The sequence below is a fragment of the Schistocerca piceifrons genome, chromosome 4 (assembly GCF_021461385.2).
Source record: "Schistocerca piceifrons isolate TAMUIC-IGC-003096 chromosome 4, iqSchPice1.1, whole genome shotgun sequence".
Classification (NCBI taxonomy): Eukaryota; Metazoa; Arthropoda; class Insecta; order Orthoptera; family Acrididae; genus Schistocerca; species Schistocerca piceifrons.
Window position 1 is genome coordinate 418,534,408 of NC_060141.1, and position 144,179 is coordinate 418,678,586.

General features: G+C 41.2%; 1 protein-coding gene across 2 annotated transcripts; it reads left to right on the forward strand.

Moving 5' to 3' along the window:
- The first annotated feature begins 34,310 nt into the window (after positions 1–34,310).
- On the forward strand, positions 34,311–86,798 carry LOC124796421 (protein twisted gastrulation-like). 2 transcript variants are annotated; one of them, XM_047260602.1, is made up of 5 exons: positions 34,311–34,610; positions 59,076–59,306; positions 67,373–67,579; positions 82,611–82,794; positions 82,924–86,798. In XM_047260602.1, exons 2-5 carry the CDS (start codon positions 59,093–59,095, stop codon positions 83,030–83,032), a joined length of 714 nt encoding a protein of 237 aa, XP_047116558.1. In that variant the 5' UTR covers positions 34,311–34,610; positions 59,076–59,092; the 3' UTR covers positions 83,033–86,798. The 2 variants fall into 2 exon arrangements, with proteins under 2 accessions (XP_047116558.1, XP_047116557.1); XM_047260601.1 differs by lacking the exon at positions 34,311–34,610 and adding an exon at positions 35,486–35,627.
- Positions 86,799–144,179: the final 57,381 nt, after the last annotated feature.

A 144,179-nucleotide genomic window follows, 5' to 3' on the forward strand; every position in this document is an offset into this window, starting at 1 on the left:
TGCCTATCTGTGACTCGGCATCTGCGCTATGTGGTGAGTAGCAACTATCTTTTTGTAATGCTGTCATTATTCTATCCTGGATTTCCCATTATTTGATAGCTGTTAGAAAAATACTTATTGGCTTCCCACATTACTAATACATGGGCAAATTAATATTAATTGAAATAATTCACATCAAATGTAAACTTCAAAACTCTTTGAACCGCTCTCTAATTGTGTATGGAAAATTGTACAGAAACCCTTGAAACCCATTTACGTCTTATAACCATATTTAACTTGGAGTTACACTACTATGGAGACTAAGATCGTGCAAACACGTGCACCCCTGAAATCCATATACGTATATATAGCTCTTTCTGTTACTATCAAATCTTTAATAATTAGCTCATGGTGTAAATCAGGATAACTTGCAATGAAGAGTGACAGTTCCATGTATCATAAGGTAAGGCAAGTAATGTAGAGTATATAGTTTGGTACAGCAACAGTAATATTCAAACATACAAATAAAATAAGTAGGTACTGTCTTAAAAGGGGCAGTATTGGGTATAAATGTGTGGCTAGGGAGTGAAGTACCTCCAGGTTCTACACCAGTGGTCGTCAAAGCTTTTTGCTCAAGAGCCAGTATTAAGATTGAGGGACGACACCTTGGGCCGCATATATACAAATCTTATTATTAATTGGTAAGGTATACAAATTGGTATGTTGCAAGCGTCCAGTAGACTAGTTGTGGTAAGGGCGCGATAAATTGGCAGCTGGCCCCTGTGTTGTGATTGTTAAAAATCAGCACCATTCAGACCACTTCATGTCAACTGTCCTGTATTTCAGATTGTTGCACCCTCAGTGACTCATACCACAGCTTTGCGTAAGTAAGTCTTGTGTTGTCTGTGTGAACAGATGGTTAATTGATTAATAAAAGTAACTGTACTTATGTTTTAAAGCATTATTCAATACGAGACACTATGACATATGATTTGAATGTCAGTTTTCTTCTGCTCATTGTACTGTATGATAAGATCCTTAATGTAATGTTCCTTGCTGCAAGCAAGTATCACATTTGAAGATGACACTCTCTTAACGTGCATTCACAAATCCATGTTACTTCCGTCTCAAAATTCATACCGTAGACTCTGATCGCTACGAGACACTCGCACACGTGAGTTATCAGTACGGGAAGACAAAACAGTAAGTTTCCCGCTGTAACATAGCAGTGGCCACAGTACTTGACCCCTATACCCCTGAGGTAAGTGGCCAACTTTACTTAGCTCATGGACGAATTCATCAACATCGATTAAAAGAAAGCACATCTTAAAATTGTCCTGGCTGTGTATTTTTTAAGCAGGAAAACTACAGTTGTTAATGTTGTTGACGTTTTGGATTTGGCTGTTAGTTGTCAGATGCATATTGTTATAAAATACAGCTGAGAATCGCGGGCCACATGAATACTTTATTCGGGCTGCAGTTTGACGACCACTGTTGTAGAACATAAAGTGAAGGAGGCATAAATACTCACAATTGAGTTGCAAAACTTGTGCTAATTGAACTATGATAGAAGGGAAGCTCAATGCTGCAGCAGTTATTAGTGGAAAGATGTGATAGGAAAACTGGTATTGCTGGAAGGATTCAGCATTAACTTCTTACTCTTGTTCGGCAGAAGAGAAAGGACAGAATAGCACAAGTGGCACAGCAAGTGAGTTAGAATAAACAGAGGTGGGCTCAAAATTGGCTCCAGTGTCAGACAACAATTGCCCGCTGATATAAAATTACATGTAGATCGACAGTCCAAACAGTTGTGGTCGCACAGTCTTGGCAGTGTGAAGAAACCATACCACTGAGAAATGTTCAAAAACAGTCCAGACGCATTGCTTGAGAAAGAAGTTGGAATTACAATAAAACTGATACTTAAACATCTATAACAACACATGCTACAAAACAGTTAAAAGTTCCACTAAAGAAGGTAGACATACCCATGAGTCTACTGAATTGTGTAGCTTAAATACTCTTAACATGCATGTAAGTGAATCCTAAAGCAAATACACAATATAAATCTTACGTTTAGACTGAGGTTGGTTAAATTAGCCAGATATACCAAGAGATGTGTAAGGACAACAGGTCGGTATAGGAGTTTGTCATTCATCGTCATATAAAATGTCATTCTGATAGGGAATGTTCAGGAGTCGATACGGAATACAGTAAGCTCTTGCCAACAGGTATGAACCAACCATGGTTTGTCCAGTGCGAGAGCAAGGGGATGCTTTATTTTACTCTAAAAAAATACAGTTTCACAATTTGATTTACTAGTGCAGAGCGATAAGGTAGAGCATGTGTAAGAGTTTGTGTTGATGCACAGTTGGAACTCGGTGAGCAATATAGCATGGAGTGTTTGATGAGTGGGGAAGAGTTAAGGTGGTAACAATCAAACATGCAACTGACACAAGTAACGGCTATGAATATCCATGTATTTAACATATCTGTAGATCATGGCAGTTGCACCTTAGCAGCAGTGTAATAATACAACAAGGTTGTTTCCCATATTACATAGATCACTTGCATGGGTGCTGATAAATGAAATGAATTATTTGTTAATGTTTGCAACAAGGTTTCAGCTGGCAGTAAGTTAGGCCTTAGCTTCTACTGCAGTCACAGCTGAATGACAGCATGTAAGGTGTTAACATGCAACTGCATTGTGTAAGTGTTAGGCTTCAGTTGCTTCCAAAGTAGCAGTTAGGTTTGACAGTTCGCCTGTGTAAAGTTGTTAAATCACACTAGATCAAATCTGCACATTCCTTATATTTCTGTACTAGCTCAGTGGCTCTACTACAGATTTATTTAGTAGTAGCTGAATGGCTGTCTTCAGTGTGAGTGAGTCTTGCTTGCATGCAAGTATTTTATGATTCTGAGCAGCAAAGAATGTAGCCTGGTGGAGGGCCATATCCCAGCAATCAGCGTCAGCCTTATGAAGAGTACCAAATATTATCTTCAAAACAGCTCCACCCATGTTCAACCAAGCTTGCTTAGTGTGGTGAAGTCGTACTGGTCAGAAATACTTTGCAACTATTCCTGAACATTAGGAAGTGCTTGTTTTAAATCCCATGACATACGGCTGGTTCTCTCTGTCCAGACTGCCTTAACAGCAGTTCACACATTAACAAGCAATTTGTAACTTGCTGCAAACCTGTTTCTTCTTCTTTTAATAAGATTAAATTCATACCAGCTCTTATCATGACATGATGTAGAGTAGAAAACAAATTGTCCAACTATTCAAACTTTATACCGGAAGATGAAGGGTGGTTTTGGAATAGCGGAGTACATGCAATGTCGATAAACAGAGGAAACAAAATGCAGAACCTCATCCTAATTAACTGGTAACAATGGGCAGAGACACAACAACTCAAGTTGAATCAATACGTAAAGCTATCACCAGTTGGCGGTGTGTCGCTCACAAACTTGACTACCTAAAAATGCACCAATACAGTGCGTTATAGTATGACGGGAAAATCCCATAGTTCATTTAGTTTTAAAAATAGTATGTCCTACGGAAGAGATCTGGCAGTAGATACAATGTTGGTATTTACCTTTGGGGTGTTGCACCGAACTAGTAAAACAGTGATGCACAATAGTAGGCTGAGGTGACTTCACACCCAAATAGTCAACTGGACATTCACTGATCCAACCATGCCCATAATGCAGTGAAAAAGACCTAAGTCAGCATGAAAAGTCAGAGGAAGCAAGAGACACTGTCTGGTCATTCATGCCTGAAAGATGCAAGAGTCAGCACTTGCGTGGGCGCAAGCGTAACAGGGTACCGAGGTTCGATTGTCTTGCAGCAAAAATGATCAACTGGCAGAATTTATAGCTTGTTGGCACACACTAGTGGTTCTGAACTTTTGCACAAGTTTATTATGCTTGTGAAATGATTGTGAAGATTTATAATAAGTAGGTCTGCATATCAGTAGTGCTAAATTCACAGTTATTGGAGAAAGCAGTGAGGCTTGTAGTGATACTCGTGTGGACATACTTTTAGGAGGGATAGGACGACTAGTGGCCAGGTACATGGCAGAGTTGTATCAGCAATCAGCTGTTGTGGGAAGTTTGTTACAGTTGCATTAATTCTGTCCTTTGAGATAAAATCTGATGAGAGCATGAATGCAGTTTTACGGAATGTCAGTTAAATTAGTCACTTGTGTTTGTGGCCGAATGAGTTATTACTTTTTGATAACGAATTTAAGGTTCCTAATATTGTTCAAGTGCATGTAATGTATCTAAATATATAGGAGGATGCACTAAGAATGTGAGGTAAGCTAGGAAGGCCTTCGTGATCAGCTGTTCAAACTCGTAGCATCCTAAGCAAATCGGCACGTTGCACACCATACCGGGTAACCTCCCATGTAACGAACCTGGAACAGTTGTTCACAATAGAGAAATGGGAGGTATGTGTTTGTAATAGGTTAGTCGCTTTTTTTTTTTTTTTCTTCCAAGTACTTAGGAATGTAATTGGCCCTTGTCAGTAATCAGATGAAAAGAACAGCTGGCAGAACATGTCAATATTAAGTCAAAAGATGAAAACACAAGAATAGAAAAATGAGTGGTGTCATGGATCGCAATTGCGACGCAGTGTACATTTAAGTATGAAGAAAACTAAAAGAAATTATGTGAGCTTGTTTGTAGATGAATCTTTGTGACTCATCAGCATATTGAGGTATAATGGAACCTAAAAGTGGTAAAAGTCGAAAGTTATATATTCATCCATAACATCAGGGTAGTATCAAAATTATTGCCACTTGAACATTAACTATTTGTAATACAGGTAACTACTGCCAGGCTTGTGGGAACAGCTTGTTGCATTTACTCCTATACGTTTGAATGATGGTATTAACATAACCACGATTAAGAAAAACTTATGACATTACTTGGTCAGTACGTGCAATCTAGTTCACAGTACTAAAACTCGATGGCTTGTAAGCCACATGGCACATGGGATGCCACAGACTGTCAACACAGCTCGCAAATGTTCATTTGTTATAACTACAAAGTGCTTTACTCACAGTTTCCCTTAAAACTTCCAATTAATGGTTACACTGCCTTCCTATAACAAAGTAACACCAAACTCCTCTACATATTATACCAAATGTGTCGCTAGTTGCGTAGCTTGTTTCACAGATAAGTCCGCAGAGAACATGGTACTCTCCATCACAAATCTCGGAGAAGAAAACTTACCTTGTGTCGTGTTCTCCTTTGCATACAAAAACTGAATATTGTCTTGTGTACAAAGTTGCCACTCAATAATAAATGCTTTATTCTGTGTGTGTGTGTGTGTGTGTGTGTGTGTGTGTGTGTGTGTGTGTGTGTGTGTGGGTGGGTGGGTGGGTGGGTGGGTGGGTGCGCACGCATTCGTATAAGTTGTTCATTGTTCACAAACGACTAACACAATGTCTAGACACTGCTGTTTTATAAATTATCAGTTTCCGCTAGTGTGTACTAGGAAAATCAACAGCAATTTCAAATAATTGTGTTTTTTAGATATTATGAAAGTGTGGCAACTATGTGATCTTTGTGTTACTCACTGTATGAATTAGCTGTTAATGTTAACTCCATACTCACAGTGTAAAGCTTCATTGATTGCTGTAAATTTGGTTCTCAACAATTACAGAAATAAATTCCCTCTTATGCTGTTCAGAGAAGTGAGATAGGTGGGCCCTAACAGCAGAGCTCCATCAAACGGTATTAGAATGTAGGTCTCATAAACGCAGAACTGATTTACTGGTAGCAGATAACTGAAACCTTGTGTTAGGAAACTTCTTCTAGTACGGAGGTAATAGACATAAAATTTTAATTTCCTATCTCTAAAACAGTTATCTATTTAACAAGTACTTTGCTTGCCTTTCACAGATGAGGAAAAGTGAATTCTGATAGTAAACTTTGATTGTAAATTGGCAATAAAATGGCTTCTGATGTGTGTGTATTTTCCGTAAGAAACTCAACCAAAGAAAAATGTGTACTAATGGAAAAAAAATTAATATCTATTAATAACGGGTACCAGAGAGAACACTTTGTTGCTTAATTCTCCCATTATCTATTTAACTTAACGTTGCTTATGAACCAGTAAAGTAAAACATTCTTCTATCTCAAAACTGTAATCCTCTTCTTTCAACAGCCAAGAATTGATTAATCATTGTTTGCAGTAATGTTAATATGTTAGTAAAGTCCATGTCACATGGTATAGAAAATCTTCCCAAAATGTAATCCAAAGCTAATCAATATTTTATATATCATCGAAGTGTGTTTCTCACTTCATGGATGTCTAAAGCTTTATTGAGTAACATGTTAAACTTGTGTTGGTGTTGAATAGTAAATCCCTCACATTCCCTTTAGCTGGTGCATTAATATTGTAAAGCAACTAAAATAACTTCTCTTTAAACTCCTGTACACTGCATAAGAAATTACTCCTGGTAAGCACTCTAAACTGTTACATCATCACTTTGTTACTGCTCTTGTATCTTTGCTCTTAATATACCATAACTTACAGTACAGCATTGTGCCTTATGCAAGATGGAGCAAGGCCACATACTGCAAACATTGTGTTGGAGTTTTTACATGAGCATTTCGACATGCGGATCATTTCACTCGGGTTTCCAGGTCGCTTCAATGATGGACAAAATTGGCCCCCCAATAGTCCAGACCTCAATCCATGTGACTTTTTTCTTTGGGGGTACCTAAAGGAAAAAATTTTCCTGAAACGTCCACGTGATTTAATGGAGCTTAGAAGACTTATTCTTCAAGCTTGCAGTGAAATTACGGAAGACATGTGCCGTAGGGTAATCACCAACTTCAGTGTTCGTTTGAAGGAAGTTAGGAAACGAAATGGTGGACATATTGAGAATGTGCTGAGTTAGAACGAATCTCCATGGACGACTCTTCATTGTAGTATATGTTCCTTTCAGATTGTATTGACAATAAAGTTTGTTTCAAAAACAAAATGGTAACACATTTCGTGCACCACCCTGTACTTCCGAAAATCAGTCTGTGTGCCCTTCCACCAGAAATGTGTGGCTGGCATTTGTGGCTCTTCATCCCTGTGACACGCTTGTGAACTTTTGTTATGTGCTGTTGCAACTCTTTAGAATTGCTATGCTATTACCCAGGAAGGTCTTGCAGTATAGAATACCATCCTCTGTACAAAATCGGAAAGGAAGATGTACCAGTGAAATTCTCCATCTCTCTCCTGTGCTTTTTTTTCAATTCTTCTATTGACACACAACCTTTCTGACCTTACAACTTACCACATCAGCATTCTGATGTAAACGCCTTGTTTGTGGCATATTCCATAATCATATTCTGATAGTTTTAACGCCCAGTGAGTTAAATGACTACCAGTGTCCTTTAAACTGAGCATCCACAAAAGAGCAGTGTGGTCAGTGACCACAGTAAATTTTCTGACTTGCAGATAATGTTTGAAATAGTTCATCCTGAATATAAGTGCTGTCAACTTTTTATCGGTGGTACTGTAATTTTTCTCTGCTTGGTTGAACTGCCTAAAAGCACATGGACCTTTCCATAACCTTATATTCCTTACTAAGAACACCACCAATAGCATAATCTGAGGTATCTCTGGGAAGGATAAAAGGTGTTTCAAAATCTCTATACATTAATAAAGGTGAACCTGTTAAAACATCCTTAATTTTCAATATTACTCATCATAAAGATGAGATTTAGATTTGCAAACTGGCACAACAAAGAGATAAACACTTTTAGCATTTGGTGAGAGCCTTCTCCAGAAAAGAAAACACACACACACATTCAGACAAGCAAGCACATCTCATGCATACATGACTGCTCTAGCCAGAGCAGCCGGAGATAGCAGTTGTGTACATGACCCTTGCTTGCGTGTTTGAATTTGCACGTTTTCTTTTCTGGAGGCGACTCTGGGCAAAAGCTAAATATGTAACTGTCTTTTCATAAAATTTTTGATTTCCCACTTGGACTTTCAGCTGTGTCATCTTTAATTTCCCTCATAGTTCATTCAAATTCTTTTGTCCGATGCTTTCCCATGTCCACCGTCGTTTCCACCCTTTAATGACGCTAACGAGGACTGGGAAACCTACTTACATCGCCTGAAACAACATTTGACGGCTTTTCAAGTCACGGACGACTCCGTGCAGCGGTTGTTGTTTTTGTCTTGGGCCTCTCCGGACACGTTCTTTCTTCTCCACAAGCTGGCACCGTTGTCCAATCCTGCCGATCCTGTGGCTCTCTCTTTCCAGGAGATCCGCCTTTTGCTGACAAACTATTATTCCCAACACTTCCATGTGGTCGCCTCTCAGCTGGAATTCCACCAGTACCATAAACAGCCTGGTCAATTGTATCGTTCCTGGGTGATGGACTTTCGGAGTCTCAGCCATCGATGCAATTTTACGTGCACCAATCAGCAGTGTGAGGCTTCATATGCAGACTCCCTGATCCAGGATGTGGTGGTTCAGTTGGCTCCCGATCCTGAGGTCCGTACTGCAGTGTTGAAACTTGACAACCCAACCTTGGAAGAGATTCTCCGCATTGGCCCCTCCTTTGAAACTGCTCAAGCGGCTAATGAGCGTCTTATGGCGCAACTGCAGGTGGTGGCGATCGCGGCGTCACGGCAGGTTCCGCCCTCGCGACGTCGACGTTGCCAGCGCCGTCGGGACTCCTCGTTGTCTGACGTCTCTATGGCATCAGCGCCTTCGGTCGCCCCTTGTCGCCGGTCGCACGGCCCACTTCCATCTTGCCCACAGTGCTGTACTGCACATTCGCAGGCTGATTGTCTCCACCGCTGGAAAACGTGCATGCTGTGTAACAAGGAGGGCCACATCCGATCGGTTTGTCGTAGTCGCTTGACTTGCTCCAGTCCTGCCCCTCCTGGGCCTCAGGATACGGTCCATGCTCTGCAATCGGTCGTCCCACAGGACGACCTGTCAGCGCAGAAGCATTTCCTCACGCTCCGCATTTTCACTGAGGATGTCAGTTTTCAGGTCGACACTGGGGCCACCATCTCTCTGATTAATATGGCAACATATACCCGGCTGGGCTCTCCTGCATTGTCGCCTCCCTCTCGCCATTTGCTCACTTACAGAGATGGTTCCATCTCCCTTCGTGGGCAGTTTGTTGTCCAGGCGACGTACAAGCGTGTTCCCCGGTTCCTTACCCTCTTTGTTGTCAATCATCCATTGGCTTCTAATATATTTGGCCTGGATGCGTTTCAACTGTTTGGCTTTTCAATTTCCGATGAAGTTAAGGTCGTTTCCACAGCTGTTCCCTTTCAGGACTTGGACGATCTGTGCTCCGCTTTTGCGTCATTGTTTTCACCGGATCTCGGATGTGCTTCCAGCTTTCGGCGCACATCACCCTACGGCCGGATGCACAGCCTCGCTTTTTACAGGCCCGGCCCCTTCCGGTGGCCTTATGGCCCATGGTCAAGCAGGAACTTGATCGGCTCCAGGCCACTGGCGTGCTGGAGCCTATCACTTACAGTGCATGGGCGACACCACTGGTGGTCATACGGAAACCCAATGGGTCCCTTCGGCTGTGTGGGGACTTCGGCGCTACAGTCAATGCTCAGTCCCTCATTGACCCTTACCCCATTCCCCGACAGGAAGACCTTCTTGCCAAGCCTGCCGGGGGAGAGTATTTTTACAAGATCGATCTGGCTGAAGCATACCACCAGTTGCCCTTGGATGCTGAATCTCAGAACATCATGGTTGTCAACACGCCTTTAGGATTGTATAAGTACAAGCGCCTTCCCTTTGGTGTCTCTTCGGTGCCGGCCATTTTCTCCAGCGATTCCTGGAGCAGCTTATGCAGCCTATCCCTGCCTGTGTGAATTATCTGGATGACATCTTGGTCACTGGGCGTTACTGCCAGGAACATTTGCAAAACCTTAGCGCCTTATTTCATGCTCTGCAGTCTGCTGGTTTACGCTGTCGACTGGACAAGTTTTGTTTTTTTTTTTTTTTTTTCAACCGGAAGTGGAATACTTAGTCCACTGGCTTAACAAAGATGGCATTCGCCCTTTGGGTCGTAATTGCATGGCCATTGAGGCCCTTCCTCGTCCCAAAGACTTCTCTGAACTCCAGGTGTTTTTGGGCAAGGTTACTTATTACTTACAATTCTTGCCCCAGGCTGCCTCCTTTGCTCAACCCCTCAATCACTTGCGTCGTAAAGGGGTACCTTTTGAGTGGACCCCTGCCTGTGACCAGGCTTTTCTCCATTTAAAGGCGATGCTGAAGTCCGCCTCTTGCCTTACTCCCTTTTCTCCGGACTGCCCCTTGGTTGTGGCAGCTAATGCGTCAGCGTACGGCATTGGGGCCATCCTTGTGCACAGGGATGCCGACGGTTCCAAACAGCCCATTGCTTATGCCTCTAAGACGTTGACCCCAGCACAACGGAACTACTTCCAGGTTGAGAAGGAGGCTCTGGCGATCGTGTTCGCTGTCCAAAAATTTCACACCTATCTCTTTGGGGCAAAGTTCACCCTCCTGACGGACCATAAACCCTTGGTTACACTTTTTGGACCCCACTCTCACCTTCCAGAGCAGACGGCTCAACGTCTCCAGTGCTGGGCATTGTTTTTACGTAATTACGCTCACACCATCTGGTATAAGCCTACCGCCCACCACGCTAACACGAACGCTTTGTCATGTCTCCAAGCGGGCCCCGATCCTGCCTTTGACCAACAGGAGGTCCTCTGCTTTCACATTGATTCCGCGTGCCGGGATGCGCTGGACGGTCTGCCTCCTGTGGCTGCTCACATTGCTGCGGCTAACCACAGCAACCCTGTATTGCGGCAGGTTCTCAACTACGAGGTCCACGGGTGGCCGTCACTTGTCGGATCCAGTCCGATTTCAGCCCCTGGTACCACCTGTCCCACAGGCTCTCCATGGTCGATGATGTCCTTCTGTTGGCCACGGAGTCAGATGCCCACCGGGTGGTCATCCCTCCATCATTGCGGCTTTTGGTGCTCAGTTTGTTACACCGTGGGCACTGGGGTATGTCCCGTATGAAAGTTTTGGCACGCCGGCATGTGTATTGGCTCGGCATCGATGGCGATATTGAGTGCCTGGTCCATGGGTGCACTGTCTGTGCGCATCACCTGGCGAGTCCCACTCAGTCATTTGCATCCTGGCCCGTGCCTCGCCGGCCCTGCGATCACATCCATATCGATTTTGTGGGCTCGTTTTTGGGGTCCATGTGGTTACTCATCGTTGACACCTACTCCAAATACCCATATGTTGTCTGAATGACATCCACCACCATGGAGGCTACACTCACGGCCCTGGCCCAGGTTCTCGCCATCGAGGGTCTGCCACACACATTGGTCTCCGATAATGGTCCCCAATTCACGGCGTCCTCCTTCCACGACTTCTGTCAGGTCAACGGTATCAAACATATCTGTAGCCCACCTTTCCACCCTTCATACAATGGCGCGGCAGAGAGGCTTATCCGCACTTTTAAACAACAGTTGACTAAGGCAGTCGACACATCTCCAGCCACGTCAGCCCTCACCCTGTTTTTGAGCGCCTATCGCACTATGCCCATTGACGGACGCAGTCCGGAAGAGCTCCTTCATGGGCAACAGCCGCTGACCCTGCTCCATTTGCTGACGCCATCCTCCTCCCACCCCCACTCCCGGCCCTCACGGCAGTACGCCCCTGGCACGGCCATGTTGGCCCGTGAGTATGGGTCAATGCGAGCTGGACACCCGCCACTGTCGTCGTGGGCCATGGGCTGTGTGTGACGTCGGTGCAGACATCGAAAGACTTGGAGCGCCGCCATCATAATCAGCTCCGCCCGCGTGCCGCCACGGGATTTGCGCCGCCGCCTCTGTCCCTACCTCTTTCAGGTACGGACGTGGTCCTCGAGTCACCGTCCCTGCCCCCAGTTGCCATCTCCCTGAGGGCCTGCCGCCAGCCCTCTCCATCTCCAGGTGGATCGGCGGCTCCCTCCCCGACCCTGGACTCTCTATCAGCTGTCATGGATACCTCTGGCGTCCCTTCCTCCCCGCCAGTAGCAGTTGATGAGCCCGGCTCCTCTTCCCACTGCCGCCCGCCTCGGCACCGTCCGGGGGGTTTCCGCCCCTACACGCAAGTTTCAGGGGGGAGGGATCTGGTACTGCGCGCCGCGGAATTTGAATCCCTACCAGACGTCATGGATGTCGAAGACTCATAGAGGTCTCTGTACCATTGCGCCGTAAGCTGTGGCGGCGCACACCTCCTGGGCCGCATTTAGAGTGAGGGCGCCACAGCGGAACACGTGGTTGCAGCGGCCAATAGCAGTGTCCCCGATCAAGTACTTAAGCACCTGCCTGTCCCTGAGACTGAGAGTCTAACCTCGCGTGCATCTCAGGACATATTGCCTCGAATTGGACAGCGTATTGACTTTCGTGTTTTCTTTACAAGTGGGTGTGGTTGTCTTGTTTGGTTCATGACTCTGTTCTTGTTGTGTCGTAAGGTCCTTCGTTGGTCGTGTCCGTCCTCACCCGTTGTGTTGTTGTTCGCGGGCTGCTCCGCGGGTCCTGCCTCGTTTCCGTCATTACAACCCCGCGACTCTTCTGGTTGCCGTTACAACAACCACAACAGCTCAAACACTCATTGAATGAAGGCATAGCGACAATGGCTTGGGCAGGCCTGGCACCAACGGCAATGTGGACTACAGAAAATGCTTGCATGGCAAAGCTGCCGTCTGTGACGAACGCCATGGTGTTATGCTCCACCTACTTTTCCATGCCGGCATAGGATATATGGGTGTATCTCAATGCCAAGAAAGGTTGGGAAAATGCCTTACAGTAAAGCCTAGCTAGCTCGTCACATGTCCAAGACAGTATAGCAACACCACAGACTAATGACATGCAACCAGCTCCCTAACATGGATTAATAATGCGGCATCCATCTGTGAAAGAAAACATCCATATGCCAGCCGAAATGGTGTGTTTGAATCCTGGATTTGATACCAGTCGTTCAGAAATTAGCAAGGGTAAGACAATTTTAGGATGTGGGCATCTGGGAGTGCATTAAAACTGAAGGAATTTTTCAAAAGAGAAGAAATGAGTATGGTTCAAAACAACTGATGGGTGTTTATTACCAAAATCTACTTCTAAGGGATAGGAGTGGTGCCTGGGAGGCCACCAACAGGCTGAAGGGCATGTCACCCGAGAGAAGGATGCAGAAGGCCCAGAGACTGCCTAGTCAGTCCCAGTCTGCTCTCGCCAGCCCGCTCGGTGGCTCCCAAGTGACCATTTTCAGTTCTGTGATTTGATTGCTGGAGGGCTTCTAGAAGCATTCCCTTGCCAGCCCCACTTCACCTAAGTGTCACCTTTTCAGCATTACTCACAGTGAGAATGGTGTGCACATGTACAAGGTGTGGGCTGGTGGTGATATCCAACAGTAGCTGGTACTGAGCCCACCCGTACCTAGCCATAGCTCTGCAGTGAAGCTCAGTTCGGTTGTATAAGGAGTGAAACTTGAAAAATTAATAATTTGGATTAAAATTTAAGCTTTTTCCACACTCTATCAGTCCACCATGCACTGGGAGACAACGTGGTAATATGTGAATTATGGAAGATTAATATTCTTTCAAGTTAACTAGGCATATCCTTAAAACTACAGTAATTCAGATAAAAACAAGGAATGATAAGCACACATACAATATTCTGTTTATATAATTTCAGCATGAATCTGTTGTCCTCAGTTGCCCTAACTTTGAGATAAATTACAAAAGCAGCTGGGTAGCACTGTGTTGCCCATAAAGCTTAATGAAAATAATATTCTTACAAACTCTATGGCAATGTGTAATGGTCCTATGACATCAATTTTGCATGAAAGATTTCTGTGCCACCACTTTCCATATTGGACATACAGCTGAGATACTTGGAGTTTCACATAATATAATGACTAAACAAATTTATTACTAAATACAGAATTCACTTAATAGGTATAACCTTAACCATTGTGTGACATATTAGAGTTCATGCCTCTCGGTACTGCATCAATAGCAATTATGATCCTTCTAGAATATTGTAGTTTCTATTGCACTGAGGTACAAGACAAGGGGCATGAGACATAAGGCGATGAGGTACTCAGCTGGTGCAGTTGTCCCATTGGTATTTAAAGTTGACAGAAGTGAACCATGTGTATGTAGAGTATGGAAACGAGGTATATAATGTCACGTGCATTGGTAATGTCTGCCACACACATGCCGACAGAAATGGAGGAGTGAGAAGAGGTGGCAGTATGTCTTTGCTTGGTTGGCTTACCACAAATGCAACACCTGTGTGCTAGACCATCTGTATTCTGTGTAGTCTGCTGCTTGTAGCAAGCATTCACAGATGACAGATGGTGCAAAATAAAACAACTTCAAAAGTAACTTACGATTTGTAATGATAACTACCTGTGTAACCATTTCCATTATCTTGCTGCTGCTACTGAAGGTAACATTAGAAATACACCAACATAAAAAGGGCATTCTAATACTTCTGCAGATCATTTCGACATTATCTCCCAGGAGGAGTGGCATCCCTATTTCTTCACATTTGAATACCTGCTGGCCAAAACCTTATAACCCTAAAAATGCAATTTTTTCAGGAGAGAAGCAAAATGAGTAAATAAGCAAAATGTTTGTGAATGCTTATTCTGGCATTGGTAATCAGTTTAAATGAATTCACTGGTTATTGAGCTACTGTGCAATAATTTTGACAATGTGCAACTTTAAGTATGAGAGATGATTATTGGACGTCTGTGCAAAAATCTTGTCACCTTAAAAGAAGTAGCACATTTTTATGGGTTACAATGTTTATTTCACTGAAAATATTTAGCTTTTTAATACTATTTTGTTGGTTTTATTCTGTACAAAAATAATGAGACAGAAACCATACTTGCAATCTGCATTGTTAGATCTTCGCATTGTTTAACTGATTTCACTGAACACTAGAAATAGTGTTGCAAAAGAATGTTTCGCAATGGTTAAGCATTACATTAACACTTTACTTTATCTTTAGGTGCTCTTAAAAAGCTCAATATTTGTCAGGAATATATCTACGTCTAGCAGATTAGATTTAGTTTCTACAGATACAGACAATGGGTCTCCATACAGTCTGGATAGGCAATTTGAACTAATTATCACAGGCTGCACTGTAATGTTGTTTTTACCGCTACACAATTTTGCTATATTTGCTAAGTACCAAGGTTGCAAGTAGGTGTGACTCTGGCGGCACTGAAGCTCTGTTGCAGAGTCTGAAGATGTCTTTATTCAAATATGCTCCATTTTGGATCCTTGCAGATTTGCTTTTCAAAAGTGCTCATATCACTGAAATTTTCTGGCTGGATGTAAGAGACAAAACAAGTCATTTATCATGCAGTTGCTGTTACATGGACTCATTCAAATGGCTCCTACACAAGTTGGTTCTCTTGTTTCTCTCATTTAATTCAAAATCTCGACCACAAGGCAAAAAGCTAAGCCCTGTGATTATAAACTTTTGCTCAACAGATGGGAAATACTTCAGGTTCAGCAGATATTGATGAAAAACAATAGTTTTCCAGTTATTGTTCCGTCCTGTACATTGACCTGATCACACCACTAAAGTGCTTTCTTCACCTGACTTTAGCACTCAAAATTATATACAGTATTTCAGGAGGCAAGGCGTAATTTGTGCTGATCTGTGTCTGGTAATACTCTTATGCCATACAAACATCCATGCCATATTGTCACTGTGTAGTGCTTCGAGAATTTTGATGCCAGTTCTAGAGACCCTCAGCTTTCCGCCGTCTCGAACACCCGATATTTTATATATGAGAGTGAGAGATGGGAGAGTGTCTACCTCGTGCTGGTTTTCTGTGCCCGCAGGGTGGATGTGTATCAAGGTCTGCTTGTGTCTGTGTATGTGCGGATGGATATGTGTGTGTGTGTGTGCGAGTGCATACCTGTCCTTTTTTCCCCCTAAGGTAAGTCTTTCCGCTCCCGGGATTGGAATGACTCCTTACCCTCTCCCTTAAAACCCACATCCTTCCCTCTTTCCCTCTCCTTCCCTCTTTCCTGATGAAGCAACCTTCGGTTGTGAAAGCTTGAATTTTGTGTATATGTTTGTGTGTCTATCGACCTGCCTGCGCTTTTGTTTGGTAAGTCACATCATCTTTGCTTTTAGATATATTTTTCCTACGTAGAATGTTTCCCTCTATTATATTCGTATCATTAGTATGTTAGTTAGTTAGTTAGTTAGTTGTGTGCTCCACTGGTCAGTCTCATGGAAACTGTTATGATGTGGAGTGTGTCAAATGCATAAGAAATGTACACATGATTTTTTTACAAAAAAAAAGCTTAAAAGTTTTATTACCTATCCCATTCCCTTAAATGGCATAACATGCATATATTTTACCTGTAGATTTATTTATTCCTGTTCAAGAATTTATCTATGGTACAGAAGGAGTTGTCAAGGAGATATATTTCAATTTATTTTTAAAACTGTTACTGCTGGCTATCAGACATTTTATTTCATCTGGTAATTTATCGAAAAGTTTTACAGCAGCATATTTTATCCTTTTCTGTGCCAAAGATAGGTTAAGTAGAGGATAGTGCAAGTCTTTCTTTCTTCTGGTATTGTGATAATGAATGTCACTGTTGTTTTTGAACTGGTCCATGTCACTGAGAACAAATTTCATTACTGCATAAAAGTACTGCGAGGTTGTTGTAAGAATTCCTAACATTTTAAAGAGATGCCTACAAGATGTGTGACTATGAGTCCCACACATTATTCTAACCACTTTCTTTTGAGCAGTGAATACTTTTTGCCTAAGTGTTGAGCTACCCCAAAATATTATTCCGTATAACACCAGAGAGTGAAAGTATGCAAAGTATGTTAGCTTGCTAATTTCTATATCCTCAAATTAGCAATTATTCTGATTGCAAAAGTTGCTGAACCTAGTGACTTTAGGAGATCCCAAATATGAATTTTCCAATTAAGTCTCATCTATATGTACACCCAAAAACTTAGTTTTCTGTACCTTGGCTATAGATTTCTGTTAATGTGTTATATTTATTGAAGGAACTGTACTCCTTGTAATAGAAAATTGGATGTACTGTGTTTTTTCAAAGTTCAGAGCAAGCCCATTCACAGAAAACCAATTAATAACTTTTCCAAAGACCTTATTTGTATCATTTTCTATCGGACTTTTTTTTACTGGATTAATAATTATGCTTGTATCATCAGCAAACATTGTCAGTTCAGCATCTTGTTTCACATAAGAAGAGAGGTCAGTCACATTAGTCAAGAACAGGAGGGGACCCATGATCGAACCTTGTGGAACACCTAATGTAATTTCACCCCAGTTAGATGAAATGGGGATACTTCCTTAAATCACTTAATCCTTATAAAGAAACTTTTTGCTTCCTGATCTGTAGATATGACTCAAACTACTCATATTATGTTTCATTCGTACCACAGAATTGTAATTTCTGTATCATAATGTCATGGTTCACACAATCAAATGCTTTGGATAAGTCACAGAATATTCCTTTTTGTGATGTTTTACTATTTAAAGACTCATGTGGGCAGTGAAAATGTATATTGCTGTTTCAGTAGAACAGCATTTTTGAAATACAAACTGTGATTTACCAAGTATCCCATTACTGTTGGAATGGCTAACCACTCTTGATTACCTTACTTTCTTGACGATTTTTTTGAAAATGCTGTAAGCAAGGATACTGGCCAGTAATTATTGACATCTGTGGTGTTCCCTTTTTTGTAGAGAGGCTTGATAGTGGCATATTTTCACCTGTCTGGGAAAAACCTTGAGTTAGTGATGCATTAGAGATGTAACTCAGAACATCAGCTGTAACCACACCACATTGTTTTAATAACTTGTTAGAGATGTCATCTACTCCAACAGAACATTTATTTTTCAAATATTTAATAATTTTCTTTATTTCACAAGAGGTTTTTACATGAAAATTAACTGACAAGGATTTCTCAAAACTGACTCTTCCATGTACTGTTTGGCTTTTTCTTTTGAACTATTCTCACCAGTTTCTTCACCTACACTTAAGAAATGGTTGTTGAATGCATTAGCTACTTGTGTACTGTTGGTTAAGATGGTCTCTTTCTCTTTAATAGTAATACTACCTACCCCAGTGGTTACTTTTCATGTCTCTCTTCTAACAACATTCCATATTGATTTCATTTCATTGCCTGAGTTGTTAATTTCATCTCTAATATACATATTTTTTGATTTCCTGACAACTTTTCTCACTATGTTACAATAATTTTTATAGTGTAAAATTACTTCTAGGTTGTTACTAATGCTTGTTGTCTCATACAGTTTTCTTTTTCTTTCTGAAGACACTTTAATATTTGTAGTAATCCAATGTTTCTTTGAAAACTGTTTGGTGTTACATTTAGTAATGTTCAAAAAGGGATATAAATTTATCAAGAAATATGTTGCATTTATCATTAGCATTTGGCTCATTATATACATCTCCTCATTTAACATTTCTTAAACTTTATTTGAAGTGCTCTATAGATACTGGGTTGACCAGCCTTTGTGCATCATCGTCTGATAACCCATTTATCAGTGGGAAAGCACCTGTTAGTTTTACATCCTGTTACTGTACAAATACATTATCAAATGGAGTACTACTGTCTTGAGCTATACGTGTAGGGAAGTTGATCACTGATTCTAAGTTATATGTCATTAGTAACACTTTTCCTATCAAAATTACTTAGGAAGTTTACATTGAAATCACCACAGATTAATAACTTGTTCTTTTTGTCTGACAGACAGCGTAATAGGGAGTCAAACTTTTTTATGAATAGCTCCCAATCTCTTAATGGGAACCTATACACTATTGCTAATATCAACACTACATTCTCTAGCTGTAGTTCACATGCACAAACTTCAAAGTGCTGATCGACACAAAATTTGCTTACTTCTACAGTTTTGTACTTATAACCTTGCTTTGTATAAATGGCGACTTCTCCTTTATCCATCATGCTAGATCTGCAAATGTAAGATGCTAAATTACACCCATTGATACTGAATCTTTCCATCCACACAGTTACATTGTGTTCAGACAGACAAAGTATATCAATCTCACTCTTATTTTTGAGACCATCTAAACAAACTAACAGATCATTTACTTTATTTTTTATTCCTCTGATGTTTTGATTAAGTAAATTGATACCAACCTTAGCTTTATCCCTATTTTGTGTATATGAAGCTTTTTTATTCTATTTTTCTTGATTTTTATCTGTCTGGACTTTGGCTTTAACCTAAAAAACCTGTCTACCTGGTCCAATTAATCACAGGGATCATCCCTTGTGTGACTGTGGCTCCCCCTTACACTATCTGCTAGTAGAGAAGCTAACTTATCTTTACTCTTCCTATTTAGGGGCAGGCCATGTGTAGTGTATCCCCACCTACCAATAGCATCAAATGGAACAACACTTATGTGAGATTTTTCTGATGTCTGGAGCATCCTGTTCAGCTCGGTGTTAACATGCCATACAGTAGTACTTACCCCAGGCCAATCATGGTGCTGAAAGGCCACCTTAAACCCCACATTTGTGTGCCAGTTTCTGCTCCTATTTTGTCCAGGTCACTCCTAATACTATATCTCGGATTCATAGCTTTCAGCCATTAAGGCCTTTGTCAGCAGTAGACACACACACACACACACACACACACACACACACACACACACGTATGCAGTCTCAGAGAACTGAAACCAAACTGCAAGCAGCAGCACCAGTGCATGATGGGAGTGGTGACTGGGTGGGGGTAAGGAGGAGGCTGGGGCAGGGAGGGGGAGGGATAGTATGGTGGGAGTGGCGGACAGTGCAGTGTTGCAGTTTAGACGGAGGGCAGGAGAGAAGGTGGGCAGGGGGGAGGGGGTAAGTAACAGAAAGGAGAGAAATAAAAAGAAATTAAAAGACTGGATATGGCAGTGAAATGATGGCTGTGTAGTGCTAGAATGGGAACAGGGAGGGGGGGGCTGGATGGGTGAGGATAGTGACTAACGAAGGTTGAGGCCAGGAGGGTTACAGGAACGTAGGATGTATTGCAGAGAACGTTTCCAGCTGTGCAATTCAGGAAAGCTGATGTTGGTGGGAAGGATCCATATGGCACAGGCTGTGAAGCAGTCATTGAGATGTGGTATATCATGTTTGGCAGCGTGTTCAGCAACAGGGTGGTCCACTTGTTTTTTTGGCCACAATTTGACGGTGGCCGTTCATGCGGACAGACAGCTTGTTGGTTGTCATACCTACATAGAATTCAGCACAGTGGTTGCAGCTTAGCTTGTAAATCACATGATTGGTTTCACAGGTAGCCCTGCCTTTGATGGGATAGGTGATGTTAGTGACCGGACTGGAGTAGGTGGTGGTAGGAGGATGAGTGGGACAGGTCCTGCATCTAGGTCTATTACAGGGCTATGAGGCATGAGGTAAGGGATTGGGAGCAGGGATTGTGTAAGGATGGACGAGTATATTATGTAGGTTTGGTGGATGGCAGAATACTATGGTAGGAGGGGTGGGAAGGATAGTGGGCAGGACATTTCTAATTTCAGGGCATGACGAGAGGTAATCGAAACCCTGGCGAAGAATGTAATTCAGTTGCTTTAGTCCTGGATGGTACTGAGTTTTGAGGGGAATGCTCCTCTGTGGCCGGACTGTGGGACTCTGGGAGGTGGTGGGAGACTGGAAAGATAAGGCACGGGAGATATGTTTTTGTACAAGGATGGGAGGGTAATTATGGTCAGTGAAGGCTTCAGTGAGACCCTCGGTATATTTAGAAAGGGATTGCTCGTCACTGCAGATGCGACAACCACGGGTGGCTAGGCTGCACGAAAGGGACTTCTTGGTATGGAATGGGTAGCAGCTGATGAAGTGGAGGTATTGTTGGTGGTTAGTAGGTTTGATATGGACAGATGTACTGATGTAGCCATCTCTGAGGTGGACAGCAATATATAGGAAGGTGGCTTGCACTGGTGCCGCTGCTTGCAGTGTGGTTTCAGTTCTCTGAGGCTGCATATGTGTATGCAAGTTGTGTTTGTGTGAGTGTGTGTGCACGTGTGCATGTGTGTGTACTGCTGACAAAGGCCTTAATGGCCGAAAGCTATAATTGTGTGAATCTTTTTGTTGCGCCTATTGTGACTCAGCATCTCCGCAATATGATTTACTAACTGAATTTCTAAAGTTTTTTCAGCAGTTTCCCTTTTTCACCCTTTGCTTGCTACCTTTCCCAAGCATCATGTCTCTTTTTCCTCCTGTAGCCTACATAATTCCAAATTTGCGTTTTCTAATTCAGCCTTAAGGGCACAAATTTTTGCCTCCTGTTCAGAAATTTTTCTGTCCTTTCTACATAACCTAGATTACCATGGAAGAACCTCATTATCTACCCCTGTTTCCTTGCCACTACATTTGCCCCATTGAAACCATAACCTACAGTCTTCGCAGAACACCCACCTCCTTCAGATTTCTACAGCAACCAGCACATTTGTCACACATGGTATGATAGAAAAATGTACACAAAAGCAGAGAATAACTTGGCACAAGAGCACTGAGGTTTCATATCAGTAACTAAATGCTAATGTAAACAAACTTTTAAACTTACTTTCGAAAGTTTTAACTAACTACCTAAAGTCTATATGACAGACACAAATTAATTTAACTTTGAACTGCTAACTCTAATAAGAAAAAAATAAAGATCTACACTCACATGAAATTTATGCCTAAAATGTAAACAAAACTAATGAGTATCAGCCTTTACGAAATACTTTCTTTTCTGTCTAAATATGCTCAGAAAAGCAAAACCTTCAATAGACAGCATAGCGAAGAAGTAAATACACTAGTCTAAAATGTAATATTAACTAAATTAGCTCTTATGTAAATATCAGTCACTTAGCTTAGCGAGAGCTTTGTGGACGTGCATCTGCTAGAGATTGAAATAAGAAATACATGAAAATTGAAATACAAGGGTTGACTCTTAAATAATGGCAACTATTCATTCACAACTGATACAAAAATTTACATGTTTGCACTTGTTACTGTCCTTCAAAGTAGTCACCAGAATTGCGTAGGACCCGTTGACAGCGATGTGGAAGGTGTAGTATACCGTTAGCAGAGCCTGTTCTGTTGATGGTGTGAATGGAGTGATCTACTGCCTGTCAAATCTCTGAAACAGTGCTGAAGTGAATGCCATGAAGTGATTCCTTCATCTTTGGAATCAAATCAAAGTCACAAGGACTTAAGTCATATTACTGTTCATTTTTGGAGCATCACCTGTGACAAACTTTGCAAAAGAAGTGGCAACACCTTCTGCGCAATCCACCCATCATTTTGTATGACAATGCATGGGCGCATACAGCGCAAGCTGTGGTTGCTGTGTTCAGTCGATAGGACTCGGAAGTAGTGTACCATCCACCACACTCCCTGGACTTAAGTCCTTCATGCTTGCTACTCGGAGATTACCGAAGGAGGTCGGACGTAATTGTGCATCCGCAATTAATGTGGTGGATTCATTGCCCATCAAGGCAAATGAATTGAATGAATGTGAAGTGCGTGTATGTCCATAAGAACAGACACAACCCAGAATCTGCAGCTGTGATACACATTATGTGATACATAATGGATTTATTGCCCATTGAGGTGAATCAGTTCTGACTGCCATGGTGTCTGTTTCTTCAGATATGTCCAAAAGGACAGACACCATGCAGAATCAGCAGCTATGACACATATTATAAAGAAGACCTACACATTGATTTTGCCAAAATCTGAGAAGCAGTTCTTAGTGTTGTAGTTCTCAGGGGCACCCTGGCATGCGCTCTGTGTGAGAGATCCCTGTGCATCTCTATAAGTCACAGCCCAATTGCCTAACTCACTAAAGAGCTGTAGGCTGAAGTGCAGTTATCTGGGTTGCCTCTGTGCAGTTGCCCCTGTGGTGGCACTAGTTTTACATTCCACTGTGGGTGATTGTTCACACTGAAGCAGGTTGTTGCAGTTTCGATAAGGCACCATGAGCCTTTATAAAGCATGCGACAGCTGTGGGCACTGGTAGTCTGGATTAGGCTGGTGCACAGGAAATTGCTTTGAACTACTCACGAGATACATCATTTTAGGGTGTTTGGCACTCACACACAGCTGTTTACAAGGCCATTGATGACACTGAAATCACTACTCGGGACAAGGAAAAAAATGAAGTGAAGGTGAAGGGCACCGCATTGCATGTTGTCCTTGATGGTCCTTGTGGTTTTGCAGGTGGTATTTTGGATTTTTCACTTGTGAAGGATGATTAATTTAGTCATGGTTCTGGATGGCTTACTGTGGTTACATTCAAGGTGGAGGTATTGAGAGTATGTATCACATAATATGTATCACAGCTGTGGATTCCATGTGACGCCTCTTCTTTCAGACATGTCCAAAGGAACAGACGCCACACATTCATATAATTGATTTGCCTTGATGAGCAATGAATCCATCACATTCAGTGTGGATGCACAATTATATCCAACCTCCTGTGGAAATCTCCAAGTACCAAGTATGGAGGAAACGGACAGGGACTGCAGATAGATGGCACTAAGTGGGAATGTGGGTCAGCCGAGATAGTTCATGCAATTGTGATAAATGCTGTGTCTAGGTGGTGCAGTGATGAACGCAACTGCTAATAAGCAAGAGATCCCAATTTCAAATCCTAGTCCAGCACACATTTTCGTTCATTATCGCTGATGCCACACAAAATCCTGATGCAACTGATATCAATAGACCCTTCCATTCCCTTCCCTTTCCTTTCTCCCCACTCCTCTTTCAATTTACATATTATGTGTCACTGCTGCGGATTTCGCATGGTGCCTGGTCTTTCGGACATGTCTGAAGGAACAGATGCCATGCATTCTTATAACTTAGTCTGTGACATGAAGGGGAGTGGCTTGCAGATCAATAGCAGCCACATCAGGGGTGGTTTGCATACTTAAGTCAATTTTGGGGACAGGTGGCAATTCCTGTCTTGCCCACAGTCATTCGCCTAATTACTGATTTCTTAACTTAAGATTTTCAGCTTGTTTTTGTGGATCATTAACAAGACCTTTACTTACTCCCCCTGGTGCACTCCATATTGAGAATGTGTGGAGGGCATTTTGTGTACTCAAAGCAAAAAGTTCAAAGGCACTTAATGTGGCATTACATGCGAAGGGTGACAGCAGCAATAATGCACGTGGGAAGTTATGAATCACTGGCAATTGCCTGCTTGTGGCATGGATTCAGTGGTGGCTGCTGGCTGCAACGGTGGTAAGGAACTAACTTTAGTAACTTTACTAACTTTATCCAACCCATAACTACTTATCATTTGAAGGGAAGGTACACTCCTGGAAATGGAAAAAAGAACACATTGACGCCGGTGTGTCAGACCCACCATACTTGCTCCGGACACTGCGAGAGGGCTGTACAAGCAATGATCACACGCACGGCACAGCGGACACACCAGGAACCGCGGTGTTGGCCGTCGAATGGCGCTAGCTGCGCAGCATTTGTGCACCGTCGCCGTCAGTGTCAGCCAGTTTGCCGTGGCATACGGAGCTCCATCGCAGTCTTTAACACTGGTAGCATGCCGCGACAGCGTGGACATGAACCGTATGTGCAGTTGACGGACTTTGAGTGAGGGCGTATAGTGGGCATGCGGGAGGCCGGGTGGACGTACCGCCGAATTGCTCAACACGTGCGGCGTGAGGTCTCCACAGTACATCGATGTTGTCGCCAGTGGTCGGCGGAAGGTGCACGTGCCCGTCGACCTGGGACCGGACCGCAGCGACACACGGATGCACGCCAAGACCGTAGGATCCTACGCAGTGCCGTAGGGGACCGCACCGCCACTTCCCAGCAAATTAGGGACACTGTTGCTCCTGGGGTATCGGCGAGGACCATTCGCAACCGTCTCCATGAAGCTGGGCTACGGTCCCGCACGCCGTTAGGCCGTCTTCCGCTCGCGCCCCAACATCGTGCAGCCCGTCTCCAGTGGTGTCGCGACAGGCGTGAATGGAGGGACGAATGGAGACGTGTCGTCTTCAGCGATGAAAGTCACTTCTGCCTTGGTGCCAATGATGGTCGTATGCGTGTTTGGCGCCATGCAGGTGAGCGCCACAATCAGGACTGCATACGACCGAGACACACAGGGCCAACACCCGGCATCATGGTGTGGGGAGCGATCTCCTACACTGGCCGTACACCACTGGTGATCGTCGAGGGGACACTGAATAGTGCACGGTACATCCAAACTGTCATCGAACCCATCGTTCTACCATTCCTAGACCGGCAAGGGAACTTGCTGTTCCAACAGGACAATGCACGTCCGCATGTATCCCGTGCCACCCAACGTGCTCTAGAAGGTGTAAGTCAACTACCCTGGCCAGCAAGATCTCCAGATCTGTCCCCCATTGAGCATGATTGGGACTGGATGAAGCGTCGTCTCGCGCGGTCTGCACGTCCAGCAGGAACGCTGGTCCAACTGAGGCGCCAGGTGGAAATGGCATGGCAAGCCGTTCCACAGGACTACATCCAGCATCTCTACGATCGTCTCCATGGGAGAATAGCAGCCTGCATTGCTGCGAAAGGTGGATGTACCCTGTACTAGTGCCGACATTGTGCATGCTCTGTTGCCTGTGTCTATGTGCCTGTGGTTCTGTCAGTGTGATCATGTGATGTATCTGACCCCAGGAATGTGTCAATAAAGTTTCCCCTTCCTGGGACAATGAATTCACGGTGTTCTTATTTCAATTTCCAGAAGTGTATATAAACAAATCTGTAGCACAGACATGAGCACCCATATGCCACCCTCCTATGCCAACCTTTTTATGTGCCATCTAGAAGAGACTTTCTTGGCCATCCTAAGCACAAAACCCCTAGTCTGGTTCAGACTCATTGATGATATCTTCATGATCTGGACTCGGAGCTAAGACATCCTATCTTCATTCCTTCACAGCCTTAACACCTTCTCTCCATTATGATGGCTCTGTCTGCACCTCTGTCCACATTGCACCCACTACAACCACCAACAATACCAGTATTTTGACAGCTGTCATCCCTTTCACACCAAGAAATCCTTACCATAGAGCCTGGCCCTATTTGCAGTGAGAAAAACTCCCTTGCTCAGTATGGTGAGGGTCTCACCTAGGCCTTCACAGATAGGCATTATCCCCCAGGCCTAATCCGCAAACAGATCTCCCATTACATTTCTCCCCCCCCCCCCCCCCAAGAAACAGCCACAAAAGAGTGTCGCCTGCATCACCCAGTACCAACCCCGGACTGGAACAACTGAACCACATCCTTTGCCAGGGCTTTGATTACATATCATCAAGTCCTGAAATGAGGGACATCTTACCTGAGATACTTCCCACCCCTCCCAAAGTGGTGTTCCATCACATACCTAGCCTCCACAACATCCTAGTCCATCCCTATGTCATTCCCATTCCCAACCCCTTGCCCATGGGAGACCCAGGTGGAAAACCTGATTCTACACAGTGTCTGTCCTTTTGGACATATCAGAAAGAACAAACACCATGCAGTCATAACTGATTCACCTCATCGGGCAATGAATCCATTATGTATCACAGCTGCAGATTCTGGGTGGTGTCTGTTCTTTTGGACATGTCCAAAGCAACAGGCATCATGCATTCATACAATTCATTTGCCTTGATGGGCTATGAATCCACCACATTCATTACGGATGCACAATTGTGTCCGACCTCCAGTGGTAATCTCCGAGTAGCAAGCGTGGAGGACATGGACAGGGACTGTGGATACATGGCGCTAGGTGGGAGAGTGGGTCGATCAAGAGGCATGCTGAGGTAGTCTGTGCATTAGTGATAAACACTTTGTCTAGGTAGCAGAGTGGTTAACAACTGTCTCGCAAGCAGGAGATACTGAGTTCAAGTCCCGGTCTGGCACATATTTTCGCTCATCACCGCTGCTGCTGCACAAAGTCCTGATGCACCTGATCTCCTCCCCATTCTCATCTCCCACCCTATTTATTTGCAGCCCTCTACTCGTCTGTCCCTGCTCCTCTCCTTTTTTGCTCATTTTTTCCCCACCTCACTGCCCCACAATCTCCTGGCACTGCACCTGTTGGAATTCTAGTTACTGCACACTCCACCAGACAGCGTTTGTCTCTCTCCCCACCCGTACACTACCATCCCTTCCCCTTCCCCACACCCTCCAGATTGTTGCTTGTATCCTACATGATAGCTGTATTCTGGCCTGAGATGCTGTAGTTGGCAGTCGTGTGCGTGAGGTGCGCTTGGCTTTGTGTGTGAATGGTATGTGCTTCTCTTTTACTGATGAAGACTGAGGCCAAAAGGTTTATGTAAGTGTCTTTTAATTGTGTCTGTCTGCATCTTGATGTGTCTTCTTTAGAGTGAACATTATGCTGTTGTCCTTTCATTTTGTGCCGACGGTATTAAACTTAATCCAATGTGCATTTTCAAGCACAAAACAATGGCAAAAACTTCTGAAATACCACTAGATGGTGTTGTTCATGTACATGACAAGGTCTGGATGGATGAGGCTGGTATGAAATTATGGTTTCATTTATACCTGAAAAACAGAGTACATGGGTAGAGATATATCAAGCAAATGCCAATCACACCATAAAACACCCTTCTAACCCAGAATACATTAATATTAGAGTCCTCCAAGGAAGTGGCTTTGCCCAATATTCTTCTTGATATATATTAATGATTTTCTGCCAAGTGTCGAACACAATGAAACAGAACTGTTTGCTGATGACAGTAAAATTACAATCAGTGATGCATCACTGAATAATAAAGCCGAAGAAATGCTCATGCATGTATGCAGGTGATTAGATCACAGCAAATTAACCTTAAACGGAAAAAAGACCAATGGTATTGGTTTCCATATAAGCAGAAAATCGAAAAATAACTTTTAAAAACTGAAAGATGAGCTCATAGAGTGTGTGTCAAAAACAACATTTCTAGGGGTGCCTGTTAAAGCACAACTAAAGAGGACTGAGCATATTACAGCCATCAGGAAGCAAATAACTTAAGCATGCTTTGCACTAAGAATAATAAATTCAATGTGTGGTAGCTAATGTTCCAGAACAACATATTTTGCATATGTTCATTTTATAATTAGTTAAGAGATAATGTTCTGTGGAACAAATGAGCATAATGTACAAACAATCTTTAAGCTACAAAAAACTGCTGTATGATTATGACAAAAAGTAGCAACAGAACTCCCTTCAGTCAGTCGTTTAAATCTATGTGAATCTTGAATGTTCTATTGAGGACATTTTGCAAACAGTGATATACATAAAGGAAGACACCAGTCAGTACCCATCGAACAGGTGTCTGCATGAATGTGGAACCTGATTGAACCACCTCTAGGTTACATCTCAGTAGGAAAAACAAAAACCCAAAATTATGCTGTATAATGGAATTAAACTACACAATAAACTTCCACAAGTGATGAAAGACAAAAGTGAAAACATACCTTCAGGAGTACCCTAAAAAATTATCTGCTATATAAGTGATTTGTACTGTAAAGGATTAACTAAACTAATGATTAATTACTGCAGTTAAGAGGCACTTTTGCAATATGTTCAATAGAATATTGAAATATTACATACAAACATGTAATGTAGTAAAGCAAATAATGTATGTAGCTATTTATGTGTGACAACATCTATACAATTTATATTGTTTATGGATGGATGAATAAATAAATAAATAAAATAAGTTTTGTGTGTCAGTAGCTGCCTTTACAAGTTCATTCAACCACCAAAGGGAAAATAAGATTTCTTATGAACCTGAATAGCAGGCATTGTTTGTGCTAATGTGTGCCATGACTTGCAGTTGGCTCCACCAAGTGTACTCAACAGCCATTCCATAAAATAGACAATATCACCCACAAAATACACTGAGTGCACAGTGCTCTTCCTTTTTGATCTGCTAGCCACTTTTCTCATCAGGGTGGGGCAGGAGGAAGGGGGGGGGGGGGGGGCGGGGGGGTCCATCACTCACCTCATATATAACTCAAAGTATTATGCGGACACTATATCGTGGCAGTTTTAGGTGGGGAGTGTTTTGAACTATGGTCATGTACGTTACTGGTAGAGGTCGGGCCTGTACTACCACTGCCATCTGCAGCAAACAACTGTGCTGCAGCATTTACCAAACGTTTTTTGCACTCCAATTTGCTTTGCATTGTGGATTGCTTGTTTTTTTTACTAATTTTGAAATGAGACTAATCCTAGTGCTTAAAGGGCTTTGAATGAGACTCTCGCCAGAAAAAAGGAATCAATGATCCCTATGATCATTATGTCAGTTTTATTTTGTGGAAACACAGAATGTGGACATAGGATGGCAGCTCTTCAAGAGTGCACCGCTCCTCTCCCCTTGGACAGTCCAAGTTCTCATTTGTTTACATTTGTGGCTGACTGCAATGATATACTGTCAGCATAATATCTGGAACACCAACCTCTTTGGCTCTCCTAACATTTTAGGAAGACTGAGCCCTATCCCAACTGATGAGGCATCCTGTGCTGATACCAAGGTCCCTTGGTAACTAGGAATCCTTTATACTGGTTGGAGGTATGTGACCATATGCAGATTATAATTTTGCTTTGAATTAATCAGTTTGATAACTCCAGTTTATTTCAAAAATAAAAATATTTTAAAAATATGCAAATGCAGTCATGGCCAACTAGCATAGATTATAACAAGATTATGAAGAGCATAGCTGTTACTCACCGTATAGCCAATATGCTGAGTTGCAGATAGGTACAACAAAAAGATGGTTAGAAAGTGTGCTTTCTGCCAACAAGGCCTTTGTTGAAAATAGACAACACACACACGCACACACACACACACACACACACACACACACACACACACACACACACACGACAAACAGTTTCTGGTAGCTGACGTGAGACTCTCTGAGTCTGGATTCAGCCAGAGACTATGGTCTTATGTGTGAGTTGTGTTTGCGTGAGAGAGAGAGAGAGAGAAATGGCCAATACTTCATCAAAGCATTTATGTAACTTTACACAGAACAGTATAAGGTATATTGTGACAAAGTCAAAATCTGGTTAATACAAACATTAGAGCTGAGTGTTATTTACATCCCTCAGTCCAAACAGTATAATAAATTTTAGATGGAGTGGCTAATAACTTACACTTTTATTTCAGTTTTGAATATTGGGAAACTTCCTATTTCTTGCCTGTCTAGTGCTAACCTGTTATCAGTTTAGCACCAGAATATAAAACCTCTAATCAGAAACCTAGAAAGAAATGCAATTTTTTCATGGAAATTAATTTTATTTTAAATTCACAGTTTCTCCTGAATCCACTCTGATTAACCATAAATGCCCTTAATAAGTAAATGTATTATCCACATTTGTGTAAGAATCCCAAAATCCTTGAAGAGAATTCTGCAATATGTTTGAATACCTGCTTTACATAACATTATTATTTCATATTTTTATATAATGAACATTTCTTTGGCCTTGTCTCTACTGCCTCAGAAGTTTATGCCTTAGTACACTGCTGAGTGGAAGTATGCATACAATCCTGACTCTAGGACAACAGAATGAGAGAGATTTCTAAGTGCAAAATAGGCAGAAAGGAGCTTGCTCGTTAACTTAAAACTGTGCTTGTGCTGGTGCTTCCTCAGTTTATCATCTGTATGGATGGCTAGGACAAGTTTCATTTTGTATGTGCCAATTAATCTCTCCTTCTGGTACTTGTAAGCCAAGTCTATTTCTTTGAAATTGAATGATTTGAGTTTTTGTAATACTGAGAGTAAAGGTGTTTGTAGTGAAACAATGGCAAGTTTGTTCCATTATACCCCAGCGTGTATCTAGTATGGCTGTATTTGGGCCCCCTTATCAGTATACATGTATCATCTGCAAACATAGCAGGTTTTGAATTTCCCTCCAAAGCCTTCGGTAAAATTATTTATTAATGACAAGAACAGGCATTGGCCAAGAACTGGACCTTGTGGGACTACATATTTAATGACTTCTCACTCAGATATTTTTATCCCCTCTGATATCATTTATTAAATTCCTTCTGTTTTCTCTTGTTGACTCCATCCAGGCAACAGAGGTGTTTGTGACATCATAACATTTCAGTTTCCCTAATAGAATTTTAGAATCTACACAACTCCTTGGTAAGATCACACAAAATGACTGGAGGGTGATTTCTGTTGTTTAGTTCTATCAGAACTGAGTTTGAGCATTTGCTTTCCGCAGAGGGAGCAGGGGTGACTCATTTTCAGAGATCATCTATTGCTTTCTATATAGAGAAGGCTTCACAGAAGACAAATTGTGCTAGATAAAAACAGCAGTTGCATAATGTAGGAGGGGCACTGATTTTTTTGGAGTAGCTGTTTTTTTTCTAAACATACATATATAAGGTAATCTAGAAGTAATTACCATAATTATCAGTTTAAGCAGATTACTGTGGGTCATAATTTTTGTTCGTGTACTTTACAGAAGTAACTATCAGGGGTTGCTTCTGTGTGTTAATGCGTAACTTGTCAGGTTGCACATTTCTAAAGGTTCTTCTTCTTGACAGGTTTGCAAAACATGGCATTGGAATAAGTGAGTGAGTGAATGAATGTTGAAAACTTAATGTTATAACAAGCTATAATAAAAGACCTTCTCAGAAATGTTTTGGAATGTGGTAAGGACTAAGATGGATCTGCAATTAGAGGTGACATGCTTATCCCCCTTTTTTTATTAATGAGCATTACTGCTGTCAGTTTTTTGGGAAATAAATCTTGATTCATTGATTATTTACAGAGTTAAATCAATTGGGGAACTACCATCACAGCACAAGATTTTTGTGCTTTGATTGTAATACCATCATAATCATAGGAGTTTTTGCTTTTCAGCTCTCAGGAGGATGGTAGTTTGGTTCACGTACCTATCTGGCTAACTAGATTGACATTGTTTATGGTATTGCTAAATCACTTGATGCAAATTTTGGACTGGATTCTTTGAAAAGGGCAATTTCCTTCTCCATCACTTCCTAATTCCAACCTTTATTCTGTGTATAATGAGATTGTCCTCAACAGGATGTTAAGTCCTTATCATTTTTCCTGCAAATCCTGGCTTATTTCAGTGACATCTCTAAGTGAATATAAACTGCTGCATTCTGGGCGTATCAGTCTGAAACCTGTCGACTGTGGTGAACACAGCTTCTTGGTGTCTCCAGACTGCTGCCAGTTGCACTGCCCCCAAACACAAGCACTTCTCTAACGTTTTCTTAACTGTATAAATCTTGACTCCACTGTGTACACTGATGAAGCCAGCTGTATGAAAATACTAAAAACTAAAAACTATAAAGAATGAAACAAAATAATAAACCCCAGCATGCTTTCACCAATAATTAACATGACCAAACTCTTGTGCAACACACTAGCAAACAATAGAAAAAGAACCCTCTCTCTGTGGCCCAGGTTTAAGAGTGTCCATAATAAACCTGATATTCTTCATGAACTTAGTTTTAATAGAGGGAAACATTCCACATGGGAAAAATATACCTAAAAACAAAGATGATGTGACTTACCAAACAAAAGCGCTGGCACGTCGATAGACACACAAACAAACACAAACATACACACAAAATTCAAGCTTTCGCAACAAACTGTTGCCTCATCAGGAAAGAGGGAAGGAGAGGGAAAGACAAAAGGATGTGGGTTTTAAGGGAGAGGGTAAGGGGTCATTCCAATCCCGGGAGCGGAAAGAATTACCTTAGGGGGAAAAAAGGACAGGTATACACTCGCACACACACTCATATCCATCCGCACATACACAGACACAAGCAGACATATTTAAAGACAAATATGTCTTTAAATATGTCTGCTTGTGTCTGTACATGTGTGTGTGTGTGTGTGTGTGTGTGTGTGTGTGTGTGTGTGTGTGTGTGTGTACCCATCCTTTTTTCCCCCTAAGGTAAGTCTTTCCGCTCCCGGGATTGGAATGACTCCTTACCCTCTCCCTTAAAACCCACTTCCTTTCGTCTTTCCCTCTCCTTCCCTCTTTCCTGATGAGGCAACAGTTTGTTGCGAAAGCCTGAATTTTGTGTGTATGTATGTGTCTGTTTGTGTTTCTATCGACCTGCCAGCGCTTTCGTATGGTAAGTCACATCATCTTTGTTTTTAAATATATATATATATAAATTGAATTACACAATGCAGAAGAACCTGTTTCAATCAAAAGAAATAGATCACAAGACTCCTCTAGTACTTGTATGGATAAATTACAATTTAGAATGTCCACTTTATAATTGGTTAACCTGATTATTTATTTACGCCAATTTTATGCTGCTTGAATTCTCTAATCGAGTAAAACTATTTTTTGATAAATATTCGTTAAGGAATGCTTTAAATTTACAGAGTTCCTTTATGTTTTTGATTTCTTTTGGCAATTTATTGTATATCTTGACACCTCAGTAAAACATAGTGGTTTGGGTTTTAGTTTTATTCATTCTGACTAGGTACAAGCAATTATTGTTTCTGGTTTGGTGATCATGTATGCAGCTGTTTGCTAAATATTGCTCAATATTTTTGTGAATAAAAACTGTAGTTTGCAAGATATATTCACTTGGGATTGTCAGAATACCCCATTTTTAAATAGCTCACTGCAGTGTGCTCTTTTGTGACTCTTGCTCATTATTCTGATAGCTCGTTTTTGCAATCTGAATACATATTTCACATTTTGGGCATTTGCACCCCAGAATGTTATGCCGTAACTTATTATAGAATGTATGTGTGCAAAGTATATCATTCTCTGGCATGAACTATTGCACACAGTGACTAATATTCGTAAGGCATAGCATGCTGTGTTAATTTTTTTCCCAAGCATCCTAATATGTTCATGGTAAATATTATAGCAGAAAATAACTCCATTAGTGTAGTATTGCATGGTACCATTGTATTAGAAAAGGTTTGATATTCAGAAATTGTAGCAACGGGCAGTTTGATGTTACTAGTGAGCAATCAGTAGCCGTCTTGTAGTCCATATTGTTAAAAGATACTCGTTAGCATATCGTTGAGGTACGAATGCTGCTAAAAAATCGATTCAATAACAAACCGTATGGCTCACAGTTCGCCTGTCGTTTCATTTGCCACTGTAGTAATACCGGGATTCTGCTCTGTGGATTTCGTAAACTCAGTTACATTTTTTTTTTTTTTTTTTTTTTTAAAAAGTCGATAATCAGTCGGGAGTATTAGTGCGGGAGTGATACGTCTTATCTCCAGGAATGCATGACGACATATGAACCGAGCGAGAGCCTGTGGGTTCCATAGTGGGGAAGCGTAACTTATATGCGTACCGCGCAAATTCACGTCATTGTGATCAGGAATCGAAACGTGCACATTAAAGGAAATTCCAAAACAGTCGAGTAGAGGGGATGTGTGGACAGCTGTTTACCAAATGCCTGTAAGCTTTGGTGCTCGCCTTTACCCGCTGTGTGTGTCACGTTAAAGTATCGGTAAACATACTCGTCTATACGTCCCCATGAACGTCGTCCAAGCATTCTTGGAATAGCAGTTAGGTCCACTGTTCGGTTCTGCTCACAATCTTTCTTAGGTAAGCATCCGTTCAACAATTTAATTATTCGATATGGCTTTCTTGCCACAAGAAAGTAAATTTCTGTGACTTAGAAATATTACTCATCTTCTACTGACTCGAATGATTCACGTTTATAAATTGTATATAGTGTCGCATTCAATACAATGGAATTTCCTTTCGCGTTCCTTTTTTTTCCCCTGGAGTCTGTTACGTATTCGCGTTCAGCAAATGCTTTTGACCAGTTGTTATCGCACTGGTCTTTAAGAAATTAACTGCCCCAATGGTACAGAAATGAACCGATAATTTGGAATTTATCTTTATCGAGCCGTGAAAAAAAGAAATGCCGTTTACGATGCTTGAAAACGTAGAAAGATTCATGTGAACCGCAAAAAGGCATAGGACTGCAAAAGGAGAATTATTTAATAGTATTCCTTGAGCTAAGCTTGAGAAAAGGAGATGGAACTGAAAGAACCTACAAGCGACAGTGGTTCGCCTGTGGAAAAAAAGCTAGTTTTATGGAGGATAAGAAGCATTTCCATTCCACATGGATGCTGATTAAGGGATATTCGTTGTTCCCAGAATGACTAGATGCATAGCAATGTGCGAATATCGTCTCCAAAGCGAATACTCCTCAACACCAAGGCGAACTTCAGACAAATTCGAAATGCACAAGTGTGCGCTCGCTTCGCCTTAATTTTAGATAAGATCAGTGAGGACATACCATTCTTAATATTTTTAATTGGAAAAAAGCGTCTTACAGAACAACAAGTCCATGCAAAAATATTTCAGATATTTTCCACTTTCTAGTAATTACAGTAATGAACGCGTTTTTCTTCATGTTGGCAAGTGGCAAGTAAAACATTCGAATAATGGACGCATATTGTCAAACTAGAATGTTGGATGCACTGCAGTCTGCAGTACTTATTGTTTGTTTAATGGTGGCATGTTGAGTGTTTTCAAGTAAAATGAGTGTGTAAACGTTTAGCTGATTTAGACTAACATAAAAAGAATCGGAAGGGGTAGTGCAGAAGTTAGGCAAGTAAAACGTGTATTAGATACGTCTATGAAGCCATATCACTGCAGTACTATACGATTTCTATGATGTAAATGGGCATTCTTAAAAGTAACAAACAGCAGCGTATATTGCTTTGTAATATTAGATTTTCCTATTGCTCGTATTTATGAGCAGCCTATAATATCATAAAATTATGATTTAGTTTTTTTCAAAATGTGGTGGGAAATTAAATTTAGGTCTGTGAAAAGTTTGAGAGGTTGGTATACATTACAAACGGTTCAAGTACATAGCTCGCATCTCTTTAAAATCGTATGTAATAATTTCATTGTTTTCTCGTAAATGTGGCGTACCTGTGATTGGCATATCTTTATTGTACTTTATCGTGTGTTGTGTATCCTATGGGTTCCTTGTTGCTACAGTTGTTTCACATATTTTGGTCCCCATCGCCCCTCAACCAGATTCTACACTTTTTATGTGCATGGTACGATCACGTAATTTTGCTTTTATTTAGTTGCTTGCATACTAAGTTTTTCACCCGCGAGCGCAATCGCTGGGTGCAAGGACTTCAAATGACATTTTGATTTTAGTGTCCAACAAATGCTTTCTTGTATTATGACCTAACCGCCTTGAGTTTAGTCGCCTATTTCATGAGTATACCGTAGGTGATTGTGTCGTTAAGATTAATTTTCTGGTGTTTGTTGTTGTTTTCAAACATCAGAAATTAGAATTGTGTGATTTCTGCAGTTTTCCACTTTTTTTGTTGTAGAGTCCCAGCCGATGTTAAGACAGTTTTATGGTTGTTTTTGTTTCTAAACTTGTAGGGAATAGTGTAATGGCTATCTTGGAACTGTGCATGTAACATAACAAAAACAGATAAAAATGATCACTAACAAATAGAAATGGATTCATGCATTAATCACATGACATCTGTTAAACTTGACTCTTAATAAGTCTTACTTACAAGAGTATGGCAATAAATTAAACACATCTAAATCTATACACTGCAAACCACCATTAGGTGTATGGCACCTGGTACATGCCATTGTACTAGTTTGTAGGGTTTCTTCCTGTTCCACTCACAAACAGAGCATGGGAAGAAAGATTGTTTGAATGCTTCTCTCTCTCTGTGTGTGTGTGTGTGTGTGTGTGTGTGTGTGTGTGTGTGTGTGTGTGTGTGTGTGCAGTAATTATTCTAATCTTATCCTCATAATCCCTTTGTGAGCAAGAAATAGGGGGTTGTAGTACATACCTGTAGTCGTCATTTAAAGCCGATTCCTGAAACTTTCTTAATAGATTTTCTTGGGATATTTTACATAGCCATATCTTCAAGAGTCTTGAAGCGGAAAGGTCGGGGAAGAAGGCCAGTGTTCACTCTGTCTACTTGCTGGGGGGTCCCATCCGAGATGTGGAGGAGGCGCTGCCGGCGGCGATAGAGAGCACTGGGTGCACCCGACTGCAAATTGTTGCTCATGTCGGCACCAATGTATCACATGGCAGGAATTTTTTGATGTATTTGTTACTTACTCCTGAATTTTAATATATGCTAAATTCAATAGCATCTGAGACTGTGAAGGTAACTCCCCTGCCTGAAGTGATACGGATTATGCCGTTTAAGCCTACAATTGACGACAGTAGTAAGTTTATCGCAGCACTCGCAAATGTTTGAAATGTTACAATATATCACAATTAAAGTGGGTACTGATACAATCAATGAAAGATTACACAGAAGCAACACGAATAGTAAAATATGTGAATTTAAAATTGGCATACGATCTTGTGCATGCAGTCTCACACAGTAGGAAATTCCTAGGTCGGCATTTATGTATAAATAAACATGCTTCTTGCACAGATTTTTCTGTTAGCTGATTCTGTGCACACATGATAATCACCACAGGAGGTTTCTCATTAAAATCATGTAATATTACCTATAGGCTGGTTAATGTCTTCTCTTTTTCCTTCAAAGATGAAGCTAAACATTGGTGTGATTAGATCTACTAGAGCTACCAAATTGTGTGAATGTTGATTGTTCCAAATCCCTTAGACATTTTCTATGGCAATGAGATCAGGCAATTTAAAAGGGCAGTTGAGATGCAACAAGTTGCATGAGTGTTAATCAAACCAGGAAGGTATGCATGGAGCCCTGCGAATCTTGGAGATGGTAGTGTCCACAGTGTATTCATCGTAAAGGTGTAGAACAAAGGGAAACACTTGGTCACTAAGAATGTTGAAATAAACATTTTGCTTCATGTCCACAGTAACCTGAATGAGTGGGTCTAAGCCATGGTATGTAAAATAGCTCCAAAACATCACAGAACCATCTCAGACCTAAACTGCACCCTCCAGATACTGCAGGTTAAATGCCTTATTGGGCTAATAGGGTATTTGACACCTTGCATCTTTTAGAAAGGGATAACAAAATAACTTTGAACCACACTACTTGCCGCCAGTAAGGTACTGTCTTGTTTGTGTGGTGTTTGGCCTATTGAAACATTTTTATGTAGTCTGTAATAAGGTACCGGACTCTAAATTTGCATTGTGGTTCCTTTCACATTGTTTACCAGCAGACTTGTGGAGATGTACTTGCATTCACTGACAGCAGCAATCCCTATTGAATTTGAAACTGTCATTGCAAGATGTGATATTCATTTCTGGTCATTGTTAGGACCTTTGACAACCACTAATCTTAGGCCATGTTGCATGGCTGCAAGTGGTACACCTTTCTTTGTAGACACATTAGTCACTCAGCAAATTGATATAACAAGGAACTGGGCTACCACTTCACTGTGATGATTTACATTACTTTCTGGGGAAGGGGTTACCTGACTTTCCTGATACCAGTTGTACACCACATACAGCGCTCCAAAACAATTGGTGCGTTCTTTCAAGCAGCATGATGAATACTTCATCTGGTGAGCTTACTTATTTCTAGAATGAGGTGATATTATTATTATGAATGTAATATTTTAACCATCTTAGGTAGCATCGTTTAATATAAGAATGGATTAGATTAGCGAAATTGCTATTCCAGTTTGTGGGATTTGAGGCTATATAGTTTTATAGATGCAAAGCAGTTACCTGATGTGTGTTCTGTTGAACTGATCAGATGATTGCAGTTAAGTTCAGAAAAACAGACAAAGTGAACGTCATTACACTTCTGTGTTAAAGAAAAGAAGAAGGTTTAAGGGCAAGAATTCAGCTTTAGTTTGTTTTCGTGATCAATATCATTATCATAGCCACTGCTGGATAAAGCCACCAGAGTTCTCCCTGTATCAAGAGCTGTAGCAATTCGTTTACTGCAAGTTTCCTAAAATTGAGTTGTGAACCTTGCTTAAACTGTCATGAAGCTGCAAACGTTTCCTGCAACTCCATTGTCCTACTGTGACAGGATATCTGGTCACAAATCATAGTCTATCAAGATCTGTAGAGTAGAAATATCTCTAGAGATAGCATTGTGTTCTGCACATGTTGTCAGCATTAAGCTGTGATTGTTGTGTGATATGGTACTGTTGTTTATGCTTTCTGCAGGGTTCAAAAATTATTTATGTTACATGTATTTGTTGCATTTTTAACTTTTGTTTTGTTGTAATAACAATGGTGAATTACTATTGTCACAGGTGCAAAGAGAAATACATGAAAGGAAAAGTTTGTTGTATGAGCACTTTGGCATGCTGTGCCATTTTCGTTGCATTTTGAACAAATGTGTTGTTATATTGTGTGCAAAACGTGTAGCATTGTTGAGCAAAGTCTTTGGCCATCTACTAAAGTCTATTCTAATAGCAAATTCCATCTTGGTGAACACACAGGTATAAGGCAGTCAAAATCCACAGCTTGAAAAATCTCCATTTCTTTTGATAATGGTGAACCTCATAGCAGACTATGTAGGAATAGTCTTTCTCCCTCCTGACACATTTTTGATAGTTCCCACCTGCATGACAATTAATGGTTTTCTTTTGAAACTAGAATATAGGCCTACATACACAGGTATCCTCAGATCTAGGTTGTATATTCTGCTTTGCAGATAAGTCAGTGGGAAGTAAACAGATTGAATGTGTATCATAACAATGGGGAACAGAAGGAAGAACACACACACACACACACACACACACACACACACACACACACACACAGTCTTTTTTTTAGTACAAATTTATCTGCTTTGTTGTATTTTACCATCTTTGCATTGAATTAACCATTGATTAACAAGCATAAAATGTTAGTACATTACATGACAGCTAACTTTTTTGTGTGTGTCGTACAGTTCAACTGACATGCTGGTCGGTACAACAGATTGCACTGAAGGGCCACTACATTAAAAGTTCATGGAAACTTTCCCCCGTTCCCCTCCCCCCCCCCCCTCTCTCTCCTTTTCCCCTTCCCATCTCTATTCTCATCCTCACTCCCTCCCACCCATCCCTTCCCCCTCTCCCCCTTCCGCTCCCTCCTTCCTCCTCCCCATCCCCATCCCTCTCCTTCCCTCCCTCCTTCCCTCCCCCCTCCCTCCTTCCCTCCCCCGCCCTCCAACCCTCCCCCTCCCTCCCCACTGTCACCTCCCCTTCCCTCTCCACGCCGCCCCACCTCCTCCCCCCCCCCCCCCTCTCTCTCTCTCTCTCTCTCTCTCTCTCTCTCTCTCTCTCTCTCTCTCTCTCTAATATTTTTGATCCATTTACAAAGTTGTTTGAATGTTTCCACATGTTACCATTTTTGTAAAGGGCTAAGAGCTTGTGCATAAAATGTGACAATGTGACTTGTTAAGATTGCTACCAATAGGCAGAATTCTGTGCTAACCTGAAAAAAAAAAACCTTGAAAAAAGTAGTGAAGAAGCACTTTATATAATTGCCAATGTGCAGCAAATTTAGTGTATCGGGAGATCTTTTGAAAGTCACTGTCTTATGATCAAGTCGTTTTGCAGTGCCATCACAGAAAACATACTAGAGCAAACTCAGCAGTGTGATAAAGTGCTGTATAAGACTCTAAAGTAGCTGTGACTGTCTCAGGGACCAAAAATATGAACATCCGAACTGTAACTCTTCTCACAAAGAAGCAAGATATTTGTTGATTTTTCTCTTCAGAGCTAAGGGCCTATTGTATTCTAGACAGAAAATGCAATATGTTGTGGCATCTACAAGATGCCTCTACAAAATCCATGGCACACATGATGAAATCTCTCTGTAATAGCGATGTAATAACATTCAAAATTTACAGGTAGCACTATGGACAAACCTATGCCTTCCTGGCATGTCATGACCAGAGTGACAGTATATGTTGTAACACATCTGTTCTCTGCAGCTGAATGCTCACTCCAGACGTATCTGTTTACTCTGTGATCAAATCCACTCACCCTCCAGTGATACAGTTGAGAATAACTGTGCGAAATGTGACTGGAGTACAATCAGTGGCGGGTCATTCCACGTCAGATCATCCAGAAATTTTAGGAAATGACACCCATCATCATGCAAATCCTTGAAATTTTGGGTAGTGGAAGTTTACCTAGATATATTCACATTTACAAAATGTAAATGTTGCAGGTCAATTACTTTTTCACTTATGATAAAAAGAAGTTGTATAGATTCAGGCTTTCATAGATAATCTCCTTTATAATTTAAAAATGCAATAGTTGCTATAGTTTTTGCAGTGGAAGCTTGAATTTTTTTAGTTAAAAAGGAAGGTTTATATTTTCATAATCGTGCTTCTTGTAGTGAATATCCATCATCTACATCTCAGAAAATATTCTAAATAATTACTTTCAAACAAAATCCATGCATGGACATTATTTTTTAAGGTATTGGCCCATCATACCTACCTTTGAAGAACTTAAACTATTATTATAAATATTCAATTATGCCACACACAAAAAGAATCAGTTTGTAGAAATAATGGGAAGTGTGAAAAACAACGTTATTGTAAAAGAAATATTGAATCTGCTAATTCATGAGTACCATGTCACCGCTGAATTGCTGAAGAGAAGTTGGCTACACTGGATTTCCCTGGGAGCAAATCATATCTGAGAACACTGTTTTATTGCCACTACATGTATCGCGTAATCCAGTTCCTTTGTTTTGAGTCATGTGTTCACTGAGGATGCAGTTCTGAGCTCTTATACTGAGTTGTACCCCGAGTCAATTATTGGTTATAAATTCAATTGTTGCAGTTTGTAACTGTTCATTCCAAAACAAAAGTAAGTCCCCTAATGTTACAATAATAATGTGAAATACTTTTGTAATGAAATAATGGGATAGAATGATTTTTCATTATTTACACCAGTCATCTTTTGAATTATTTATGACAAATATTGGTTTTATGACTGAAGCAGTATGGAAAGTACAAGTAGGCAGTTTTTTCTTGGTCACTCTCTGCAAGATACATGTGATAATGCCCTGGCTTGTGTGAATGAACTGACCAGTGAAGAACAAGAACTTTTATTATGGTGAAACAACATTCATTCATACTGTGTGTTTCATGTGTGCCTGTTAAGCACAAAGTCAGGTATCTGCGCAGATTCTCTCTGCATAAAAAAAAAAATTGCTGTGATCCCTTCAAAGGCCAGAAATGATCTGTTTCGTCTGAATTGTGTGAAATTTGTATAGAAAAGGCAGAGACCTTCAAAATGAGAGGCTTATATTAATGAAATACAAGCAAGTGACGACTCATCACCACACTATATAAATGACATTAATGCGAAGGTGCAGACTCCTGAAAAATGTGTGCTCAATACTGGCTTAACTGGCTTAGGAGTATCTCGTGCAAAGCTGCTTTCAGTTGCTCGACATAGTTGGTATGCAGCAGCCAAATGAAAATTGGAAACAGCAGCTGGGACTCTGAAAACTAAAATTTCACTTATGTATCAAGTTGAGCAGGCTGCTGATGGAAGCACTATCCCTGACAGTGATTTAACAGAACTGGAAGAAAAGGCAAAACATCATGATGAACTCATGGACAAAATCAAACAGAAAATGGAATATGCAAATAATCGTGAAAAAAATTTAGTTACTTACTCTTGTGCTGCCAACTTGGTCTCAACAGAAAGTCAGTTCCAAATCTTATGTTTATGAATATTTGGTAAGACAAGCAAGAGCTCTTTTAATGGAGAAAGGTATTTTGTTGATGGCTGAGCAGAAAAGAGGAAGGACATTGCCACATGACACAGTGCAAAAAGTAAAGAGTTTTTATTTGGATGATGAAAATACAAGAATAATACCTGGGAAAAAAGACAAAGTGAGCACCAGCAAAAATACGTATGAACAAAAGCGTCTTGTTGTGACTAATTTAATTGAACTGTATTAAAAAGAAAGATGATGAAACTTACCAAACAAAAGCGCTGGCAGGTCGATAGACGCACAAACAAACACAAACATACACACAAAATTCTAGCTTTCGCAACCTATGGTTGCCTCGTCAGGAAAGAGGGAAGGAGAAGGAAAGACAAAAGGATATGGGTTTTAAGGGAGAGGGTAAGGAGTCATTCCAATCCCGGGAGCGAAAAGACTTACCTTAGGGGGAAAAAAGGACAGGTATACACTCGCACACACACACATATCCATCCACACATACACAGACACAAGCAGACATTTGTAAAGGCAAAGAGTTTGGGCAGAGATGTCAGTCGGGGCGGATGTACAGAGGCAAAGATGAAGTTGAAAGACAGGTGAGGTATGAGCGGCGGCAAATTGAAATTAGAAATTAGCGGAGATTGAGGCCTGGCGGATAGCGAGAAGAAAGGATATGCTGAAGGGCAAGTTCCCATCTCCGGAGTTCTGACAGGTTGGTGTTAGTGGGAAGTATCCAGATAACCCGGACGGTGTAACACTGTGCCAAGATGTGCTGGCCGTGCACCAAGGCATGTTTAGCCACAGGGTGATCCTCATTACCAACAAACACTGTCTGCCTGTGTCCATTCATGCGAATGGACAGTTTGTTGCTGGTCATTCCCACATAGAACGCTTCACAGTGTAGGCAGGTCAGTTGGTAAATCACGTGGGTGCTTTCACACGTGGCTCTGCCTTTGATCGTGTACACCTTCCGGGTTACAGGACTGGAATAGGTGGTGGTGGGAGGGTGCATGGGACAGGTTTTACACCGGGGGCGGTTACAGGGGTAGGAGCCAGAGGGTAGGGAAGGTGGTTTGGGGATTTCATAGGGATGAACTAAGAGGTTGCGAAGGTTAGGTGGACGGCGGAAAGACACTCTTGGTGGAGTGGGGAGGATTTCATGAAGGATGGATCTCATTTCAGGGCAGGATTTGAGGAAGTCGTATCCCTGCTGGAGAGCCACATTCAGAATCTGATCCAGTCCCGGAAAGTATCCTGTCACAAGTGGGGCACTTTTGGGGTTCTTCTGTGGAAGGTTCCGGGTTTGAGGAGATGAGGATGTGGCTCTGGTTATTTGCTTCTGTACCAGGTCGGGAGGGTAGTTACGGGATGCAAAAGCTGTTTTCAGGTTGTTGGTGTAATGGTTCAAGGATTCCGGACTGGAGCAGATTCGTTTGCCACGAAGACCTAGGCTGTAGGGAAGGGACCGTTTGATGTGGAATGGGTGGCAGCTGTCATAATGGAGGTACTGTTGCTTGTTGGTGGGTTTAATGTGGACGGACGTGTGAAGCTGGCCATTGGACAGGTGGAGGTCAACGTCAAGGAAAGTGGCATGGGATTTGGAGTAGGACCAGGTGAATCTGATGGAACCAAAGGAGTTAAGGTTGGAGAGGAAATTCTGGAGTTCTTCTTCACTGTGAGTCCAGATCACGAAAATGTCATCAATAAATCTGTACCAAACTTCGGGTTGGCGGGCCTGGGTAACCAGGAAGGCTTCCTCTAAGCGACCCATGAATAGGTTGGCATACGAGGGGGCCATCCTGGTACCCATGGCTGTTCCCTTTAATTGTTAGTATGTCTGGCCTTCAAAAGTGAAGAAGTTGTGGGTCAGGATGAAGCTGGCTAAGGTAATGAGGAAAGAGGTTTTAGGTAGGGCGGCAGGTGATCGGCGTGAAAGGAAGTGCTCCATTGCAGCGAGGCCCTGGACATGCGGAATATTTGTGTATAAGGAAGTGGCATCAATGGTTACAAGGATGGTTTCCGGGGGTAACAGACTGGGTAGGGATTCCAGGCGTTTGAGAAAGTGGTTGGTGTCTTTGATGAAGGATGGGAGACTGCATTTAATGGGTTGAAGGTGTTGATCTACGTAGGCAGAGATGCGTTCGGTGGGGGCTTGGTAACCAGCTACAATGGGACGGCCGGGATGATTGGGTTTGTGAATTTTGGGAAGAAGGTAGAAGGTAGGGGTGCGGGGTGTTGGTGGGGTCAGGAGGTTGATGGAGTCGGGTGAAAGGTTTTGTAGGGGGCCTAAGGTTCTGAGGATTCCTTGAAGCTCCGCCTGGACATCAGGAATGGGATTGCCTTGGCAAACTTTGTAAGTAGTGTTGTCTGAAAGCTGACGCAGTCCCTCAGCCACATACTCCCGACGATCAAGTACCACAGTTGTGGAACCCTTGTCCGCCGGAAGAATGACGATGGATCGGTCAGCCTTCAGATCACGGATAGCCTGGGCTTCAGCAGTGGTGATGTTGGGAGTAGGATTAAGGTTTTTTAAGAAGGATTGAGAGGCAAGGCTGGAAGTCAGAAATTCCTGGAAGGTTAGGAGAGGGTGATTTTGAGGAAGAGGAGGTGGGTCCCGCTGTGACGGAGGACGGAACTGTTCCAGGCATGGTTCAATTTGGATAGTGTCTTGGGGAGTTGGATCATTAGGAGTAGGATTAGGATCATTTTTCTTCGTGGCAAAGTGATATTTCCAGCAGAGAGTACGGGTGTAGGACAGTAAATCTTTGACGAGGGCTGTTTGGTTAAATCTGGGAGTGGGGCTGAAGGTGAGGCCTTTGGATAGGACAGAGGTTTCGGATTGGGAGAGAGGTTTGGAGGAAAGGTTAACTACTGAATTGGGGTGTTGTGGTTCCAGATTGCGTTGATTGGAATTTTGAGGTTTTGGAGGGAGTGGAGCTGGAAGTGGGAGATTGAGTAGATGGGAGAGACTGGGTTTGTGTGCAATGAGAGGAGGTTGAGGTTTGCTGGAAAGGTTGTGAAGGGTGAGTGAGTTGCCTTTCCGGAGGTGGGAAACCAGGAGATTGGATAGTTTTTTAAGGTGGAGGGGGAAACCATCCTTGTAACCATTGATGCCACTTCCTTATACACAAATATTCCGCATGTCCAGGGCCTCGCTGCAATGGAGCACTTCCTTTCACGCCGATCACCTGCCGCCCTACCTAAAACCTCTTTCCTCATTACCTTAGCCAGCTTCATCCTGACTCACAACTTCTTCACTTTTGAAGGCCAGACATACCAACAATTAAAGGGAACAGCCATGGGTACCAGGATGGCCCCCTCGTATGCCAACCTATTCATGGGTCGCTTAGAGGAAGCCTTCCTGGTTACCCAGGCCTGCCAACCCGAAGTTTGGTACAGGTTTATTGATGACATTTTCGTGATCTGGACTCACAGTGAAGAAGAACTCCAGAATTTCCTCTCCAACCTTAACTCCTTTGGTTCCATCAGATTCACCTGGTCCTACTCCAAATCCCATGCCACTTTCCTTGACGTTGACCTCCACCTGTCCAATGGCCAGCTTCACACGTCCGTCCACATTAAACCCACCAACAAGCAACAGTACCTCCATTATGACAGCTGCCACCCATTCCACATCAAACGGTCCCTTCCCTACAGCCTAGGTCTTCGTGGCAAACGAATCTGCTCCAGTCCGGAATCCTTGAACCATTACACCAACAACCTGAAAACAGCTTTTGCATCCCGTAACTACCCTCCCGACCTGGTACAGAAGCAAATAACCAGAGCCACATCCTCATCTCCTCAAACCCGGAACCTTCCACAGAAGAACCCCAAAAGTGCCCCACTTGTGACAGGATACTTTCCGGGACTGGATCAGATTCTGAATGTGGCTCTCCAGCAGGGATACGACTTCCTCAAATCCTGCCCTGAAATGAGATCCATCCTTCATGAAATCCTCCCCACTCCACCAAGAGTGTCTTTCCGCCGTCCACCTAACCTTCGCAACCTCTTAGTTCATCCCTATGAAATCCCCAAACCACCTTCCCTACCCTCTGGCTCCTACCCCTGTAACCGCCCCCGGTGTAAAACCTGTCCCATGCACCCTCCCACCACCACCTATTCCAGTCCTGTAACCCGGAAGGTGTACACGATCAAAGGCAGAGCCACGTGTGAAAGCACCCACGTGATTTACCAACTGACCTGCCTACACTGTGAAGCGTTCTATGTGGGAATGACCAGCAACAAACTGTCCATTCGCATGAATGGACACAGGCAGACAGTGTTTGTTGGTAATGAGGATCACCCTGTGGCTAAACATGCCTTGGTGCACGGCCAGCACATCTTGGCACAGTGTTACACCGTCCGGGTTATCTGGATACTTCCCACTAACACCAACCTGTCAGAACTCCGGAGATGGGAACTTGCCCTTCAGCATATCCTTTCTTCTCGCTATCCGCCAGGCCTCAATCTCCGCTAATTTCTAATTTCAATTTGCCGCCGCTCATACCTCACCTGTCTTTCAACTTCATCTTTGCCTCTGTACATCCGCCCCGACTGACATCTCTGCCCAAACTCTTTGCCTTTACAAATGTCTGCTTGTGTCTGTGTATGTGTGGATGGATATGTGTGTGTGTGCGAGTGTATACCTGTCCTTTTTTCCCCCTAAGGTAAGTCTTTCCGCTCCCGGGATTGGAATGACTCCTTACCCTCTCCCTTAAAACCCATATCCTTTTGTCTTTCCTTCTCCTTCTCTCTTTCCTGACGAGGCAACCATAGGTTGCGAAAGCTAGAATTTTGTGTGTATGTTTGTGTTTGTTTGTGTGTCTATCGACCTGCCAGCGCTTTTGTTTGGTAAGTTTCATCATCTTTCTTTTTAGATATATTTTTCCCACGTGGAATGTTTCCCTCTATTATATTCATATCATTAATTTGAAGCCAACAATCACGTTTGTTATTGTTATCGTTATTGTCACTGTTACATTTCGAAGTCTTTTCTGTCGTCTTATTTCCTCCTTCTGTTTTTGCCAGCAGTTTCACTTTCTATTCACCTTCTCCTTTTTTACCGTAATCCAGTACACAATTTTATCCCGTCGATATACACTCAATAATACGTAAATCACTTCGAAACCATAACCAAAAAAATTTTTTTTCCCGCTTTGCTGCTATAAAATCCACCGTTTCCAGTCCACAAACAGTTCCTTTTAGCTATTAAACAACCCTTTCGGCAGTTTTAATAACTTTTGCTTTATTTCCATTTCCGTTTTTCTCACATCACCGATCATTTTTAGCCGCTTCCCACAGGTTTTAACGTCATTATTTCTTCATCAAACAATTGTTAGCTTCATTTCCATAATCTGCCACCACCAAACCACTCCTTTTAATACATCCTCACGTAGTTTTTTCGAAATTTTCCCGAATTTCTCCACCCTTTAACGTGTTTTGGCGGCAACACAACCACCTAACCTTTATGCACATCATTATCTACCTACACAAGTTCACCACAGGATCAACATAGCCCAGCCCTAACCAACCCTTTTTCGCCTTTTTTCACACCAGATCTCCATTTGCTTTCTAATTTTACCTTTATCTCTCCCCATATATTTTTTCATATTTATTTTCATTTTCATTTCAGCCTCGTGTTCCACTTTCCACCTTCTAGTACCATGTCACCCTCACAACACCTTCACAACGACCCCATTAAGTTTTATTTACATTCCCTCCGCAAACATGCCTTCGCCCTAGCCAGATTACACTCCCATATTTTATTTTCTCAGGCTTGTCTGACATTTGGCATCACCCCCAAAGGCCTCACACTTAAAGTTCCCATCTCTGGCTGCAACCCTTCTTTCCATCAGTCCCTATACCAGTTCCAAACCAAACAATCCATTGCCCTCACCCACCTAATCCTTCACCTACACATCCACTCAGCCAATCAACACGCCCATCAACTCCTATCCTTAATAAAAATCCTCAATCTTTCCTCTCCCACATCCACACCTGTTGTTCAGAGCATTCTCCTACAGGCCAACCGCAAATTAGAACAGCATGCCACCCTCCACCTTAAAAAACTATCCAATCTCCTGGTTTCCCACCTCCGGAAAGGCAACTCACTCACCCTTCACAACCTTTCCAGCAAACCTCAACCTCCTCTCATTGCACACAAACCCAGTCTCTCCCATCTACTCAATCTCCCACTTCCAGCTCCACTCCCTCCAAAACCTCAAAATTCCAATCAACGCAATCTGGAACCACAACACCCCAATTCAGTAGTTAACCTTTCCTCCAAACCTCTCTCCCAATCCGAAACCTCTGTCCTATCCAAAGGCCTCACCTTCAGCCCCACTCCCAGATTTAACCAAACAGCCCTCGTCAAAGATTTACTGTCCTACACCCGTACTCTCTGCTGGAAATATCACTTTGCCACGAAGAAAAATGATCCTAATCCTACTCCTAATGATCCAACTCCCCAAGACACTATCCAAATTGAACCATGCCTGGAACAGTTCCGTCCTCCGTCACAGCGGGACCCACCTCCTCTTCCTCAAAATCACCCTCTCCTAACCTTCCAGGAATTTCTGACTTCCAGCCTTGCCTCTCAATCCTTCTTAAAAAACCTTAATCCTACTCCCAACATCACCACTGCTGAAGCCCAGGCTATCCGTGATCTGAAGGCTGACCGATCCATCGTCATTCTTCCGGCGGACAAGGGTTCCACAACTGTGGTACTTGATCGTCGGGAGTATGTGGCTGAGGGACTGCGTCAGCTTTCAGACAACACTACTTACAAAGTTTGCCAAGGCAATCCCATTCCTGATGTCCAGGCGGAGCTTCAAGGAATCCTCAGAACCTTAGGCCCCCTACAAAACCTTTCACCCGACTCCATCAACCTCCTGACCCCACCAACACCCCGCACCCCTACCTTCTACCTTCTTCCCAAAATTCACAAACCCAATCATCCCGGCCGTCCCATTGTAGCTGGTTACCAAGCCCCCACCGAACGCATCTCTGCCTACGTAGATCAACACCTTCAACCCATTAAATGCAGTCTCCCATCCTTCATCAAAGACACCAACCACTTTCTCAAACGCCTGGAATCCCTACCCAGTCTGTTACCCCCGGAAACCATCCTTGTAACCATTGATGCCACTTCCTTATACACAAATATTCCGCATGTCCAGGGCCTCGCTGCAATGGAGCACTTCCTTTCACGCCGATCACCTGCCGCCCTACCTAAAACCTCTTTCCTCATTACCTTAGCCAGCTTCATCCTGACCCACAACTTCTTCACTTTTGAAGGCCAGACATACCAACAATTAAAGGGAACAGCCATGGGTACCAGGATGGCCCCCTCGTATGCCAACCTATTCATGGGTCGCTTAGAGGAAGCCTTCCTGGTTACCCAGGCCTGCCAACCCGAAGTTTGGTACAGATTTATTGATGACATTTTCGTGATCTGGACTCACAGTGAAGAAGAACTCCAGAATTTCCTCTCCAACCTTAACTCCTTTGGTTCCATCAGATTCACCTGGTCCTACTCCAAATCCCATGCCACTTTCCTTGACGTTGACCTCCACCTGTCCAATGGCCAGCTTCACACGTCCGTCCACATTAAACCCACCAACAAGCAACAGTACCTCCATTATGACAGCTGCCACCCATTCCACATCAAACGGTCCCTTCCCTACAGCCTAGGTCTTCGTGGCAAACGAATCTGCTCCAGTCCGGAATCCTCGAACCATTACACCAACAACCTGAAAACAGCTTTTGCATCCCGTAACTACCCTCCCGACCTGGTACAGAAGCAAATAACCAGAGCCACATCCTCATCTCCTCAAACCCGGAATCTTCCACAGAAGAACCCCAAAAGTGCCCCACTTGTGACAGGATACTTTCCGGGACTGGATCAGATTCTGAATGTGGCTCTCCAGCAGGGATACGACTTCCTCAAATCCTGCCCTGAAATGAGATCCATCCTTCATGAAATCCTCCCCACTCCACCAAGAGTGTCTTTCCGCCGTCCACCTAACCTTCGCAACCTCTTAGTTCATCCCTATGAAATCCCCAAACCACCTTCCCTACCCTCTGGCTCCTACCCCTGTAACCGCCCCCGGTGTAAAACCTGTCCCATGCACCCTCCCACCACCACCTATTCCAGTCCTGTAACCCGGAAGGTGTACACGATCAAAGGCAGAGCCACGTGTGAAAGCACCCACGTGATTTACCAACTGACCTGCCTACACTGTGAAGCGTTCTATGTGGGAATGACCAGCAACAAACTGTCCATTCGCATGAATGGACACAGGCAGACAGTGTTTGTTGGTAATGAGGATCACCCTGTGGCTAAACATGCCTTGGTGCACGGCCAGCACATCTTGGCACAGTGTTACACCGTCCGGGTTATCTGGATACTTCCCACTAACACCAACCTGTCAGAACTCCGGAGATGGGAACTTGCCCTTCAGCATATCCTTTCTTCTCGCTATCCGCCAGGCCTCAATCTCCGCTAATTTCTAATTTCAATTTGCCGCCGCTCATACCTCACCTGTCTTTCAACTTCATCTTTGCCTCTGTACATCCGCCCCGACTGACATCTCTGCCCAAACTCTTTGCCTTTACAAATGTCTGCTTGTGTCTGTGTATGTGTGGATGGATATGTGTGTGTGTGTGAGTGTATACCTGTCCTTTTTTCCCCCTAAGGTAAGTCTTTCCGCTCCCGGGATTGGAATGACTCCTTACCCTCACCCTTAAAACCCATATCCTTTTGTCTTTCCTTCTCCTTCTCTCTTTCCTGACGAGGCAACCATAGGTTGCGAAAGCTAGAATTTTGTGTGTATGTTTGTGTTTGTTTGTGTGTCTATCGACCTGCCAGCGCTTTTGTTTGGTAAGTTTTATCATCTTTCTTTTTAGATATATTTTTCCCACGTGGAATGTTTCCCTCTATATATATACTGGAGACTAAGGTGGAGTCTCAAAATTTGCTTCTCTTCGACTAAAACAGTGCATATCTGGAGGATCATCAGGAACACATACCATATGTGTGTGCATTTACCACCAAAATGTTAAAATTGCTTCTAAATTCCATTTCTATTAAAGAAGCATACCAAGTTCTAACCGAGCGAGGTGGCGCAGTGGTTAGCACACTGGACTCGCATTCGGGAGGACGACGGTTCAATCCCGTCTCCGGCCATCCTGATTTAGGTTTTCCGTGATTTCCCTAAATCGCTTCAGGCAAATGCCGGGATGGTTCCTTTGAAAGGGCACGGCCGATTTCCTTCCCCATCCTTCCCTCACCCGAGCTTGCGCTCCGTCTCTAATGAACTCGTTGTCGACGGGATGTTAAACACTAATCTCCTCCTCCTCCTCCTCCAAGTTCTAATTAAAATGATAACTTGATATAAATAAGCGAGCCTGTATGCTTTGTCTGTGTGAAAAATGCCCCACCAGGTCATTGCTTCAAACCCACTTAGAAAATAAAACTCCTGATGAGATGGTTCAGTACAGTCAATGGATATTAACAGATAGAATGACTAAGTGTTCAAATCACTTCTCTATCAGATTTCTGTGACCCACTAATTAAGAAAATTGAAAAACTTACTCCACACTCTTTTATTTCTCAATCAAATTCTGGCTATTTGAAAATGAATAAGGAAACACTTGATGAAGGGTCAGTGTTAATTTTAATGGATTTCAGTGAAAATCTCAATTTTGTTGTTCAAGATGAAGTACAGGGGTACCATTGGAACAATGGCAGCTGCTCGCTTCACACTGTCCATATATATTACAAAAAGGACAAACAGTTGCATACAAGAAGTATTTGTATTGTTTCTGATGATCTAGAACATGATGTTGCCTTGGTGTACCAGACTCTGAAGACTGTATTGAATTTTTTAAAGTGTGAATTTCGAGAAATTCATCTTGCGTATGTTGAATATTTCACTGATGGTTGTGCTGCACAATATAAAAATTGTAAGAATTTCAGAAATATCTGCTACCATGAACACGACTTCAACATAAAGTGCAGCTAGTCCTTTTTTGCTGCTAGCCATGGCAGATCTCCCTGTGATGGTATTGGTGGCACTGTTAAAAGACTTTTCACAAAAACAAGTTTGCAAAGAGCTTATAAAGATCAAATACTTACAGCTTCACAGGTATTTGAATTCTGTGGCAAGAACCTGCAAGGCATTTCAGTTCTGTTTGTTTCAAAAGGTGAAATGGTACAAGTCAGACATTATCTGTCTCAGCACCTCACAAATGTAAAAACAATTCCTGGAACACAATCTATGCATCACATTGTACTAATATCACCAACCATGATTGGAGCAAAAAGGTTGAGTTGTGATACGGATTTTAGTATGGCACATGATTTCTCAGATGCACTTCCATCATTAATGCCATAGTGCACTGTGCAGCCCAACTGCTATGTTGCATGTGCATGTTGTAGTAACACTGTTCACGTTTACGTCACACTGCACTTAGCGTAGACCGGGACTGTGTCCTAGGCATGCCCGATGTAGACTGACTGGGCACGGCCCGTGCTGCCGGAGTTGTTGTTGTTGTTGTTGTTGTTGTCATGCCGGCAGAGGTCGCGTCCGAATTCTCACGTGCCCTCTGGTGGACGGGACTCTACTTGCGGCAACTACCGTCCGTGACGCACCGTGCCAATGTGCGCCTCCCGCGATCTTTCTGGTGGCTACTACACTCCTCCTCCTTCGGGGGGTGAAGCCACTGTGATCCACTGCATCGGAAGGTGGAGCGTCGGGCAGGAGCGATGACCTCCACATCCATTGGATGGCCGGAGTCGTGGGGATCTGCCAACCCTCGAGCTGGAACCTTCGAATACGGCTGGAAGTGACCCACACGAAGAGGCCCCCGTCGTCCCACAACCGGAGCCCGGGACAGAACGGGCGACAAGCTGTTGAACTCCGGATCCTGTTCCACCCCGGGAGGGGCAAGACCCAGTGGCGGGGACGAAGGGGAAGGGACAACCACAGGTGAACCAACCTCCTGAGAAACCGGGCCCGCTAGGGGGGCCAGCTCTCGCTGGGGCATCTCGAACGATGGCGATGCCGGTGCTGGAGCTACTGGAGGCTGCCAGGGCTGAGAACCATCGCAGTGCGGCAGAGGCACAGCGGGGAGAGGAGGTAACGGCCCCTGCGAAACCAACACAGGTGCTGGCAATGGGGAAGCCGGTGTCCGAGAGGGCGGAGGGTGGGTGCCCGAATGTGGACGTAGCTGATTTTGGTGACGACATACCACCCGGTCCCCCGCCTGCAAGGTATAGAGCCGGCGGCCGTTTCGGCACAGGACCACCGCTGGTAGCCAATGTGGATTGCGACCAAACCCACGGGCCCAGACCGACATACCCAGTGGAAAACCAGGTGCTCTGTTTTGTGAAGACTGGCGAGGACCAGGCCGGAGGAGGTGCAGCAGAGTCCTAGGTTGACGCCCATGGAGGAGCTCTGCGGGGCTGCGGTCTCCCATTGGTGTGGTCCGGTATGCCGTCAGGAAAAACGTCAATGCTTCCTCCGCAGGAAATTCGTGCACATACTTTTTCATCTGCGTCTTAAATGTGCGCACCATGCGCTCGGCTTCCCCATTCGATTGTGGATGGAAGGGGGGAGAGCAAACGTGCCGAATACCGAAGCACCTACAAAAATCCTGGAAGGTCTGCGAAATAAACTGCGGTCCATTGTCAGAGACCAGGGTGATTGGCAGACCTTCCACAGAAAAGATTTTTGCTAGTGCCTGGATTGCAACTTCGGAAGTGGTTGAGGAGCATCGAACCACATATGGAAATCGGGAATAAGCATCAATGACAATGAGCCAAAAGCCATTGAGAAACGGGCCCGCAAAGTCGATGTGAACACGTTCCCATGCTTGGGTTGCCGACGGCCATGAAGAGAACGCTGCCCTGGGAGATGCTTGTTGGCTCGCACACTGGGAACAGGCGGCCACCAAGTGCTCAATTTCTCTGTCAATACCGGGCCAGTACACATGTCTGCGAGCCAAGGTTTTAGTACGGGAAACACCCCAGTGCCCCGCATGTAATAACGTGAGGACCTCCCTTCGTAAACTTGCAGGAACAACCACGCGAGGAGCTGTAACATCGGTAGCCAGAAGGAGAACGCCTTCCAAGACCGAGAGGCGGTCCCGTAGAAGAAAATAATTATGAAGAGGGTCCGAGGCCCGGCCCGGAGGTCGGGATGACCACCCCTGCTGAATGAGGCGAACTACTTGCCGGAGAACCGGGTCAGCTGCTGTTTACCTGGCGACTCGAGAACTAGTGATCGGGAAGCCATCAACCGCTTGGCGGGACGCCACATCCAAATGAAAACACATAATCTCCTCTCGATCGAACGTAGGATCCGGGCCCACCGGAAGACGGGAAAGAGCGTCGGCGTTGGCATGCTGTCCTGTAGGGCGAAAATGAATGTCATAATGGTACTTAGAGAGGAACAAGGCCCAGCGCTGTAGTCTGTGGGCCGCCCTATCCGGAATCTGAGAGGCGGGGCCAAATAACGATATTAACGGCTTATGGTCAGTGATTAACTGAAACTTCGTGCCATACAAGAAAGGGTGAAACTTGGTAACAGCGTAGACAATGGCCAAAGCCTCTTTTTCCACCTGGGAGTAATGGGTCTGCGCGGGACTAAGCGTTTTAGACGCAAACGCCAGTGGTTGCTCAGAACCATCTGCGTTGCGATGGGCCAGGACCGCCCCCACCCCATACTGCGAAGCGTCTGTAGCCAGGACCAACGGCTTACGGGGATCAAAAGTAGCCAAACAAGGGGCGGACGTGAGGAGGCCCTTCAACGAGGTGAACGCTCGCTCGCATGCAGGCGACCAATCAAAAGGAACACCCTTGTGCAGAAGGCAGTACAGGGGGTGGGCTATAGTGGAAGCCCTGGGAATGAACCGGTGGTAATAGGCTATCTTGCCTAAAAAAGCTTGTAACTCTTTCAGCGAAGCGGGCCGAGGGAGGTTGACGATACCTTGGACCAAACTTCCTAGTGGCTGGATACCGTGCCGAGAGATGGTGTAGCCCACATACTCAATGGATGGTTGAAAGAAGGTTGACTTATGCAGGTTGCAACGCAAGCCCACAGACCTGAATTTGAGAAAGAGGGTGCGAAGGTTGTGCAAGTGTTCCTTCGTGCTGCGGCCTGTGACAATTATGTCATCCAGGTAATTAATACAATGAGGAATTGTCGACATGACCTGCTCAAGATAACGCTGGAATATCGCCGGGGCACTGGATATTCCAAAGGCCAACCGCTGGTATTGGTAAAGGCCAAACGGGATGTTGACGACCGCCAACCGTTTGGAGTCCTCATCAAGTGGTATCTGATGATAAGCCTCCGACAGATTGATTTTCGAAAAATATTGGCCTCCCGCCACGGAGGAGAACAATTCATCAGCACGAGGCAAGGGATAGGTGTCCACCACCAATTGGGAATTAATGGTGGCCTTGAAATTGCCACAAAGACGTAATTTTCCTGAGGGCTTCCTTACAATAACGAGGGGCGAAGCCCACTCACTGGAAGAAATGGGAAGAACGACCCCTAGGGCTGTCAGCCGGTCTAGCTCTTCCTTTACCTGAGGGCGGAGAGCCAAGGGGATCTGCCTCGCGCGTAGAAAACGCGGGCGAGCCGACGCCTTCAACGTTAAGTGAGCTTCAAAATCTGAAACACGCCCTAGGCCCTCCTCAAAAATATCTGGAAAGTCGGAGATCAAAGATTCCAATGAGTGATAGGGAACGTCTTCGGAGACCAACTGTATGGTGTCAGCGATAGAAAAACCGAAAGCTTGAAAGGCATCCAGGCCAAAAAGGTTAGCTGAGCTCGCATCACTGACAACAATAAAAGTAATAGGCCGAGTCACTGATTTGTAAGTCACGTCGGCAGTGAATTGACCCAGTAGGGGAATGAACTGTTTACCATAACCACGTAGACGTCGGTAAACTGGCGCCAATGGGGGCGATCCAAGGTCGGAATAAGTTTGGGCATTCAACAACGAAACTGCCGCGCCTGTATCGACTTGCAGTTGTAACCGGCGCGACCGAACCGACACCTCGATAAACAGTTTGCGTGCCGATGCGTCGGGAGCCTGGCCCGATGAAACTTCCTGAATGTCAACGTCTATGTCCTCTGTACCTGCTTCCTTCGATTCTTTTGAGGCTGAACGGCAAACTTTAGCAACGTGACCTTTTCTATTACATTTGCGACAAACGGCCCAACGCTGGGGGCATTCTGACCGATCACGATGTATATAGCACGACGCACAGGACGGCAACAGGGGCCGGCGGCCGGAATTCTGTTTACGCGCCGTGCGGGAGCGGCCGTAACGGCCGGATTGAACCGCTCGCACTTCGTCCACCCCCGACACAGTGGACGCGGCCGCGCCGCCCTGAACCTCCGCGACGTCGCACCACGCTTCCAGCTGTTGACCTGCTGCGTGAGAGACTTCATACGATTGAGCAATGGACAGGACTTCCTCGAGGGAAGGGTTTTCTAACTGCAGGGCCCGTTGCCGGACCTCCCTGTCAGGGGCCTAACGAACAATGACGTCGCGTACCATAACGTGGGCGTACGACCCTCGCGACTGCTCCGTGACAAAATGACACTTGCGACTAAGACCGTGCAGGGTAGCGGCCCACGCCCGGTAAGACTGATGGGGCTGTTTCTTGCATTGATAGAACTCGACCCTAGCCGCCACAACATGCGTGCGGCGGCGATAATATGAAGACAACAATGAACACAATGCGTCAAAAGACAAGGACGAGGGTTCCTGCAACGGCGCTAGCTGCCGCAAAACTTGATACAGCGAGGGAGATATCCAAGACAAGAAGAGAGCACGACATACCTTCGCATCGGAAACATGAAACACCTGGAAATGCTGCCGAAGGCGATGTTCATTTGCGTCCCAATCCTCCGCCGTCTCGTCATACGGGGGAAAGGGAGGAGGGAATGGCGCCGGAGCAGACGGCGTGGAGAGCAGCGCCGGAAGCACTTGTTTCATGGTGGCCATGAGTTCCGTCTGCTGCGCAACCAAAACTCGCACCAAACCCTCCATGCCGTGGAGAAGCTGCGAAACCGGAACAACGACGCAACACGCGAAAGAACGACCCTACTCGTCGCCAATTGTGTAGTAACACTGTTCACGTTTACGTCGCACTGCACTTAGCGTAGACCGGGACTGTGTCCTAGGCATGCCCGATGTAGACTGACTGGGCACGGCCCGTGTTGCCGGAGTTATTGTTGTTGTCATGCCGGCAGAGGTCGCGTCCGAATTCTCGCGTGCCCTCTGGTGGACGGGACTCTACTTGCGGCAACTACCGTCCGTGACGCGCCGTGCCAATGTGCGCCTCCCGCGATCTTTCTGGTGGCTACTACACATGTGACTCTTCTTGATATTTGGGAATTGTTGAGAAGGTGAATTGTGAAGGAGGAGATGTTACAGTAAGGTTCATGCATCCTCATGGACCATACCCGTCCTTCTGTTGGTCTGATAATGATGTTTCTTTCTCTCATATTCTGTGTAAAGTTAATATCACCAGAGCAACAGGCTGTAATTATACTCTGAGCAAAGTGTCCTCAAAGATGGTGAAAGAAAAGTGGTTCTCATACAAAAAAAATATTATCTAAGCATGAAAGTGTCTCGTCACGTGTGTAATTCCAAGTCAACTCGAATGCAGACTGCAGCACCAGCATTTTGTGCAGTGTTGAAAATATTGGCTTTTGACAAAATGCTTAAATATTATAAACAAAATGCTAATTTTGTTTCATGTATTGCAATTTTTATTCAGTTTGGATATTGTTATGTATACTCATGTTGTTAATGTCTCTTGGGTAGTAATTGTATTTCTCTCTAAGCATTTTGTCAAAAGCCAATATCGTCAACACTGCACAAAATGCTGGTGCTGCAATATGCATTCAAGTCGATTCGGAACTACACATGTGACGAGACACTTTCATGCTTAGATAATATTTTTTTGTATGAGAACCACTTTTCTTTCACAAACTTTGAGGACACTCTGCTCATTTGTATATATCAGAGAATAGTTTAAGAAATTTTGTCTTGTAGTGGAAAGGGATAGTATAGCCTGATGTCTTGGTTAGGTTCAAAGGTACGGGTGTGGTTATGAGTGGCCAAACCATAAAATTTAATGTCGGAAGAAGTTGGTTGTCGTTACTGAACACTTGAAGCGGTGATTCGGAAGTAGTCACTGTGAATAGGTTACGTATGTCATGAATGTTACAATGTTTATGACCATGCTGATCAAAGCTGATGGGCTGCATTTGAAGCCTCTAGTTTTAACAAGATGTAAGTGTTCAGCATGGTTTTACAATATTCAAAATTAATTATGCATTTATTAATATTGAGAGAATTGCTGTTGTAACATGTGGTCCATTATCTTTCAGAACTGACCTGGTACGTCATGTTGCGTTTTGTGTTATTTGTGGTAGTTGCCACTTCAGTGTTGGGGGTGTCATCATTGATAGTTGATGGATGCAATGAAGCTGTGTGTGCAAGTGTGGTGAGCAAATGTATGCTTACTCAGTCTTGCAAGTGTGATCTAAAGAATTGTTCATGCTGCAAGGAGTGCTTCAGTTGTCTTGGTGAACGGTTTGACGATTGCTGTTCTTGTGTTGGTAAGTAGTTACTAATTGTCATACTCATCTGTTTTATGTTTTTAAATAGAATATTTATGTTTATTTAAACGAGTTTTGACTAACAATATATTTTCAGTATAACATACCTGTGTTACATAACTGTGATGTCTTCTCGAAAAGTCTTTTATTTAACCATGCTGTTAAACATACGATATTATTCATATTGTTATTTGATAATGAGTATGAGTTTTTCAGTCAATAAGCAGACATAAATTTGGTCATAAGCCGTGAAATGTTGAATATTGACGCTGCAGTTGAAATGTTGTGACCAGATAGAAATATTGAAGTAGATTACAATGAACCTGTACTCCATACAGTGATAGGTCTCTGATAGTTGGCTGCATCATTGGCAATTTTCAACTGAAAAGTGTAAATACATTTGCTGGTATTATCTGACTGTTATAGTCTGCCTGGAATTGTGGTAACACTGAGACATTGCCATAGAAACAGAAATAATACTATTTCACATGACTGGTTGAGATAGATAGCCTTCTTTTGCAAGTTCGTGCTTGGCTACCACAGGCGCCAGCCTTTACAGCATCTTTTCCCTTCCATGCTGCATGTTTGTCCTCTTGTTATTCTTTTTTCCTGTACCTTGAGGAACATTTGCATTTCCAGTTGCTTGGCATCAGAAGAGTCCCTTCACTGTTTTTTCGTTGAGTTTTTTTCTTTCTTCGTTCCCCTTCTCCTATCCTTCCTCCGCTTCGGCGTTTGAGGTTCTTCTTTCTCTTTCCTCCCGGTGCGCTCCTGAAGGCTGGCCCATGTGTCTGATGCATAACAGGTGTATGGGTAATGCGCAGTTTCCAGCCCTGGATCAACAAATAGGGTTCGCACAGGCCAGGCCCAGGGAGGGGCGAAAAAATGGTTCAAATGGCTCTAAGCACTGTTGGACTTAACATCTGAGGTCATAAGTCCCCTAGACATAGAACTACGTAAATGTAACTAACCTAAGGACATTGCACACATCCTTGCCCGAGGCAGGATTCAAACCTGTGACCGTAGCAGCCACATGGTTCCGGACTGAAGCGACTAGAACTGCTCAGCCACAGCGGCTGTCCTGAGAGGGATGATTGTGTGAGCTATTACCTTCACAAATTGTGAATTGGTTCTTCTGCTAGGTGTTCAGGAGGTGTGACCTGAGGTGTGAAGTCATTCACCATCGGTGATGCTGGCAGTCATGGGGGATTTTCTCGCAATGAGCCAATCATCATCTTCTCAGTCTATATCTACTAAACATAATGACACTAACGATTCAAAGACACTACCAGCTACACCTCGGTTCCTCATGGTTTTGCATGCTGAAGACGGTCAGTACTTTTGCTGTGGTTAATCCATTTATTATTCAGAAAGTCATTGATGCAATTGCTGGCTGTGTGAAATCCTGCTCTCCTTTATGCACTGGAACTTTCCACTTGGAGAGTTCTTGGAGACCACTTCTAATTCTCAAGCGCAACAATGGCTTGCCAATTCGCTCCCCCCATGGCTATCCTGTTCGTGTTGAGGCCCATTGAATGCTGAATTCTTCATGTGGTGTTATTTACAATAGGCTGTTGATGGTCTGACCAAGGCAGAAATCCAAACTTACCTCTCTGATCATTGCAGGCCGTTGGGTAATGAAAAAGGTAAATGCGCCCTTAGTGTCCACACGCACTCTTTTTCTCACGTTTGATAGAGTAGTGCTTTCATCGAAGATCAAAGCAGGTTGTGTAGTTATCACAGTCTGACCATACATTCCAAACCCGATGTGCTGCTACCAGTGTCATCATTACAACCACAGTCAAACCTCCTGCCTTCTCTCCGCTCCATCAGTTGCAATGAGAACATGGTTTCCTCCCGACATTGTCCAATGTATCTCGACGGATGGGCCTTAGAGGAGATCCAGGTGAAGGAAAAAGTGCCTTACCCCATCGCTCGCAAGTTGTTGGCTAGTCAGAAACCCTGTGTTTTACCATGCGCCACTTATAGTACCATTTTTGCCACTTCTCACTCCATGAAGGACATGGCCACGCAGGTATGTGACCTCAAATTCAGCACTGCAGTTGTAAAATCACCCAGTGTTAAATGGTAGCATCCCCATCTCCTTCTCCTCCTCCTCCAGCTGTGCAACAAGCCACCAAATTTTCACCTCACACAGTGGAATCACCTGCTTCACAACCAGCAGGCCGGAAAGGCCAGAAGGAATACTCCTGCGAAGGCTTTTTATGTGCCTCCAATTAACAATCACCTGAATCGTCATCTGACAACCGCAAAGGCTTCAAGAAATCAAACAAAGGCAAATGGTCTTCTCCTTCACCAACTCGGAGACCCTCGTCAACAGTGTCGCCGCATGATACCCTTGCTCGACCAACCTCCATGTCGCTAGTGTACAGCGCCAACTGTTTTTCTACCCTGGACTCTGCAGACCGACTGTGGGAGAATGTCGAGGCCTCTGTAGATCTCGTGTAGCAGGATCCTTCAGCCTCTGCACTCTTTAGCAGAGGTCTTCAGAGCCTGGCACCCTGCAGCCCCAAGGTGACACCCCTTCATTTTTTCCTCCACCCCTTTCCTCATCATGATTCTCCTCAAATGGAATGTTCACAGCCTTAGATCCAATGAGGAGGAATTATAGCTGCTCTTGGAATCACAGCAGCCACTTCTTCTTTTCCTCCAGGAAAGAAAATAGCATCCTCACCACCACTTTGGCCTCTCGCTGTTCTTCCCGGTCCACTTTGACCGTCCCTCTGGGAATGGCACTTCATCTCATAGGGGAGTCATGCTAGTCATCCGGGATGTCATTCGTTGTCAAACCATCTCCCTGAACACCCATCTGCGAGCTGTTAGAGTCCTCATTTTCCTTCCTTGCTTCGCCTTTTCTCTTTGTACCGTTTACATCCCTCCATCATTCGGTATCATCAGGGCAGAATTCCTCCAACTTATTGGGCAACTGCCTCACCCCTTTCTGCTACTTGGTTACTTTAATGCACATCATCCTCTGTGGGGCTCTCCCAGAACCTGTGAGGGCGGTGCCCTCTTGGCTGACATTTTCAACCAGCTCAGACTCATCTGCCTTAACACTGGAGCACCCATGTTCTTTTCAGCTTCCTCATACAACTGTTCCCATTTGGACCCCTCATTCTGCACTACCCAGCTTGTCCAGCGTCTCAAGTGCTCGGTTCTCTTTCACATGTACTTGAGCGACCATTTCCTGTGTGCTATCCATTTTCTGATCCTACCCACCTTTTTGCAAACCCAAATGGCAGCTTTCTAAGGCCGACTGGAGGCTTTACTCCTCCCTGGTAACCTTCGACAAACAACTTTTCTCCAGTTGTGATGACCAGGGAGAATACTTTATCAACCTTATCCTTACTGCCGCAGAAAGTTCCATTCCTCACACTTCATCTTTACTGCACTGTGTCCCAGTCCTTTATTGGACTGAGGCATGCCATGACACAATTCGTGCACGGAGACGTGCCCTCCACATTTTCAACCATCATCCTACGATGGCAAAATGTATTCATTATAAACAGTTGTGTGCGCAGTGTTGATGCATTCTTCCAGATAGCAAACAAAAACATTTTCTTCCGTCGTGTGGGCCAACATGTGATGGTCCCCTGGCACCAATTTTGAACCTGACCATAGCAGATGATGTCATAGTGGACCCTATTACTATTTCCAACACCTTGGGCTGCTATTTTTTGGAGATATCAAGCCCCAACAACTATCTCCATCGGAAGCGAGTGGAGGTGGCTCACGCGATGCCCTTCTATTCTCAGAATCATGAGTGCTACAAAGCCACTTTTACAATGAGGGAGCTAGATCATGCTCGCACTTCATCCCGAACCTCCACCTCAGGGCCGGACAGTGTTCACATTCTGATATTGCAGCACCTTTTTCTTGTGGGCAAGCGTTTTCTCCTTCATATGTATAATTGCACCTGGACAGAGAGCATGTTGGCCAGATGCTGGCTTGAAGCCACTGCCATACCCATGCCTAAGCCCAGTAAGGACAAACACCTTCCTTCTAACTTCTAGCTATTGCCCCATTTCTCTCACCAGCTGTGTTTGCAAGTTGGTGGAATGTGAGATTCATGCCTGGCTGGTAAGGTGGCTCAAGTCCCGCATTGTACTGATCGCTGCACATTGTGGATTTCAAGTGTGCCGTTCCGCAGTTGACCATCTCGTCACTTTGTCAACAGATGTCATGAATGGTTTTCTGTAGAAATACCAGACTGTGGCTGTGTTTTTGATTTGGAGAAAGCCTACGATACCTGCTGGAGGACTGATATCCTCTGTGCTATCTAAACATGGTTCCCCATTTCCTTCAAGAATTTAATACAGAGTTTTCAAGGTCAGTGTGGGTTCTGTCATGTCGGACGCCTTTATCCAGGAAAACAGGGTGCCTCAGAGCTCCGATCCATGTGTCGTCATCTTTGCCATCACCAGTAATCCTATTATTGCCTGTCTCCTGCCAGGCATCTCCATCTTTCTTTTTGTTGATGATTTTGCCATCTATTGCAGTTCTCCATGGACTTGTCTCATTGAGTGCCATCTTCAGCAATGCCTCGATTGTCGTTGCTCATGGAGCATCAATAATTGATTTCGTTTTTCCACTAACAAAACAGTTTGTATGGATTCCTGGCAGCGCAATTGGTTTCTTCCACCGACTTTACATCTCGGGCCTGTTGCTCTCCCATTCGTTGAAACTACGGAATTCCTGGGTCTCCTGCTCAGTAGATAACTTTCTTGGTCCTCCCATGTGTCTTACCTGGCAGCCCTCTGTATGCGGTCCCTCAATGTCCTAGGTGTCCTCAAAGGTACTTCCTGGGGTGCAGATCCGAACCACCCTCCTCCGTTTGTGCTGGTCTTTTGTCTGTTCGAAACTAGACTATGGGTGTTTCGCTTGTGCATCTGCATGACCATCACTGTTGACACCGTCTCAATACTATCCACCATCATGGCATCCGTTTGGCCACTGGTGCCTTTTACGCTAGCCCGGTTTAGAGTCTGTATGCAGAAACTGCCACTACCACTGCGACTGTCTCCTCAGCGGATATGCGTGCTGTTCGTCTGCCATGCATGGCCACCTGTCCTATACCTCTTTCTTTGATGACTCCTTTGACTGCCAGTATGGGGTGCATCCCTCTTCACTGTTATCTCCTGAAGTTCTCTTTCAGCTATTGTTCCAGTAGCTTAACTTAACGCTGCCTGCCACTTTCCCGATGGAGCTCTTGATGGAGCCACCATGAAGATTGTGTGGGTCCCTGGTCATGTCGTTCTGATTGGCAGCAAGGCCGCTGACACTGCTGCCAAGGCTGCAGTTCTTGTACCTCGGCCTGCTAGTTTTTCCATTCCCTCCAATGATCTCTGTGTTGTCGTCTGTCAGCAGGTCATAAACACGGGTCTTACCTTCACGGGAATGAGCTCTGTGGAATTAAACCTCTCCCAGCAGCTTGGCCGGCCTCTTCTCAGTCCTCCTGCCACAAGGAGATCATTTTAGCTAGGTTTCGTATTGGGCACTGTTGTTTTAGCCATTGCCATTTGTTAAGCAGTGATCTCCCACCACTTTGTGCTGATTGTCAACAACCTTTGACGGTTTGCCATTTCCTGACAGAATGTCCTTTTTTTAACCACTCCCATTCTATATTATGTTTGCTATCTGAGTTATCAGCTGTTTTAGCGAACAACACTTAGACTGTAGACTGTGTTTTACTTTTTATCTCTCTCGTCTCTGTGGTCTTTCTCCAAGAGCAAGTTACTATTTTTAGCTGTCTTTCCTTCTATCACTTTTAACTCCTTTTTCGTATTTGTGTTATATGGTTCTGGCATGGGCTTGTATGTCTGTCAGGGATCTATCGCTGTACAGAGGGAAACATTAAATTTAGGAGTTCAGAGAAGGGAATAGTGTTAGTTGGCAAACTGCATACATTAGACAAACCATGATGTGCATGTTTTTGCTTGTGTTAAATATTATTTTCCTGAATACCCAAGGGGACAGAAGCAGGATGTTAACAATTGTTGTTGACATCCACCCATATTAGGAGTGGATAACTGGCAAGTTCTAACACCCAACCTACCAAGAGATTACTTCTTTGCGTGAATGTATCAAAGATGTAATGCAGAAACAAAATAACACCATCACACAATAAAATGTTAATTGTTATGAAGCAGAGGACAATGCTATATTAATATATTTTTGACTTTTCAGTTTACAAATTACTTACTATTACTTTGTTCTGCATTTTGTATGAAGGTGTCAGTTTTTTAAGATTAGTAATTCAGATCAGTATGGTACATTGGTACATGTTCAGTTGGATAGTCTAACAGTCATTAGTGATTAAAACAAAGTAGTTTATCAATCCAAAAATTGCTGGTAAATAGCTGTAACATGTGTGACTCACATAAGAAGAACTGAGCAAGATGATGCAGTGATTAAGAGATTGGATTAGCATTTGGGAGGACAGCAGTTGAAATTACAGCCCAGATATCCTTTTTTTAGGTTTTTGTGATTTTGTTAGAATGGTTAAAGCAGATGCGGGGATTGTTCTTTTGAGAATGATGTGGCCAATTTCCAATCTAATACTTCCCCAGTCAGTTTCTGCTCCATCATCATTGACAACTTATAAAACGCTACTCTTTCTTTCTTCAAATAAAAACAAAGCAAAACTGAAAAGATGTATGTATTACATGAATTGCAGGTAATGTTTTTTGAAAAGAAAATGTAATCACAGATGTTCTGCTAGACGACTGAAAATGATGCTGTCATTTATTACTGCAATGTGTGTAAATTACTGTAATAGAAAAAAAATTCCAAGTGGCTGTGTCTTCAGATATTTTAAACTTGAAAAATATTGTGTATAAATTTATTGTTGGTCATTATGCGGTAGTTTGAATCAACTTTGATTCTCTCTCTCATGTGATTGCCATTGTAGTTTCTGTAACTGTAATCAGTGTGATGTCTCAGCAGTTATTATTTTGAGCATTTTTGGTAAAACTTTACAAAGAGCCATCCACACTCTTATCGGAGCTGTGCATTGGTAATACCTGTTGCGAGCAATCATAGGTAGCTGAGATGATGGAACAGCTGTTTTGTATAGTCAATGACAATGATGTTTTATTTTCAGTTGCAGGATAAACAAGTGTTGTATTTTAACATAACATCCTTTAGCAACTACATATCGTAATGTGATGAAATTGAATTTTTGCAGACAAATGTAGCAACACACACGCACACAATAAATGATTATGATTATTATATTCTTGCAGATGTGGTCCATCTATGCAGGTAAATAAAATACTTTTTTTATGTCATAAGCAGTTCGTTTACTTTTATTTATGACATGTGATGTATTATAACCCATTGATGATCTTGAAATGAAAGGAAGCAAAATGGGTAGGGCATGAAAACAGACTTTTATTTAGTTATATAGGTGGACCACATCTCCGTGGTGGTGGTGGTGGTGGTGGTGGTGGTGGTGATAAGAAGAATCACATAAAAATGATGATAATACCGCATTTTAATGATAACAGGTGATAACGCTACTGCTTGTTCATTGTTGCTGCAGATTTCATAAAATATGTGGAACGTAATAAAAGGTGACAGTGAACCAACTTAGTCTGTTTGCATGTGTGATGAGACATTTGTTGATCCAGTATCTATGCACATACACACAAACACATGCAGCCTTTGTGAGAAGTAGCAACAGTAAGGAAGAGAGAGATTGCTATTCACTGTAAAGACAGCATATTGAGTTGCAGGTGGGCACAATGAAAGACTTTTACTCATTAGTGTTCGACCGAAGCCTTCTTCAGAAAAAGACACACACATTCATTCACACAACCAAGCACGTCTCACAAACAAATGACCACCATCTCCAACAAAGGCCGGAGAAGGGGAAGGAATAGCACAATTTCCATTTATGAGAAGTAGAAGTGTTTAGATCATGACAATAGTATTCCATCCGGAATTTACAATGTTTAAATCATATTATATAAGAAATGGCCATAGTAATTAATGCCTTCAATATAAACTAAACTAATATTGTGTTTGTTAATACTTTCGTCTTTCAGATATGTGCACAAAGTCTAATTCCACTGGTAGTCCACTTACCAAAATAAGTCATGTTGAAGAGTTTACTGATCCCATACCATCACTGTTTGAATCCTTGACCATGGATCCTGACACAGAGGGAAGATGGACATCATATACTTATCCACAGGAACTTGATATTTCTCTGTTTAGCCCAAAAATAGACAACGAGATAATAATGGCAAACAGTGAGTCAATAAGCATAATTATTTAATTCTTGTTCATATAGAAATGAATAAAATATCTCAGTATTTAGTTGTTGTTATTTTTTAATCATTACATAGTTCTCTTATCCATTTTGGTGACCATATGCAGGGTGTTTAATAATTGTTAAAAAGATAAATAACACACAGAAATGTTTGATACAGCACTAGATGCAATATATCTTAAAGTTTTATAAATAAATATTCATTGTGACTTCCTTCAATAAAATGGCTTATGTCACATCTGTAATCAGTTTCCTGCCAAATCCTATGATGTATGGTGACAACTGCCTGTGTGCCCATATCCTGTTCTACGTGAGGCGTTAGATAATGTTCAAGCATTCCCAGGTTTGATGTACTAGTTACATTTGACGTGGCAAAAAATAGGAAGAATCATCAGTTTGTTAAGCTTACAGCACAAAAACATTTGCCTTAGGCAACTCCCGTATAAGTTGATTATGTGACATGGTTTTTGCTCATCCCATATCCAAATATTATGCTGATTCACTGTACTGCAGGTATGGAAGGTGGCTTCATCACTGAGTACAATTTTATCAAGAAAATCATCTTCATTCTGCATTTTGTCAAACATTTCTACACAAAACTCACCTTATTTTCCTTTGTCACTTTCTCTTAAAACTTGCAACATTTGCAATTTGTGGGAACTGAATGATAGGTGTTCCAGTAACACTTTCCACTCTGTAAAACTAAACATATTCAAATCTAAGCTGGCATGTCTCATTGATTTACGTGGACTATGAATGTAAGGCAGCTAAACTTGTTCAGTCACTGTGTCAGACTGCTGTCCAATCCTGATCTGGCATCCTATGTGATACACATCCCGTTTCGGTGAAATGTTCATACCAATCAATATCGGTTTGTCTTTGAGTTCGTGGCTTGTGATTTTAAGTCCTGAATTGCCTCTGAACTGTGGTAGCAGATTTGGATTCATGAGACCATAAACAACATTGTGGTCATTCTGCATGATTTTATGACTGCATGATAACTGTTGGAATAGCTCATTTGCACATGTCACCTAGGGGAATGTTGGGAACTAACAGTGTTACATGGGAATAAAAATGAAGATATACTCCATTGAGTGCTGTATTAAACATTTATGTAAGTTATTTATCCGTTTCACAATTTAGTGTAACTGGTTTAAAAATACCGTTCAAGACAATTGATGATTTTTTATTTTGTTTGAATTTTGTGTATGCTATACATTTGCTATTTTTGGTAGCAAAGTAACTTTCCCACATTGTAGAAGCCATGATAAAATCTTTACTTCATGACTGGGCACTGAGCTCATCACATTTAAAGAAGAGAAGTTAGGAATACCACTAATCTTTCTAGATTTCTACCCTGTCATTCAGAGCCAGCAACAATATTGTTACACTGGCCCTATGTTAAAAAAAAATTCTGGGATTTTGCTGCCTCCCAATCTGTACATTCTTGAGAGTGACTGAGCCATCACCATGGCTTGCATGTTACAGAGACTATGAAAAACTCTGCTATTGAAGGAACAAGAATTCATAAAGGTAAACTCCATCCACAGGCTCTGTTGGGTCTATCAGTATTGGTGTTTTTCTTCATCAGTGGCGATGTTGGATGCGGTATGGAGGGGGCATGGGATCAGCACACCACTTTTGTGGCCACTGTTGGCTTTTGTGACCTGGAGTTGCTACTACTTGGTCAAGTAGTTTCTCAGTTGCCGTCATGAGGCTGAGTAAACCCCATTCCAGTCCTCCCACTGAGGAAATATCCTTGGCGGTACTGGGAATTGGACGTGGGCCCTCCGCACGGCAGTCGGTTGCAGTGATCAATCAGTTGCAGAGACTGACAGTGAGAAATCGGAGAAATACTTTTAATTATGTAACAATTTTTGAATAGTGGACTCATTTTATTAAACAACTGAACTCATTGTACAAACATAATTTATGGTTAAACTATTCAGGATAAGATGATAGATATGTAAGTTTAAGAAAGAGTAATAGGACAATAAGGCCAGCTTCCAGGTAAATCTGGGTTTTATGAAGAAAATAAAAGAAGTAGTAAACAGAAGATTGATTTTTTTTTTTTTTTTTTTTTTTTTTTTTTTTTTTTTTTTTTTTTTTTTTGAGAGAGAGAGAGAGAGAGAGAGAGAGAGAAAGCATATTGCTGGGAGGTGTGATGCTTACTTTATGGAGTAGTGGTTAACTTTGCTGGCTGGCATGTTGTGTGTTGCCAGTTGAAACCCCTCACCAAGTGTTTATCATATCTGGAAAGTTCTTAAAACTTCTTATGTTTGTAATGTTTGCAAGTTCTGTAATATTCTGTGGTTGTGTGAATAGCAGCACTCTCCATCCGAGAGTGGAGTTGGCTCTGGCTGTAGGTTGGTGTCTGTAAAATAAACATGCTTTCAGTGCTAAGAGTTGCACTTCACTGCCACCCTTGCTTTCGGATTTAGACTTCATTGTGGATTATGATGCAATATTGTACATCGGGTACTTCGTAACATGAGGGTGACCGTGGCTCCAATTAGGCAGTGTAAAAGCCATCACCTACATGGACAGGAACCGGAATAAAAGCAGTGCATTATTTCAAATGTGCTTATATTCGGGAGGCACATGGCTTTCATGCCAACAGTAGGTCAGCTGCACATCGGGCATCCATCAATGTTTTCCGGAGAGGGTTGTCAGGACCTGACAAAGTGGCTGAAAGGATTTGACAGTCTCCAGATGCAAGAAGTGAGACAACATGGTGTATTTGGCAATTTGTAATGTTACATGGACAGCCCAGCAGTGCTTTGAGAACATTGAAGAGAAGAGCTCAAGGGACAAATCCCAGGTTGAACTGGTGAAAACGATCTACGGCAAATCGACTTAGCAGATGAACACTGTGAAGTGAGGGGGCTGAGGAAATGCAACAGAAAAGACTGTGATAGAAACATATGGCAGATTCCCAAATGGGGTTTCTATGGTGATTGTGGAAGATCTCGCCTCTCTCTTATGCCAGGTAGTAACAGAAGATATACAATCATTTATGGCAGCTAGAAATGTCTGACTGAGTATGAGTATGTAAGAGGTAGCAAACAGGAATGTCAACTCCTTACTTCAGAAGGTGATACAGAATGTTGAAGAAGAAGTGTAATATTTGGCAGCAGTCGCAGCCTCCATTTCAATACACCATGAAGAATGGACACAGCCAACTCCAATTTATGCCACAGCTGTCAGACAAGAATTCCAGCATCCGACAAATGGAGGTACACCCAGCTTATTCAATTAGTATAACGCCCCGCAGAACAACATACATTTGGAGGATGGAGAACAATACACTAGTCTGTTTCCACTATGGGAAACCTGGACATGTACATTACTGTAGAGAAAGAATACTATTATGCTGCAAGCTGTCAACCATTACAGCAGATGTATTCATGCCAGTCAACCACAGACAAATGTAACGAACCTGTGGGACAAAGCCCATCACCGTACCCTGGACTAGTTTGCTCCCCAACATGCCATAGCTGTTCCCCATCACTGTACAGAGGTACTGGCCACTTGCTTAGCTGCCAAATTTAGGAAACTAATCGATGTGACCATCTATGGAGGTGAAGCTGCCAAAAGTGAAAATCCCTAATGGACAACAGTTAACGAGATGTCAAGAAATATCCTGTACATCATCATCATCATCATCATCATCATCATCATCATCATCAGTGACGAGCCTGTACGGGCAAAAGCCTATTCATGAGTATATTTTTCTACAATGTCGAATCTTACCCTCCAAGACTATGTTCTGTGATATGGAAGAGATTGTGATATAGCTAGCAAATGGGAAATAAGTCCAGCCAACAGGAACACATATAGCAAGCATAACTATGAATTATGGAACCCATGGTCATCTCAACAGAATGTAGTCACGATGGTATCTTAGATGGAACTTCTTGTAGACATAACAAGCAGTCATAGTGTTGAAGATCAGAGCACAAAACTGATGAAGCTTTTCCAACAAGCACACACAACAGATTGCTCTGGGCAGTTGTTTGTCTTTGAAAATGTTATCCAGCCATCATCAGTGAGATGAATTTGTTGTCAGTGTAAATGCTCAGTTATACAGTAAAGCATTTGTCAGTTGCAAAAAGCTATTCAGCCTCACAAGAGAAATATACATACCAGCAACATTCATAGCATTGTGGAAGGGCAAGGAGAAATTTAGATCACTAAATGTTATGAGCAGCCACAACTCATTCGTAAAGGTATATGCAGGAATAACCAAACAAATCCAGGTTGAGCAGTTCACTGCCATTGATGAAGAATTGTGCTCAGTACTGCTATACCCAATGCTATCAAGAAAGGTCCTATACTACTGTCAACAACATCTGATGTCAATGAGGAACAATGTCAATGAAGAACAATGTTGGTGAGGGTTAGCTGCTCATCAACAGCGACAGAAAATCGTGTAACAGAAATAGATTCCTCATAAACAGGCAGGTGGGGCATAGACTGAGTTACTGCAAATACTTAAGTGATAGTGTTACTGTTAATGTGGTATGTAAGGAGACATTAAAATCTAATAATTGTGCATAATTCTGACTCTGTAGTAGGGAGGGAATAGAAGTAAGAGTTACAGGATAATATGGGCTCAGTAGTAGTAATGAAAGAGGAGAGAGATCACTCGAATTCTGCAATAAATTTCAGTTGTTAATAAAGAATACTCTTTCAAAAATCACAAGAGGAGGTGGTATACTTGGAAATGGGCCTGGGAAGATATTGGAAGATTTCATATTCACTCTAATCACACCTAATTAATTATGAATAGTGGACTGAAGTTAAAGAGAATCGCCCAAATGACTCACTTTGAGAAGAAGTGGGCAGGCCTACTGAAGTACTGAGGAATGGCAGTGTGTGTTTGAAGTTGTCAGTACTGTGATAGCAAAAACTACAGTAAGTGCTTCAGGTGAAGGGGAATAGGAATCTCTAAAAAGGGCAATTACAGAAACTAGACAGACAGACAGACACAGTTACAAAGATGGTAACTGTGAAGAAGCCATGAGTAACAGAAGAAATACTTTGATTGGTGAAAGAAGGAAGTACAAAACTCCTCAGGAAATGACAGGACTACACCAGTATGTCATTTAGGAATGGAATAAATAACAAGTGCAGGGAACCTAAATCAAAGTGGTTGCAGGAAAAAAATGTGGAAAAAATGGTTGTCAGAAAGAGATTTTTCAGCATATATATAAAAATCGAAAAAACATTTGGTGAAATTAAAAACAGGGGCAAGAATATCGGAGTGCAAGAGGAAAGAGCAGCTTGGTGGAAACGGAACATTGAAGACCCTCTACAAAGAGAAGTAATTAACTGATGATATGATAGAAGAAATGGGAGTTGATACGGAAAATACAAAATACAGGGAATCCAGTATTAGTCAGAGTTTAACAGAACCTTGGAAGACTTGGGATCAAATAATGTGGAAGGGATGGACAATATTCCTCAGGAAATTCTAAATCGGGGAAGTGACAACCAAATAACAGCTCAATTTGGTATGTAGAATCTATGAGCCTTTTGATGCACCATCAGACTTTTGGGAAAGATTGTTCATGCAGTCCTGAAGGTAGCAAGATTAGATTAGATTAGATTTACTTTCATTCCAATTGATCCATAGTGAGGAGGTCCTCCAGGATGTAGAACGTGTCAGAAAAAACAATAATACATGACAAATATTTACAACTGAAACAAATAAGCTAATGTGCCTTCCACAGGTCCAAAGTGGAATGATCGTCCCCCCCTTTTTTCTTTAGAACACTATATGAAAGAATCATTTTACGAATACTAATGCACTGAATTTAAAACAAAAAAGTTTTTTTTATTTATGAGGTAATAAACATGTACTAGAACTACTACAATATTTATTTACAGTGAACACATTACTGCAATGGTGCAGAAGTTAGATTGTACTTGAGCGAGCGCGCGCCCGCCCACACACACACACACACACACACACACACACACACACACACACACACACACACACACATGATTTCATGAATTGAGCTGTTGGTTTGAAAAAGTGATATAATTTTAATGACAAATTTCATTAAGGTATAAATATATTGGTAAGCAGTAGTTAGTGTCCCTAGTTCCCTAAACAGGCTTCTGCAGGATGTTCTTGAGTTCACACCACATATAACTCTTACTGCATGTTTTTGTGCCCAGAAAACTTTAGGTTCGGCTTGATGAATTACCCCAAAAAATAATCCCATATGACATTATGGAATGAAAGTAAACGTAGTATGCCAGCTTCTTCATTTTCATAACCCCTATGTCTGACACAATTCACATTGCAAATAGAGATTTGTGAAGACGCCTCAGTAGTTCTGTGGTGTGCTCCTCTCAGTTGAATTTATTATCAAGCTGTAATCCCAAGAATTTAATACTGTCCACTTCTTCTATCTGCTTGTCATCGTATGTTAAGCGTATACTCAAGGGACACCCCTTACAAGTTCTGAACTGAATCTAACGTGTGTTTTTAAAGTTTAGTGACAAAGAATTGGCTAGGAACCAGTGATTAATGTCCACAAATATTTTACTAGCCGATCTTTCTATTTATTGCAAACAAAACGAACTTGGCATCTGATAATGTTACTGATGAAAGGTCATTGTATACACAAGAAAAAGTAATGGCCCTAAAATGGAACTTTGTGGGACCCCACATGTAATTAGTTCCCAGCTGGATGATGCCTGATAGCTTAATACATGTCTCTTTCCTAATAACACCCTCTGTTTCCTGCCAGAGATATAAGATTTGAAACATTTTGCAGCATTTCCTGTTACACCATAATATTCTAATTTACTTAAAAGGATATTGTGATTTACACAGTCAAATGCCTTTGACAGATCACAAAATATACCAGTTACCTGCAATTTTTTGTTTAATGAATTAAGCACATTTTCACTCTAAGTGTAGATAGCCTTCTCAATATCAGAACCCTTTAGAAATCTGAACTGTGACTTTGAAACTATGTTATTTGAGATAGGGTGGTTATAAAGCCAACTGTACATTACTTTTTCTAAAATTTTTGAAAATGCTGGCAAAAGTGAAATTGGATGCTACTTCTTTATCTCCCTTCTTAAACAGTGGCTTTACTTCAGCATATTTCAACCATTCAGGAAATATTTCACTGACAAATGGCTGGTTACACAGATAGGTGAATATGTTACTTAACTCAGAATCACATTCTTTAATTAACTTTGTTGATATTTTATCATACTCCCTAGACGTTTTTGATTTTAAAGATTTTGTGATTGACATTATTTCTTCTGGGCTAGTGAGCATCAAACTCATATTATGGAAGTTGAAATGTCTGGTCTGGGGTATTCCATAGCAGCATCTACAGAACCTGACAGCAGCATCTTTTCCATAACAGTTATAAAATGTTTGTTGAAAATTTTTGCAACACTATACACATCTGTCACCAATGTATCATTTACTCTTAATGCTATTTGTCCCTCTTCATGTCTGGTTCTACTGGTCTCCTCATTCACTATGTCCCATATTGTCTTTATTTTGTTATCTGATATGACTATCTTTTCCTTGTAATATATTTGCTTTGATGTTCGTATTGCAGTCTTTGATATTTTGCAGTATTTCTTGTAATGTGCTATAGCATCAGCATTAGAACTGTTTCGGAGTGACAATACAGTTTTCTTTTTGTTTTACAAGTTACCCCTATTCCTTGAGTAATCCATGGCTTCTTTGTAGACTTTGCTCTAACCTTGGTTAGTTTTGGAGGAAAAGGGTAGCACTTTATTAGCAAAAGTGTTATATTTTCCATTCATGCCATGAGCACCGTAGACATCAGTCCAGTGAATGTCTCTGAGGAGTGTCCAAAAATAATCAATTTTTGGCTTATTGATTACCCTCTTGAGCTCAGATTTAACAGATTTTATATCCTGTTCAGTATTAACATTTAACAGCAGGAACTGCATGTCATGGTCTGAGAGGCCATTGACTATTGGTTTTGTAATATAATTTTGTTCATTGGACTTTACTATAAGGATATTATCAGTGGCTGTTTGGGAGCAATTGGCTACCCTAGTGGGGAACTTTACAGTGGGAATTAAGTTGAATGACAGTGTTACTAACTCAAATAAGTTCTTAGGAAGAGTCTTTAAGGAAATCTACATTGAAATCACCAGCAACCACTATTTCTTTGTGTTTGGTTGTTAAATGGGCCAGTACAGCTTCAAGGTGGTTTATGAACAGATTAAAGTTACCTGCAGATGCTCGATATACACTTAATATTATGAAGGACTTTTTGTGAAATCCTACTTCTATTGCACATGCTTTCATATGCTGTTCTAGGCAAAATTTATGAATGTCTATGTTCTTAAATTTATGACAGTTCCTGATGAATGTAGCAACTCCTCCTCCTCAATTTCTGCTCTACAAAAGTGAGATGCTAACCTAAACCCTGTAACACTTAAAAGTTCCATACCAGTGGCCATATGATGTTCAGAGAGGCAGATTATATTAGCTGGGTTTGAGGACTCAGTTCATTTATGCAAATAATTAATTCATTAATTTTATTTCTCAGTCCTCGAATATTTTGATGCATTTTGATGCAATAAAGATAGCTGACATTTCACATTGACTGAGTTAAAATTTGGCAGAGTTGAAATATCTGTTGATTGTTGAAAATTCTTAACCAAGAGCTGTTTATGCTGATGTAATAAGCTAGAATTATGTTTTTTGGTTTCTTTCTCAAACTGAAGGTTTGCCTCGGTCCTAACCTCTCTTAAAATTTGGTTTCTTTCTGTCCTCCCAACACTAAAAAAGGGGCTTTTCTGAGCCCTATAACCACTGGTATTTTATCACTCGTGACAGTACCTCCCCCTTTAACTTTCCTGCAATTTTCCCAGACAGCTTACCCTTCCCTTTCCTGTTGATGGTGCCCAAGGACAGATACAAACTCAACACTAGTATGCTTCGATGCTGATGCAGTCATTGCCGAGTCACACTCTATACCGTACCCAGGATCTCTGTCAGTACTATTGCTTGGCCCACCCACTATAACCATGGTGTCTTCCTTAGTGAAATCTTTGCAAAGTGACCCTAAATCCTCTGTCACCTGCTCCATACCAGCACTAGGTTTAAAAAACTTGGTGACCTGATATTCTGATCCTAGTTCATCCTGCAAAAGTTAGGCAACACCTCTTCCATGGGAACTACCTAACAACAACACTTTTTCTCTTTACTGATTTCCCTACATTCATACTTTTCAATTTGCTGCTGAAAGTTTGTTGTGCCCTGTCTACACCTGCAACTGATTGAGGCTCACCAGCTTCTAACTGAAGCAACGGGTCAAATCTATTTTCCACATTCACCACAAAGCTGTCAGACAAAGTTCTAGGCTTGTTCGTCCTGTTGCCACTTCCCACCTCTCTATACCCTTCTCCCTCTGTAACCTGTCAAGATCTCCCCTGGCCTTGTCTAACTCAGCCTGAAGGGTGGCAATTTTCCCCTCCTGTTCTAGTATCTTCCTATCTCTACTACATATCCTACAAAACCACTGATGAGTCTCATTTACTTCCCCTATTCCCACACCATGACAGTCACCCACATGGAAAAAACTACAGCACCCGTCACACACACAAGATGGAGAACTATTGTTAAATCAGCGTAACAGCCGAGTTGCAGAAAAGAATTATATACAGAAGAATTAAAAAGAAACTTGGGGTTGTATTGTAGGATGTTGAAAATTAGTGGACTGAAAACAAATAAGGTGCTTATCCTCATGAGTGCTGAGAAAAGGAACTCGGGGAGAACCCTGACAAGAAGGGTAGGATGTTAGGTCATCAGGGCAAAGTTGTGTGATTCTAGAGGAAGCCGTAGAGGGTAGAAACTGAAGGGTAAAATAGAGATTGGTATACATCCAATAGATAATTGAGGACATAGGGCACAAGTGCTACTCCGAGATGAAGAGAATGGCACAGGAGAATAAACTGTGAAGGGCTGCATCAAACTAGTCAAGAAAACTGATAGAAGGGACACCACTTGGGCTGTCTACACTCAAGCTATTGGCTACCCCAAAGTTATCAATGTCTTGGTTGTTCCCCATCCACCTGCCTGTGGCTATCTGTCTCTTTGCTGGATGCAGCAGAGTTCTGTTGCACCCTCACTCCTTGCTCTGCTTCCCACCACTGGTGGGTTGTCACTTTCTATAGAGAGGTGTTTAGTTGTCAAAACTGATTGCCGATTTTAATTTTTTTTAACAGTACTATCGTCTGTTTTCCAAACTGCTCAAATTCAGTGGGTATGTAGCAGTGATGAAAGAAAATCTCCAGACTGGAAAAGGACTGGTACTACATGCAACTACAAAAAGAGAAAAATTTAACAACAAAACATAAAAAATTTGGGACACCCCAGTGGTTAAGTTTTTGGAAATAGTAGCACTGAAAGTCATCTTTTAGTTTTTGAGACCTTGCGAGATGAATTTTATTGTGATGGGTCTGTTTCATCCCAGTGTCATGTAGGTGTCTCACTTCTTGACGATGTCGATGATGCAGCACCCTCAGTTACAGTGGCTACTGCATACTTCCTCACTACAGATTCTGCACATTTCAATGTATGTTTAATCTGTGCACTGGAAAGGCACTTCAAGATGAGTTTGGAGGCAGATAATAAATTGAGATAGTTGAAAGCGGATCAGGAGTAACTGTTTGTAATTTTTCAAAAATGCAGTCAGTGTCCAATCAACAGCTGTATTAATTAGACAATTGGCCATGGATACATTAAACAATATCTATTGAACAAGGTGTTGAAGCCAACCATGCGTAGTTCTCACAGAGTTCCTTTGTGTGTTACATGCTTCGTCCTATTGCCACACGTTACGTCACAGTGTTGTGTAGCAAGCAAGTAAACACTATTCTTGCTCTGAACATTCCAAAATCTATTTTTGAAAGTGCACACAATTGGAACAGTACACCGAACTAACCATCAAATCAAGACACACAAACTGTGTAGAATTTCTAAAAAAGTTTGTACTGAGAGGTCAACGTGCACACTCGCTTTCAGCACAGTATAGGTGCCATCAAACATAGCTACTCTACATCTGGTGCCACATTGTGTGCCATTCTGCCAGCTTTGCCACAAAAGCTGTCTGCTGCCTGTTGGCTGTTCAATTTACACTCTCGGATTGTCTTCCACACACATTTTTTCGGTTGGTATTGTTCTAGTAATTTCCATATTCGGTCATCCTACAAATGGCACTACACATCTAGGCTTACGCAACACAACATTCCACAACAGTTCACCATTGAAAATAAATTGTGTGTGCGTGCGTGTGTGCGCGTGCGTGTGAATCATAATCATTTGCAGTAATGTCTACATCATCAGACATAAAAAAGAAATGTACACGCATTTTTGTCAAATGTCTGTACCTAACATTAAAGGATAACTGTGCCTTATTTTTGATGTCAGTATTTAAAGCAAACTAATCTATGTAAAAGGATGACATGTACTTTTCTGTTATTGAAGACTAACTGTTTCCCTTGCTAAAAAGTTCTTTATTTCACTCCACATTTAGTTTTGGCTTTCATAGTGAAGCTATTTTCATGTGAAATTTGGAACTAACATTTTAAATAGAACCAAACATTGTACATAATGATATAATGAACAGGGTATTTTAACAGCCTGGAGGTGGGTGGGGGGAATGCCTAACTGAGTTCGATAGTTTTCAAGATTTCATATGGTATGTTGGAAACTATTTTCTGGAAAAGAAAGAATCTATTGTGTTGAAAAAATCAATTTACTCTGTTCCGAATTAGAATTACTAACAAATTTTAGACTTTTTTCCAGAAACTGTTAGCATACGCATAGTATTTACGTATGATTTTTGTAGGCAGGCAATACTTATTGCAACACTGTCCCGTCTCAGACTTAATACATCACGTACCAACTAATTTAAATTACTCATGTGTAATGCCTGACCAAAAAAAGTGAAGCACCCAGAGGACATGGTTGGATGTCGGTGTAACTTTGGAAATGGACATACCATTGGCACGATGGGACGACACAGAATGTTGCACGGAATCCATTACTTGTTCTCAGATGGCAAGCAGAGACATGAAGGGGTTACGAAGTGCTAGTTCCCAGTATGGCAATACTTCATCGTGTTGGTCAGGTGTCAACCCGAACCTTGATGACAAGTATGCATGCCGTCATGTTTCCATGCAGTCCAATATCAGGCCATTTTCACATCCTAGCACCCCACAAATCTGGATATTGCCAGATTCAAACAGCCAGCCAAATTTTAGTCAGGTATTGATAAAGCTGTCTTACACGAGCACATGGCATCTTCACAGTGATCACTCAATAACTAATGCCGCTCACATCACTTATATACACTACCAGGTGTGGTAACAACATTATACACTCAAAACACTAGAGTGCACTTGAGTGGCCATTCAATGATTCAACCTGTCACAGAAATATACAATTTTTAATCATTTACAAAGGTATGTAAGGATCACCATATTGGGTACCAGCACATCATAACCTCTTCACATCTTTGCCTACCATCTGAGAACAAGTAATGGCTTCCCTGCAACATTATGGGTCATCCCAAATCATTGGTCAGAGACTACCAGTAGTCAGACTACATAATTACTGTCCAATGCATAGGCTGCTAACATCACAATACAGATGGCAGCATTTGGAATGTTGCTGTGACCAAGAAGCATGGACTGCTGACGAATAGCATCTCATTGTGTTCAATGATTAATAAAGATTTCGCACTACTCCAGATGACCATCAACAGTGATTATGGCTTCAACTTTTGGAAAGGTCCCATTCTTCAAATTTGTTGGAGAGGAACAGCAGTGTTACTTCTGGCATTGTGGTGATGGAAGCCATCAGGTTTGACTTTCGGTCACACCTCTTAGTGATTGAGGGAACTCGTGACAGCACAGCCACAGACATCATGTGTCCTCATGTGTTGCCTCTCGTGCAACATTATCAAGGCATCATTTTCCAACAAGACAATGCTCGTCCAAGTATGACGTGTGTCTACAAATTGTATGTATGATGCTGTGGCCATCAAGATAGCTAGATCTGTCCCTGACAGAACGTATTTGGGACCAACTCTGAAGTCAGATCTGTCCCAGCGATAGTATCCAGGATATGGAAGACCAGTTGCAACTCTTGTGGTCCAGCTTGCCTCAGGAGAGGGTATAACAGCTTTGACACTCTTACCAAGTGAATTGGTGCATGCAGCCATGTCAGAGAGGGTGCACACCATACTGACAAGTCTTTATAAATTTGAATCAATTTTGTAATCACTGAAATTTCACATACCCTCTCAACCTGTGCAGTTTTGTTTTATTTCCCCCTCCCACTCTTTCTATAAAGAACATGAAAGTGAGAAAACCACTGTTATACTTGAAATACTGTATACTTACTGTGTCAAGATTTTGGTGGAATGTTATGGGCCAATGTTTATTTCAGTACCACAATGTTGTTTCGGAATAGTAGTTCCCCGAGTCTCAGTAGCGATGTTACTTCTCCTTGTTTCAACCTGTCCACAGCAGGTCACCACTCCCTATTCTCATGATTGCAGAACTTACATAGCTGCTAAACTTGGTTCTGTTAATGTGTACTGACATGTCTACCTATGTACACATAAACTCTTCTCTTTTCCTGGTTGAAACAAGTGAGGTGTCACAGTGGCTAACACACTGGACTCACATTCAGGACGACGACTGTTCAAATCTGTGTCCGGTCATCCTCATTTTGACTTTCTGTGATTTCTTCCCTAAATTGCTCCAGGTGATTGTCAAGATGGTTCCTTTGAAAGAGCTCTGCCGATTTCCTTCCCATTCTTTGAAACAGTCAAAGCTTGTACTCCGTCTCGAGTGTCCTTGAAGTCAGCGGGATGTTAATCCCTAATCTTTCTTTTGTAATTGAAGGATTATAAGACACTTTTGCAGCAAGAAAAATACTTTCTTATATTAATTACAACTACAGTTCACTCAAAATACTTTTATTCTTCAAGTCAGGTGATAACAGAATTTCTTTGTCAGAGTTTCTCACTTGCTAGTTTGTGAGTGTGTTCCATATCCACCAGCCCAAGTTTCCTTTCAAATTGGCAAAGGATTTTCAAATCATGGTTTTGCACCAGTCTTGTGTATTAAAGCTGTTGTCAGGCTCCTTGCCAAAAAGTGGTTGCTATACCAAATACACAAGTCATTCGTATTGGGTAGACAGCTTCTTGGGAATGAGTGGCCAGCTACTGTCCATAAATTGCAGCACCCTGCTGCACTGGCAATAGCAGTTGCTTTTCAGAATCCTTGTATAATGGTGATGTCTCTTTTACAGAATTGTATTTATGTATTGTTAAGCATGTTGTAGAAGTTTTGTAAACTGCTACATCCATCCATTCATTTAGGATGTGTTATTTCATACACAAGTTTATATTTCTTCTAGGAATTTCATCTTTTCACCTTTTTTAAGTTGCTTGCAAGAGCTGAGAGATATTCCCAGAAGAATGTCCTTCATCAATAAAATGTATTACAATGGTGAAAACTATATTTTTGGACCCTTAATGTAATCAGTTTTTGGAAGTTGATGCCTCACCTCCCACCTCTCTCACCCCATCCTTGGGCTATTTTGTATTTAGATTTCTAATCAAACAAGAGTGGTGGCCATAACCAAAAAGTTCTCTCTAACTCTGGCCCTAATTAAAATTTCTAAATTACAGCAAAGCGGTAGTCAACACACATTATTTTATAAAACAGGACACTTTTAGCAAACATTCCTAATGTGGAAGCTGTAATTTCATCATGGAATTTCACAAGGTGGTGTGTTTACACAGATATAAATAAATGATTTTACTATTCTCATTATTTATAGCACTGTAGTATTAGCAACAATCATTTCATTTGACTTAATGACTGCAGGCACTAATGGAAAAATATTTCTCAGTAATGCGACCCATAAAGTTGGTAAATGGATTAAGTGTGGAATTTTCATGTTACAGCTAATGGGAAGAGTTCACTGGCTGTAGTGAACTGCACTGTAACTTACATGGCACATTGCTCACCTTGGAACAAATGCAAGGAATCTTGCCGCTCTATGGGTGCCAGCAGTTACAGGTGGTTTCATGATGGTTGTTGTGAATGTGTTGGGCACACTTGCATCAACTATGGAATCAATGAAAGCAGGTATAGTCTCTGAGTAGACTTATTAAATGTCTTTTGCCTATTTTTTCCTTATGCTCCTTATATGTTAGATTAAGGTGTCTTATGTTGGAGTTGCTTGTTTGAAGAATTGTATAACATGCTTCATTTTAGGTGTACAGAGTGTCGTCTGTCACAGGACGATGAGGAAGAAGATGATGTGCTGCAGAATGATTATGGTGATGGCAGTGTAACAGATGCAGAACAAGAACTGAAACTTTAGAATTACTGACCTTTCCCATTGAATCTTTCATACATAAATACTAAAACTGTTATGACATCTTCAGAAAATATCTGAAGGAAAAATAATGTGATATGTATCAGTTATTGATATTTGTGTATCTATATGTGCTATAGCTTTTCTTTTTTAATATTTACTTTTTGACACTATTGATAATGTAAATTCCTACAAAGTAAATTGAACATTGTTACATTTACTCCTCAGAAAGTCAGATCCTCATTACGAAAATGAAATGCTCATGGCTCTATGAAAAGTGTTATGGCAAGTAATTAGAACATTTTATCAGACAAAATACTAAGTTTTAAGAGCATTTTGCAATAGATACATCTTAACTCGGAGTGTAAATGACATTCAGATGATGTTCCTCAAAAAAGCTAACTGGGCTCTATTATTCAAAGAAAATTGAGAAAGCAGTGAAGAGTATTATAAAATACTTAAATAAACAATAGAATATGAAATAAGTAATACAGTATTAGAGAAGTGGGAAATCCTGTGGCAGGTGCATTCTACACAGGGAACTCGAATCATATACTCTCCTGTTGCCTGTAATAAAAAAACATGACTACTGCACTAACACAAAAATTGGCCCAAAATGCTAATCCCTTAACCCATATTTCAAAATGCAAGAAATGAACAGAACTGGCAGAAGGCACTGTTGACTGGCTTGTCACATGGCGTGCTTCTGTTTGCGACTGCACAATTCCTCACCATCAGCCTTCGCTGAATCACACTAATCTAGCACATAGGAATTGTTTTTATAAAGAAGAGCATTAGTTGCAGAGGATCATGCTATGGATTTTACTGCAGTCATTTACTGACAGTTCCTTCTGCAAGACTAATATTTTTCCTTTTTTCCCATGATTCTAAATTACTGATAGAATTTATATTTAGAGTATCACATTTATTCTGTATTTTAATGAAAGTAATCAATTCTTTGTAGTATAATGTAATTGCGTGGATAAAAGAAGTGGTGGCACGAGAACACACACATAAGAAAAGGTTTTACATATCCAAGCTTTTGGAGCCAATGGCTCCTCCTTCCAGCAGAAGGTGTGAAGGGGAAGGAAGAGGACTGAACAATCAGTCTTTCTTTCTTATCTCCTTGAATTGGGGTTCTGAGCGACTTTTCCAAACTCTAACCCTTTTCCTAAACCCCTCAAGTCCTTTCCTTCATCCCTCTTCCTTCCCCTTCAACCCTTCTGCCAGAAGAAAGAGCCACTGGCTCAGAAAGCTTGCATACGTAAAATCTTTTTCTGTGTGCATATTCTCATGCCGCCACTTGGTGAGTAGATTTTTTTATCTATCGAATTACAATTATATTTTGTATTTTGACATAAATGACCTGATAATGTACGAATAACAACACGGTATGTTAATATAGAATAAGGTTCACTTCTACAAAGGGATTGTCTTTTTCCTTAACTGTTGCATTATTTTAAAAATTTTGGCTAATTTTCCTGTCTTAGTCTCACATTTTTTCTTCTCCCCTCTTTCTCATTTAATTCTTATTCATTCATTCTCTTTTAACTCCATTAATTTGTTGATCTTCCCATTTGCTCTCTGTCACTCCAAGCTGAGCTCTTTGTCCAGTCACTGTGTTCTTTCTGTTGTACTTTCGGCCATCAGGTAGTGTCTTTTTCACTTTTGCTTGTAATTACTGTCTACTTCTTTTCTGTGGGCTGCATTGTGCAAGTTGTTCCTTCAATCTGATTTTGTTTATACCTTCCCAGATTGATCCAGGTGTCTTTTTTATAATTGATGTACCACAACACAGATCTGCTGTCCTCATTACTCATATCACATGCCCAGTATCACAAAGTAATACACTACGCTACTATGTAAGTAGAGTAATGAGTGCACATTTTGTCCACTTTTCACTTACAAAAAGATCTGGCAAAGATTAGTAATAAATGTTTAACAATAATGGAAATTCCTGAATGGAACAGTACATAAAATAAAGGTAATGATTCCCCTATAGTGGACTGATGTGTGGAGAGTAGAAACATATAACAGAAAACAGTATTCATACTAGCTTTTGAGCTCTTTTTCTTGTAAAAGTGCACACAGGCACCCAAATATTCACTGCCACAGTGAGTCTCACTGCAGCTGCAGGAATGTCCGTGTGTGTGAGTGAGTGAGTGAGTGAGAGAGAGAGAGAGAGAGAGAGAGAGAGAGAGAGAGAGAGAGAGAGAGAGAATATGTGCGCACTTTTTACCAGGAAAAGAGGAAGAGCTCAAAACTTCATGTGAATACTGTTTTATGTTGCCAGTTTCTATGCTACACACAATGAATGTTTAGTACTTATCAGTCAATGCTGCTATCTCCACATTTCTTAATTTGTTCTTCATACCCTGCTCTTCAGTTGACATAAGTTGGAGACATTAGGTCAAAAGCTTTCTTCAACAGCCACCAATCTTTCCGGTCAAACAATATTTAAGTACAGTAACAATGACATCAGTGCCACAAATCTCATTTCTTTAATTTATCATTTGTGAAAAAAATAAAATTTACATTTTGTCAACATACATAATTGTGTACATCTGTGGATTGGAAACTTTGTGTGTTTAAAATAAGGTATTTATCATTTTTACATGTTACCTTTAAAGTTGTAATGTAGTTACCAAGAAATATGAATGCAAAACCAATTTCTCATTTTGACCTCCATACACAAACTAGATGGAAGTGTCATTTGTTACACTCATACCTCAGCCAGGAGCTTACTTTCTCATTGCTAATAAACCTCTGTGAAAGAAAGCAAGAAAGAAAGGAGAAGTTGTGCAGGTTGTACTCACTGTAAATGCTTAATGTATGAGGTAAATCTTCACTGTTGTCAGCTGTAGTATAGTGATAAAACTGAATTTGCTTAAAATTGTATATTTACTTAAAATTGTTATCACTGATTGTTGTATTGTAAATGCAAGGTTTTGTTGTGTTTTTAATTTTCAATATATTGATAGGTGAATGATGAAATTGCCTGGGAGAGTTCTGAGTTTGTACTTTGATGGTCATCGCTCCATGTCATACTGTATCTATACTTGTTGGGTGGTTTCATGACAGTCATGCTTTCTTCAAATTTTTCATTAATGTCTGTTATTGATAATTTCATACGGAAGTTTTTGATTTGAAGGACGAGGAGAGGAATTTCTCCTAAAGGTGCTTGTATTTATTAATGCCTTTTTGGGGCATAGATCTAAAGAAGGCCAAACACATGTAATGTGTCTGCGTGTTTCCAAACATTTGTTGAAGGTATTGAAACAATAGCATAATATGTTCATAAAGTGAGACATTCCTTTTTTTAATGAGCCATTGAGGATATAGTCTACTAAGGTGTTTGTTCTGAAGATTTCTGCACACTTTTGAAATGTTACCTACAAAATATTCATTAATATTGATATTTCTCTTTAATGATGGTATATATCCTCTGTGGTTGTAAGTAATGCATTGCACTAACATGTTTATATTAGTTTTTCTCGGTAGTTTGTCTAACACAATATATATAATGGCTCTGAAGAAAGGGTAATAATTAGTACTTACTAATGAAAATACCATTCCAGCAACATGGTGTCATTAAAAGAGAACAAGCCAGAAAAATGGAATTATAATACTCATTCAGTTGGCCGAACTGTTTTTTTTTGTATTATTTTTATTTTTGACAATGCCAGCCGTTTGGTGATAGACTGATTGTATATACAACATTCTGGAGAATCTTAAATGTATACTGTTGAGAAATTATATTTTTCACTTTTTACTAACAGTGTTCTTATTTGCATGTGTTTCTTTGTGTGTATATGTGTGTGTCTGGGGGGGGGGGGGGGGGGGTTGTCTGCTCATGCCACAATTCAGAACAAGAGCAAAAGTAATTTATAACATTTGGAACTTCATCCACACATCCTTGAAGAGGTGAGATTATCCGTATACTCATCTTACAACCCATATGCAACAATATGTGTAATGCATGACAAATATGCAATTCATTTCAAGAGGTCTGTCTTTTCATGTCATAAAACTTCAAAAATATTATCATAGGGAATGCTCTCAATCTACTCAAGTGTAATATTTTTGTGCAGTTTGTGCCCACAAGATTCTAAGTTGGGTATAACCCCGACATGGCCAGCTGCATTGGCCGAGCAGTTCTAGGCACTTCAGTCCGGAACCATGCGTCTGCTACGGTCGCAGGTTCAAATCGTGCCTCAGGCATGGATGTGTGTGATTTCCTTAGGTTAGTTAGGTTTAAGTAGTTCTAAGTTCTTGGGGACTTATGACCTCCGATGTTAAGTCCCATAGTGCTCAGAGCCATTTGAAACACAACATACTATGTATGTTAATGTGGTGAATTTGCATTTACATGTGTACTCTTTAAATAACTGTGGGATATGATTATGTCTTTAACAATTCTTTCTACCATAATTAATGTTAAGTTACCTTCCATAGAGTCGGCCCATCTGTGGACAGCACATCTGCAATGATGAGCAATCTCTTGCTCAGTGTACTGAAGGTCTTGCTAAGGCTTTCAGGCACAGGCTTTACATTTCAAATGTAATTGACAAATAGATTTCCTGTGCCATATCCACACCCATGATTCAGCTGCAAAGGGGCATCCTGCTAATTACCCAATATCCACCAGAGGAAAATGACTTAGTGGAGCTCGGACTACTTGTTGTCATGTCTGGAAATGAGGATTATCCTACCACAATCCTTTCCACCTTTCCCAAAGTGATATTTCAGTGCCCACCAAAAGTAAGAAACATCGTGGTTCATTGTTATGCCACAGCTACTCCCAGCACCTTGCCACATGGGCTCTATACCCCTGTACTAAATAGAGGTGCGAGACCTGTCCTATGCATTCACATGGCCCATCTTATTCCATCACCATACAGTCATATCTTGTTCTGTCACAGACAGGACCACGATTTTATCAAACACCAGCTTCACTAATTTTGCAAATATTCAGTTATGTTTTATCATAAAGATAAGAAAACTTCCGTCTTTTGCAGCTGAAATTTATTTTTGATTACCAGACATTGTTTGCCCATTCATGTTAGGTATTTTCAGCAGTCTGTAATACTTATAAAGTGATTGTATTATTCAAAATCTTAGTGTCTCAATTAATGAGAGATGTTGTCAGACCCAGAGAAAAAAAAATTTGTAACAAAAGTAAATTTATAAGATATAAGAATATTGCAAGCATTAATGCAAAATAGGCAATCAAAATTAAGAAGTACTGAAATTTCATTGCCAGCTATATCGGAAGTTAGTTAGTTTCAAGCGATTTCAAGTAAGTTTTCGAAAGGATTGAAATAGCTACTTTCAAATGAATAATAATGTATGCTATTAGCTCAAAGGGTTTTCCCCCCTTGCTCACTATGTCGAAATTTCAATTAGTCATAACTTTTAATTATTTGAGCTAGTTCAACTAATTGTATCATTGGCATTGGGAAGATAAATATGACAAAATGAACTACAAATTTGTCTGGAACTTAGTCTAAATAACAGTCTGGAGTATTCACAACTTACTACATGTACAACTGCATTGAAAGTAGAAGGAAAAAAATGTATTCCTGGGAGTAGAAAATGTAACATCTGGAAAAACTTCCAACTCGCTGTGTTTCAATGGCACAGCCTACCATAACTCATCAGCCAAATGGGAGCAGTTTGGGGCAAAACCTGACTGATGTATATGCGAGATTTCTTTTGGTATAACAGGCAGTCCATGGTCAACTGGATCCAAATGCTGTGCCACTTGTTCAAGGTAGAATCATCCATGTCCTGAAATATACAAAAGAGATCTAAAAATCGTCCAATAGAATGCATAATCAATGAGTTCTAATACAGAAAGGGTGCTCCATTCAGTGATAATCATTCATCTAGTGATTTTCACAATCACAGACATGATTCAAAAATGTCTGTGCAATATCCTTTCTTCCAGGAATGCTAGTTCTGCTAGGTTCACAGAAAAGTTTCTGTGAAGTTTGGGAGGTAGGAGACGAGATACTGGTAGAATTGAAGGACAGGTGATGGGTCATGCTTGGGTAGCTCAGTTGGTAGAGCACTTGCCCGCAAAAGGCAAAGGGCCTGAGTTTGAGTCTCGGTCTGCACACAGTTTTAATCTCCCCGGAAGTTTCATATCAGCGCACATTCCACCGCAGAGTGAAAATCTCATTCTGAAAACATGATTCAAGCTTAATTCTTTGTTAGATTCTCCAGAAATAACATAATCCTAGAATACCAGAGTGAAGGGTAAAGAGGGACACTGCTCTGTTGACCTACTGAACTATATTATAACAATATGTTAAAGAACTACCAGTAATGTCACTTTGCTCCACACCGCAAATGATACAAGACAATAAATTTTTGCACAAACTCAGTCATCTTGCTCAACTTCTAGTGATCTTAATTCTCATACTGGAGAATGGGGCTGCAAAACCACAGACTAAAATGATGTGGTTATTCCTTCACTAATAGAAGGTCAAGACCTCATTTAGCAATGTGAGCTTTCGCCCAGTAAATTCAGCTTTTGATAACTATGTGTCTATTCTTGTCTCTTACTCTGATACGTGACTCTGCAGTCATGAAAGACTTCATGGGGTCACATCATTATCTCATTGTTATCACATTGACAACAAATTCTCCTCCTCTGCTCTGGGTAGCTGGACCAGGCAAACGGAACTGTGACAAAACCGAGTGGGAAGGTTATTCAACCAATGTAAAAGAGGAAATGAATTTCCCTCCTCTCCTTGTTGGATGTATGGTACATGATTGGTTCATGGACATATTACAAAGAGCAGCTTCTTCAATCATTCCAAGGAAAACTGTTCACAGAACTTGCAAGAAGCAAGCTACAATATGGTGGAATCTGGGATGCTCTTATAGTATGGCTTTAAGAAGATTATTGTTGCAAGAGTTTAGATGGCAGCCTCCAGAAGAAATGTCCCTAAAATACAAATGCTTTGGTGTTGAGATAAAGTGTTCTTGTAACAATCCATGACTAACACTTGAGACTCACTGTGTGTCTTACTGGCACACAATGCTAACATGGTGGACATACGGATAGTAAAGAGGTTATAAAGAAAAATTATACTCATAGAAGATAGTCACAGGCTGGATAGATTATTTTGTGAACACAGCTGCCCTCATCATCTGTCAAGTGTTAAGTAATTTCATTTGCTCTCATGTTGAAGAACCACTTTCTATGCGATCTTCAGTACACTAAAGGAACTTCTGTTGATAGTCATGCAAACCTTCAACCTGCCTCTGGCACTGACATTCTGAACTACTGATGGTTGGACTGTGTTCATGTGGTGTATCGTCCTGACCAAGTCCTCTTCAGTATCTTGACTTCGAGAGGTAATATAGAAATCCCTTTGTGCTGTTAAAATCCAGATCCATTATGGTATCTATGGGCTGCTTCACACCTGTTGGTCACACATTCAGTTGAGCTATGACATTTCTTGCATACACAGGATATCAAGAGGCTCTAGAGAATCGAAACTCCAGAGTACCCAGTCATTCAAAAATTAACTGACGTCCAACAAATAACAAGCACATAGCTTGCACCAATTTCAGTGACTCCAACCACATCCCTGAACTTTAAACTAAGGGCATATAGTGTGCAGAAAGAGGTATAGGAAGAAACACAACAGTAGAGAGGCTCCCAGTACTGTAATTTGCAATCTGCTGTTGCCATAAAATCGTGGTTTATGGACTGAACGTGAGGTTGGTGATACCTAATGACCACCATAAGGATGTGCTTGAATCTGTGAAACTTCCCTCACATCCACAGTATAGGCAGAGACTCCCTCCAACTTGTGAATGTGGAATTCAATGTCAGAAAGTGATTTACATCTAAGTTATTTTCAGGCAGATGATATTGCAATCGCAGTAATTTTGTGCTTGAGACTAACCAGACTGGTTCACTAATGTCCCAATATCACCACTTCTTTACACTCATCATAAGATGCAAAAACTTACAGGAGCCACATGAGCCTTTTAAGAGATTGTAACCTGAACATATAATTGCTTATTTCACAGAGAACTGATGCACAATACCATACACAATCTGTCCGGCAGTATTATCTTACGTTTATAGTGCTTAATCTGCCATTAAGATGCCACCCTATGACCAAGAAATAAAATTGTAATATCACTTCATAGCAAATTATTCTATTCATACTGTTATTTACCCTTTCTGCTAAAGAATGTGAAATTGTCTTTATTGCCTGTTGTGATGTATTATAAGCTTGTATATGATTTGTATGTACGTGAACAGATTTGTTTTAATAATTTATGTGTGTTGTGTATTTAGCCTGGTGCTGGCTAGATTAGTGTATCCTTAATTTGTTTACTGGTCATGAAAGATCTGGCAGTTTGGCAACCTAAGGAAGGTACATTATTCCTCTATTATGATAAAGTTTTTGCAGTCAGATGAGGTTGAGATCTTAGAGGACACAATCACATGTGGAGATTTATTTATTTACTTCCCAAGACTCTTGCCTTGTGCAGTTTACAAGGGATAGAGGACAAGCCGCATACACAGAAATATAAAAATCTGACAGCAAAATGTGGTAAAGTTCAAAAATAATAAAATTGTATAGAAAAAATCAACAAAAATTGTTTAACTTATGTGCCAGCTTTATACACAACAAGTTAGTAACACTGTAACATTCAAAGTAGTAAGAGTAATTAACACCAACAGTAAGTAAAATAAAGGTTAAAGTAGAGTTATTACAAAATGGTTTTTCATTGAATGAATAAAAAGAGGGTGTAAGCAAAACGATCTTAACTTTATTCTGAAAAGTTGGGCTGTTTTTACAAACTGGTAGGGGTAATTTATTATAGAGCACACTGCTCAACTAGATTCCTGGTCATTCTGTAGCTTTTAGGATGTTTACACTGGAATGTGTTATAACTGTATGCAGACTTACGCGAGTTCTTGTTAACAAAGGTGTCTAGTATATAAATGCAGGGAACGGGCAATATTTTTAATTCTCTATATATTGGTTTAGTGGATGTTTGAGGAGACAGCTGTTTCATTATCTTTATGAGCCTCCTTTACATCACAAAAATTTTGCTATGTGCTGACCCCTAGATTGACTGTCATAAGTGTTACTTGAGTGTAATAATACAAAATCCAACTGTCTTTAGTGTTGTGGTATCACAGGACTGACTAAGGTTTCAAAAATCATAGCACTTTGCTGTTTTTTAATTTTATCCATTGCTCTTAGTGTTGTTTCCATGGCTTTATTACTACTTTCATAAAACAAAAAACCACTTTGTCACAATTTGTGATTTTTATTTCAAAGCACAATACTTTTCAATCCATGGGGAGGGGCCTCATTTTCAGGTGCTTGCTCAGTTATCGTTTTTCTACTTGACGTTAATAGTGGTACAATTAACAGTACATAGGTTATTAAAAGTTGGCACATTGTGACTACGATTTTTACAAAACTGAGACAACAGTGAAAAATTACTTACTGTTTCCAGTAGCGCTTACGTGTTTTTTAAGCACAGTATGAGTGGACGTTTTAATGTCGATATTGTTGCGAATGAGTCAGGTGAGGTACTAGGAGTGAGTAGCCACAATTATAATGTTACACAATGAGTGTGGGTAAAAGTGTAACTGAACATCAGCATATGCTAGGAAGCAGTAGAGCTTGTGTTTTTGTGGTCAGGGTAGTGCAGGCTAAGAGAAGTTTCTGGAAGGACCAGAGATCAGTATGGCGCACGGTCACATGGGAGGTGCATCATGTGAGCCTTTCTAGGCAGCGACACCAGGGATTCCGTACTCAGTCTCCTTCAGACATGGGACTTGCATTACTCTGACTATGGGATGGGACGGGACAGTTTCTTGTGGCATTTAGCTGCACGGGGTACATGCTGAGTCGCACAATATATAGTCAGAGTGTTAGTACCTCATGGGATTTGAGAATAGTTTCCTGTTCCACATAGCTGTTAAGTCTTTTTTTAAAATTAGAGTTCCTTATCCTTTTCCAAACAAGTTCCCTTATCTGCAGATATTTCCAACATGTACTCTAGGGTTTCAAGACTGTGAGTTGGATGAGCCATTTCAAAGTGGAAATAGTGCCAGGTCCCTTGCTGATTTCCTTGTAGGACACTACAGATGCCATTTATTTTGGTGCCACATATGGGATTGGCTAAAAAATAGGTACCTTATTCTGTGGGGTTGACATAAATTAGGCACCCCTTTTGCCAGTTTTGGCTATCAGAAAGCCAACGCCTTACTGTCTCTCTACACAGTATTGGAATGGGACAGGAAACGGATTTCATAAATTGGTGTAGGACATTGTTAACTTCTGACAGTACTCAGCCTAAAGTTAGGAAAGGACTGATGGCTTTGAGAATTAAAACTGGGACGAAGTGTGGTAAGCATTCTGAGGCAAGGACTATGATGGGCTGAGAAGGTCTGTTATAGTGCGAGTCTGATTATGTGGGACATGGGTTAACAGCAAGGTGTGACAGCGCACTGACCCAGAGAGGAAGTGGAGCGAGATCTTCTGATGGGCCAGGAACATCTGCCACGGCGCAGGTTCAACTTAGTGGGAGGCAAGTTGACAGTGCAGCACAGGAACATGATATTCCAGAAAGGTGGTGACATCAGTTAGTTGACAGACCAGAGAAGTTTGCTAGCTGCGAGGAAGCAGATATCACAATTAAAGGTGCCAAGCTGAACTGGCAATGCGGGTCTCGTGGCTGAAAGGCGACGAGAGCTGAGATAGAGTGGTGCAAGAGGCAGTGCAGACTGCAGAAATACTTTAATAAGATGAGAAAACTTGTTGGTACAGGGTACAGCATGCTGAAAAACAAGTAATTAGATGCAAACGATAGTACTGTTGCCTAATTGCCACCAATCTGCCAGGACATTAATTTAAGTGATGTGTTAAAGTTGTTGCCACAATCTTTTGATGGCAAGAAAATGCAATTAAATGAGGTTTTTGGATAACTATGATAGTGCATTAAAGTAAGTGGCCCCAGAACAGCATGATGTTTTGCTCATCTTTGTTAGGGCACAAACGGTAGGAGCTACCATTAGTACATTGTTTGTCAGGGATTTGACAACCACCTTGTCTACTGAAAGTGGTATTTTACTGAAAAATCAAGCTTGTAAATGGACATTGGACTATTAGTCTTTTAAAATATTTGCAGGTAAACAAGAGCATAGTGAAAGCATTGCACAGTTGGATTCGAACATTGATGCCTTACAGCATCATTTTAGAGAAGCAATTAGGCGCGTAATGACATTAGCTGGGATAGGTGGAAGAATTGCTCTGATTCTGAAATTGGGCAGAGCAGCATTCATACAGGGTCTTTATGACATCCGAATTAAAATTATAGTAAGGGCTAGAGGAGAGACAGTAACAGTCTCTGAAGCCATGAGTTGCCTCAGTGGAGGAGAGTGCTACTGCATCGGCAAAAGAAAAGCCAATAGCAATAAATGTGGTTAGGAAGCTGCAGTCAGACAGACAGACCGACCTTAAAGCCCAGTATACTAGAATTGTAATACTCGAGGGCACATGGTAAAAGCTTGTTGTGCACGTAGACTGATACGGATGTTTGAGACAAAACTGGAAACAAAAATTGAGGAGGAAAAAGAAATGCCGGACTGTATGGCAAAATTGGAATGAGCAAAGGCAGAAAGGCTAGCAGAAACAAAACAGGGATTTAAAGAGCACCACCGAGAAACAGAATGGTTAAAGCCAGTAAAGTGCTCCCACTATAAGTTTGGGGCCACAGCAAACCATGTGCAGAGTCGAGCAATGCAATACATTTTAAGTGTAATCATAGGGCCACTATGCAAGATAATGTCATGAATATGTGTGGCTGGTGAAAAGAAAGAATAAGACTATTGCGTAGCATCTTCTGAGGCAAAATATTTACTGTTGACTATATGATTAGGAATGATATTATAAATGAGTAAAGTTGAATATAAAAGTTTATGGAATGCGTGATCTAGGTGAAAGTATTAGGATCAGAGAGATCATAAATACTATTGCCAAGGTAGAAGGTCACAAGGGATTTGTTAGTGAGTCATGAAGTTCATATTATTGAGGCAGAGGTATATCTGCACTCGAGGTTTTGTTAGGAAGGGATTTCGTAATAGGATGGAATGCTGTGATTGATTACAGTGCAAGAGGCATATAGATTTGTGGGAAGCGAACTGAGTTGCGAATGTTATAGGGAAGTCAGCTCCCAGAGAGAAAATTTTATGGTAAAGATGTTAGAGTGGTAGAAGCCGTGGGAAACAGTTATGTTAGGTGCAAGTGTGATAGGAGCTGCAGGACAGCTATGTGTTGGTTCGCTAGTGGTACAAGCCGCAAATCAGCGATGTGCTTGTGCTGGAGTTGCAAGACTGGGAGAAATATTACTGAAGACAGAAGGGCATGTTTGATCACAGTAGGAGCCACAGAAAAGCAGGGTGTTAAGGTGGAAATGGTAGGAGTTGCGAGAAAGCAATGTGGCTCTTCAGTTGTGGTTGGATTCGCGAAACTGAGAAAAGTTGTGTCAAACACGGCAGGTGCTGGTTCGTTGATGATAGGAGCTGCAAGACAGCAAGGTATAGGTTTGGTTGTGGTCAGAACCGAAGACATAAGTTTTATCAAATGTGTTCAGAGCCAGTTCGATGGCAGCAGAAGTGGTGGACAGAGAATCCATGTGAGAAGAGAGAAAAAAGGGCAAACATTGTAAATGGGTCCCAGAGAGGAACAAGTTTTGGGAGTGAGTGTAGACATACGGAGGTGATCATTCTTAAGTAAGAAGTAAGGCCAGGAGTTTGTGTACCAGAAGCACTGGTGATGGTAAGAGATGCCACATGTATAATGAGTGTGGTAAATGTGACACAGGAAAATACATCGATGAAGTGTCTGGTACTGGTGGTTAGGAAGTGGCACCTGATGTGGTGTTTAAAGTATGGCAAGTGAGAAGAGTAAAGATAGAAATGAAGTCAAGGACCAGTAAGTTACAAGAAAACTCCAGGTTGAACATCTGAATAGCAAAGAAAGAACTCCATTATGTACATATGTTTTGCATACAATGATTCACTTCCCAGGCAATCACTTCACGCATACTGATGTAATAAGACATGAAATAAAGTTAATACCAGAAGCAGAAGTTTGGGTACTATGTACAAAAACGTATTGAATAACAAGAGGTCTTGTAAGAGGAAATTAATAAAATATAAACGATATTATAGTTCAGAATAAGAGTGCATTGAATTTTCACGTAATTATGATTCCAAAGAAATAGACGCTAGTGAGAAACAAAAATGGTGAACTCCTGTGGACTGTAGATGCGTAAATAAGTAATTATAGTAAACATGCACAACCTCCACATGACATGCTGAAAAAAGGAGTGGCATACAACTGACAGTTGGAACAGGAAGAGGCATTTCAACATTTGAAGGAAAAACTGTTAAGCCCTCCAATATTGTAGCGTCCGAACTTTAGCCAAGAATTGATTGTTACAACTGGCACTAGTCAGATTTCAATTGGTGCAGTTCTAAGCCAAGGAAAACTGAAGAGTGACTTACAGTACCTGTTGCTCATGTATCTAGAACATGAAAGAAAGAGCAGCACACAAACAGCACTACAGAGAGGGAAATGTTAGCAATGTGTTGGACAATTAAACATTTTTCACCATATTGCTATGCATCACCTCGGTACTGAGAGTTCCAGAATCTGCACAGAAAACTGGAATAGAGCTCAACATAAACATCATTTTCACCCTTTTTATTGCTCATGAAAACCATGCATTGCATGTTGTACCATCGTACAGCGAGACCTTCAGAGGTGGTGGTTCAGGCTGCTGTACACACGGATACCTCTAATACCTCTGGTATGCCTGCATTCGTTGTGGCACACTATCCACAAGTTCATCGAGGCACTGTTAAGTCCAGATTGTCCTACTCCTCAACAGCGATTCAGTGTAGATCCCTCAGAGCGGTTGGTGGGTCACATCGTCCATAAACAGTCCTTTTCAATATATCCCAGGCATGTTCGATAGGGCTCATGTCTGGAGAACATGGTGGCCACTCTAGTTGAGCGATGTCATTATCCTGATAGAAGTCATTCAAAAGATGTGCACGATGATTGTCGTCCACGAAGACGAATGCCTCACCAATATGCTGCCGATATGGTTGCACTATCGGTCAGAGGATGGCATTCACATATTGTACAGCTGTTACGGCGCCTTCCATGACCACCAGCGGCATACGTCTGCCCCACATAATGCCACCCCAAAACAGCAGAAAACCTCTACCTTGTTACACTTGCTGGACAGTGTGTCTAAGGCGTTCAGCCTGACCAGGTTTCCTCCAAACACTTCTGACGATTGTCTGGTTGAAGGTATATGTGACACGCATTGGTGAAGAGAACCTGATGCCAATATTGAGTGGTCCATTCGGCATGTTGTTGGGCCCATCTGTACTGCACTGCATGGTCTTGTGGTTGCAAAGATGGACCTCATAATGAATGTCAGGAGTGAAGTTGCGCTCATGCAGCCTATTGCACACAGTTTGAGTCATAACACGACGTCCTGTGGCTACATGAAAAGCATTATTCAACATGGTGGCATTGCTGTCGGGGTTTGTCCGAGCCATAATCCATAGGTAGCGGTCATCCACTGCTGTAGTAGCCCTTGGGCGGCCTGAGCGAGGAACGTCATCGACAGTTCCTGTCTCGCTGTATCTCCTCCATGTCCGAACAACATCGCTTTGGTTCACTCCGAGATGCTTGGACACTTCCCTTGTTGAGAGGCCTCCCTGGCATAAAGTAAAAATGCGGACGCAATCGAACTGCAGTATTGACAGTCCAGGCATGGTTGAACTACAGACACCACAAGCTGTTTACCTCCTTCCTAGAGGAATGACTGGAACTGATCAGCTGTCTGACCCCCTCTGTCTAATAGGAGCTGCTCATGCATGGTTGTTTACATCTTTGGGTGGGCTTAGTGACATCTCTGAACAGTCAGAGAGACTGTGTCTGTGATACAATACCCACAGTCAACATCTATCTTCCAGAGTTCTGGGAACCGGGGTAATGCAAAACTTTTGTTGATGTGTGTATATGAATCACAAACCACCGACATGGGTAAGCAACATTTTGGATTCATCGAGATTGTTGAAATTTAGACTGAAATCAGAATAATGTGATTATCAGATTCTCCTTTAAAGTGGTAGGTGAAATCAGGTCACAGATGCCATATCAAAAAATTTGGAAGTATGAGGATAGCTACTAATGAAACTGAAAACAATAAAAGAGACTGGATAAAAGTAACCGAGACAGCTGGCGGAGTGGAAGTTCAAAATCAGTCCCAGAGGTCGCAAGCAGCATTGCCAATAGGCCTTCTGAAGGAGGAGGGGAGACAAGTGAGACCTTAATCCGTGCCATGTGGAAAAGGGGATACACAGGCCATAATAGGGAACACAGCTGTGCACCAGGAACCAACTGCTACTTTGATTCCCAAAAAAATGAAAGCAATCCTGTAGTTCCATGATTCACCAATTAGTGGTTGTCAAGGAATAGGGAAAGCTTATGATAAAATAAGCAAATGCTGTGCGTGGGAAGGCAAGAAACATGATATAGAAGGAAATAACAACAATCCCTGAGTGCATCTTTGAAAGATGTGATATAGATATCATGGGCCCCTTAATCAAATAGATAAGGTCAATAAGTACATTCTTACATTTCAGGATGTGCTGACAAAATTTATAGATGAAGAAACCATCTAGAAATGGGTTGCTGAAAGAGTAGCAAGAGGTTAGTGGAAAAGATTATTCAAAAGTTTGGTATACCATCTGTACTACTGATAATAATATGAAAAGCATAGTTGCATAGTTGGAGGTGCTGAGTTGCAGATAGGTACAATAAAAAAAAACTGTCGGAAAGTGAACTTTGGCAACAAGGCCTTCGTTGAACACACTTTGACAAAGCAAGGTGAGATATTTTTACTTCCTCTCTTGTTTTGCCATCTGCCCCCTTAAAATTCATTTTTTCATTTTTGAACTGATTACCATTAACATATGCGAGTATAATCTGCATTTTCATGAAAGAGAAAGATTGGCCCTCAATTTTAAAGAATAGAACACCAGATCTAATTTTGTGCTTATCTTTATGTATGTAATTGATTTTCTAATTTATTCCTAGTTAGTATATTTTGTTATAGGGTAAAATCAGTAATTGTTTCATTACTTAAAGTCTATTGTTGACGTATAAAAAAATATAAATTCTGTATTAATTATAAAGATTTGGGAGACAAAACAATAGCATTCTTTAAGTATCTATTTGGCTATATTCGAAAACATGTTAGCAAAGCCAGCTCCTAATTAATCCCAAAGTTATTAACAGTTTTGTCAAAAGTGTTGTTTGTGTAACTATGTATGTTAATTTCATCATTTAAACAAATAATTCAGCCAAAAACCTTATAGTAGAAGAAACTATTAAAAGAACCGAACTTTTTGATGTATTCAGTTAATGTAATGAGTTAAGTTTTAATTGTAATTTTTGTAAATTAAACATCGAACAATGTGAAGTTTCAGTACCTATTATTGTGAGGATATATAAGACCCCAGTTTTTGGTCCCGAGACAGTCAGTCCACAGCCGAGTTTCGGATGAGGTACCTGTATTGGTTAGATCAACAACAATGCATCCATAAAATAAATGTAACACAATTAGGTCATGTGTTAAAACAATAACGGTGTCTGCTCCATACATACCTTTCTATTCTCCAAGAACTGTGAACTTTGTGGTTAGGTTTTTATTGCTCGTAGATGTTCAGTAGTAAACTATTGTAACAGTATGTGGAGGTTTGCCTGCAAACTATTAATGAGGCTTTATTGAAAGTTAGACAAAAGTGTACTGGCCATATAACTTTGTATTATCAGGGGGTTTATGAATAGTGAAGGTAAACTACTGTTAAACGCAACTGTGCACCTATTGGCTACATTATTTAAAGTAGTTAGTGTTGTACTTCCAGACCCCATTTTTCATCCAGTATCACAACGCCGTACATCGACACCGAGGACAATCAGCGAAGAAAAAATAGTGGGCGAACTGTCACATTTGATGCCCCAATGTGAGGACTATTGTATGTGGGCACAATAAGTTAGGACTCACGAACTTTGACAGTGAAGTGTGAACTCGAGTGGTTTGCAGTACAGTTTTAAATGGAGGAGATGATACATCCAATCAGCATTGGGGTTTCATGGCCACAGTAGTACACCAGCCAATAAGCGAGTGGGTTCTATGGAAGCAGCCACTGAGTACAGGAGCAGCCAAGCAGCTCACAGGTGGACACAGCTGACAGAGATAAAGAAGAGGCCTCGTCGAGAGAATTACAACTTGCATGTGATAGCAAGTTGAGATGACAACCGCAACAGTAGCAGCTGGAAATGAGTGATTAAAAATATAAGGTCATTTCATAGCAAAATTGTTTTGTACTAAGTGATAAATAAGAGTGGCCTTAATGAACTAGACAGTGTGATGGGAGACAAGGAACAACAGGGGCCTGGTTTGGCAGACGACAATGATTATAAATCAAACATGAATGTAACTTTGAATGTTGGGAATGAAAGTCCTATTGTAGATGGAATGATACAAGCATCGTCTACATTGTGTGGTGATGTGAGTGAAATGGTCGAAAACAGTACTGAAGTGGGTGAGATCATTAAGGTTAAGTAGGAGGAACCTGGTAGCGAAAGCAACAGGTTATGGCAGATGGAAATTTGGAAGCGAAGTTAAGGCAAATTATAAGTAGTTTGAGTAATATGAGTATGAAAGAAGACATTAGTAGGGTAGAACATAGTATGAAAATAGACATTAGTAGTATGAAAGTAGACAGTAGTATTATTAACTCTCGAGCCGGCGCGCCTGTGTATAAAGTGCGCCAACCAAAAATAAAATGATTTTGTGCAGTTCCATTTTTGTTCCACAACTGTGTTAATGAGTCAGGGTTGGCCAGGAGGGGAGAGCAGTAGGCACCCATTGACGTGAAAAATCAAACACAGTTTTGACGGTATGAAGTTTTAATGCAGTAAAAAGGAAAGGCAGGCCTGGAGAAGCCCCTTTGACTAAATGGGCAGCCACCCAAGAGAGCAGGTGAGGAGGGCGTCTGGTCAGTTTGGAAGCTGCCAGCAGAAGAGAGTGAACGGCGTGTCCGCTCCCGGCTGCTGGCCGCAGTTCCAGCCCCACTTGACCACCTCTAAGCCTCCCTATTGGTCGGTCAGATCATTAGACGCTAGTTCAGTAGCATTACCTCATCAGCAACATGCGAGTTTAGCTGCTGATGGCTCAACACGTGAGTTTCAGGGTGGGTTCTATCCGGTTTTGGGCAATGTGACTGAGATGCTGCAACTTACCGCCAGGCAGAAGGCACTGACTAACATCGAGCCAAAAAATAAAAATCAATCTTTATACTAATAAATCCATTCAGTATTGGCCCCCACTGTACACCCTTGTCCCTCCGCAAGAGTGAAGCATGGGGGGATGGCAAATTGACATTTGCTAAAGGGCCCCTGCAAAGGAGGGCCTTGCATAATTTTAATATAATTTATTATAATTTATATCTTGATTATTTGTGTTTTTGTGTTAGATTTGTATTAAAAAATGACAATAATTAGGTGATGAATGCTTGTTTGATAAAATTTGGATGGCGGTGGTGGTGTGGGGGACTGCGAGTAGCGCGCTGGTTGCGGCGATCAGCTGCTGGCAGTGGCAGCGGCGGAGGTTGATGACCACGGCAGGCAGCAGTGCGCTATGACGCGCTGCAACTTCCGTCAGAGCGTATAAGTGGGGGGTTCCGGAAGGGTTGATGCACAGATCAAGAGGGGGGAGGGTGGAAGGAGTTAACACTGGTGGAGCACGTCACACACACATTTTGTTGCATACGTCTATAGGAGGGCCATGCCTTTTCTTTTGGGTAGATTTTACTTGTTTACTATTACTTTCTACTCACTACTATCTGTTACTGACTATTGCCGTATGGGGGCAGCAAGAAACTCTCCTGCTCCCATTTCACAACTTAACATGGTATTCCCCGGGAGAATATTGTTCAGGGACAGCAGAAGGGGGTGACAAAGCCGCACAAAAAGTCCTTTTTTAAACTCTACTCATAGTGGTAAACCAATAAAGATAATTTCTAAAGGAGTAATACAGAACTAGGACAAGGATGCAAACACCTCCTCAGTGGGGCTAAGGAGAACACAGGGAGAACTATTAAACAGTAAACTGCTACCGTTAAGTAGTACACAGTAGGAGTGGGTTGCTCGAAAGTATTCGTAACATGCGATAATGGCTGTTACTTGAAACTTGTACAAAAAAAAGACTGATAAATCACATGAAATTTAGAATTGAATACAGCAAACGAGGCGAAGAATAGGGAGAAGTGGTAGTGTTCGGGGATGTGACTGGCTTATCGCAAGGCGACAGCTGTGCCGGTTCGCGTGTTTGCACCATGCTCTGCTTATATTAAATGTTCCCTGGTAGCATAACATGCAATTTAAACGACTCCAAAACTTTGTATCAACTGGAAACTCGCTGTATGGTAAAGTGAATGAATGATGGCTAACAGTTTTGCTCTGACTTGGGGTGACAGCATAAAACAGATCATTTAACATCACCTACAACAACACACACAGGAACTCTTGCCCGTACGCAAATCAACTTAAAGGGATAAAACAAATCAATTCTCTTCCATCAATAAAACTTTGCTGCCCTCTGGGGGTTAACAGCTGGAAGTCGTCATATCCTCTCTTATACACTTACGGGGGTAGAACAGATCAGTTCTGTTTCACAGCTTCATGCATTGAATTAAGCAATCAAGGAACTACCTCTTATGAAAAACAGAAGGCATGGAGAGAAAAAGAATAAATAGTCGGGAAAGATTCCAAAGAATTGCAGGGGTAGACGTTAGTAGCAACAGGGTGGTGAGGGAATGAGGAGGGTATGGTCATCTAGATCAGGAAGGGTGCAACAATGAGGGGTTGCATTAATAAATGCCTGCAATCAATGTGTAGGTGGAATTCGCTGTATGTAGGGGTTTCATAAGTGACTCGCTGAATCAGAAGCTTTAGTACTAGATGTTGGGATTTAGGAAGAAAAGGGATTTTACCAATGGGAAAAATAACGTCACGTTTAACGAGGAGTTTGTTCTGGGTATATTCGTGTACAGCCGTCTGCGATCGCAATGTCATGGTAGCCCGACATATTGGCCATTTATGCCAAGCGGCCCACTCGCGGCGAACCGGGTGCGTGGTCAAGGTAAAGAATAAGGAATTGGGTATAATTGTGAATGAGCTCAGGTGACAGGTTTCAGAGTAAAACTTTATTCAGCAGTGATAACAGAGAAATTCCGACTGTAGTAGTCGTATTGGATTACAAAAGGCATCCTTCCCCTTCCCTCTGGGGGGAGGCAATGACGCACAGATGAAAGAGGTAGGTAGACAATCGGTTTACGAAACCGAAAACTGAAAGAATAAACCGATCAGCTGGGCGCTAACCGCAACGTGTGAGGTACACGGCCCTGGAGGATTGTAGAACAGAATATCAGAAAGGAGCCCTCAGACAAATTGGCAGATTGGTTGTTCTATCTGTAGAATGTGGCAATCTGTTCCGTCACTTTATCTGAAGTGCCCCCAGGAAAAGAAAATAACACAGGAGCTACATATCAGCATTGAAAAAATATTATGAGATGAATGACAAGGGCCCAAGAATGGGTGTATAGCATAAAGGCAAGACACTAATTGAGCCTCTGATTACAATGACCTGAGAGTACAATGGTGCAGGAAGAACACTGCTAGACTATAGTAGTTGCATTGAGAGACAAGAGCCACTGATGCATAGACGAAAGGGATAGGTAGGTGATCGATTTAAGAAATCGAAAACTGAAAGAATAAGTCGATCAGCTGGGCACTCTGCGGGTGCTAGCTGAAACGTGCAAGGTACACGACCCTGGAGGAGGGAGGTAGAAAGTAATTGTTGAGGTGGGAACGAGCAACTCAAAGCAACAGTTGGAACCCGGTGGAATGCATGGGCAAGGAAGACATAGGGCTAATACATATTGGGGAGGTAATAACTACAAAATTTCTAAAATCCCCGGAGTAACAGGGTGGACTATGAAAAATAGGGGCACGAGCTACCGCAATAAAGTATAATAAACTATTATAGTGTAGTAGTAGTACAATCTTCAACAAGATAGCACATTACCACTCTTGGGCAATGACGTCACGTCATGGCGCTGATCATCCACAAACAAATGCTTATTTCAGTGGGAGCTTCCATCTTGGAACATCATGAGTGTGTTTGTTTTAATAAACAAACGGGTCTCTCTCACTTCCTAAACGCACGGCAGGGCACTGTACCCAAAAGGTAGCAGTGTCGATTGTCATGCTAGCTCATAACAACTTTACTTCGTCAATCAATTACTTTGTAAGAAGTAGGGTGAATAATAACGAAACCTAAATTCGTCTGGATGAACTCTTAAATGTGCAACATGCACATGGGGTGCTAACTACTGTTCTTCATTTGCTTGGGTAAAACTTAATCACATCTCTCCTACCACAAAATCTATCTCGCTTACCGCTCTACAGCGAGAGGTTAGTGTACTTCTTTTCAACTTCAGGGGCGTGTTCAACTCATATCTATTGGGTATTTTATGTAACTGGGGTGCTTCACTCACTTCTAAACATACCAGTCTGGCTCTGGGTACGGACATGGTGCGTAATAGGATTTCGGAATCGCTAACTCACAAAGTCAGATAACCCGACTGTAGGGCTAGTCTTACAAAATGGGAGGATTGGTGTAGTGCAATATATCTAAAATCCAGGACTGTGGTGAGCCTTTGCATACTGGGGTTAGCAATATAAAATACAAGTACATAAGATACAACACAAATGGCATAAATTATAAAAACATATGCATGAAATAACATATGGAAAATAGCAAGGGCATTGCTGTACAGCAAAATGATGATGAAGTGTTGAAAACTAACATAAAGCCATAAGGGGAGGGAAAAAAAGAAAAATACAAGTTATTGGTACCAATTACTAACTGGGATCAACTGACAACGCATAGTGGGTCGGACATCGCTCAACACAGCTAAGCATACAAAAGGCATATAATACAGAGTGGTGAAACAATTTATCGGACTCTGTACTGGGAAAACAGTTTGCATTATGAAGCTGGCTGGAGGCAGTAACAGACAGAGGCGACAGAAGCAGGTCTCAAATTAATGCTGAGGTCACAGTGCAGTGTGTGCAGGTGGCGTGCTGAGATAGCGAGACATCTGCGAGGCACGTGTGATGCTGAGCTGGTCAGGAGCGGCGCATCTTGAGTGAGTGACGCCTTCGGCATTGTAATGAACCAGTGGTAGACATAGACCATAAAAATTAGGAAAATTAAAGCGAATTTAGTGTTTGTAGCGAATAGTATTGACACGAATAGTATTGACCAATGAAATGGTAAAGAAGGGTTGAATAGGCTGTGATGAGCATGTAATGGTGAAGCCATTTATGAATTTGATAAAAGAGTAGATAGTCGGTTATGATGGTACGCGAGACTAGATAGAGGGTGAGAAGGTGGTACTATTCTTCGGGGGAGGTTCAGAACCACAAAGCGCCACCAAACTAAATGTCAATGTGCTGGAAGACACCTCTGTAATGGCGCACTTTGTTACTGTGGTGTGTTTCCACTTCACGATCCATCAGCTGGAGATCGCTTGCTTCTAAACTTCCCTTGGAGGTATAGCCTGATTAGCGGACATGAGAGTGAGAAACTCGCAGTCATTTGTAATCTTAGGCAGCTTGAAAGAAAACAGGGAAATAAATGCTACTAAAACGACAGTAGACTCAGCACATCTGCAAAGCAGTGGGACATTAATTCCTTATGGCAGACGGAAATCTGAAATATCGCAATCTTTTGAACAGTAAAAGACAAATAGAAGAGACAACACAAGGAGGGGCTCCACATTCTAGGTTTGATAACCTTGATCATTCTTTCGAAAGGCAAAACAAAATCATTATCAGTAAAGGAGATCTAAAAGGGAAATACAATAAAATACAAAAGTTCTGCAACAAAGCTGCATATGGCAAGTAGCTTAATATTATCAAATGACAAATATTTATACAGTGGTTGAGAGAGGGTACCTTTAAACCCTTAATACACTTTGTACATGATTAGCGGACATGTTAGGGGCTTAGGAATGCAAATAAATTTACGAGGTGAAGTTACTCAGGCGGTGAGGCAGAAGGATGGAAGAAATTACGTTTAAAGTAGGTATTGCGTAAATAATGTGGTGCCTTTCTATGTTTAAGTGCTATGCATTGTTAGCGAAGATAGTTCTAGTAAGCGTATAGTAATTTAATGGCGGAGACAGGCATGCAGAGAGAGGGGCAGGAGGGAGAGGTAAATTACTATACGCTTACTAGAACTATCTTGTAGTATGGGAGCATAAAATATGAATTGTAGGGGTAAAATGTTCACTTGCAAAGAAGAAGGAAAAAAAAACAAAAAGTGGTTGCCTGAATCTTGTTATTTTCTCCTTTGGTAGAACAAACTAGGAATCTCTTAGGCACAAAATAGCCTCTCCTTTTCTAATCCCTGGACCTCAGAGCATAAGGATGTTTTGATCTGGGGCGAGGTAACTTTCCGTTTTCTCCACTTCACCGGAGGAGCAGGATCTGCTGAAGTTCCGGTGCTTGTCTCGGAAGGCAGTGGGAGGGGCATAGTTCCTGAATAGGGTTTTAACCTGTCAAAATGGACCTTGCAGTCAGGTAGTTATAGTTCTGCATTAACAGGGGAAGTAAGCCAAATAATTGAATATGGTCTGTCATACAGGGGGTAAGTTTCTTCACTCTTCCTTTCTTTACATTAGATTTTTTAGTAAAACCAAATTACCAGGTTTGTAGGGGGGAGGATGGCATTTTTATTGCTTCTTTCTATCTGCCTCACGGTTACCTTGCGGTTGTCCCCTTGTACCTTCTTCCAAATGGCCTTAAGGCGGTGGTCTAGCCCCTTAACGGCTGTGTGATCGATCTCCCGGAGGTAATTTATTGATCTCAAAGGGAGAGTCCATAGGATGGCCAAACACTATCTTGTAAGGGGTATGTTAAGTGGCTTCTTGGAAACGGCTATTGTACACACTTGCCACATATGGAATGTATCTTTGCCAGTCGCTGTGAGTTGAGTTAACATAACAGGAAAGCATTCGTTTCACGATGTGATGAACACGTTCAATGCGGCCATTTGCCTGGGGGTGAAAAGAGGTGGTTCTCCATTTTTTTTTTTAATTCTCAGCAATTTGCAAACTTGGATAAATAAGGCGGACATAAAGTTGGTTCCTTGGTTGGTTATAATGGCTTCAGGGCTTCCGAAAGGAAGGACAAGATGCTTTTGCTATGGTTTCAGCTGACATGTCAGCGATGGGTACCAAAATAAGGTATTGGGAAAACTGATGAATAATAGATAGAATATATTTACTGCCATGTGTACTTACTGGGAGTGGCCCAACCACATCTAAAATGACAAACTGAAAAGGTTTTGATGGCTTGAGGAGAGATTGTAAGAGAATTTTGGTTCGTGGGGGTGGTGCTCTTCGGACACATGGTAGGCAATTCTTTATATACTTGGCAATATCTCGCCATCTGTTGTCCCACCAATACTTCGTGGAAATGCTGGTGTTTGTGGCTCTTTCTCCACTATGGCAAGCTTGGATGCTGTTGTGGCACTGGGTAATAATTCTTGATTGCAAGTCTTTTGGTATTACTACACGTTTACCCAGGGGGGTTCTTATTATATAGAATTCCATCCTCTGTAACAAAATCCGGATGGGAGCAATACTGGCAGCATTTTGCATGATTTTCCTGGGAGTCATTTAATTCATCAATTAGTACATCGCCTGTTTGAGCTACTCTCACCTTTCTACTAAGTGTGTCAGCATTCTGGTGCAATCTTCCAGCTTTGTGTTGCACTTGGGAATCATACTCACTCAATTTCAGGGCCCAGCATGTGAGACGACTGCTAGGGTCTTTTAAATAATTGCCACTGAAGTGCTGCGTGACCTGTTGTTATTGTAAATTTTCTTCCGTAAAGGTAGCATCTAAAGTAGTTAACTCCGAACATTAGTGCCAGTAATTCTTTCTCTGTTGTATTGTAGTTGATTTCCACCTGGTTCAGTTGACGGGATACGTAACCAGTTGGTCTTTCCTCATCATCAATAATTTGACCCAGAACAGCTCCTACGGCAAAGTGGGATGCATCACATGAGAGAATGAATGGTTTTTCAAAATCAGGATAGATCAACGAGGGGGAACTGGTTAGATAATCTCTGAGATACTGCACAGCAACTTCGCACTCAGTGGTTCATTGATAGGGTACTTTTTTTTTTTCATCAGGTGGGTAAGGGGTTTAGCTACTGTGGCATAGTCCTTTACAAAACGCCTATAATAATTGCTGAGTCCCAGAAAGCTTTGCAATTCTTTTACATTCTTAGAGGAAGGGAAGGTTCTAACTGCTTCATTTAGACGGGTGTCCAGTTTTACTCCATCAGCACTAATAATGTGCCCAAGATACTGCACTTGACTCTCAGCAAGGGAACATTTTTCTATTTTTAAGCTTCAATTATCACTTCTTAGTCTAGACAAAACATTTCTTAACTGGGTAACATGCTCATCTATGGTCACGGAAAAAACAATGATATCATCTAGACAGACTAGGCACATTGTGGGTTTCAATCCTCTAAGTAATAGGTCGCAAATCTTTGGAAAGTGGCTGGCATGTTGCACAACCCGATTGGCATTCTCAGAAATTCATATTGACCGAAGGGAACTACAAATACTGTTTTTGGCCCGTCCTGTGGTGCAATCGGTATTTGGTGGTACCCACTCTTCATGTCAAGGGTAGTGAAGTATTTACAATTTCCTAACCTGCCTAGTGTCTCGTCGGTACGGAGGAGAGGGTAAATATCAGGAGTGGTTACCTTATTTAATGCTCTCATATCGATGCAAAGGTGGTAGGTCTTCTCTCCATTGATTGATTTCTTGGAGACCACAACGATTGGGGATGACCAGGAACTGGTGGAGGGTTGTATTATCCCTGCTTCTAGCTGCTGTTGTATAGTTTCTTCCACATCGGGCTGGAGGTGGTACGGAATTCTATACGGTTTCTGTGCAATGTGCCTTGCGTCTCCGGTGGGAATTTTATGGTAAACCAGGTCAGTAGCCGGCAGATAATGCCTTTCCTCGAATAACCGGGAGTGTTCTTCCAAGACAGACTACAATTTATTTTGGTCAGCCACAGGCAGATGAGCTAACTTATCCTTAAATTTGTCTTTGAGCAAGGGAGTGAAATGACGTATGTTATGTCTCAGGAGCCAGTGTTTTTGGTTAGATTTTGGCTTCTCCTGTACGGTGTAGTCTTCTTCAATCTCATGGCCACTAACTATAATGGTGCCACTAGGAATCTCTACCTCCTTCATCCCAAAATTGTCCAAACAGACGGGAATGTAAAATTTCTTCCCCTGCACTTCTGCTGTTGTTAATCCGCTTTTAACACGGACTTGTAATCTGTCGAGGACATCATTTTGAAGGAGAGGATCCACCAATACGGCTGTTCTCAGCAGTCTGCGGGATTTGATCCCAAGCCAGAGAATGCATCCTGTGCCACCGCTGATTCTAACAGAGGTAGTTGTACGTAACTCCCACGTTTGTGTGGAAGGAACCTGTGGAAGCCAAATTCCTTGCGACGGAATGACGTGAGATTGTCTTTATTGCCTGTTGTGATGTATTATAAGCTTCTATATGATTTGTATGTACATGAACCAATTTGTTTTAATAATTATATGTGTTGTGTATTTAGCCTGGTGCTGGCTAGATTAGTGTCTCCTTAATTTGTCATGAAAGATCTGGCAATTTGGCAACCTAAGGAAGGTACATTATTCCTCTATTATGATAAAGTTTTTGCAGTCAGATGAGGTTGAGATCTAAGAGGACACAATCACCTGTGGAGATTTATTTATTTACTTCCTAAGACTCTTGCCTTGTGCAGTTTACAAGGGATAGAGGACAAGCCGTGTACACAGAATGACATGAGAGCCGCCAAAATGGCAGGTTTCCTCACCAAGACGGACGGTTTGCGTTCTGTAATTGACTACACTCTGGTAGTGGTGAAGGAAATCACTCCACAAGATGACATCAAAATCTAGCATTCATTTCCAAATTATGTCCATGTCAAAAGGGCAGTAGTTGACTCCGATTTTCAACTTAACTTGACGATACCCAGTGGGTATGATTATCTCGTCACTCAGACCATTAATGTGATGTGTGATGTCTATCCCCATGCCCTATGAATAACATGCTCATTTGTACTCCTATGTCAATAAGTACTCTTACCTTCTTTCCTCTAATTTTACCCTGGAGGAGGATACTCGCCACCTCATTTACGACACTGTGATGGATTGGATGCATAAATGTTACAGGGGGTGCAGTCTGGCGGTGTGACTTGCCCCTCGACCGTTTCCCGGCTGCCTTTGGGGTCAGGGTGGATTGTTGGTAAATTGTTCCCTCTGCTGGTTATACGAGGGACCCACCGTTCGCTCTCTTCCGCTGGCAGCTTCCAAACTGATCAGACGCCCTCCTCACCTGCTCTCTTGGGTGGTTGCCCATTCAGTCTCGGTGGCTTCTCCAGGCCTGCCTTTTTTTACAGCATTAAAACTTCATACAGTTTAAACTATGTTTTATTCTTCACATCAACGGGTGCCTACTGCTTTCCCCTCCTGGCCAATCCTGATTCAGAACAGCTCCTACGGCAAGGTCGGATGCTTCACATGAGAGAATAAATGGTTTTTCAAAATCGAGATAGGTCAACAAGGGGGAACTGGTTAGAACATCTCTGAGATGCTGCACAGCAACTTCACTCTCAGTGGTCCATAGAGAGGGTACATTTTTTTTCAACAGGTGGGTAAGAGGTTTAGCTATTGTGGCATAGTCCTTTACAAAACACCTATAATAATTGTTGAGTCCCAGAAAGCTTTGCAATTCTTGTACATTCTTAGGAGAAAGGGAAGGTTCTAACTGCTTCAATTAGATGGGGGTCGGGTTTTACTCCATCAAAGTTCACGAGAACAGTGTTCCGTGCTCTCCGATGACAGCTGATCAGGCACCATCAGATGCGAACCACATCTAGCCCACAGGTAAACCGCCAGTAAGCGGCAATCTCTGTTCAAAACTTGAGTCCTCTTTGACACTGTTTTTCCGTTGTATTTTCTGAAGGAATACCACCTACTGAATTAGTATTACTTAACTGTATGAGGTGTCTCAGGATACTGCAATATACCCAAGGATAGATGGGAGTTTTAAGCAACCGGCTGGGCCCAATGAGGCCAGCATTACAGAGTCATAAGGACGGTGAATTTGGTCACACAGAAGTTTTTTTTTATGTGAGAGAGGTCGAGTTTTAAGAAGAAGTAGGTAGCAGCTATCTTGGAATCGCAGAATTGTCTTATACGCAGTTAAGTAGGCAATACCATCGTGTCATCGATGCGCCATGCACTATACCTTCATAAAGGAAAAGTCCTTCAGAAATTATGCTCAGTTTAGTCATTTCTAATTAAATTCCTTACACTTTTGGTTTTCCTGTCTTTGGGGTCTGTCATCTTTTCCTCTTCTATTCCTACACTCTGAATCTTCTATTTCATTTCTTACTTCTTGTCAGAGTACCAAGCTAATCTTCCCTCTGTCCACATTCATATGTCTCTATTGCTGAGCCCCTTTTCAATTAGCGTGTCAACAATTGTGGTTGTCGACTGAAGCCTATTATGTAGGAGGATCCGGGTAACAAGCTAGCATTTCTGCACTATTGAAGGTATTGAATTTATTTGAATATGTTTTACGTATAATGCCTAACTACGTAATTGTTGTGACGTATCAGTCACTTATGAACCAATTTACTGTGGCATAATGTAATTTTAAACAGAACCCACTGTAACAACGCATCTAGCGTGATGTCACGCGTAATCCCACTTCTGACACCAGTTGTTAATGAGTTAGGATTGGCCAGGAGGGGAAAGCAGTAGACACCCGTTGAGGTGAAAAATCAAACATAGTTTTGACAGTATGAAGTTTTAATGCCATAAAAAGGAAAGGCGGGCCTGGAGAAGCTGCCGAGACTGAATGGACAGCCGCCCAAGAGAGCAGTGAGGAGGGCATCTGGTCGGTTTGGAAGCTGCCAGCAGAAGAGAGTGAACAGCGTTCATTTCCACTCCCGGCAGCTGGCCACAGTTCCACCCCCCTTTGACCACCTCCAAGCCTCCCTATTGGTCGGTCAGATCTTAAGACGTGTAGTTTGGTAGCATTACCTCATCAGCAACACGTGAGTTTAGCTGCTGATGGTTCAACACATGAGTTTCAGGGTGGTTCTATCCGGTTTTGGGCAACGTGACTGAGACGCTGCAACTTATTGCCAGGCAGAAGGCACTGATGAACATCAAGTGAAAAAATAAAAATTAAACTTTATACTAATAAATCAGTTCAGTATCGGCTCCCACTGTACACCTGCAAACGTATACCTATTTCTTCAGTATTGCTTCAGGTAACACAGTGATAAATTGTGTTGTCATACGTCCAAGTGAACAGCAGTAAAATGAAATACAAAGGGAGCTAGGCGAGAAAAAATTTACAATCAGTTCAAAAAAATGACCCCAGTTATGAACTAGCAACATAATCCCACATTGAGACAGTTCTCTATGAGATAATTAGTGATCGAATAACCAGCTGACCGAGATCTGATGCAACTGCACTGCTTAATGCTTCGAATGCGTCATTACTGCCCCTTTAACATCTGTCCTTGGGAACAGAGTTCTAGTGAAAATTAATTTCATTATTGTTCAATAAAACAGTAGTTTAGCTCATATTATGTAAGTTTATTTTCTCCTTATTTAAATAAACTAAGATTCAACTGTAATTTTTATCATACTTGACTTACCTTGGTAATATAAGGAAACCTATTCTTTTCATGTGTACAAAATGCGCCACGCGCTGGCCTAAGTTACGAAAAACGGTGCGCCCGCTCGAGGGTTAAAATTGATGTGACTACCCTAAAAGATGAAGTGAAGAAAGAAATTAAAAAAGAAAATCAAGGTAGTTTGCTCTAGTCTTTCAGAATTAAATAAGAAGGTTGAGGTAGTAGGGAAAGATTGTGATGAAAAGATAAAGATGATAAATTAACATGAATGAGTAGTAGATGTGTAGAAGAGAGAAAGAAGCTTCGCGAAGACTATAGTAGGAAGGTGGAGGCTTCCGAAAACCGGTGTAAGGATTAAGTCAAAGCTGCCAGGAAATTTTGTGCTGAAAACAGGGTTAAACTTGAGAAACAAATCGATCAGATTAAAAATGCTCAAACAGTGCATTGGTGTACTGCCAGTCCGTAGTGTCCAACAGGCACAATATTTCGGCGATCAGACCCATCGCCATCGTCAGGTGCACTGACGAACTGAGCTCCTAAGAAAGGGCAGCCATCTTAAATCTCCCTGCCCTTGTGAGACATTCTCTCTGTGGTCCGTGTCCGCGTGTCAGCAGTCGGTGAGATGCTGGCGTCAGTGTCTGTGGTGGCATTGGTGTAATTGCGTCGTCCGCCCTAGTCGCCCGTTCGTTTCCTTTGCTGAGCATCTTTTTAATTAGACTCAATGCTGGTTCCCATGCCCTGCTGACGTTGTAGTCGCAGTCTCGGTTGATGATTCCATCCCTGGTATGAATTTCGATAGCCTCTCTAACGACACTGTCCCAGTATTTAGATGTCTCTGCCGGGACCGTGGTATGTTGGTAGTCCATTTCGTGATTTTCGGACAAACAGTGCTCTGCGACGGCCGACTTGTTGGGGTACCCAAGTCGAGTGTATCTCTGATGTTCTCGGCAATGATCTTCGATGGTATGCACTGTCTGTCCAATATAAGTCTTCCCACATTGACACGGAATCTGGTATATGCCCGGCTTCCGCAAATCGAGAATGTCTTTGACACTTCCCAGTAATGCTCGCATTTTATTTGGTGGACAAAAGACAGTTCCTACTCAGTGTTTCCTCAATATTCGTCCTATTTCCCCCGTTAGTGTGCCAGTATATGGTATATATGCTATCTTTTTCTCCATGGCTACTTCCGTGCTCCCACACATAGATTCACACCGGTAGCAGACATTGTCAGTACAGTTGAACAGGTTGCTGTGCAACTACCACTTGAAGCAGCTGAAGAATTACACTGGGAAACCTGCTGTGCTCTGACGAGAACTAAACTGATCAAGTCGAATATTACCAGCAGGGAGAGGGCAGCCATTCGAGACCTGAGACAGAGCCCTGAGATTGTTGTCTTACCGGCTGACAAAGGCAATGCTACAGTTGTTCTTTCCCATAAGGACTACATTGAAAGATGCAGAGCCTGCTAAATGATGAATCTTACTGGAAGATCAACGCTGACCCCACAAAGAAGGTGGAGAACAAGACTAGAGCCTGTCTCTGCAGCAGGGATATTTTTTGAGAATGCACTCCACTAGCAATAACTATAATAACAGCAAGTGTACAAGGTATACATGTTTAAGTGTTTACTGAACAGTGGTAGTGATTTGAATGGCATTTCACAGGCATTTGTTGAATCCATTAGGAACGCAGAGGGTATAGTGATAATGCATGTTTCTGGAATAAAAATTATTGGTGCTACTGCTAAGACATCAAAGATGGTGAAACAAGAGGTACTATTAACAGAGGAATTGGCAGGACAGCTGTTGGAGTGCAGTTTCTTGGTAATTCATAATCTCAGTATTGATGTAATATTTGGGAATAATTTCTAGTGCAATTAGCAAGTAGGGGGTTCAGCATTCTGTGTTGGATTCATTATGTGGCGATAATGCTTACCCCAGCTGTCTGTCTCATTTTTCCTGATGTAGTCAAACTCTTCTATCCTATCCTATCTGTAGTTTAGAAGTGAATCAGAAACATTCTTCTTCGATTTTGTGTAGTAGGATACTTTTGTATAAGAGGAAGGAAGGAAGTAAATTGGTACAATGGTTAAAGAATTTCTGTCAAATGAAGAGGTAAGGTAAACAGAAAATAAAAGGTGTCAGCACATGTGGAGGAGAAGGTGCAGCTTATCTGAAAACATTACCATCTGAAGTAATCAGCTCATTCATGCATCAGCTGAGGCAATATGCAGTAAAAACCATCTTAAATATGAGGTCTTAATATTAATTGTGATATAATAGATGTGTTTGTGTTCAGTGCAGTCAGTATATTGAGGTAACTATCTACCTCTAGAAGTGTGTCATGGTACAGCATTTTCTAACATTAAGGAATTACAACTTTAAACATTGTTGCCTGGAGTAATGTGTGTGGAAAGACAAAGCAAGATTTGTATGTATATCGCCCTTCAGGCTAGAATCTTAAACAATTTGATGGGAGATAGTGAAATAATAGTTTTTCTGACTGATAATTTTGTATGATCAGTAATGAGAGTTAAGTTTACCTTAGCATTAGGATCTGTTACTGTGGATTTTTTTCAGTAGAATGAATTGTGCATTAGATAAGCAGAGCAGGGGTTATATATTAGATAATGAAACAATAATAAAATAATGAATAATGTTAAGGTCTTGATGGTTAGGGAGCCTGTCTCTGCAGTAGGGATATTCTTTCAGAATGCACTCCACTAGTTAACTAAATGAGAAAGGTAAGTAATATAATGGAGCTGACACACATGCTTGAATAATGAAAAAGATAACTGTACACAAACAAATGTGGTGTAACTGTATTTATTATCTAATTATGAACTAGGCAACATTGGGTACTGCATATATTGTGCAATTCATGACACTGCAGCTGGGAATGAGAGCTTAACACAAAGAGCAATATTTTAGTGAGGTTCAAGTAATATAATGCTGCGTCAATGGATCTATAGGTTATCTGAAAACTTGTATTTGTGTTCAGAGGAATTATGAGCTTTAAGTGGTAATACTGGGATGAAGAAAAGTAATTTTTTCTAATTAATTGATAACCGTGATGCTAAACTGATGTGAATATTCTGACAGGCCAACTATTTGGTAACATTTAGTGATTTTTGAGATTTAATTTTCTGATTGAATGAGAATAGTGCTCAGAGATGAGTGGAGAAGTGGGGCAATGATTTTGTACAACTTGCATCCCCTTGATTCTGATTTGAGTAGTAATTAAGTTATGTGATGGTGACTCTATTCTTTTCTTTTTTTTCACAATGTAATGATTATGCTGCTGCACATCTTGAGTTTTTGCTATTTTGAAAATGGGAAAGAAACAAAAGTCTTTCCAGTTTAACCAGTTTCAGACAGAGTTATGATTTAAAGTAATGCTTTGTAACGTGTACTTGATTTTAAAAAAATTTTCTAGTCCACACCTGTCATACTATAGTCAATTTTAGTGCTAGTTAATGTAATGTTATGAGAACTGTGTAATGTATCTATTTATGAGGTAATGACTTATCATTTTAGTATGAAACATTATGTCTTAGACTAAGTTATAAGTAAAAGTAAGTGTACTAAAATAGAGTATTTTGTCTAATTTTTCAGGTACTGTGGTGGAGGAGAACCACCTCCAAGGGAACTGATAGCAGTGCGTTTCCTTGCAAGCTGCCACTTGGACCTGTTGAAGGCATGGACAACTTCGTGAGAAAGTGTGTTAAAACTCTTTAAAAGAGTGTAGGTGCTTGTGAAGAATAGTAAGCATTCACCAAGTGAAATTTTGTGTCTAAACTTCTGTCTGTCTAAAGTGAACTGCAATGCACAGTGTAATTTAATTTTTTGCAACCCACGAGGATTTAATTTTTTTAAGCAACACAGGACTTGTACAAAGGGATACGTATCTTTGAATGTAATCTTCGTTTATGCAAAAAGGACATCACTTATGATGAAGATGTCTAATTTTTATAAAAAGTATAACTTGTGGATATTTTGTGCAAATGTACAATACACTGTATGTAAATATTTTGTATGGGGATTTTTGTATCGCCAGTTCATGTAATTATAAATTTGAAAAAACATATGTACTGTAGTTTTGATTTCTTATGTAATATTTTTTGTGTGTAGATTTTTAACCCACTGTCTGGGGTCATTTGTGGCCATTGAATTGCCCAGTTAGCTATTTGCAATATCTATCTGGTCAGTCCAATGAAGCAAGCTGGGATATTTTTACTTCCCCTCTTGTTTTGCCATTTGCCTCCTTAAAATTCATTTTTGATTTAATTACCATTAACATATGCGAGTATAATCTGCATTTTCATGAAAGAGAAAGATTGGCCCTCAGTTTTAAAGAATAGAACACCAGATCTAATTTTGTGCTTAGTTGTTTGTATGTAATTGATTTTCTAATTTATTTCGACTATTCGTAGTTAGTATTATTTGTTATAGGGTGAAATTAGTAATTGTTTCATTACTTTAAGTCTATTGTTGACGTATAAACAAATATAAATTCTGTATTAATTATAAAGATTTGGGGGACGAAACAATAGCATTCTTTAAGTATCTATTTGGCTATATTCGAAAACATGTTAGCAAAGCCAGCTCCTAATTAATCCCAAAGTTATTAACAGTTTTGTCAAAAGTGTTGTTTGTGTAACTATGTATGTTAATTTCATCATTTAAACAAATAATTCAGCCAAAAACCTTGTAGTAGAAGAAACTGTTAAAAGGACAGAACTTTTCAATGTATTCAGTTAATGTAATGAGTTAAGTTTTAATTGTAATTTTTGTAAATTAAACATCAAACAATGTGAAGTTTTAGTACTTATTATTGTGAGGATATATAAGACCCCAGTTTTTGGTCCCGAGACAGTCAGTTCACGGCCGAGTTTCAGACAAGGAACCTGTATTGGTTAGATCAACAACAATGCATCCATAAAATAAACATAACACAATTAGGCCAAATGTTAAAACAATGACAGTGTCTGCTCCATACGTACCTTTCTATTCTTCAAGAACTGTGAACTTTGTGGTTAGGTTTTTAGTGCTCGTAGATGTTCAATAGTAAACTATTGTAGCAGTATGTGGAGGCTTGCTTGCAAACTATTAATGAGGCTTATGGAAAGTTAAAACAGTAGTGTGCTGGCCACATATAACTGTGTATTATTCGGGGGTTGTGTACAGTGAAAATAAACTACTATGAAACGCAACTGTGCACCTTTTCGACACATTATTTAAAGTAGTTAGTGTTGTACTTCCAGACCCCATTTTTTAGCCAGCATCACAACGCAGTACATCGACATGGAGGACAAGAAATGAAGAGATAAAGAAGGGTACTGCCACAACACACACCCATGACCACAGTCTCTGGCACCTGGAGCCAAACTACTGATTGATATGGGTAGTAACTTTAGCAGTGAAACAATTAGAAGAGTAGGCAAATTGCTGCATATAGAGAAAATCCGAACCACTTGCTACCATCTGCAGAGTAATGGAGTGTTAGAAAGAACACATAGAACTTTAACTGAAATACTGAAACATTATACAGATCGAGTGCAGGCTGACCGGAATACTTGGATCCTGAATGCAGTTTTTATATCCAATACAAGACTGCATAGTGCACACTGACTACACACCACATGAGTGTTCTTCGGGAGTGTGTGTAATGTACTGGGAATTTTACAAGTGAACGCAGCTTAAGTAATTTTCAATTATGATTATTGAGTTAAAAGAGCAAATGAGAACTATGCACCAATGTGCACAAACTTTTAATGTTAAACCTGAATTGTGGAGTAAACAACATTATGATAAAACCCAACATCCAAAAAAAGTTCTGACCAGAAGATGAAGTTTCGTTATTTGACGAAAGTGCACACGGGGGAAGACTGATTAAATTAGACTATCAATGGTGAGGCCCATATATTGTAAACCAAATTAAAGGATAAAATGTGATCGTGCATTTAAGAGGGAGTAAGTATCTGACAGTAAACACCAGCCACCTGGAAGAGTTGTTTTAATTGCAAAGAATGTTACAAGACATATGGTAGTGGGAATTACCATGCTAGCGTTCAGGTAATTTTGTCCAAACAGTGGCACATCATCTGGAACTACAACTTACAAAATTCCAGTCATCCTCAGTATTATACTGCTACAATATGGGGAAAGTCAGTCTTTATAGTGTCATGCAGAGAACTGTAAGTTATTTTAATTTAGGAGAATTAAATAATAAATTTGAAAACACAGAGTACAAACTACCAGAGATGTAGAATTCTGCCAGGAAAGAGTCATTCTACTTAATATGAGAGCTTTAGATTGTCCAAGTGCAAAACAGGCATTACAATGGTACTTAGGTAAAATAGGGAAATCTCGAAGTTTAATTGGACAATTAGCTCACCATGCCAGAAGAATAAGAAAAAATGGAGAACTGAATTTTGTTGGGGAAATCATAAGATGTTATTTGGAAATCTAGATGATGATGATGATGATGATGATGATGATGGATCTTTATTTTAAGACAAAAATTGATGTGTTAGAAGGAGAACAAAAACATCTGTAAAGGTTAACTAGGGAGCAAGTTATAATAGTAAAAGCTACATTAACTAGTGTGAGACACAAGCAAATCATTGCACAATGAATGAAAAGGCTTAGTAAACATATAATTCAGTTCAAGAATAGCACTGATAGAAGGTGACAGAGATATCTGGACTTGATAAAAGATGACTTTAGAGATAGAAGATTCCCAATAGTACTTACAGGGGCAATGTTTATCAATTGCATAAAGTAATCGATGTTGATGTCATTGCTGATAGTGTTAGTTACGTATTAAATATTCCTCCTTCAGAATGTAGTGTATTTGCTGTGTATAGAAATTGGTGACTTCGTGTTGAAGTAAATGCAAGGAAACAATTATTTACACATATAGACTCATATGAGGAAATAGTGTTAAGAGCCGGCCGAAGTGGCCGTGCGGTTAAAGGCACTGCAGTCTGGAACCGCAAGACTGCTACGGTCCCAGGTTCGAATCCTGCCTCAGGCATGGATGTTTGTGATGTCCTTAGGTTAGTTTGGTTTAACTAGTTCTAAGTTCTAGGGGACTAATGACCTCAGAAGTTGAGTCCCATAGTGCTCAGAGCCACTTGAACCATTTTAGTGTTAAGATTATGCTTAAGGACAGTATATAAGCTGAGTAATGAGCAGTTGTTATGTAAAAAGGTAGATCAAAGTCACAGTGTAAGCAAGCAGATGTTTGTTCTTTCATCGACATATGATCACGAGATGTGTGAGGCAAGGATGTTAAAAGTGGTTAAGTGTAGCACCAAAAGAGGGTCTTACAGTGTTATGCAGTGAAAATTAACTCCCTGATGTATTTGTTCTTGGGACAGGCAAACTGAAAATTCTTTGTAAATGTAGAGGATGAGATGCCTAACTACTGGTACAATCAGAACATATTATTAAGACAAATGTAATAAATAATGATGTACACATAGAAAGAAAGAGAGGAAAAAAATATGTACCATGAAGGAATTATCAGAATGGGATGGGAATCGTTAGATGTGATGTAGATGTACAGACAAACAAATGTATACAATTTCAGAAAAAATTGATGATTCATTCAAGAGAAAGAGATTCACAAATTCAGAAAGTGAGTAACATGTCGATCCACCTCTAGCCCTTATGCAAACAGTTACTCAGCTTGGCATTGATTGACGGAGTTGTTGGATGTTCTCCTGAGGGGTATAGTGCCAGATTCTGTGCAGTTGGCAATTAGATCATCAAAATCCCAAGCTGGTTGTAGAGCACTGCCCATAATGCTCCAAATGTTCTCAGTTGGGGAGAGATCCAGTGACCCTGCTGGCCAAAGCAGGGTTCGGCTAGCATGAAGACAAACGTAGAAACTCTCGCCTAGACATTCTCCCATTGAAATGTAAGCCCAGGATGGTATGCCATGCGGGGCAACAAAATGGGGTGTAGAATATCGTCAATGTACCGCTATGCTGCAAGGTTGCCGCGGATTACAACCAAAGGGGTCATGCTATGAAAAGAAGCGTCACTCCTGGTTTTTGGGCTGTATGGCGGATGACAGTGAGATTAGTAATCCACTGCTGCCTGGGACAGCTCCAGACATGTCTTCGCTGGTCATTGGGGCTCAGTACAAAGTGGGACTCATCACTGAAGACAATTATACTCCAGTCAATGAAATTTTGGGCCAATGGCGGCCTGGAGATGCCCCAGACATCCAGGAATCATGATCTGTGGTGCTATTTCTTTTCATATCAGGACCCCTTTGGTTGTCATCTGCAACACTCATTCAACACAAGAGTATGTCAATGATTTTAAATGAAACAACAAGTTTACTGTTCCCAATCACCATTTTATTTATTTCCACAATGCGTTTCAATGTTTAAACCTCCATAATTGGGTGGATTTACATTATTTAGTATGATATTTGTGTGTGCGTTGTGTTACGATTTTTGGAGGAACTAGTGGCACTGCGTAGTGGACAAACAAGACACATTTTTGGAGGAATTTGTGGCACTGCCTAGTGGAGAAACGAGACAATATTTCAGAAAATATTGTCTTGTTTCTCCGCTAGGCAGTGCCACAAGTTCCTCCAAAAATCGTAACACAACACACACACAAATGTCATACTAAATAATGTAAATCCACCCGATGATGGAGGTTTAAACCTTTGAAACGTGTCGTGGAAATAAATAAAACGGTGACTGGTAACAGTAAACGTGTTGTTTCATTTAATGTCAATAACAGTCACGGTAAAGTCTAACCTAAAATGTTCTCATTTAAAGTATGTCGATGATATTCTATGCCCTGTTTTGGCACTCTTCGTGGCAAATCATCCTGGGCCTACATTTCAGCAAGATAATGCCTGTCTACACATGGGTTGTCTTCTTGCTTGCCAAACACTAAATTGTCACCAAGGTCACAGGATCTCTACTCAATTAAGAATATTTGGAGCATTTTGGACAGGGCCCTGCAACCAGCTCGGGATTTTGAGGATCTAGCATGACAATTGGATAGAAATTGGCACATATCTCTTAGGAGAGCATCCAACAACTTTATCATTCAATGCTAAGCCGAATAACTGCTTGCCTAACAGCCAGAGGTGGACCCACACAGTATAGACTTGCTCAATTTGCGAAACTCTTTCTCTTGAATAAATCATTCAGTTTTTTTTTTTTTTTTAAATTGAAATCATTTATTTGTCTGTACATGTTGATCACATCTACTGATTTACAACCCCACCCCACCCCCACCCCCCACTCCCACCCCAAATTGCACAGTAGGTGGTTACTCCCTCTGTAATTCATTATTTACAAAATGTGCTCCTTGCACTTTGAATATGTGATCTTTTGAGGGGAAAGGCAATATTAAAATAATGGTAAATGGTGTTTCTGGAGCATGGTGACCACTATTGCGGCTTCTTCTACAGCTAAATCTACATCCATACTGCGCAAGCCACCTGAAGGGTGTGTGGCGGAGGGTACCTTGAGTACCTCTATCGGTTCTCCCTTCTATTCCAGTCTCGTATTCGTGGAAAGGAGGATTGTCGGTATGCTTCTGTGTGGGCTCTAATCTCTCTGATTTTATCCTAATGGTCTCTTCGCAAGATATACGTAGGAGGGAGCAATATACTGCTTGACTCTTCGGTGAAGGTATGTTCTCAAAACTTCAACAAAAGCCCGCACTGAGCTACTAAGCGTCTCTCCTGCAGAGTCCTCCGCTGGAGTTTATCTATCGTCCCCATAACACTCTCACGATTACTAAATGATCCTGTAACGATGTGCGCTGCTTTCCGTTGGATCTTCTCCATCTCTTCTATCAACCCTGTCTGGTACTGACCCCACGCTGCTGAGCAGTATTCAAGCAGTGGGCGAACAAGCATACTGTAACCTACTTCCTTTGTTTTCGGATAGCATTCCCTTAGGATTCTTCCAAAGAATCTCAGTCTGGCATCTGCTTTACCGACGATCAACTTTATATGATCATTCCATTTTAAATCACTCCTAATGCGTACTCCCAGATAATTTATGGAATTAACTGCTTCCAGTTGTTGACCTGCTATATTGTAGCTAAATGATAAGGGATCTATCTTTCTGTGTATTCGCAGCACATTACACTTGTCTACATTGAGATTCAATTGCCATTCCCTGCACCATGCGTCAATTCGCTGCAGATCCTCCTGCATTTCAGTACAATTTTCCATTGTTACAACCTCTCGATACACCACAGCATCATCTGCCAAAAGCCTCAGTGAACTTCTGATGTCATCCACAAGGTCATTTATGTATATTGTGAATAGCAACGGTCCTATGACACTCCCCTGCGTCACACCTGAAATCACTCTTACTTCAGAAGATTTCTCTCCATTGAGAATGACATGCTGCGTTCTGTTATCTAGGAACTCTTCAATCCAATCACACAATTGGTCTGATAGTCCATATGCTCTTACTTTGTTCATTAAACGACTCTGGGGAACTGTATCGAACGCCTTGCGGAAGTCAAGAAGCACGGCATCTACCTGGGAACCCGTGTCTATGGCCCTCTGAGTCTCGTGGACGAATAGCGCGAGCTGGGTTTCACACAACCGTCTTTTTCAAAACTCATGCTAATTCCTACAGAGTATGCAGCAGAGAGAGGCATGGCGATAATGGTGCATGCAGTAGCCCTCTTTGGCCCTCTGCATACACACTCCAAATTGCCTTTATATGGTGGTACTCCAGAGCGACACACTGGAGTATGCTTTGGTGTACGTCTGATATCCGTACAGGATTTTCAGATTGACAGTGCCACAGCTGAAAATATATTGAGATTAAGAAAGCCACTGAATTGAAACAATATACCATTATGATGAATTGCTTTCCACTAGATGAATGTTTAGCAGCCATACTTCATTTTGAACATCATGTCCTCCCAAAAGTTAAAAACTCATGCAGTTGCTTGTGCCACATTATATATTTATTTAAACACAGAAAATGTACAAATAGGCAAGTATGGGATAAACATGGTGTGAGGACAGATATTGTTGTGGACAAATGCTTCTATTACAGAAATCCTAGACATGTTAATAATTATTTTTGGACACAAGTGAATATATATAGAGATAAACGAAGCTGCTGATATTGAAACAATACGCTGTTATGAGGAAATGCATTCCAGTAGATGAATGTTCAGCAGCCACACTTCATTATTGGCAACTGGGCAGTCACTAAAAGTCCTAGAGTTGTGTACTTCAGGTTCTGAAGTATCAATTTGTTATGTAATACCACAACCAAATTGAGGAAATTTACACCATACTAACTGTAAAAATTATATATCTGCAAGTAAATAATGCATATTTATTTTAAAAAAATGTTTTACTAAGTAGTGGACACAATTTTCACAAACTGACAATTTATACTTTAGAAGACCAAAATGTTTAAGAGTGTATGCAGATTGCAAATAATTCCTTGAAGCTACAAAAGTGCATTAATCATTAAATGAAACAAGTTATTCTTGGTTATTTTGTGGTTGTAATTTTTCATTCATGTTAACTGATTGTGGAGAGCTCTGTAGTGCCCCTGGAGTTGTAGAACTGGATGTCATACCAGATTTGCAGAACTGGATGTCATACCAGTTTTGCAGTTTATACCGCATGCTGGCAAGCAAAAAAATTTCTGAGTTTTCAGAAAGAACTGTGTTAGGAATGGTCTACTTTGACAACCCTTTATTCAAAATAAACTGTATTAACCTTTCAGTGTAAACAGCCTGAGTGCTGTCCATCTCCTCCAACTTCCTGCATACGTTAATGCCAACAGGTTCATATTTGGTTGTTTCAGATGTAGACTTCAAAGCAGCCTGACAAATTTGTATAAATTCCATTGTTACTTTCTACTCTCTTGATTTCCTGTTTATTGTTTTAGATAAGTGAAACATTTTTGTAGTGCGTGTTGCAGATGCCTGAGATGTATGTTTTCTTGGTTTCATAGTTTAAAACAACTTCTCAACATTATCAGATGTGAGAGTCGAGTCAAGAATGCGTGCCCAACATTTGTTACATCATGCATTTACATGTCTGATTTTGGACAAGAGCACACCTGCAGCTGAGAAGTGCTCGTTGAGAGCGCACTCCTCGTATTTGATACATCTCACATCAACACACAGTATTGGTATGTGTATGTTCTTGGAGTGTACATTCCAAAAAGCATCAGAAAAGCTGCCCATGTAAACAGAGCTAATGACAACATTGGACACAGTGCTGCGTCCAATGTTTTTGTTTCTCAATGGTATGGATGGAGCAAGCGACGTGGTGATGGCGCATATTTTTGTAATTATGGTCATATAAATTTAGTACAGTATCTGCAGATCACAGTGTGCATGTTAATTTATCTCTTGGTGAATTCAATTTATTTAACATAAAAATTACTGTAGGTTCCCAGTTGTCTTTTTTGGCAAAGTGTTGATGATTCTGTATCACTTGCTGAATTGTGCTGTAGAAACAAGTCACACTTATTGTTTTTTACCATTGTCACTGTGCCCTTTTGTGCCTACCAGTGCAATTCTGCTGGTCCTGTCACAAACACACTCATTTAAAATGATGCGTAAATCTGCTTTCTTTATCATGATAAGCCATTTTCCTTTTTCAAACAAAGATACAGTTTATACATTTGAGCCAAATTTAACAGGGAGGACAGACACTTTTGAAACAAATCTAACAAACCAAACAATGGTGAAGTGAGAAAACATATGTAATAACCATATACTGGAGGTGTTGAGTTGTACACAGGATGAAGAAAAAATGCCACACTTGGCAGTTGGCATGCGATTCCTCATCCCAATTCAAGACAAAAGTGTATCTAGCAAACCCTAGTCATTAAGTTTAGTAGAAATGCAATTTGAAAAACACTGCGTACAGTTTGGCTAAGATCAGGTAGAATGAACTCTGCTCTGTGCTGAAGCTGTCTCACTAGCTGAGTGAGATGAGGCAGTGCTTTGCGGAACTGATACACAAACTCGCCGACGTTCGAGTTGCGTCCAGTTAAAGCATCAAATTGTATCCAATTTACAGCTCAACAATGTTATTTGTGTATTTATTTCTGTTACTGTTACCTTTATTTAAACATGAATGCATAATACGAACCTCTTACAGATATAAATGACCACTTTGTTTTGTCCATGACACAAATAAAGCCAATAGAAAATAATAGAGAATACAGTAATATCAATAATATGCAATGAAGTACAAAAACATGATAGGCAGGCTACACTAGATTGCATATAACGCTATGCACAAAATTCCATTCTGTATGTCTGATGTCAAGGCTTATTTTCACAGAGCCAGTACATATACCTACGAGAAAAATTCACTTTAGAGAAATGACCATATAGCATTTGTGAACACTTCACCACTTGCTGGATCGTACTTTGCTGGGCCCTACGCAACACACCAGCATCCACCATTACCAAAGTGGCATGCATGTGAGCTGTTAGGTCATGTACATCCATGAATGGAGTACTATAAACTTGTTCCTTTAAGTGTACTCACAAGTAAAAGTCTAATGGATTAAGGTCTGGGGGACGTGGAGGCCAGACATTGGGTCTCCCTGACCAATGCATTTCCCTGTAATGCTTCATTTCAACAGTTAAGCTAACATGTTGTAATGACTTAAAGTGTGAGTGTGGATCTGGGTTAGATCGCCTTATTCCCCGAAACCACATTCCACTTCTTTACGAGATGACTTATTTGGAATTTGCAGCCACTCTTTACTGAATAGCTGCCTGCTAGAAACCCTCTTGACTTCTTCTCCATCGAATAACACTAGGTACAGGAATTTTTAGACTCTTTCTACTTATGAAATAAGTAGACATACAAACTTTACTTTCTGTCAACTAATGATGTATTTGACCTCCATACATAATAAAAAACTCTTACATGAATATGTAACTTCCTGCAAGTCTCTCGTACAGTCAGACATTAGAAACAAATTGATTATAGTTAAAATAAAGTTGGCTTGGATAACATAGCCTTTCTTAACATGAATCATAAAATGAGTCTTGCCTCTAACAAGGTTGCGTCAAGAGTCTACAAGAGTACTTTTTCAATTGTTCTAGTTTTAATAACAGTAGTCAATGACACAATAAGCACAGAGCTGCATATAAACTCCATAGTTCTTCATTACACATTCACTAAAACATCTAAGGACTGCTCAACAGGTACTTGGTGCCGTCCGACTGCCGGGTCTACTTCCTTCCCGCGAGTGATTTTAAACCTGCACACACAAACATGTGACACGCAGTAGGTAGGATTCTACCATCCCACACTCAAATCCAGAATATTGTGTGTTTGAGACGGTAGAAGGCTGAGTGGTTCTAGACCTACACAGAAATTCTCGAATCACTACATATCCCCCCATCCCCCTCCTCATATCAAATAGGTGATATTTTATACATAATCATTATGCAAATAATATCTCTCATAACAGCATTTCATATCTTATCAGTAAACATTTCTTACATATGTTTATACACATATCTTTTCTTTCAATAACAATTCTCTGTCACCTCTTGAACAGTCTCTCACTTATTGTTTCTCTGCTGTTTTCTTATTTTACTTTTTTATTAAGACATGAGCATTTACTTGTGGTTTTAGTCAGCTTTACTAATATTTAGGAATTTTGAGGACTCTTTTTCTTTTCTTTATTTCCTATTTATTTCAATCGTAAACTTCAGATGTTTGACACATGAGTAAGGTATTTTCTATTCTTATGTTTTGTACATACCTTTTTCCTAGTATGTACTATTTTCATTATTTGTAGCATGGAGGAACTCTGGACGAAATGAGAATGTTCTTTTGACTCTCATTTAGTTCTATGAAACATAATAATGTTAGTTGTTCAGAGAATTCACACTCCCAGAATAATCCCTATAAAATGTGTGACTTTTGTCATGATACTGTCCCCTTCTCCTAGGATCAGCACCTATTCTAGCTTGTGGGTTGACCTTATGAGAGTAGTTCCTCTTTCCATTCTGGTAGGTACACCCCTTACAAAACATCCCTATTTTTTAGGCCACAGATCGTCCTATCTCCATGTAGGCCCCTTTATACTTAGTGAATGCTGGGTATGCCCCCTTATCCTTTCTGAGTAGGCCTCACAGTTCATTACCCTAGTATGCATTTCTATGTATACCATAATTAAATATCTTCTGGTAAAGATATAAATCTACTTTAAACTTCACTTTTATTCTTTAAACTATCGTTTACTCCGTAGAGTCCTCCTCTACTTATCAACTTCTATATTTTCAATAAATACTATGTCTACATATACTATTTACGCCCCACTATCCTTCAAATCATCAGAGTATTCATTATGCTGACATTTCTTAATGATCAACATGACTAATTCTACTCCTACTTTTGTTTTCTTTCGTTGCTCATGCCTCTCTCTTATTTATCCTTTACTCATTACTACTTTATAGTTGTTATGTATGTGCACCTCTTCTTATGTATATTCGAAGTAGAACTGTCATAGCTTCCTATATATGTCCGCATACTTCCATATGTACAAACATTTTCCCGACAACACCTGGCTGTTCTCACATCGTGACAGGCTTCCTCTTATGTGATTTAATGTTTGTGTAGAAGTGTATATGTGGATGTGTGTTGGGGTAGTCTGATTCTTCGGCCTTCTTATCTAAAGATAAGATACAGGTTTTTAGTAACCACAGAAATAAGGAAGGACTTCAGTGATAGAAGTTTGTGAATATGGAAAGAGGGAAAAAATAGACAGGTCCTCAAATGAGAAGTAAGAAAGGAAAAAATACATATAGATGCTAGGATCAAAGAAGAGAAAGAAGATAGACCCAAAGACAGGAAACCGTTCCCACGCCCCTTCCAGAGGATCCCTACCTCTCAGGTACTTGAGTGAGACGCCAGAGGAGGTTTGGTGTTAAATTGTCTCTTACAGAACAGACATGTCGCACCTTCACCCACTGAGGTGCCCGAAGAAAATCCTAGCAACCCTATCAAAATGGCAAATGATGAAAAGTTAGGCACACTTGTTTGTGAGGGTTGTTTGAAAGGTGTTATGTGTGTTTTGTGTTAATCATGATTTATCTGTTCTTGTAAATCATGCTTTTTAGCTACAATACCCACCCCTTTCAAAATTTGTATAAACCCTCCCATCTATATCACGTCTCATGAAAAGTATAAAATACTCCATAAAAATAGAAAATCTATACACTGTGGTATAACAGTTGGTCAGCTAATCACATCTTATTATATTTTCCACAAATATAATATGTCTTTAGTTTATTTTGTCTAGATATCACTTTTTTCTGTGATTCTCTTAAGTTGGTCTCTATTTCATAGTCATATCTAGTTTTCTAAGCAATAAGATTACAGAATAGTTTTGGGTTTCAAAGGAATTCATTGCAGGAAACAATTTGGAAAAAGCACTGAAAACAACTCGGGATCCAACGGTCGTTACTCCGCCCATTAACTTAGAATGTTAAGGTCCCTGGGGGTTATACAATTTTACATCCTTTACAGTGTATTTACCCTTCTCTAATCCAGATGTAGGATCTACTAAAATTAATGTCATAGGAGGGATCACAGTTTGTACCCAGTAGGGTCCCTCATATTTTCGGAAAAACTTACGAGTCTCTTTCTTCAGAGTTGAGCTGTGGAGATGGTTACTTTCTCTCTCTCTCTCTCTCTCTCTCTCTCTCCCTCTCTCTCTCCCTCTCCCTCTCCCCCCCCCCCCCCCCCCCGTCTTAAATGCCAATTGAAATATTTCCTCATAGTACCCCCTGTATCCCCTGTATTATTAACTTTTCTTGAACACTTGCAAACCAGTACTCCTTGCCTCTAACAAGGTTGTGTCAAGAGTCTACAAGAGTACTTTTTCAACTGTTCTTGTTTCAATAACAATAGTCAACGACACAATAAGCACAGAGCTGCATATAAACTTCAAAGTTCTTCCTTATACACTCCCTAAAACATCAAAGGATTGCCAGACAGGTACTTGTCGGTGCCGTCCGATGACCGCATCTACTTTCTTCCCGCGACTGATTTTAAGCCTACACACACAAACATGTGACACGCAGTAGGTAGGAGTCTACCATCCCACATGCATATCCAGAATATCGTGTGTTCGAGATGGTAGAAGGCTGAGCGATTCTAGAATTCACACAGAAATTCTTGAATCACTGCAATGCGTGTTCCGTCCCAAGGGTAGTGGTGCACCTTCATGCAAAAACCATAGCTGTCACTGAACACCAAATGTAACTTTTTTTAATTTATCAGCCAAAGTATGCAAAGAAACATACAATACAGGTGTATATTCAACTTGTCTGGGGATAGATAAGGGCCCAAAATCACTCCTCCCATGATTCCAGCCCACAGGCTTATGTCAAAGGGTGCCTTAAAGCCATGTTCACAGGTGGCATGTGGGTTGTGTTCCAACCAATAATGGCTGTTGCGGAGGTTTAAAATACCTTCACGATGAAGCTAGATTCATCAGTCCCTATCATGTTTGTTTATAAAATGTTCATTATCTTCCACATTGTGCAAAAGCCATTCACAAAACTGCACTCATCAAATGCGGTCTTCTGGCCATTGATGTTAAGTTAATGTGTAAGGATTTCTGGAACTACCTTGCATTACACAGGTACTCTTCAACGTGACGTAAATGGTTTCAAGAATCGTCTCCTATGTTTGTGGAGTGTGTCTAGTGCTTGGGTTATCTCTGTCCATTACATGTGGATGAAGATTACCTGTTCCCCAGTGACATTGCTCCAGGCAATGAAAAACATTCTTATTAGGATAGTGCCTTTGAGGGTACCATGCACCATACGGAGGAGGAGGAGCAGCAGCAGCAGCAGCAGCAGCAGCGGCAGCAGAAGCAGCTTGGTTATTGGATGCACCCAGTAACAAAAGCACATTGACATATTCATCAATTGTGTATTCCATTGGGAAGCTGCCCTACATGAACTTGACAGCACCAGCTACGGTTGTGCACTGCATGATTAGTAGACACATGCCTGAAGATTAACGGATCCCACCACCATGTGACTGGCTACTGTCATGTCGCAAAATGATTTCCTGCTTCTAAACGACAAGAACTATGGAAGGGATGTCTGAAAAATAAAAAAAGGAATCTGACGAGGGTTCAAACCGTACCTCATTGTGGATGTGGGTTTGATTTCCCAGCAGTCTACTCAGTGAGCTGCAATGGCTGGTATGGTAGTCCGGAGTGATAAATGTTCCTCTGTACATTCTGATGCACTGCCACATGTGACAGAGTTGCCAGCTCCTCATTTTCATGCACGGGTTTTCAGAAAGCACCCAATCTGATTTTGCTAGATATACTTCTGTCTTGAATCCGAATGAGGAAGCGCTGCCAATCTCCAAGTGCTTCATTTTTCTGCACCCTGGATAGGTGCATAAACAACAAATAAACACTGTAACTCAGCTTATGTTGTTTTTAATTACTATGCGAGTGCACACACACACACACACACACACACACACACACACACACACACACACACACACACACACAAACGAACAAACTTATATTTAGGGATTAAACATACAAACTGGCAGTCATATTTGATTTAAATGATGATGATTTTGTAATGTTAGTTATCCATTAGCATCGAATTTATGATAAGAATTAGAGCACTAGTTGAAAGTCTGACCATTTGCCATATTCAAAGATGTGTGGAATGTATAATAATTACTTTTGCAGGTTGCCAGCAGTGGAGCATTTAGCAGAGAGCTTGTGTAACTGTTACACATTGTTTGGAACACTAAAATGCTTTCATTATATTGTAACAATTTGTGAAGCATCTAAATTTCAATTAAAATGTTGTAAAATTATTATGAACTATTCATTGGCTGCATTAGGTTAAGTTGGATGTGAGTGTCTGCTGCAGGTCTGAAGTATGCATTATAAATTCTCTGATGCTGCCTTTTTAACAGAGCTGAAGCACAGATTGGAAATCTTTATAAGCTTGTGTGTAAGGTCTGCCGTGATTTCAAACTGTTGAGAGCGAGAGAGAAAAAGAGAGAGAGAGAGAGAGAGAGAGAGAGAGAGAGCTGCAAATTGAAGGTTGCTCCTGTAGCTCACATTCCATATAGGACCATATTGCTGGGCTCAACATAGATTCCATGGTTAGATACGGCTTGCAAAGCATGTCAATACACAGCGCCTGAAGTAGTCACCCATAGGATGCATGGTAGGAAGATAAAAGGCAGTTGTGGCTGTGAGCATAAAGGGAAACTGAAAATTGCTCATCACCTCCAAAACTGGCAACAGGTTTCCTCTCCTTGCTCCGTGCCTCCATCAAGCCACAGGTAGTCAGTCTGGTTATCTTCCCCAGGCACATTCTCTATACTTCGTATCATGAAATACCTGTTGTGTATTTAGCAAATATTCCTGTTTTCATTTAAAAATCTCCTCTGGATGCATCCTCCTATATCCTAATCACTCAACATCCTGTACATTTGGCTAATAAAGATCCCACGTGCCTAGAGACAGTGTGGGTAGTATTTCATGGAGTGGAAATGTGAGAATATTTTCACATTTCTTTCATTTGAGTCTAGTTGTCTGATCCCATTCCTGTTGTCGTCATCTAACATGCCTCTAAATTATACCTGTGTGTAATCGGTGCACAGAATGTCAGTCAAAGTTACACCTCTGCTCCAACAGTTTCTTTGACTAGGTGATCAACAACTTTCAATAGTGGTGATTCTGCAATATTCTCTCTCCCAAGAAAAGTTTATGAATTTCTATTATAAAATTGATTCCATCACTTCAGTCATTGTGTTGGCAATAGGTCTTCCTTGTCAGAATTTTAAGAGCAGGGACTGAATCAGTGACCACGTTACAGCTATAACTTGTGGTGTTATGACGTCTTTGAATACAAATGTAATGCTTCTAGTATGACCACACATTCCACAGTCATGATGCTTGCCTTTGTTGGTAAAGCAGAATGGAGATCCTACAGATCAATGGTTTTGGAACTATCAGGAGAAAAAGTAGAGAACTTTGTTAAACTTTGAAATTTTTCCCTGAGTGTAAAATGTACGAAATTTCATACTTACCTAAATGAGCACGGAATTGTCCAGGAAAAGATAAGCATAACAAGTGTTATGTTAGTGAATATGTTTCCACTTTATTTTGAAACATGTGAGCTTTTTACATTCTGATGCTTGTTAAGTCTTGAATGTCTTGATTCTACCATAAGTGTTCTTTGTGCACCATACAAGAGGCTGTGGTGGCTAATGGAAATTCCACCTTTCACAAACAGTGAGCCTTCTGGGGCAATCAGTTACTGCGTGATGTTTCAAGGAAGGCCTTGATGCAGTGAGAACTGAAATTACACATTTTCACGAGCTGTCTTTAAATGACGACTCTTAGAAATTCACTACAATCCCCTATGTATCATTCACATCAGGATCATAAGGACAAGATTATAATAATTAGAGCATACACAGAGACATTCAAACAATCTATCTTCTCATGCTCCACATGTGAATGTAACGGGAAGAAACCCTAATAACTGGTACAATGGGACATATCCCCTACCACACAATTCATGGTGGTTTGCAGAATATAGACGTAGAAGTAGATGTAGAATTTACTCTTTTATTTATCCGTACAGTGTGTTTTGTGACCCTAATCAGGAATGTTGAGAAAGGTAGTGTTTGATAGTGGCAAGGCCCACAGTTCTGGGCATAGATGATTTTGGTGTATAGGGAGGTGGCATCAACAGTGATGAGAAGGGGTCCAGGTGGTAATGAGGTGAGGATGGTAAAGGGTTGGTGAAGGAAGTGGTCTGTACTTTTGGTATGTGAGACTACACTATGAGCAATTGGTTGGAGGTGTTGGTCAACAAGAGCAGAGATTCTTTCAGTGGGAATACCCACAGTAATTAGCTACAATTGGGTGTTCAGGATAGTTCAGTTTATGGAATTTGGGAAGCATGCAGGAGGTCAGTGTGTGAAGGGAAGCTGGGGTGTGGACTGAAATGAATTCAAGAGACACATTCTAGGATGAACCTAAGGATTAGAGTACAGATTAGAGGGTATGCTAGACTTTTGGAAGGGGGTCACTATTGCAGGGCTGGTGGGTGAAGGAATCAGACATTTTGCAGATGCCTTCTGGCAGGTAATAACTTTGTTCATCATAACAGTGGTAGAGTTTTGTCTGTAGGGAGGATGATTAGTCATTGTCTATCTTCGGCTTGCAGATGGTTATTCTTTCTTCCATTGAGAGGTTAGTGTTGCTGGGCAGAAAGAGTGAGGCTGAAATGGAGATAAGATATTCCTCATAAGTAATCAGGGGGTGGTTGGGGGAAAGGGGAGGATCAACACAGAATGATGATATGAACTAGAAGAGGCAAGGTTCAATATTGGGTTTAGGTTGGCCTTTGTTGAAGAGACTGGTAAAAAAGGTGTTTTCATTATAGGTATCAGGAGGAGAAGAGTGAACCATTGACAAGTTAGGCATGATTGAACTTGGATGTGGGGCTGGAGGGCCTTTGAATAGGACTGAAATTTCTTTAGGCCTGTATTACTGTGTAAAAAAACTTTGTCAAATATCATTTTATAAAAGAGAGAGTTTTGGGCGATGTGGCAGATGGAAAAGGCCAGCAAGGCAAAATTTGAGTGCTGTATTCCTGGCAGGAAATTAGTGTGTTTCAGTGTGTCTGGCTCATCCTTTTTATTCATTAAAGCTCAAATAAAATGACCTTGTGACTAACAGTTGGCTGGGGGTGGTGTTGTCCTTGGCCTTGGTATACAGTATGCAACATTCTCATGCAATTGATTATTGTGCACAGATTGTAAATGGAACAATATATGTACTTCCAGATTATTGTCATTGCTGTCTTCATCCATGATGACGAAGGCATTAATGATGGTGGCATTAAGAACAACAGTTATTGTCACCATGATGTGTAAATCAACAGCATAATCACATTTAATGATTAATGCAGCCATAAGGCCAGTATTTCTCTTCAGACAGCAAATATTGCATTAACAAATTTCCCAATCAACCAGAAAAATACACTCCTGGAAATGGAAAAAAGAACACATTGACACCGGTGTGTCAGACCCACCATACTTGCTCCGGACACTGCGAGAGGGCTGTACAAGCAATGATCACACGCACGGCACAGCGGACACACCAGGAACCGCGGTGTTGGCCGTCGAATGGCGCTAGCTGCGCAGCATTTGTGCACCGCCGCCGTCAGTGTCAGCCAGTTTGCCGTGGCATACGGAGCTCCATCGCAGTCTTTAACACTGGTAGCATGCCGCGACAGCGTGGACGTGAACCGTATGTGCAGTTGACGGACTTTGAGCGAGAGCGTATAGTGGGCATGCGGGAGGCCGGGTGGACGTACCGCCGAATTGCTCAACACGTGGGGCGTGAGGTCTCCACAGTACATCGATGTTGTCGCCAGTGGTCGGCGGAAGGTGCACGTGCCCGTCGACCTGGGACCGGACCGCAGCGACGCACGGATGCACGCCAAGACCGTAGGATCCTACGCAGTGCCGTAGGGGACCGCACCACCACTTCCCAGCAAATTAGGGACACTGTTGCTCCTGGGGTATCGGCGAGGACCATTCGCAACCGTCTCCATGAAGCTGGGCTACGGTCCCGCACACCGTTAGGCCGTCTTCCGCTCACGCCCCAACATCGTGCAGCCCGCCTCCAGTGGTGTCGCGACAGGCGTGAATGGAGGGACGAATGGAGACGTGCCGTCTTCAGCGATGAGAGTCGCTTCTGCCTTGGTGCCAATGATGGTCGTATGCGTGTTTGGCGCCGTGCAGGTGAGCGCCACAATCAGGACTGCATACGACCGAGGCACACAGGGCCAACACCCGGCATCATGGTGTGGGGAGCGATCTCCTACACTGGCCGTACACCACTGGTGATCGTCGAGGGGACACTGAATAGTGCACGGTACATCCAAACCGTCATCGAACCCATCGTTCTACCATTCCTAGACCGGCAAGGGAACTTGCTGTTCCAACAGGACAATGCACGTCCGCATGTATCCCGTGCCACCCAACATGCTCTAGAAGGTGTAAGTCAACTACCCTGGCCAGCAAGATCTCCGGATCTGTCCCCCATTGAGCATGTTTGGGACTGGATGAAGCGTCGTCTCACGCGATCTGCACGTCCAGCACGAACGCTGGTCCAACTGAGGCGCCAGGTGGAAATGGCATGGCAAGCCGTTCCACAGGACTACATCCAGCATCTCTACGATCGTCTCCATGGGAGAATAGCAGCCTGCATTGCTGCGAAAGGTGGATGTACACTGTACTAGTGCCGACATTGTGCATGCTCTGTTGCCTGTGTCTATGTGCCTGTGGTTCTGTCAGTGTGATCATGTGATGTATCTGACCCCAGGAATGTGTCAATAAAGTTTCCCCTTCCTGGGACAATGAATTCACGGTGTTCTTATTTCAATTTCCAGGAGTGTAGTTAGTTGAGAACAACTTAATTCTTGGTACAAGTTATACTACCACTAGATGCGCTTCATTTATGTAGTGAATCACTTTGAAAGCCATCACCAAAATAGCTCTCACAATTCATGAAATAATAAGTTACACTTTTTTTGTATTATATCTTTTTCAATCCTTTTAATCTTATTTTGAATTACTTATTCATTCTCAGACAGTTTCATTATTACTTACTTTATGTGCTTTACAAAGATAATACCATAAAATAGTTAATTTCATAATGGAAAGAACTGAGGAAGGTAGAGGAGACTAAGGGTTAATTACAGTAAGCACTTTCAAATGGTTTCAGGTGACAGTGGTTATGAAGAGATGAGGATCTTACAGGATACACACTAGCATGGAGAACTGCATCAAATAAGTTTTCAGACGGAAGACTTGCAACAGTTTGTTTCATAACACTGTGCCTCCCCAAGGCTGATGTTGTTTTACAACATCCCTTAACAGTTTCTGTTCTTCTGCCAGCATACATTTTTCATTGTTTAATTCCTAATATTCATTAATTTAATGGTAATGACAAGATGTAACTCAGACCCTGTGGTCATAATTTTAGCCAGTTAGTATACAACATAAGGAGGTAACTGTGGCGAATCCCGAGCTACAGATAATGCCCCAAGTTCCAAAGGCAACTGTAGGTAAGAGGCATTGTCCATTAAAGTTATGGATGATGATCCAGGTGACCAGTAGGGAGCTCTCAAAGAGTGAAGGGCATGGCATGTTTATAATAATCAAAAGCAACTATATTAGTATGAAATCCACAGTGTCTGTTGTTGCATGGTTGATTTGTGACTGTCCTGATGATATTTGACTCCTAGGGGTAGAAAGGAATGCCACATAAAGCATAGCCCTGTAACACATGTAGAAATTTCACTGAAACGTGGTACATATATTCTGTACTAGGAAAAAACTACTTTTGTGGAAAGGTATCTGTAACACTCTTAGAGGTAGGGTGCAGGTGACACGTAAAAATAATACAAAAGTGAATATTAGTGTCAAAACCATAGTTTCCAGAGTCAGGAAGACCAGTGATAGTCCTGATATTTAACCCCTTGGGAGAAAGGAGGAGTGACACATAGAGCAATAATCTTGAACACCTGGAGCAAATTAAACTAATTTTGGGAAGAGGGTGATATGAAGCATAACACTATAATGCCTGGAGAAATTTCAATCAAACTTTATACATATGTGGCTTACTGTCTATGAACAAGTTCTGTGGGCGTAAGATATCCCCAAGCAATGGAAAGGGTGTTGTGTAGGTGACATCTATACTAATAATGAAACTGTGAAACTGACTGTTGGCCTGTTCAAATACATTAATCTCCAAAACTACTAGATAAATTTTCATGGGGGTTTTCACAGGTAATTTAGCGTAGCTTGGGGCAACATGTAGGCTTTATTTCATCAAAATTAGATCATGGAAAAAAAGATATTGTGGTGTCACCGCCAGACACCACACTTGCTAGGTGGTAGCCTTTAAATTGGCCGCGGTCCGTTAGTATACGTCGGACCCGCGTGTCGCCACTATTAGTGATTGCAGACCGAGCGCCGCCACACGGCAGGTCTAGAGAGACTTCCTAGCACTCGCCCCAGTTGTACAACTGACTTTGCTAGCGATGATTCACTGACAAAATACGCTCTCATTTGCCGAGACGATAGTTAGCATAGCCTTCAGCTACATCATTTGCTACGACCTAGCAAGGCACCATGTTCAGTTACTATTGATATTGTGAATCATGTACAGTCAAGAGCGACATTCACCAGTTATGGATTAAAGTTAAGTATTCCACCAGCTATGTCCGTTTTTCTAAATTCTAATTTCCTTGTCCTGTTCTAGACCTCACGCCAGCCTGCGTGAGCTAAAACACGTGCCTTTCGGCTTCCCCTAGTAAACCGGTGTTGGCTCTCCTGCCAACCCACAACAGATATCATAAGTTGAAGTTTTATAAATATGAAAGTGTGTGTGCCTATTACCTTTTAATGACTAAACTACTGGACTGATTTTGATGAAATGTGGTATACAGATAGCTTGAACACTGATGAAGAACATGGGCTACATTAGAAAGTGCGTAGTATGAGATTCTTTATTGACTTGAATAATATTACATAAGTTAGGGAAAAATACTTACTCTTGGAAAGCTAATTATTCTTTGACTTTTGAATTCTATCACATTTATGAGAACACTGATATTGATTGATATGTTCTGTATAATATGATACATCATAATGAGTGCAATACTTATACAATCCTCAGCATTAAGCCATTCTTCCATACTTATATTATAACACATGGGAAAGTAACTGTGTTATGTTTTCATGACTAAAATACCAAACCAATTTTGATGAAACTTGACTGAATTTTTTGGTATTGAGAAAGTGGGAGGCCTGATCTATATTTAACGTGAACAAATTTTTATAGCCAAGATCGCATTAATTCATATTTATTTTGGACAACCAGTTTTGACAATCAAAACTGTCCTCTTCTAATCTTTGAAAACTTTGTTATAAATCATTTTCTATGTTCCATTATGACTTTATCATTCATGCCATGTTGTCATTGTGGTTAAGAATATACAGCACATTATACATAAAATTGTAAAAAATAAAACCATATAAGATAAAGGTGCTTTTTGTCTGTACACTCTCCCCTATAAACTCATAATGGAAACAATTTACAACCAAAAATTTTTTGTAGATCAGAAGATGATGGTTTCAACTCTCAAAATTGGTTGTTAATAATATATATAAATTAATGTGATCTTTGCTATAAAGAGCCTTTGATAAAATTTGGTATGGAGATAGCTTGAACCCTGAGGAAGAACAGCTACTTTAGAAATTAAAAAAGAAGACATTGACACCTAAAAATGTGAAGTAGGGGATGAAATACCTTCTTTATGCATAGATGCGTGCTCCTGCCCACACTCATCTGTATGCACCTCTCGGCACCAGTGCTGTGTGCGTGCCACTTCGTGTGTTGGACTATACTGCTAGCTCATGTTAAACAGTGATGTTGTTGCAGCAGGTTTATTACAGTATTCTAGCATCTTAAATGTTGGTGAGTGGGCACTGAAGCAAACATGCTATTCAACCAAAGGCTGGTGTCTGCCAACTGAAGGCTGGAGTGAAACTTTTTAAGCTTGAGTTCTTGAAAATATTTGATGGAATATTAAGTGAAATGCAAAACTGTTTCATATATAACATACCATTTTATCTCATTTTAAACTCCTGTTAGCAGCATCTTAAATCAGAACCATGCAGCTTATTTTGGGGGGAAAAAAATGCGCCTATTTTGATGTCACATATAGCAGAAATAAAAATATAGTTGAGCTAGTTAACACAATGGTGGTTTTGCAAATTCCATAATTCCATTAGAAAGAGATGATGAAGAACACTAACACGGTGTCCCATTTGGCTATTCTGAAGCTTTTTTTAATTAATGTATCCCCCACACCCAGGGTTACAAGATGCTTATCCAAACATTGAAATAGCTTTGATGATATTTATGACAATTCCAGTGACTGCAGCTTCTTGTCAACACAGTTTCAACAAATTAAAGATGAAAAAAGAAACTAAAAATTGCTTAATGTCGAGTATATGTGAAGCACGTGTCAAATTCTGCTATCTTGTTGACAGAATGTGACACCGCTAGTAAATTTTACTTCAATGACATAACCAATGCATTTGCTTCACTCAAAGCAAGTAAATGTAAAGTAAAATTATAATAAAAACGCAATTCTTGGAAAGGAATATGTTCTCAACACTTCTTTGTGGGCTTTTTTTTTTTTTTAATTTCCAAACAATGATGTATGAGGAGTGAATCAAATTTATTATACATCGTACAAAAATCAGGGCACAGCAGCTGACATTATAATACACAGATTTTGCTTTACTTTCAATTTTTTTAGAATGTGTATAAAATTCGTAATTTATTTACAACTATGCTGCGTTTAATTAGTTGTCTGAAATATTTTTCACATATTATTGTTGTTGCTGTTGCGGTCTTCAGTCCGAAGATTGGTTTGATGCAGCTTCCATGCTGAATTCCATAACTACCGCGACTTACATCTATTGAACCTGTTTACCGTATTCCAGCCGTGGTCTCGCTCTACAGTTTTTACCTCCCCCTCCCCCCCCCTCCCCTTCCTCCAATACTTACTTCCATTACTGATAATTCCTTGATGCCTCAAGATGTGTCCTATCACCTGATCCCTTCCTTTAGTCTGTTCTTGTTATTCCATCTACCCAGCATTCTTCTATAGCAGAACATTTCAAAACTTCTTTCTTCTTCCTATACGAACTTCCTTTCATGCATATTTCACTTCCATACAAGTTATACTCCAGAGAACTACTTCTGGAAAGACTTTCTAACACATAGGTTTATATTAAATGTTAACAAATTCCACTTTTTTCAGAAAAGTTTTCATTTCATTGTCGGGCTTCACTTTATTCCTTCTATACTTCAGCTAGCTTCATGTAATATGGTGCCCTGCCCGTGACGTAATAACATACTATTTTTCTTTCCCATCGAAATACCAAAAGTTAAAGATATAATTTAACCACTGAGTCAATGAACTGCACTGCGTGTCAGCGAAAATGTATGCCCAGGATAATGAGAGCAACGTAACACTATCATATGTATTTTGTTCTATATAAGAATGTGTGCTTGTCTTTTCTCTCTCTTCTTCTTTAGTCATGCGCCTTTCCGACAGCATCTTAAATGAAAGTGAGAAGTGATTTATTTATCTGTCAAGAAAGCTGAAGTGAACATGTAAGTGGAAGAAAGTTATTTTCTTTTAAATCTGATTTTATTACAAGAAGATTGATTTTTCTTCATAATTGAGTTTTTCTGAAGTCGTGAAAATTATTGCAGTTCAAAATAAATAAGTTAATGATATTTAAAGGCAAGGACATAGATAATATCCCAAATGTCAACTTTTGAGAAGTCATAGAACTTTTATGAAACTTATCTTACACAAATATTTGAATTTTTGCCTTTCTCTACTTCCAGGTATTCAGAAAGTTAATTTCACCAATTCACTGAAGTAATTTAAATTCATTGTGGTGCCCCCTCTTGAAAAGAAGTCTTAAATGGTCAAGCCGAATTATTACATACCTGATTGAAAATTTTTGGCAATTGGGTGTTAGGTACAACATCTACTGATGATGTTTGTTTAAATAATAACCTCCTGAAAAAGGGCGGGGGGGGGGGGGGGGGGGGGTGTCGCACTTTCATCAGTTAAATTCAATATCTCGTGTGTTATTCAGGGATTTCTGCCTGTCTGATCCTCTGCTGCGTTCATTATTTCATCTCCAACACTACCCATTTATCTTCTGCTGTATTCAATTCCCTGTTTCAGTCCAACATTGTCTAATGCTCCGTTTGAAACACTCAGCAACCTCTGATTCTTTAAATTTATCCATGTCCCATGTTCTTAATTTCCTACTTTTTCACAATCCCTTCAGTTTCAATCTGCATGCCATAAGCAATATATTATGATAAGAATCGACATCTTGCCCTGGAAATGTCTTGCAGTTTGAAACTGGTTTTGAAACCACTGTCTTAACATTATATGCTTATATAATCAGTCTAAATCTTCTAGTCTCCCTGGCTCTTTTCCATGCAATCAACCTTCTTACATTATTCCTAAACCAAGTACTGGCAATGATTAAATTGCATTCTGTACAAAATTCCATCAGGCGGCTTCATCTTTCATTCATTTCCCTCAGCCTGTGTTCTCCCACTATTTTTCCATCTCTTCCTTTTCCTATCAAATTCCACAAATACCTGAATAATTTCCTTTATCTCGCCACACATTCTGTTAATCTCTTCATCATCTACTTCTGTTAATCTCTTCATCATCTACTTCTGTAGCTTTGTGTCCATTTCAGCTATGGTAATGCATTCATAATGCTGTTTGTAGTAGCTTACCCACATTTCTGTTTTCCTATTCATTGTCAGACTTACTCCTGCATTTCTCCTATTTGATTTTATGTTGATAACATTGAACTGACCGGGCCAAAAAAGTCATGTGCTGCAATTTACTAATTTCCATTGCATCTAACTTCATGTTCTCCACTTTCCTTTTTAAATTCTCTAACCTACATACCTGATTAAGAGGTCTAACATATGATGCCCCAAACTGTAGACCGCCAGTGTTGTTTTTCCTGATGATGACATCCTCCTGAGTAGCCCTGTCCAGAGGTGTGAATGGGGGATTACTTTACCTCTAGAATCTGTAGTTTCTTCTTGCTTTCAGTGGTTCATAATACCAACAGTGAGTCCATGTTTACTAATTTTACAAAGCTATACCAATCAATGATGCAGACTGTTGCCCCTCTTCAGGAACCACAGGTTCCAGATACTCCTTAATTGTGGTTGCACCTAAGATATGGCTATCTGTATTGTTTCATATAAGTAATGTGTTTTAATAACACTTAATTTTCATTAAAACCTTCTTTCCAAATTACAAAATTCTAATATTTATGTAAAAGAAATTGCAGGAAGGTAGTTTTCTGGGGAGGGAGCAAAACACAGCCTTAGCAGTTCTGCCCGGAACGCAGAGTCACTTCAGTACAGTTCTGACACTTACCAAAACAGGCACACACGTGAGGCCAGCTGACATCACTGCACATACAATTGCGTATTGACTTATCATAACAAAACTACTGATATGCAAGTGCAGCCTCAGGTAACAGCTAGCAACAAAATAATCAAAAAACACTGATGTCGATGTCAAATTCATGGCTTTTAGTGTCACCTTGTTGATTGATGACAGTTCCAAGACTTTTCATTTCTGGGAGAGTAAGTAGGCATGAAAGCAGAGGGACATATTAAAAAATCAAGAAAAGAATTGACATTAGTGTTAAATTTACAATTTTTGGGGCCACTTGAATACTTAGTATTTGCGGAGTGTCATATCCAAAGAATGATAAATGGTGAAGTATTTTAGACATTTAGAGACATCTGTGAGAAGGTGTTTGGAATTAAACCAGTACTTTCCCTATCCAGTACGAGACTGTAATAAATCAGCTATTCATAAATACGTGCTCTTCAAATGTTACAATTGAAAGCAGTTAATAGTGGTGGATACTGTTAGAGCTAGAAACAGTACTTTTATGGAATGTGATTGCTTGACTGTTGAGAATGGTTGTATGAGTGGGTAATTGCTGTTGGGAGTTTGATACTCTCAGCTTGTGGCATATGGGTCTCCAGGTAGGTAGTACTAGTGAAATGACTGCAGGTTCTTGGAGCTTTGCCCCTTCTGCCACATATGTGACATTATAATGCCCACAGTTAGTGAACTGCAGAAGTCCTCCCAGTTTTGCTCCTTTTTCAGAATCCTTCAAATATCTACTTGTAATTTCTCCAAGTTGTTGTAATTTATTATGGTGTGCATAATTTGCATTTCCTCAGGCTTCATTCCTTTTAATTATGGCTCCCTGGCAAGCACATCCCATCAAACAAGACTATCTTTATTACAATCACAAATTGACTTTTTATGATGTCTGTTGGAAGATTGCCTCTGTGCCTCTTCTGCTAAACCAGGGAAAGTAAAACAATTAGTAAGTGATTGGAACTTAAAGGATCTATTTCCATTTCTCAGCTGTTTACTAATGCTACCAATGGTGGTGAGAATCT

Bases quoted from the DNA above. Each gene is read 5' to 3' on its own strand.
- LOC124796421 (XM_047260602.1), top strand. From the start codon at position 59,093: ATGTTGCGTTTTGTGTTATTTGTGGTAGTTGCCACTTCAGTGTTGGGG. The intron at 67,580-82,610 runs GTGAGTCAATAA...TTCATGTTACAG, and splicing joins CGAGATAATAATGGCAAACA to CTAATGGGAAGAGTTCACTG. The intron at 82,795-82,923 runs GTATAGTCTCTG...GCTTCATTTTAG, and splicing joins TATGGAATCAATGAAAGCAG to GTGTACAGAGTGTCGTCTGT.